The sequence below is a fragment of the Copadichromis virginalis genome, linkage group LG7 (genome assembly GCF_057382275.1).
Source record: "Copadichromis virginalis isolate Kocher_CV1m ecotype Utaka linkage group LG7, C_Virginalis_male_GT1.1, whole genome shotgun sequence".
Classification (NCBI taxonomy): domain Eukaryota; kingdom Metazoa; phylum Chordata; class Actinopteri; order Cichliformes; family Cichlidae; genus Copadichromis; species Copadichromis virginalis.
Window position 1 is genome coordinate 28,682,020 of NC_140624.1, and position 122,501 is coordinate 28,804,520.

At 42.1% G+C, this 122,501-nt stretch overlaps 7 protein-coding genes and 1 long non-coding RNA gene across 24 annotated transcripts; 6 read left to right on the top strand and 2 right to left on the bottom strand.

The window, feature by feature from the left end:
* Positions 1-8,663: 8,663 nt before the first annotated feature.
* On the top strand, positions 8,664-9,770 carry ufc1 (ubiquitin-fold modifier conjugating enzyme 1). Its single transcript, XM_085462874.1, has one exon. The coding sequence runs from the start codon at positions 8,780-8,782 to the stop codon at positions 9,293-9,295; it is 516 nt and encodes a 171-aa protein (XP_085319000.1). The 5' UTR covers positions 8,664-8,779; the 3' UTR covers positions 9,296-9,770.
* Positions 9,771-10,280: 510 nt separating this feature from the next.
* On the bottom strand, positions 10,281-19,779 carry fktn (fukutin). Of its 3 annotated transcripts, none has more exons than XM_085462872.1 (10): positions 19,539-19,779; positions 18,614-18,685; positions 18,007-18,207; positions 17,764-17,910; positions 17,557-17,687; positions 17,336-17,468; positions 17,086-17,215; positions 14,987-15,120; positions 10,729-10,853; positions 10,281-10,589 (listed from the first exon to the last, which is right to left on the bottom strand). In XM_085462872.1, the coding sequence occupies exons 1-10, from the start codon at positions 19,638-19,640 to the stop codon at positions 10,376-10,378; spliced, it is 1,389 nt and encodes a 462-aa protein (XP_085318998.1). In that variant the 5' UTR covers positions 19,641-19,779; the 3' UTR covers positions 10,281-10,375. The 3 variants fall into 3 exon arrangements, with proteins under 3 accessions (XP_085318998.1, XP_085318999.1, XP_085318997.1); XM_085462873.1 differs by having other exon boundaries at positions 18,007-18,204; positions 18,614-18,688; XM_085462871.1 differs by having other exon boundaries at positions 18,614-18,688.
* A 3,076-nt stretch (positions 19,780-22,855) lies between these two features.
* apc (APC regulator of WNT signaling pathway) lies at positions 22,856-55,016 on the top strand. Of its 6 annotated transcripts, none has more exons than XM_085462877.1 (18): positions 22,856-23,078; positions 41,121-41,273; positions 43,522-43,609; positions 43,685-43,895; positions 44,236-44,344; positions 44,427-44,540; positions 44,612-44,686; positions 44,769-44,819; positions 44,910-44,996; positions 45,085-45,262; positions 45,339-45,539; positions 45,617-45,712; positions 45,830-45,969; positions 46,058-46,135; positions 48,764-48,880; positions 48,962-49,176; positions 49,259-52,214; positions 52,433-55,016. In XM_085462877.1, the coding sequence occupies exons 2-18, from the start codon at positions 41,139-41,141 to the stop codon at positions 54,362-54,364; spliced, it is 6,783 nt and encodes a 2,260-aa protein (XP_085319003.1). In that variant the 5' UTR covers positions 22,856-23,078; positions 41,121-41,138; the 3' UTR covers positions 54,365-55,016. The 6 variants fall into 6 exon arrangements, with proteins under 6 accessions (XP_085319003.1, XP_085319005.1, XP_085319004.1 ...); XM_085462879.1 differs by having other exon boundaries at positions 44,612-44,674; XM_085462878.1 differs by having other exon boundaries at positions 44,439-44,540.
* A 1,377-nt stretch (positions 55,017-56,393) lies between these two features.
* On the top strand, positions 56,394-61,666 carry fsd1l (fibronectin type III and SPRY domain containing 1-like). 3 transcript variants are annotated; one of them, XM_085462882.1, is made up of 13 exons: positions 56,394-56,486; positions 57,443-57,538; positions 57,640-57,771; positions 58,034-58,135; positions 58,218-58,240; positions 58,521-58,642; positions 58,714-58,947; positions 59,017-59,115; positions 59,206-59,335; positions 60,243-60,331; positions 60,560-60,814; positions 60,918-61,006; positions 61,164-61,666. In XM_085462882.1, exons 1-13 carry the CDS (start codon positions 56,472-56,474, stop codon positions 61,263-61,265), a joined length of 1,488 nt encoding a protein of 495 aa, XP_085319008.1. In that variant the 5' UTR covers positions 56,394-56,471; the 3' UTR covers positions 61,266-61,666. The 3 variants fall into 3 exon arrangements, with proteins under 3 accessions (XP_085319008.1, XP_085319009.1, XP_085319011.1); XM_085462883.1 differs by having other exon boundaries at positions 60,246-60,331; XM_085462885.1 differs by lacking the exon at positions 56,394-56,486 and adding an exon at positions 56,620-57,121.
* A 1,422-nt stretch (positions 61,667-63,088) lies between these two features.
* On the top strand, positions 63,089-73,376 carry epb41l4a (erythrocyte membrane protein band 4.1 like 4A). The gene is made up of 23 exons (XM_085462881.1): positions 63,089-63,608; positions 63,766-63,865; positions 64,906-65,010; positions 65,085-65,130; positions 65,229-65,307; positions 65,543-65,640; positions 66,200-66,281; positions 66,491-66,578; positions 66,660-66,748; positions 67,001-67,064; positions 67,182-67,273; positions 67,702-67,746; positions 67,852-67,949; positions 68,036-68,102; positions 68,176-68,244; positions 68,357-68,425; positions 68,662-68,712; positions 69,659-69,748; positions 69,840-69,905; positions 69,977-70,012; positions 70,105-70,173; positions 71,473-71,553; positions 73,246-73,376. Exons 1-23 carry the CDS (start codon positions 63,511-63,513, stop codon positions 73,325-73,327), a joined length of 1,764 nt encoding a protein of 587 aa, XP_085319007.1. The 5' UTR covers positions 63,089-63,510; the 3' UTR covers positions 73,328-73,376.
* Positions 65,560-73,251, bottom strand: LOC146705249 (uncharacterized). Its single transcript, XR_014921318.1, has 2 exons — positions 72,513-73,251; positions 65,560-65,633 (listed from the first exon to the last, which is right to left on the bottom strand). It is a non-coding gene; the product is annotated as an uncharacterized LOC146705249 (long non-coding RNA).
* A 1,025-nt stretch (positions 73,377-74,401) lies between the features above and the next one.
* Positions 74,402-76,618, top strand: atp6v1g1 (ATPase H+ transporting V1 subunit G1). Its single transcript, XM_085462886.1, has 3 exons — positions 74,402-74,483; positions 75,112-75,212; positions 75,899-76,618. Exons 1-3 carry the CDS (start codon positions 74,402-74,404, stop codon positions 76,070-76,072), a joined length of 357 nt encoding a protein of 118 aa, XP_085319012.1. The 3' UTR covers positions 76,073-76,618.
* Positions 76,619-81,115: 4,497 nt separating this feature from the next.
* slc31a1 (solute carrier family 31 member 1) lies at positions 81,116-89,311 on the top strand. Of its 8 annotated transcripts, none has more exons than XM_085462890.1 (7): positions 81,116-81,288; positions 84,689-84,727; positions 87,406-87,530; positions 87,619-87,691; positions 88,050-88,218; positions 88,335-88,400; positions 89,086-89,311. In XM_085462890.1, exons 3-7 carry the CDS (start codon positions 87,411-87,413, stop codon positions 89,285-89,287), a joined length of 630 nt encoding a protein of 209 aa, XP_085319016.1. In that variant the 5' UTR covers positions 81,116-81,288; positions 84,689-84,727; positions 87,406-87,410; the 3' UTR covers positions 89,288-89,311. The 8 variants fall into 8 exon arrangements, with proteins under 8 accessions (XP_085319016.1, XP_085319018.1, XP_085319021.1 ...); XM_085462892.1 differs by having other exon boundaries at positions 87,409-87,530; XM_085462887.1 differs by lacking the exon at positions 81,116-81,288 and adding an exon at positions 81,295-81,405.
* Positions 89,312-122,501: the final 33,190 nt, after the last annotated feature.

Genomic DNA, 122,501 nt, shown 5'->3' on the forward strand with positions numbered 1-122,501 from the left:
GCAACGAGGCTGTGGAGGAGCTTCGCACGTGTTTGAAGTCTACAGACTGGGACACAATGAAGGCTGCTTCTAACAGCTTGGATAAGTTTACGGACACTGTCACCTCCTATATCCACTTCTGTGAGGACAGCATTGTGCCATCACGCACCAGGGTGAGTTATAACAATGACAAACCCTGGTTTACTCCTAAACTCAAAAAGCTGTGGCTGGAAAAGAGAAAGGCGTTCAGAAGCGGAGACAGGGACTGCTACAGAGAGGCCAAGTACAGGTTCACTAAAGAAGTGGACGTTGCTAAACATCAGCACTCTGAGAAGATGCAGCAGCAGATCTCAGAGAATGACTCGGCCTCTGTGTGGAAAGGTTTTAGGAATATCACCAACTACAAGCCTAAAACCCCCCACTCCACTGATGACTTGCTCTTGGCCAACACCCTTAACGACTTTTACTGCCACTTTGACGAGCCATCAGGCAGCCTTCACACCTCCAACAGCCCCAACAATAGAGACACTTTGGACACTCATTCCCCCACCTCTCCCCCCTCTGGCCCCAGTGTTTTCTGGCATTTTCAACTCCTCACTGCAGGCATGTCATGTGCCTGCCTGCTTCAAGTCCTCTACCATAATCCCTGTCCCCAAGAAACCTAGGATCACTGGACTAAATGACTGCAGACCCGTGGCTCTGACATCTGTGGTCATGAAGTCATTTGAGCGCCTGGTTCTCTCCTATCTCAAGACCCTCACGGCCCCCCTCCTGGACCCCCTGCAGTTTGCATACAGAGCCAACAGGTCTGTAGATGACGCCATCAACATGGCTCTACACTTCATCCTGCAGCATCTGGACTCCCCAGGAACCTACGCCAGGATCCTGTTTGTGGACTTCAGCTCTGCCTTCAACACCATCCTTCCAGACCATCTCCGAGGCAAGCTTTCCCAGATGAATGTGCCTGATCCCATCTGCCGGTGGATCACTGACTTCCTGACGGACAGGAAGCAGCATGTGAGGCTGGGAAAGAATGTCTCGGACTCCCGGACCATCAGCACCGGCTCCCCTCAGGGCTGTGTTCTTTCTCCCCTGCTCTTCTCCCTGTACACCAACTGCTGCACCTCCACCCACCAGTCTGTCAAGCTAATCAAGTTTGCAGATGACACCACCGTTATTGGACTCATCTAGGATGGGATGAGTCTGCCTACAGGAGGGAGGTTGAACGTTTGGTGTCCTGGTGCAGCCACAACAACCTGGTGCTGAATGCCCAGAAGACAGTGGAGATTATTGTGGACTTCAGGAAGCACAAAGCTCCACTCCCCCCATCATCCTGACTGACACCCTCATCACCTCTGTGGACTCATTCCGCTTCCTGGGTACCACCATCACCCAGGACCTGAAGTGGGAGCCCACCATCACCTCCGTCATCAAGAAAGCCCAGCAGAGGATGTACTTCCTGAGGCAGCTGAAGAAATTCAACCTGCCAACACGGACGATGATGCAATTCTACACTGCAATCATCGAGTCCATCCTCACCTCCTCCATCACCGTGTGGTACGCTGGAGCCACTATCAGGGACAAACAGAGACTGCAGCGTGTTGTGCGCTCTGCTGAGAAGGTGATTGGCTGCAGACTCCCATCTCTGCAGGACCTGTACACCTCCAGGACACTGGGGCGTGCAGCCCGGATCTCAGCTGACCCTTCTCACCCTGGACACAGTCTGTTTGACCTGCTCCCCATAAGAACAGTTTCTTCCCCTCTGCTGTTGGACACATGAACAATAACCGTATGACTGTTCCCACCACTAACACATGACCCTACGCTGTGTTCACTGCATCATTCCATGTTTGGCACTGATCACCACCTGCACTCATGTATATATCATGTATATATCTATCTACTTAGCACTTTTAATTCTTATTCTTATTTTTATTTATTTATTTATTTATTTATTTTTCATGTCTATTTAAGCGTAATTTGTAACAGTATGTTTGCACTGAAGCACCGCAGCAATTTCCTAATGTTGTAAACCCGCTCAACATTTGGCAATAAAACCCTTTCTGATTCTGATTCTGATGTACACCCGAGAACACACCTGTGTCAGAGAGGGGAGCAGTGGCGGTCCTAGCCTGTTTGGCGCCCCGGGCGAACACTCCCTCTGCCCCCCCCTATGCATAGTATGCAAACAGCTACCAAACAGCCATTATAATTCGTCATACAATGAGAATAGGACAAATCAACAATTGACAATGACTAATTAATATTGTGCTGAACACAGTCCAAAAGATTCAGTAAGCTACATCAAACAAACGTAAACAGACGTTTTCACTATCCCTACTAATTGATGTTATCTTGTTGTATCTCTGTTGTGGCCAGTGCTATCCTCTATGCTGTTGCATGCTGGGGCAGCAGGTTGAGGCTCACAGATGCCAATGAACTAAATAAACAGATCCGCAAGGCCAATAATGTTGTGGGGATGGAGCTGGACTCCGTTAGGGTGGTGTCTGAGAGGTAGATGTTGTCCAAGATAAAGACAATGTTGGATAACACCTCCCACCCACTCCATGACATACCGACTAGTCACAGAAGCACGTTCAGTGAGAGACTGAGATTACCCATGATGCACCACTGACCGACACAGGAAATCATTCCTCCCTGTGGCCATCTCCCTGTACAACTCCTCCATCTAACACACTGTAAACACTGCAATCCGGTTGTTCAGTGATGACACGACGAATCCTACTTCCGGGCCTAAAGTAGTCTGCGTTTAATATGGCTTTTGTGTTGTTAACATGTTTAATGTTATGTATTTTCTTCTATTTGATCTCAAAAAGCTCCTAAAACAGTCAGTGATCACTGTTGACCTCCCTCGGCTTTTATTACCGCTAATCATTTATTTAAGCTCAGTTTTTAAAACCTTAGGATGTAACTACAGCCCAGCCCATGCTGCAGTATATGAATGACTAACCTCGTATTGTGGACGGATTATCTCAGTTGTTCTCCTGGCTGAAGTTTGGTCCTTTTACAGCATCCTGCCATGCGATTACATTTGTTCCTGACCACCAAGAACACTCACGTTAACTTTTATCGAGTGGAAAAAAGTTAGCTTGTTTATATTAGGCTAACATAGCTGTGTCGCTAGCGGTAGGGTTGCCAACTCCCTGAAAAATAAATAAGGGACACCTCGTGGCCAGGGCTGGGCAACCCAGTTGTCTTCACCCTTCCCAGTGTGGTAGCTCTTTTTTTGTGTGTGAAATTATTTTTTAACCATTTGACTTGAACTTGATTTAAGCAGATGCATATTCTTTGTGATATGACCATATGGGAAACAAATGATCATTTAGCCATTTATTTTTAGCTCACAATGACAACATTAACACAGTAAAACAGGTCTCTTTCTTAAACAGAAGCCTGTCATGCTTAACTTTTGAGAATATAAGTAAATCTTTCTTTAAAAGAACTCTGTCCTGCTTAACTTAAAATTATATAAATTAATAGAAAGCAATAGAACAAAAACATTCTTGTAACAGTGCACATATAGTGCATTTAGTATAATTGGCTTCAGTTGAAATATTATTTCAGCTTTTCTAATGCTAATCAGCTGCTCCTGTTTGTAAACCCACTTGTTCCCATGATTACGCATCATAACTCATCATCATTATTCATCTATGTATTACTTTTATGTATTAGTCATCAATTTGTTGTAATCATCTATCCTTGCAGTTGTTTATTACACAAAATAAATTATATTATTACACTTCTGGCCACATAGCGCTGATATTCACTGCACATGCCCATATTAACCTTAACCAGAGGGTTTAAAAACAACAAACCAGTGTTTACATACCATATCTGCTTCTGCCGTGGCCTGGTGGACAAGAAATTGGTTAAGGGTTCCCCGAGCTTTCACGCCCCTCGTGTTCTTCATGTGCCCACCATTAGAAGCATGCCTATGGAAAAAGTGCGCCAGCACACAGTGCAGTGCGCTTTATAGTGCACTTTTCCAGCCAGGTGTTTCCCTTTTCCCATTCCTCCCTGTACTTTTGCAGCCTTTTTTTTCTTTCTCTGAGCGAACAAACATTGCTGCTCTAATGCTGGGCTTACACTGTGCGATTTTTGGCCCATTTTGAGCCGATTTTTGAGTCGTGCGACCGATTTGGTGATCGGCCCGATTTTGGCCTTCATCGTGCATCGTGTAGTATACGTGGGGTAACGAGAAGCGATTAACACCTCGAGCAGCTCCCGATCATCAATCGCTCGTGAGGGTGTCACCACAGGCGCTCACATTGCTCACGCGCAAACACATAAACGTCGGTGAAAAAGATGGAGCAGCACGGCTGTGCAGCGTGTGATCTGGACACAAGCGATGGAGGCACAACTTGTAGAACTTTGGAAAGCTCATCCTAGCCTTTTCGATGTGGCATCACAAAATTATCACGACCATAACAACCATGAAAATAGTTGGATTTACACTGTTGCTCAATCACAGCTGCCTTATTAATGTTTTTCATTAGCAATTTAGCAAAGTTGATGGTGGCGGTGTGTGTGTCTGTGTGAGTGAAAGACAGACAGAGAGAGAGAGCGACAGATTTTCTGTTATAACCTTCATTTTATGGAGGCACAGTGTGCCGTCCGAGACTTGCACCGCAGTGTCGGCGTTTGTTTCCCTGTTGGCCGGTATTTTCTCCGTAAGCGACCTTTCCTCGACCAATGAGATAAGCGATAATCTGACTTGTCATACTCGAATTGTCATAAGTGTGCTGTCAGCGCATTGGTCACAAAGCAGGAGAGGGGCTGGGAATTATGTTTTCAAACAAGTGCGTCCCTTATTAGCTCAATACCGGACGTGAACTTTTGTTTCTAAATACGGACATTCCGTTTTTTAAGGGACGGTTGGCAACCCTAGCTAGCGGTCACCAGCTAGCCCAACTTCAGTAACCCTACAAACGTCACTGCTGTTTAGTTTTCTGTCTTCATTTATGCTGGAAGTGATAACAGAGCTGTACGTTTTAATTTGTTTCCAAAACCCCGCAGTCAGGACATGCTATATTGTATTTAGATAGAAGCTAGCGAGCTAACTTCCTGCTAACGTCTAACTCCGTTAAATGTTATAAATTCCATTTTCATGGATGCCTGGATGTTAAACTCAATTGTTACACCTGGTAGAGCAGAACGCTGATCATTTTATTAAAGATGAAAGACTTTAGACAGTTTTTCTACTCTCAGTAATGCCACAGTGATCGTTTGATATATGGACCTGCAGCGGAGTTTAGACCCAGACACGGCTAGTGACGTCAGACTGAACAACCGGATAGTTACATCCTTTTTCCACACGTTCTTTTCTACTCTGGAATATTCTTGTCAATTTTCTTGATATTTATTTATAATCACCTCTGTTAATCCTTGATATTTATAATTGAGTGATCTGCATATATTAGTGCTATTTCTTAATTGTGTAAAATCTGTATAATGTATTGTTAGGAGTTTAGTCTGTTAATGTTGCTATTTTTACCATTTCTTCTTGGAGCAACTGTAACCCACATAATTTCCTTAAGGATTAATAAAGTATTCTGATTCTGATTGTTTCAGGATACATGACCTGCCATTATCCAATGACACATCTGCTTACCTGCATCTTTGGCTCATTTCTCCTCCTGTTCTTTTCTATTTTTTCTAAACTGAGGACCTGATGGCTTTGAACTTTTCTCATCCATCTTCCATTGGTTTTAATTTTGCACTCCAGTATGAACACAAATCCCCCAACCCGAGGATCACCACAACATAACCTAATAGACCTACACCTTAGTTCACAGATTTGCTTTGTCTAGGGTGTATTTCTGGGATTTCGCACAACCCAGGATTTAAATCATGAATACATAATGGGCTTGGATTTACAACATTATAAATGAAATGTGCTCTATTTGGAAGCAGCAGGCCCCCCTCCCCTTTCGACAGGTTGTATGTGAGACTTTAAATTATCAAACTGAAAAAAAATTATAAATTGTTATTGATCCCTTTACCCCTGGTCCTAAAGTGTATATTTATTTTCTCACTCTTCTTATATTTATTGTTTGTTTACTTGCACTGCTGTAACTGGAGCCTTGTCGTCTCGTCTCTCTATATACTGGACTGTATGTAGCGGAGATGACAATAAAGTTTACTTTGACTTCAGCAGCGAGCAGGCGCACCGAGGGCTCTCGCGCTCACTTTTCGCATACAGAATTTCGAAAAAACATCGGTGCAAATTATAAGTCTGTATCATAATGTCTGGTGTTTTCGTGTTTGTTGGTTTGTTTTTATTTTGCGGGTAGGTTATTAGATGCTGCTCCAGCCAGCCAGAGAATCCCCCGCCGCCCCGCCCTCTCCTCCCTGTGCCGCAAGCAGTAGGCGCACCTCGCAAACGAAGGGCGCCCTTACTCCCAGCAAATGGGCGATAGAAAGCCGATCGGTGCCTATGCCATTCCCAATATGCGCTGGCTAACGTTGGGGCAGCATGAGTACGAGCAAAAAAATTTTTTTTGCCGATACCCGGGATGCCGCCCCCACCACGATGCCGCACCGGGCAACCACCTGTGTCGCCCGTATCAAAAACCGCTACTGGAGGGGAGGGCGGTGCAGCATCCTGTTCTGGTCTGCTGGAGTATGGTGGCTGCAGAAACCATTACAGAGTCTTTGACCTGAGCACTTTCCTCTTCAGTCTGAGGATGCGGCGTGATGCCATGTTGTCAGTTGATGAGATGTCAACAGTTAGGAACATGATTCAGTGTGGAGATGCAGTTTTTTTGCAGGGTTTATGAGAAATCATTGGATTTAGTTTTTATTTACATTTGCTCAGCATGCTGTCTTTGAAACAGTGTTTTTAATTCCAGATTTTTTCTGCAGGTGTGGGGCCTCAGAGCTGCACACACCTGACATCAGCTGTAACTTGTCAGGTAGATCTCCATCCTCAGCTCAGTATTACCTGTGTAAAGGTGTGTCAGTGAACTTCAGCGCACAAACCTGGACACAACCACAGTCAAAGTGTGTGTGTGTGAATCAGAGGAACACTGAAGCTGTTCATTCTGCTGCTTCATGTCTGAATCATGCCAACCCCAAATCATAGAAAAAAACAGTGATGTCAGAGTGAAATGTGCAGCACTCAGTTAGATGGTAGGGTCAGGATTCTGCTCTGCTCCGCATGTGATGGCCACACACCTTTTCCAGCTACTGCACATCAGGATTCCCAGTAGTATCATTTAAGCTGGGGTCAGCCATTTTAATATCTGATTTCAACCTTTATCAACATTAACAAACAGTAATTGTTGAACCTCTGGATGATGTGCTTCTGTTGGCTTCATCGGGTGATGGCCTCCAGCTTGCCTTGGAACGGTTCGCAGTCGAGTGTGAAGCGGGGGGGAATGAGAATCAGCACCTCCAAATCTGAGGCCATGGTCCTCAGCCGGAAAAGGGTGGAGACTCGGGTCAGGGACGAGTTCCTGCCCCAAGTGGAGGAGTTTAAGTATCCCAGGGTCTTGTTCACGAGTGATGGGAGAAGGGAGCGGGAGATCGACAGACGGATTGGTGCTGCAGCTGCAGTGATGCGGACGCTGCCCCGGTCTGTTGTGGTGAAGAGAGAGCTGAGCGTAAAAACAAAGCTCTCAGTTTACCAGTTGACCTACGTCCCTACCCTCACCTATTTTCATGAGCTGTGGGTAGTTACCGAAAGAACGAGATCCCGGACACAAGCGGCAGAAATGGGCTTCCTCCGAAGGGTGGCTGGCCTCTCCCCTAGAGATAGGGTGGGAAGTTCAGCCATCCGGGAGGGGCTCGGAGTAGAGCCGCTGCTGCTCCTCCGCATTCAAGAGATAGTTGAGATGGTTCAGGCATCTGACAAGGATGCCTCCTGGGTGAGGTGTTCCGGGGATGTCCCACCAGGAGGAGGCCCGGGGGCAGACACACTGGAGAGATTATATCTAACGGCTGGCCTGGGAACGCCTTGGTGTTCCCCCGGAGAAGTTGGAGGAGGTGGCTGAGGAGAGGGAGGTCTGGGCTTCTCTGCTTGCGCTGCTGCCCCTGTGACCCTTCCCCGGATAAGCGGAAGAAGATAGATGGATGGATGGATGGATAATCGTTGAACTTGCGGTTCTTGATGGAGAACTCTGCACATGCTTAGTGCGACTCTCTCTGCCTGAGGGAAAGGATGCCAGCCTGAGGAGGCATGGAGATTGTCTTGCTGACTGCAGAGTTAATGTTTAGGTTAAAAATGAAATCCTCCTCCTTTTCAGCTTCAGGCTGGTACCCCTGGGGGTTCGCATGGAAGGAGGAAAACATCGGCACATCCTCATCCAACCAGAGGATGGGATTACTCGAACTAATGGCACCTGTATGTATACCAGCAGGACTGTCAGTGTTCAACTTAAATAACCTGCATGACTCATCAGGTGCCTGTATTTTAAACTATATGGTAATCATTAACAGTAATCAATTTTTCTGTTCGATCATCTGGCGTCACTAGTTATCGATTGATTATAGATCAGTTTTTTGTGCAAAGCTGTACAAACTCATAATAATTTATACCTGTGACGGATCTGTTGCTGCTCAGGTGGGCAGTGTTGCTGTTTGTCACATGCCTGTTATAAACTTTGAAGGTAAAAAAAAAAAAAAAGGGAACAAACTGAGGCTTTTGTTTTGAAAACCCGGAAGCGGAAGTTGTTGGCCGGATCCGCTCCCGGTGAAGTCCACGTCAGTCCTCAGAGCACACCTGAGGGGTCCGGACCGAACCGAACTAAAGTCATACCCGTTAACTCTCCTGCGCATCATGGCGGACGAGGCCACGCGCAAGGCCGTTTCGCAGATCCCGCTGCTGAAGACGCACGCGGGGCCGCGAGACCGCGCGCTGTGGCCGCAGCGGCTGAAGGAGGAGTACCAGGCGCTGATCCGCTTCGTGGAGCAGAACAAGGCGGCCGACAACGACTGGTTCCGCCTCGAATCCAACGCTGACGGCACGCGCTGGACTGGCACGTGCTGGTACATCCACGAGCTGCTGCGCTACGAGTTCCGGCTAGAGTTCGATATCCCTGTGACGTACCCGGACACCGCACCTGAGGTGGCAGTTCCGGAGCTGGACGGGAAGACCGCCAAAATGTACCGCGGCGGGAAAATCTGCCTCACCGAACACTTTGCGCCGCTCTGGGCCCGGAACGCGCCGCGGTTCGGGCTCGCGCACCTCATGGCGCTCGGACTCGGACCGTGGCTCGCCGTGGAGATTCCGGACCTTATCAGCAAGGGCATCGTAGTCCACAAGGAGGGGCAGGCCGAACCGGCGGCGGAGTGACATCAGACGGAAAGCCGGACCGGACCGGAAGCAGGGCTGAAAGACTGAAACTAGGAGAGTAAAAACTGTGTTAAAATGAATGGAGTCTGGTTTGGAAATGACGTTGACTCTGTTAGTCATCACTGATCTGTAACTGACGCTGTTCAAGTAAAAATGGGCACAGAGAGAATTGAGTCTGATTGGGAGATCGCACTGGCATCTGGCTATTATTTTTCAGTAGTAAGACTAAATGAGTAAAGCTCATGAGAATATGAATGGAGTCTGGTGGCGAGATGACCCACAGATTGGTAATAATAAAAGGTAGAAATGTGTTGATATAATAAATTGAGATTTACCGTAAAATAACTTCAGCCCACTGAAAGATAGTGGGGAAAAATCAATGGAACCTGGTGGAGAGGTGGCCCCTCGTAACAAATTTATGATGTTGATATTTTTATTGCGCCACAAGAAATGATAAAAATGGTGCTAAAATGAATGGCTTCTGGCTTTTTTTGCTCAGTAAAGAAGTAAAAAGTGAGAAGATGAATTTAGTCGTGGAGAGTTGATCTAGATTATTTAACATAACTGTCAAAGCCTGGAGGCAAAAGTATTATTGATCTAATAAAATAATGTTAATTTTTTTTTTTTGCATCACAAGGAAGAGTATAAACGGTGGGACTTTGAATGGAGTCTGATGGGGAGAAGACACCTAATGATCAGACTGCAGACGTTCTGTTAGTTTGATCACGAGTAAAAACACGTAATATATGAATGAAGTCTGGTAGTCTGGATGTAAACAGTGACACACCAATCTGTCCCTAAACAATAAATAATATTTAGATTTCCTGCTGGTTGTATTGTTTGCAAAATATTTACAAATGTTTGCAGCTGTGTACGATGTCAAATTTAAATCACTAGGACATTTGTTTAATGGGCCATATAAATAGGGATGTTACTGATTTCATCACATCCTGTTACAGTAAGTCACGTTCTAAACAAAAGGAGACACAATTTAAACAAAACTTTTATTAGTTTGTTTCAACAACAGAATCGTGTGTGTGGTCCCGATCAGCTGACTGATGGCTGATAATAAAATATCAGTCAGTACACCTGGATAAGCTCTGCCCACTCTGCCACAGGCCACACCCCGTTCGCTTGCACATTGCTTGGTGATGATTTCCAGTCCCAGACCCTCAGTGGGATGTTCCAGGAGGCGCCATAGTTTGCTGTCACGTAGTCAAGCGTCTCACATGGAACACGCACTTTCAGCTCAAGAAGCTCCGCCCAGCACAGCGAGAAGCGTGGAAAGATGTACCTGGAGATAAGAAGAAAAAATTTTTTAACCTGCGGCAGGGTTGACAAAGTGACCTGACAGATGGTAATGACTTTACGTAGCAATAAACGACATGACGATTACGCCGTCTGTACAAATATTTAAGGTGAAAGGATTTTACTTGAACTTCCTGCCACTCTTTGCCTGCGTCCCGCCATTCCACATGATATCACCGTTGTCGTAGAAGAAAAAAATGTCCAGCTTCACATCTTCAATCAGAAATGACAGCTCCAGACTGTCCTCCACCTTTTACAATAAAACACCCGCTTTCAGAATAAAAGACAGAAAACTAAACTTCACAATAAAATGATTTCAAAATAAAGGAGGTAACTATGGGTGCATTCCAAAAGTCCATGTTTCTGTGAAAGTTTCCTCACTAAGAGACATGACTCCAAACACTAGCATCCTCTACGAAAGGAGAGGAGAAAATGTGTCCTATAATTCACTGCAAACAACCATCCAACCATTTATGAAAACACTGACATAATCGAAGTGGGTGGGATCGATTTTGATGTTCCTTCTAACTGCATTTTCCATTTTATCCATAACCTGTGGATATATTTATAGTTTTTATCAGCAGCTGTTAAATTCACAGCTAAACTCTGAACATCAAGCTGCTGGAATATAAATTTGATGTTGTTGCTGCATGAAGAAAGTAGAACAGTGAGTTCAAGATTATGATTTATAATAAATGATCAAAGAGTGTTTAAGGCTCTGTATGATCACTGTTGTATTACAGTCTTTAGGATTCATGTTTACTTCAGGTCAACTGGGATCGGTTACGATGGAGGGAATTTTACAGAAATCCTTAACAGGCTGGAGGAAACAAAATAAATATACAGAGGGTAAAATAAGTAATTTAAGTAAGTTCAAAGTAAATATATTTCTGAAGGTGCGATTGATATTAAATTCTCACCAGATGTGAGTGATAACCCATCCAATCCACACATGCAAAGGAATCAAACCATAGATGTCCATAAATATGTGTAATAATGATAAATGACACAGAGAAAATAAATGAAGACACTCACTGAAATTGGATTAATACTTTATACAAAGCCTTTGTTGGTGATCACAGCTTCATATTCAGCTTCTCCTGTATGGAGAAACTAGTCGCAGCATTGCTCGGGTGTGATTTTGGTCCATTCTTCCACACAAACAGTCTTCAAACCCTGAAGGTTCCGTGGGTCCCGTCTATGAACTTTGACCTTGAGTTCTTTTCAGTTGGTTGAGGTCAGCTGATCCAGCAGCTTTATTTCCTATCTCTGACACCAGCTGAGAGTTTTCTTTCGTCTCGTTTCATCTTCATCATCCTGGTAGATGGCAGCAGATTTTTATCAGGAATTTCTCTGTACATTTTTCCATTCATCCTTCCTTCAGTTATATGAAGTCTGTCAGTGCTGTATGCTGAAAAGGAGCCCCACACCACGATGTTCCCAACTCCAAACATCTATATTAGTGTTCTGGGGGTGATATATAGTTCCCTTTGACCTCCAAACGTACGATGATGTTAAAACGCATTATGGCATCCAAAGAGTTTAATTTTGGACTCATCTGACCAGACATAAGATAGACTTTATTAGTCCCACAGATGGAAAATTCATTGTTACAGCAGAAAAGCAGATAGGCCAGGAATAAATAAAGAGATTTAGATTATTTAGATAAAAATATCAAGTCAAATCAAGTCAAGTGGCTTTACTGTCATTTCAAGCATGTGCAGTGGTACAGTACACAGTGACGCGAGACAGCGTTCCTCCAAGATCATGGTGCCACATGATCTTGGAGTAAAATCAAACCAGGACTACATAAAGTGCAAGTGTGAAAAACTGCAAAAAACAGTGCAACACCAGACAGAACAGAATGATACAGATACAAGACAGTGCAATAGACAGTGGGTTGTGCAAAAAGACTGAGCACTGTGCAAAAAAGCAAAAGCAACAACCTATGCATGTAATTGATGTATGAAGGTGTGTGAGGTGTGTCTGCATATGCCATTGTGCAGGTAATGTAGTGACGTGTGTGAAGGTATGTGTGTGTCAGTCCAGTCACTGAGTGTAATGGAGGTAGTTATGGAGCTGGTGATGAGGGACCAGGAGAGGGTCTCCGCCAGGTGAACACTAAGGAATTTGGTGCTCTTGACAACCTCCAGAGAGGATTCATTGATGTTAAGTGGACAGTGATCTCACCATGCTCTCCTGAAGTCGACAATTATCTCTTTTGTTTTGTCCACGTTCAGAGACAGGTTGTTGACTCTGCAACAGTCCGTTAGCTTCTGCACCTCCTCTCTGTATGCTGACTCATTGCTTTTGCTGATGAGACCCACCACAGTCCTATCATCAGCGAAACTGACGATTTGGTTTGAACTGTGCATTGCTGTACAGTCGTGAGTCAGCAAAGTGAACAGCAGTGGGATGAGCACACAGCCCCGAGGGGCTCTAGTGCTCATTGTGGTGGTGATGGAGATGCAGTTACTGATCTGGACTGTCTGAGGCCTCTCCATGAGAAAGTCCAGGATCCAGTGGCAGAACGAAGTGTTCAGGTCCAGCAGGCTCAGTTTTCCAGTCAGGTGTTGAGGAATGATTGTGTTGAATGCTGAAGTGAAATCTATGAACAGCATTCATACATACATGCCCTTATTGTCCAGGTGAGTGAGAGCCAGATGTAGGGTGGTGGCGATGGCATCATCTGTTGACCGGTTGGGGCGATAAGTGAACTGGAGTGGGTCCAGCAGTGAGCTCACTTGCAGCTGAAGATGAGCAAGGACTAGCCTCTCCAGGATCTTTGTCAGATGTGATGTCAGAGCCACCGGCCTATAGCTGTTGAAGTCCTTTGGCTGTGGCCTCTTGGAAACTGACACCACACAAGATGTTTTCCACAGCTGTGGCATTCTACCAAGCTTCAGGCTCAGGCTAAAGATGTATTGAGTTATCCTGCATTGGACTTGAGAAGCAGTCTGCCGAGCTGATGCCATCTGGACCAAGCTTCAAGATGGAGTCAGCAATGGAGTCTTCCATGTTGAGCGTTTATATGCGCCACAGCGTATTAGTGCATTACTTATCGTTTTCTTTGAAACAATCATACCTGCTGATTCAGGTCTTTCTGTAGCTCTGCACAGGAGCCCCTTGGCTCTTGAACAACTCTTCTGATTCTGATTTTTTTTTTTCACTCCCCTGTCTGAAATCTTGCAGGGAGCACCTGGTCGCGGCCGGTTTATGGTGAAATTATGTTCTTTCCATTTCCGGACATTGGGCCCAACAGTACTCAATGGAACTGTTATTTTTAGAAATTCATCAGTATGTTTTTGCAACAATAAGGTTATGATGGTCTTGGGAGACCTCACTGGTTTTACCCGTCATGAGATGTTTCTGTGTGACAACTTGATAATTGGGCACCTTTTATTAGCCATCATTCAGGACTGATTGAGCTGATATTAATTTGCACTAAGTGGCAGGATTGACTTATAATCACTGATAGATTTTAGCTGCTGTCTTGAATCTCCCTGCCTTTTTACACATCCCTCTCTTCACATGTTCAATACTTTTCCCTGTGTCACTTCTCGTTTTTACACATAATTTATGGACGTCTATGTTTCCATGTGTGGCTTGGATGGGTTATTACTGACATCTGGTGAGAATTTCAGAAGACAAACATTATTTACCGTTATATTATGAGAAGTCCCAGTTGTGACAGGTGTATGTATAAGTGCATCACTTGGTAGTTTTAACAGCATAGTGCACTTTTATCTGTTACAGATTCAGCAGAGAGAAGTCACTCGCTGTGTGAACACTGCTGAGAAAGAGCAGCCAAGTTCAGGTCATTTCTGCCGTTTCATGGAAGCATTTACCAAGGAGCAATAAGTGGGCTCGCCTCTAAACACTCAGCATGAAGAAGTTAGTGAATCTGTTCCTCCTTCTTTAAAATTCCAGCCTTTCTAATGAAAAATGAATGATTTTCTCAATGTTTACATTACCCCCATAAAACAACAGAACATGTTGTGGAGAAGTAACGCATGCTTTGTAGTCCATCTTTTACACATTGTCAATATAGCGGACATGCGTCATCACAACGTTAAGAAATGAGTGTGAGCTCGTTCAAATCCTCAGCACACCACTTTTCTCTTTTTCTAAGTCCTCAGTAATTCTCCTACCCACTTTTCCTTGAGATCGATGAAAAGAGGTTAGGAACAGGAGATAGTAGGTACTTTTTGGAACACACCCTAAACTTCACAATAAGACAGGTTGTAAGAATAAAAGACAGATTTTGCAGTAGATGTTTGAAGCTGGTGACTGAAGATGAAGCATGAAAAAGTTTTTGGTGTTAGAAGTAGAATAAAGAAGAAGAAACTCAGACAGTAAAAGATAAAAATAAAGATTTTGGACCTTTCCAAACTTGTGTTTCAGCGTCAGGCCGGCGTCTGTGAATGCTGCGATGATGTCAGGCCTGTAGTCAGCGATGAAGATGCCAATGTCGACGTCACGGCTGTATGAGATGATGCTGCACTGCCTGAACCAGCCTGGAGAAGGTGACACAGACAGACAGGTGTGAGGACGGGATTACCTGCACACACTGAATCAATTAGTCTTTTTGACTGAGGTGCAACTTCCTCAGATGTGATTTACCTGGATGTTTAAACCACAGATAATAAGGCATGTGACCCTGATTACAGGTGATGTCAGCACAAACTATGGATGTCATACAGCAGTTTGACCTCTGTGTGACCCTATAGTAGCACACCTGAGTGAATCACTGGTTACATGCTCCTCCACAGGAGTTTTAACAGGAACAGGTAGACAACCTACAGTCAGAGGTTCTGACGTTGAAGCAGGAAGTCATCAGCATACCTGACACACCTGTTGTAAAAGTTATAAGTGACAGTGACCTCTGTGTTTCACTTGCTGTCTCCGAGGCGGTAACCTGCTCTATTTTAGTCCAGTCATGCGAGTCTCACTCTTGCTTAGTGCTCCGACAGGCGCTGCATACACCTGTGTAAGTTTCACAATAAAAAACGCCAAAAGAACTTGAGAGATTTCAGCGGTTTACCCAGGGTCACCATGGCGAGGTCGCTGCATGTCTAATCTGTGGTGGACACACTTCCTGATGTAGCCCTCGAGGGATTCTTGTTTCCCAGAATCAAACACAAATATGACTGATAACAGGAAATCAGGAAATCAACCAGTGCCAAAATAAAAGCCTGCTTAAAAAAACAACAAAAAAGCAGAGAGAGATTATGGCAAACCATCAACTCAGGAGGGGAAGGCGGTGCTGTACCTGCACTGACTATAGTGTGGGTGGAGCGCTGCTGACTTCGACTGAGAATATTGTCGGGCAGTGGAAAGGAATACTTCGAGGACCTCCTTAATCCCACTGAGCTGCATCAGGCATAGCAGCATGCAGTTATTCTACATTGTGACGATGTAATTTTGATCATGTCAAAGTGAAAGAGGCCATACAGTCCTTATACGACCGTTGCAGAAGCCTGGCCCGCATAGCAGGCAAGAAGTCGGACTTGTTCCTGGTGGGTGATGGGCTCCGCCAGGGCTGCCCTTTGTCACCGATTCTGTTCATAACAGGATTTCTAGGCATAGCAAAGGGGCGGAAGGCTTTCGCTTGGGTGGTCTCAGGATCTCATCTCTGCTTTTTGCAGATGATGTGGTCCTGTTGGATTCATCGGGTGATGGCCTCCAGCACGCCTTGGAACGGTTCACAGCCGAGTGTGAAGTGGTGGGAATGAGATTCAGCACCTCCAAATCTGAGGCTACGGTCCTCAACTGGAAAAGAGTGGAGTGCCCACTCCGGGTCAGGGACGAGTTCCTGCCCCAAGTGGAGGAGTTTAAGTATTTCGGGTCTTCTTCACGAGTGACGGGAGAAGGGAGCGGGAGATCGACAGACGGATTGGTGCTGCGGCCGCAGTGATGTGGACGCTGTACCGGTCTGTTGTGGTGAAGAGAGAGCTCAGTGTAAAAGTGAAGCTCTCAATTTATGAGATTGATCTGCGTCCCTACCATCACCTATGGTCACAAGCTGTGGGTAGTTACCGAAAGAACGAGATCCCGGACACAAGCGGCAGAAATGGGCTTCCTCTGAAGGGTGGCTGGCCTCTCCCCTAGAGATAGGGTGGGAAGTTCAGCCATCCGGGAGGGGCTCGGAGTAGAGCCGCTGCTGCTCCTCCGCATTCAAGAGATAGTTGAGATGGTTCAGGCATCTGACAAGGATGCCTCCTGGGTGAGGTGTTCCGGGGATGTCCCACCAGGAGGAGGCCCGGGGGCAGACACACTGGAGAGATTATATCTAACGGCTGGCCTGGGAACGCCTTGGTGTTCCCCCGGAGAAGTTGGAGGAGGTGGCTGAGGAGAGGGAGGTCTGGGCTTCTCTGTTTGCGCTGCTGCCCCTGCGACTTGGCCCCGAATAAGCAGAAGAAGATGGATGGATGGATGAAAGTTTGCTGAAACTGTACAAATGAGTCAGGAGGTAGAGTTACCCAGGCAGGTACCGCTGCTGAGCCAGAACGGAACGTCAAGGCGAGTGAGCGTTCGAGCCGTCAAATGAAGCAACGCCTTTGCTTTTCTCCGGAAATCCACCGCCGCTGCAGACGAGTCGTCAGGGTAGAGCTGCAGAGAAGTAGTCGCATGACGAGAAAAAGGAAGTTTTAAAAAAAAGATTTGTTTATAATATTTTTCATTTCCTCTTTCTCCCCTCTTTTTACAATAAAAAGAAGCTTTCATTCTGACCTGCAGGAAATTGCGAGCATCACGGTAACGGCACTCTAGGAAGCGGGCGTGTTTCTGCTGGGCCAGAAAATGGGAAATGTTTCGCGGGACTCGAACGTCCAGGCCATCAAGGACGGTCAGGATGAGCTGCGGCCTGCAGAGGACGTCACATTACAGGAAGTTCATTAGTGCGTTTTTTTTGTCTCATTTACACACATAACGTAGTCATGTGATGTCAGCACCTGTCATAGGCTCCAGCGTAGCGCCCATAGTCGAGCACTTTGAAGGCAGCAAAGCTTCGGTCTGCGTCCCCTTTGAGGCGCAGCGCTCCATGCCACAGGTAATTCCCGCTGCGCTCATACAGGAAGACCACCTGCAAGGAGCACAGGTCACATCGTCAGCTGTTTTGTCACCTGAATCAGATCGTCACGACATCTGGCAACATCCACCTGAATGACATGATTGTGGAGGCGGAACAAGAAGTGCAGGGGAATGTCCTCTCCTGATAGGGTGTCCAGGCTGGCGAGTCGAGGGTCCACTCCCCGCAGCTCCATCACCTCAAAGCCTTTCTGCTCAGCTGCCAATAGGAAGCCGGGCTGACAGACAAACAAACAATTACAGTTTTAAAAACTTTATTTAAACTCAAGTTCTGCATTTTCTCACGCTCTGAAGACAACAAACAAGTCACTCACATCATACTTCCATTGGTTGGCCTGCAGAGCGAATGACGTGACGGCTCGGCCTGTGCACAGAAAGCTGCAGTGCGGTTCGCGCACCAGCCGGTCACGCTGCCGCAAAGCATCCTGGGAGAGCAGTGCCAGCACGGCGGTGTCAGTGAGGAACAGTGGCAGCTTGAAGTGCTGCACTAACGCTAGAAACTTCTTCACCACCTGCTGCAGGGAGGAACAAAGCAACTGTTACCGTGGTAACCATGGTCAGGTCAGGAAGGAGGAGTTAAAACATTTAACAATTAAGTATAAAACAAGCTAATTTTATGAGCCACAATACAAGTTTACACATTGTACAAATTTCATGACTCACGTCTACATCTTGTGTAAGAGAAGCGAGATGTAAGATGTAAGATTTGTTTTAAATGTATTTGAAAAGTTCTTCACCTTTATTTAAGAGAGGAACGTCATGTGCAAGTGGAAAGACATAGAGAGCTGCATCAGGCATAGCAGCATGCAGTTTTTCTACCTTGTGACGATGTAATTTTGATCATTTCAAAGTGAAAGTTTAAATCTGAATTGCTAACAATTGATGTTAAGCTAACAGCAGCTAGCATCAGATCTGACTTACCCATTGGACTTGGCTAGCGGTCAGGTGGCCTGGAGTCAGGTGACCTGCTGGGCGGAAGATGTGAGAGCCAGACTGCTGCAGGAGAATAGAAGAAAACAGGGTCACCACAACGGTCATGCTCCCGCATGACTTACCTTCAGAGGCTGACGCTGCCTATCTGGACCTTGGGGGTGTCGTAGCTAAAAGATCAACCTTAAGACTGTCACATGTCCTGATGGAGGGTTAAATACTCACACGTGTGACAAGGTTACTGTAATTCGAGCACATAGATGATTCAGGATCTCTTCATGAGTAATGTTCATGCACAGGTAATGTCAGCGTACAGGTGAGATGGAACACATAGGCAGCATGATTATGATGAAGATCATCTTCGCCAGAAGATGTTTCCTGATTGGCTGAATTTAACCTAAAATATTTTAACTTCACGTTCAGGTACAGATACCTGATAGCATTTACAAGGCTGTTATAACTAAAGTTAACCTTACTGCAGTGAAGGAATCTCAGGTGTGCCTCTTTCTCTCTTTACCTGCCTCTGAACACAAACCTGTACGGCAGCTTCAGGAACGACCCATTTTATGTTCATCATCTAAACTCTACCTAAGGAAGACTGTGCGCTGCTGTAGACTCCACCCCCACTGAAAAGCTGTCCTTTCACCTGTCACTTGTGCAGGTGTGTTTACCTGTGTCTGCTCTGCACAGACACAAAAACATTAAACTCATAATTATAATTTGAGACGTGGTGTGGTTCCTATAATCCTGACTTCACAAATGCAACTGAAACAGCTAGTGCACAGATTAGGATTATATTCTGAAAGGGCAGAGGGCTTTGAGTTTTAATGGTTCATTAGTGACATCACAAACCTTCAGATTAGGTCACACTGGGAGCCTCTCGCATCACACAAGCGTTTACACGGCTATGGCTCACCTTGCTGACGTACTTCCGGTAGTAGTGCAGCTGGAATAGCAGGAACACGGAGCTGCTAACGATGAGCAGCGCTAACACGGCCGTCCGGTTCACACGAAGCATCCGGAAACGGGGCCCGTCACCGCGCTTCTCATGACGCCAGAACTGAGCTCGAGGCACGAGGGAGCGGCACGAAAATACTCAGAGCACCGCGAAAATCACCAAGCCGTCTGCGGCCGCCGCCATATTTAAAAGGGCTCACTTCCTGCGCGGCCTTTCACAGTAAAAGCCCAAAACCTTTCTGCTGTGATTTTCAGAGGGAAAAAAGCTGAAATAGTCGATTCCCTGAAGGAAACATGAAGAATTAAATATGACAGCTGTGGTGTTTTAAACTGTTTTATCCACATAGCATGAAAATATGATTTTTCTTCATCAACACACTGAATATTTATCAGCATCGATTTTTAATCGTTAAATTTCAAATTCAAATTTTATTTGTCACGTACACAGTCATACACAGTACGATATGCAGTGAAATGCTTAGACAACTGCTCGTGACCTAAAAAGAAAAAGGCTATGAATAAGATAGGAAATAAATATGAAAAATTAAAAAGGGTCAATTTAACTAGGAAGGAATAAAATATAAATTAAGGTTAAAAATGAAATAACTGTACAACACAATTTAGAATGAAGGGTAAATTTAACTGGGAAAGAATAAGATAAAATATATAAATTAAAGTTGAAAATAAAATAACTGTACAACAAAATACACAATATAGAACTATATAAGAATGTATGAAGAAAGATAAATAAATAAATATATACACAATAACAGCAGCTGTACAAGTATTAACTGGAAATGAAGAATATAGTGACCAGTGTTGTGCAATCTACATTATGTCTTGTGCAGTGCAAATATGCTTAAAGTGATTTAAGTGATTTAAGTGATGATTTAAGTCTTCCAGACACTAAACCAAGGAACAATGTACATTTCAAATTCCTTTAATTTTAAATATGTTTATATTGTCTATCCTGTAAAATAGTCAGATGTCTATTCTTATTAATGTACAGAATTCACCTGCTTGCTGCTACTACTGCACATTCACCCAATGTACATACTATATATATAATGTTCTTCCTCTACAGACACCCCCCCTATTTTTGCACATGTCGAGGAGCGTGTCAGGCTACATTTCACTGTGTGTTATACTTGTATAACTATGCATGTGACAAATAAAGAACCTTGAACCTGAAAGTGAAAACAGTGTCCAGAAAGTCCAGTGTGTGTGTAAGAACCATATGTGTGGGTCAGTACTGTGTGGTGGTGTGATTAAGAGACCGTATCGCCTGCGGGAAGAAGCTCCTCCTCAGTCTCTCTGTGTTGGTCTTCAGGGAGCGGAATCGCTTTCCTGACCTCAACAGAGAGAACAGTCTGTTGTTGGGATGGCTGAGGTCCTTCACGATCTTCCTGGCCTTGGTCCAGCACCGCCTGCTGTAGATTGAGTGCAGGTCAGGGAGCTCGGAGCGGATGGTGCGCTCAGCTGACCGCACAACCCTCTGTAGAGCTCGTCTGTCCTGCATGGTGCTGTTCCCGAACCAGGTTAAGATGTTTCCCGCCAGGATGCTCTCTATGGTGCACGAGTAAAAGTTCCTGAGCACCTTGGAGGGCAGTTGGAAGTCTCTCAAGCGTCTGAGGTGGTAGAGACGCTGTCGGGCCTTTTTCACCACGGTGTTGATGTGACAGGACCATGACAGGTCCTGCGTGATGTGAACTCCGAGGTATTTGAAGCTGTCCACTCTCTCCACTGGGCACTCGTTGATGACGGGGGTCTGGTAGTTCCTCTCCTGCTTAGTGCTGAAGTCCACTATCAGCTCCTTTGTCTTACTGACGTTTAGAAGGAGGTTGTTCCTCTGGCACCAGTTCTCCAGATTCCTAATCTCCTTCAGGTAGGCCGTCTCGTTGTTATCAGAGATCAGGCCCAGCACGACGGTGTCGTCAGCAAACTTGATGATGGTGGTGGAGCTGGTAGTGGCCACACAGTCATATGTGTACAAAGAGTACAGCAGGGGGCTCAGAACACACCCCTGGGGGGCTCCAGTGCTGAGAGTGGTGGAGGCTGAGACATGTCCGCCCATCCTTACTGCCTGTGGTCTGCCAGTTAGGAAGTTGGAGATCCACTGACACATAGATGAGCTGAGTCCCAGATGCTCCAGCTTGGTGGTGAGTGTGGAGGGAATTATGGTATTAAATTTCCAAACCAAAACTACTTTCAATCAAAACTAAAATAGCTGATTGAGCCAAAAATTATCTTAAGGTACAGGATACAGACTAAAACAAGTGAACTAAAACAGAAAAATATCAGTTCTTTTAGTTTTTTCAGTCTGGTCAGACTTGTAATCACGACTAGCCTGAGCAGATGAGCTCATAAACACTGTGAGCACCATCATGTTTACAGCAAAAATAATCATGTTTACAAGCTGATACACAAAATGCTCTGGTCTCTATAGAAAATAATTGTGAGATAATTTACTCATTCACAACAACTGTACAGTGAGAGGATGATTTTATAACTCACCTGGATTAAAGTTTGCATTATTAGGGACGCGGTTAATGTTGACCTTGGTTTCTGTAGCTGATTTTTCCCTCTTTCTTAAGGACTTTCAGATCCTGTAGTGTTTTTAGGTCTCACACTTCTTCTTCTGTTCAGTTTTCTCAGATTTTTAAGGACGCACTGCACACTATGCTGAGATACGCCAAGTTTCAGCTAACTGCTCTTTGTTAATCACTTTTCGGTTAAACTGCGTTTGCTTTCCCAATTTTAACAGGTTCATCTAAAGAAGTGGGAACAAATGTGTTTTTGTGGCAGGCAGGTAGTAACAAAGGGCTTAAAGATAAAACTTAAAACTGGTTCTTTGCTCAGTTGTTGGTTATGTGTCGACACAACAAGGAATCCTGGAGTCAGGAGCCGTTTTATGCTTGAATGATTTGGAGGTCAGAGTTCAGAGGGTCACCAAACCAAAACATTCCTGTTAAAATGATCAGGTACAAGGACTGAACTAAAAAATTACAAAGAAGAACTTTAACGAGCTTCAGAAAGGCATCGTTTATTTACAGGCTGTGCTTCTGACAACATGATTATGACCCAAACTGTCAAGAAATCACACCACAACTCTAAAAACATGTGAAAATTAGTGGACTCTGGTGAGGTCACTGCAGCGTTTCGATACAAACCTCAGCACGGAATCCTAGAACACCTGAGTGAGAAGGCGATGGAAAGTACACGTGCAGCGGAGGAGGGCCAACCCCCCCCACACACACACTCAGAGTAACACACACACACACACACACACAGAAAGAAGATGGCGGCGGCAGCGGTCGCGGCTCCTCCATAACAAAAAGGACTCAAAGTTCAAACTTGGCCCACTTTGTGTAACTCTGCTTTTCCCGCTCTGAGCGGACGATGAGCGGCCTCCGCCGCCCCTGAAGGCCCGGGTCTTTTCTCCGGGTCTCCGGGATGTTAGCGTGAGACTGCCTCCTGAAGTGGACTTTAAACCGGGACGGTAAGAGCGGCCGAGCCGTGCTAGCTCCGTGCTAACTGTTTGTTTGGACAGACTGTTTGTTTGTGGACACTCCCAGGACGTGTTGCTACCGGTCTCCGGTTTATCGGGACACCAGGGCAGAAATGCTGTTTATGTGACCGGCGGAGGGGCATCTGATCCGGACAGGTTCCGGTACTGATAGGTGAAGGAGCGGGCTCAGTTAGCCGGGTCAGCTAACGGCTAACTGCTATTGTCAGGACAAATGGCAAGTACTGTAGATATTACAGTACCGCGAGTAGTGCAGTACCGAAAAGTCCCAGAAGCACTACTGCAGTACTGCTGACAGCTCAGACTGTCACTGTACACACATAATGCAGCTCTGTGTGTACTCTAAGAACAGTAGTGCAGTTCTTTGTGTACTTTGACAACAGTACCGAATCTGTGTGTGCTCTGTGTACTGTGGCAGTAATACTGCAGTTCTGTATATATTCGTTGTGTACTCTGACTGTCATACTGCAGTTCTGGGTGTAGTTGTGTCACGTTGAGGACTGAGCAGGCAGAGGTGTTCTGATGTTTTGTGTGTATTCATAACCTGTGAAAAGCACCTGTGTCACCTGATTGATCAGTTGTCTTGATTAGAGGATTTTTACGGAGCATGGTGCTTCCACAAATATACTTTAAAATTTTCTCTGAGGAGCAGCTGTGATTCCAGAAAGTGGAGCCGATCGTCCTCACAGACCACGGCCACACTCAGGGACTGCACAGCTGGTTTTATGATATACCTCGTGAAGTCAGAGATCCAAGCTGATTTCTATGGAGAGATTATCTTACATCCACAAGCGTAAACTAAGATTTACAAATATGTGCCGTGATTTGTGTGTAACTTTTATGGTTGTTGGGTTTTTCTCTGTATCTATTATTGTAAGAGCTACTGTACAATATAAAGTGCCTTGAGGGGACTGTTGATGTGATATGGCGCTATAAAAATAAAATTGAAGTGAATTGAATAGAACTCACAAATGCGTGTTCCCATTCACACACGTACGAAATAATTTGACCACACGTGAAACAGTTTTCCAAATACATGTATCTAAACTAGATTAAATAGTGATTATTTACGCACAATTTATAAAGTAAGGTTTTACAAGTGAGGGGTGGTCGTGTAGTTTTAGTTTTTTGTATGCACAGAAATGTTTTGTAAAGAGAAAATTATACTATTCGTGAAGCTAAACTTAATAAATTGAGTGTGACAAGTTGTCACTGACAACTGTAACACACACCACAGATGCCAGGTCAGGTGTGTTTGTGGCTATTACTTCATCCTGCCCACATTTTCTACAAACCCATGGTCCCCAGAGAAGAATATACGAACAAAATACTAATACTAATAATAAAAGTGTTTCTACTCAGAGTATTCTTAGTCATGTGATTAATGTAACCTAAAAAAGACACTTGATTATCAATATTATAAAGTTATAATTAATCTTCAAGTTTGTATTTCCTTTTTTAAAATAATTCAAGTATTTATTAGATTTTGCATTTTATAACAGCAAACACAAAAATATAACAACAAATACAAAAATACAAAAACCAAAAAAAGAAGCAAACAAACAAAGAACTGAAAAAAACAAAAGAAAAGAAAAATACACTGAGGTTTTAACATCAGTGGCATCTCGTCCAAGTCAGGTAGACATTTAGGTGCAAAAACTGTCCCATTGTTCCACCGAAGCTTCAGTCACATGATGTAACCTTCCAAGTGTCTTTTCGCAAGCAACGTTCAATCATTCTTGCTTTCCACATTTTAAGCATTGGATTATTGGGGTCCTTCCGGTACTACAAAATGACACGGGCACATGTTACCAATGCAGTCCTTAACACTCTAAACTGGTGTTTCATGTTTGTATTTCTTTAATTAGACCTGCAGCTTTTACTTTAAAGCTGATTCCTCTGATTGAACATGAGTCTTTATCACCAAGCACAACAACAACAACAACAACAACACAACAAACTGTTGTATTCAGGTATATTTCTAAAGAACAGGAAAGCTGCTGAGTGCAAATGTAATAGCAAAATGTGAATTTGTGTCTATGTAGACAACAACATGTGATTTTTCACTGATCTATCACAGTTAACTGTATTATCACAAACAGACTGTATGCCAATAGCAGACTGGCTGTGTCTTATGGCAACATTTATGTCAGGTCTCAGTAGGGCTGCTCGATTATGGCAAAAATGATAATCACGATTATTTTCACTGAAATTGAGATCACGATTATTTGACGATATTTATTTAACCCTTTAAGACCTACTATAGAACCAAGTCCACCAGAGCTTATATTATTTTTTTTACATGCTGTAGTGCCATTTGTGGGAGCATTTCAAGTTGCTATACATCAATACAACTGTTATAGCCCATATTTTAATAATATGTATGCATTAAGTGCATAGTAATTACATAAAATTCAAAAAAGTGCAATAAACTACAAAAAAAATTGAAAATCGCTTTTGTTTTGTTTACATATATTTCTACTTGGAGAAGTTTAAGAGGCTTATCCCTCAAAACTTTAAATACAATAAAGTTGCAAAAAATAGTTTCCCACCACAGGAAATTTATTTTGAGTGTCTTCATAGTTTTATTTTGGAGATACAGCAATTTTTATATACTGCAGGAAAAACAAAAAACAATCCTATGATGCAAATTTGCAAAGAAAACAGCATGTGCATCATTTCACTGTGGGAAGTGTTACGAACAGCTGATAGGAACGGCGAAGCGTGTTTCTGGAATATTATGTTTTTGTTCATGCAAGCGCTTTTTATGCAATTTTTGCAAAGCTATATGTGGAACGAAACCGTGACCGAGGACAAGCTGATGGCATCAGATGTAAGTACAACTCCTCCGGTTTCATATGCAAAACAAATTATTGCGCTAGCTTACACGGTTCAGGTTCTACAGGGATTTAAAAATAGTTACGCAAAACGGAGCGTGCTGCTCTGACCGGCTTTAAAGGGTTAACAATGACTTTTAAAAAATAATATAAAATAGTGTGCAACACCACTGAAGTTTTTTTTTTTTTAAACTCTTTTCAACCAACGGCAGTCACTCTCCAAATAACTTCTGCTTAGCTTTCCGAGCTTCCCTCGGGTCCTCTTAATCAGCGGTCTCCACCCTTTTTTGCGCCACGGACTGGTTTATGCCCGACAATATTTTCACAGACCGGCCTTTAAGGTGTCGCGGATAAATGAGGGAGGGGCTAATAATCGGCTCAGTCATTTTTAATGATCGTTGAAAGCCCAGATCGTAATCGTGATTAAAATTCGATTAATTGAGCAGCCCTAGGTCTCAGTGGGTGTTGCTGTGCTGGACTAACTTTGAGGACATAATTTGCAATTGAAAAAGGTGAGAAATTATAATATAGGTTATTGCAATACTCAGCATGTCACAAAGAGTTAAAAATCGCAATATCATTGGACACTCAATCATATATTATTGGGTGTCCGATGATTCCCACTAGGGCTGGGCCATATCATACCATTCACGGTAATACTGGTATAATGTTGGGCAACGATAAGAAAATGAAATATCGCAAAAGAATATGGGTAAAACGCGCATGCGCAATACCTTTGATTTCATACGCACATGACGGAAAAAGCATGCCGGCGGCAAAGAACGAGAAGGGCGAAAGCGGATCGTTGAATGAAACGGATGAACCAGAATTGGTTTGTAAAAATGCTGCAACGTCAGTGGTGTGGAACTGGTTTAGCTTTCGTCCGTCGAATACACAACAAAGCACTATTTTTGGTAGAGGATGCTTGCAGGCCGTCGTTATTATAGTGTTTTTTGGAAAATACGGCACACTTAAAATCAATCCTGTGATTTTTCTGAAAATCGACAGTGCCCCTTATAATCCCGTGCGCCTTATGTATGAATTCTGGTTGTGTTTACTGACCTCGAAACTATTTTATGTGGTACACGGCGCTCGAAAATCTGTCAAATGTTTTAGTACGACTTTGCTAAGCTACAAACACGCACCGCTTGATGGATTGTCGGAGCATTACGGTTATCGTAGGCAGGAGCCTCGTGGAGTGATACGTACTGTGCTTCAACATAATATTACCGTATTGTGTGTGTATAACCTCTTTTTAAGTTTTGTAGATATTATACATGGTTATGCTGAGGATATGTTGGCCAATTTCCACTGGAAATGCCTTTTGGTTAAACTGTCAGCAAGGAATTTGCTTTTGCACTGTTAAATTTTTATATAACTTTAATGCACATAAAAAAACAACTGCTTGTTTAAGTGAAAATACATTGATGTTTTTTTGGTTTTTTTTGCACTAATAAAGTTGTGGAGTTGTAAAGTATTTTGTCTAGTGTCAATTAGGGCTGGGCCATATTATACCGTTCACGGTAATACCGGTACAAAGCTAGGCAACAATAAGAAAATGACATATCGCGACAGAGTATGGGTAAAACGCGCATGCGCAGCGCCGAAAAAGCACGGAGAATGCACGGTAACGGAAAATGTGAATGGGGAAAGTAGATTGTTGAGTGAAACGGATGAGCCAGAATTGTTTTGTAAAAATGGTGCAGCTAAACTGGTTTGGTGTTTGTCCAACAGATACACAACAAAGCACTTTTTTTTTTTGTAGAACATGCAAGCGGGCCGTCGTTATTGCCGTATTTGTCAGACTAAGGTGCTTGTAAATCTGGGAGTAATCTGGGTCCTAAACTCTGTCCTTTAATAAAGTCCCGAAGTCAAACGAACATCCCTGAGAGTTTAAAACTGTCTAAATACTTTTATCTTTAATGAAATGATCAGCATTGCTGCTTTACCAGGTGTAACTATGAAGTTTAACATCCAGGCATCCATGAAAATAGAATTCATTACATTTAACGGAGTTAGAAGTTGGCGGAAGCTAGCTCGCTAGTTTCGCTAGTTTCGCTAGTTACCTAAACATGGTATAGCATGTTCTGACTGAGAGATTTCTGAAAAAATTCAAATGTACAGCTCTGCTATCATTTCTAACATAAATGAAGACAGGAAACTAAACAGCAGTGACGTTTGTAGGGTTACTGAAGTTGGGCTAGCTGGTATATAACGAGGCTAGCGACACAGCTGTGTTAGCATAACATAAACTGTGAAGCTCAAGGATGAATGCTAACACTTTTCCACTCGATAAAAGTTAACGTGAAGGTTCCAAATGCAATCGCATGGCAGGATGCTGTAAATGGACCAAACTTCAGTCAGGAGAACAACTGAGATAATCCATCCACAATACGAGGTTAGTCATTAATATACTGCAACAACATGGGAATAGAGCAGCTGTGATAGAATACAGCATTAATGAATCAATGGTACAGAAGTGGAGGAAGCAAGAAGAATGAGTTGAATAAAGTTTGATTTATCTGACTGCTTTGTTTTGCTTAATGTGCCTTATAACCCCATGCACCTTATCGGGGCTCTAGAGTGCGACCAATTTGGTCGCAAATATGACCAAATTTTTCAGTGGTGCGACTAAAAAAAATTTTTGGTTGCACCTGTGCGACCAACTGTTCGGGTAGCAAAAAAAAAAAAATCTGCAACCTTCCCTGTGGTCAATGTCACTACCCGATCCGTACCGGAAACCCGATCGGTACCCCGCATGCGCGAAAGGTTTCTACTTCCGGTCGTAGCGTTTTACGATAGTTATGGGTCAGAGTATCTGTTAAGATGTTAAGAATAACAAGTATATCTTAAAATGTTTGCAATAATGAAGCATTTCAGTACAATGTAGACAAAAACGAAAAATAAAAAGAAAGTTACGGATCAGGACTCTCCGATCCTTACTGCGCATGTGTAAAGTCTGACCGTACAAATCGGGTCTACCCGATCCGTACCGCGCATGTGCAGATGTTTTCTTCTTCTTCTGCTCGTTTAATGGCAGTTTACTCCCCAGTGTACGAGGATACCGCCACCTGCTGACCGAGCGAATAAACCCTATTATAAACTGAATTATCGTCATTACAAACGTGTGTTAAATCTGATTTAGCGATAGTCGAGTGTGTTTATGCTTGTCTGTGAGGAGAGGATTGTTGGAATAGTGATGATGATGTGCGCTATCACTGTCAATTGTCAGTAAACAATTCATCTGGCTGATGAATCTACACGTGAGATATTACAAAGTCTGCATTATTAACTCTGTAATTAGGCGCCGTTCTTCTTATTTTATGGCGCTGTTGCTCAATCGGGGGACACTCTCTGTTGAGGAGAAAAGCATGAATTTCTTTGTATACGGATTATCCATTGTTTAAATGTCCCGGGCAGTCGAAAAGGAGGCAGAGCTGTTGAGAAATGCTAGGAGCTAACTGGGCGATAACCGTATCATTCAAATATATTGAATGTCGCAATGTTGGCAAAGAGAGGAAGTGACGTAAGATTTGCGCATGCGGGGTACTGATCGGGTTTCTGGTATGGATCGGGTAGTGACAGTCAACAACAGACACACATTATGCCCCTATCGTGGACTAAACCAATCACAGATAGTAAGGGGCGGGACCTCTCTGATTGGCTGTGGTCCAGTTGAAAGTGCAGGTGGAAGTGGGAGGTGAGTAGCTTGAATAAAGCGATATCAATTCATTAAATCCTGAATCGACTTTTAAATATAACTGTGTTTTGCCAGAAACGCCAGATTAAAGCTCACAAAACCATTTCAACAACAACCAAACAGCAGATGAGAGCAGGTACACGGTCTCCACACAAAGACGTAAACACAGAACGGACCCGACGCATCAGAATCAACTTTGTCTTTCTTGGCTTTCTCACCCGACGGCCCGTAGACGGACACGCTGTCGGAGCTTAGCGGTTCTGATGTGTCCGGTCCGCGCTGTGTTTACGTCTTTTTGTGCTGATTCTGAGCTGCAGGTTTTGTCTCTCCAACCAAAATTCACAGAGCCAGCAGCAAAAGAAGCAGCAAACTGCGCTTCACATTTGATCAATGTCGTCATGAATTTTGCTGTTTTGCTTCCACGACTATTAAAATCACACTTCATGCACAGCTAGCTCTCTCTCTCTCTCTCTATACTTCAAGAACAGTTTCCCGTCTCCAATCTCCGTTTTCTGTATTATTCATTCACTTATTACCCACCAGTCTACCGTTGTTTACAGCGCTGTGGCTGCTGTCTTTTTCTATTCTTTTTTTCACTTAAATGACCTCGGACAAGAAAGCCTATTTTTTTTCTGTTGTTCAATACTGAAAAAATTTAAACTTTATATGCAGAACATTGTAGAATATTTTTAAGGTTATCTGCTATAAAAAGCCAGACCAGGCCTTCATGTTTTTCTGTGTTACTTTCACACAAAGGCACCTGCTGTGATGTTCACAATTCTGATGAAGTCAGTACTGATAAATGATCAGAATTATAATATTTCTGACTGTCTGAGGCTAAGTTGAATCGAATCGGGACTTTGAAAACCGGAATCGAATGGATTATAGAAATCAGTGATGATACCCAGCCCTAGTGAGCAGCCTAGGCACGACAGAAGTGGATGTAGCTGCAATAGGAAAAGAACTATTGCTAACTTTTCTGTTATGTTAAGGCCTGATCCTTCTGAAATTCATAGCCAGTGCTCTGACACGGTGTCATCAATCTTTGAATGGTGAAAAAGCACAGTGTATCCAGAAAAACACATTAAATTATATAAATTATTATAAAATTTGTGTGTGCCTAACTTTTGTGCCAGTACGCCTAACTTTTTAAAGTTAGGTGTACCGGTACGCCCATGGCAAAAAGTTAGTCTAGAGCCCTGCTTATGGTCCAAAAAATACGTATTTGACTTTTTTATTTGGCACACTGCAGTTGAATGTTGCAAAGCACCTCTTTTTAACATCAGTGGATATTATACATGGTTATGGCTCAGGATATGTCAGCCCATTTCTACTGGAAATGCATTTTGGTTAAACTTTCAGCAAGGAATTTGCATTTGCACTGTTACATTTTTATATAGCTTTAATGCATATAAAAACAGCTACTTGTTTAAGTAAAATGAGTGGATGCGTGTTTTTTGTGCTAGTAAAGTTGTGGAGTTGTATTTTGTCTCACAGAAATTATATAGTCAGTTATATCGTTATCGCAAATTTTCAAATGTATATCGTGATAAATATTTTTGGTCATATCGCCCTGCTCTACTTCCCACCTCGAAAAGTACTCTGCAAAATAGTCAAGAAACCTGCTGAAGGTGGAAGAAGCAAATTTGTTTGACTTGAGGCAAAAACACAAAAATATGTTGTCGAGATTGACCAGGTGACAAAGGAAAGAGATACGAGGAGCTGATGTGACCCAATGACATCACTCATTGTGTGTTGATGACATGAAGAGCAAACGGCGGAGGAGAATCAGTGATGTTTATTCTCTGACATGTCCTCACAGTGCAGAAACTGTGTTATCCTTTAACCCACAGATGTTGAGCTCACCGTCTCATTTGATCTCTGAACCCACGTCTGTGTGTGCGTTGGTTAAAAACACTAAAAATGGTTCTTTGAGCTTTTATCAGTAAAATAAAGGTTCACCTTTTACTTGTGTGTGTGTGTGTGTGTGTGTGTCTCAACCCGGTCAGTCTGCCTGCAGAGCCTGCTGCAAAGCATGCTGGGAGCAGTGGGGGCTGCCCCTCCCTTCTTTGCCTATGTGTGTTTCTGGGCTGTGATTGGCTGCCTGAGAGCCCAGCTGACTGCACTCTGTCTCTCAGACGGAGAGAGAGGCAGGCTGATGGAGGCGAACGCGATGGGGTGAGCTGCCATTTTCTGTCTTTATCCTCTATCCCTCCATCCTTTTTCCTCCTTTGTATCTGCCAAGGAAGAGGAGGTGGACGGGAGGAAGTAGGAGGGGGGAGAGCGGAGGGAGGGTGGAGGTTTGGGGGGGAGTTCCTTTCATTGTGCTGTTGTCGTTCTCCAGAGGATTTAATTCATCCTCTGTTTGTGCTGCAGACGAGGAGGAGGAGGAGGAGGAGGAGGAAGGGGGGGGGGGGGGTCGTTGAGAGACTGAGAGGATTGAGGGGGTGGGTGGGGGGTGATGATGGAGGGATGAAGAGGAGGAGGTTCAGAGATGATGGAAAGAGGAGGGAGAGAAAATGGCGTCTGGCTGGTGCAGGAAAGAAGAGATGTTGTCTGTCCTAGTTATTGATTGCTGTGTCAACGGCAATAATCAGCACCTGGATCAATAACTTTACCAGTATCATATGGTGTACTGTTATTTTAGTACTGTATGTAGTACTGCTGGATTCTTTGTTGGTGCAGCAAGTTCAATTTGATCTTCTGATTGTTCAAACCTGATCAGTGTGATCAGATATTTATGGATTGGTGCTGCAGAGGTCAGTGTGTCGCCTCACAGCAGGAAGGTTCCTGGTTCAGCTGGCACCAATCCTTTTGTGTGCAAAGGTTTCATTATGTATATCCCATCTAGTTAAGGGCACCCTGTTAGGTTATCTGTTGATTCTGTGGTTGTGGCGTAGATAAAGCACTGTGATTGGTCAGTAAGAGGTCAAACTATTTGTGCAGGTGGAGCTGAGAGGCTCCGCCCTCCCTCATTGTAACTGCGTTAGGACCTCCTGTGCTGATTGGCCGTCCTGTCACCAGGCAGGCAAATAGCTTGTTTTAATTACAATTTAGATGTTTCTATATTTAGCTCTGAAGATCATCAATAATCTAAGCTCTCTGTAATTTCAATTATTGACATGAAAGATCAGCTGACCCTCCAGATGTGATGTCATCATTGTGCCGAATTCATTTTAAGGTTAAACAGGAAGTGATGTCATATGTTTACAGTGGGGCAAAAAAGTATTTAGTCAGCCACCGATTGTGCAAGTTCCCCCACCAAAATGATGACAGAGGTCAGTAATTTGCACCAGAGGTACACTTCAACTGTGAGAGACAGAATGTGAAAAAAAAATCCATGAATCCACATGGTAGGATTTGTAAAGAATTTATTCGTAAATCAGGGTGGAAAATAAGTATTTGGTCAATAACAAAAATACAACTCAATACTTTGTAACATAACCTTTGTTGGCAATAACAGAGGTCAAACGTTTACTATAGGTCTTTACCAGGTTTGCACACACAGTAGCTGGTATTTTGGCCCATTCCTCCATGCAGATCTTCTCGAGAGCAGTGATGTTTTGGGGCTGTCGCCGAGCAACACGGACTTTCAACTCCCGCCACAGATTTTCTATGGGGTTGAGGTCTGGAGACTGGCTAGGCCACTCCAGGACTTTCAAATGCTTCTTACGGAGCCACTCCTTTGTTGCCCGGGCGGTGTGTTTTGGATCATTGTCATGTTGGAAGACCCAGCCTCGTTTCATCTTCAAAGTTCTCACTGATGGAAGGAGGTTTTGGCTCAAAATCTCACGATACATGGCCCCATTCATTCTGTCCTTAACACGGATCAGTCGTCCTGTCCCCTTGGCAGAAAAACAGCCCCATAGCATGATGTTTCCACCCCCATGCTTCACAGTAGGTATGGTGTTCTTGGGATGCAACTCAGTATTCTTCTTCCTCCAAACACGACGAGTTGAGTTTATACCACAAAGTTCTACTTTGGTTTCATCTGACCACATGACATTCTCCCAATCCTCTGCTGTATCATCCATGTGCTCTCTGGCAAACTTCAGACGGGCCTGGACATGCACTGGCTTCAGCAGCGGAACACGTCTGGCACTGCGGGATTTGATTCCCTGCCGTTGTAGTGTGTTACTGATGGTGACCTTTGTTACTTTGGTCCCAGCTCTCTGCAGGTCATTCACCAGGTCCCCCCGTGTGGTTCTGGGATCTTTGCTCGCCGTTCTCATGATCATTTTGACCCCACGGGATGAGATCTTGCGTGGAGCCCCAGATCGAGGGAGATTATCAGTGGTCTTGTATGTCTTCCATTTTCTGATGATTGCTCCCACAGTTGATTTTTTCACACCAAGCTGCTTGCCTATTGTAGATTCACTCTTCCCAGTCTGGTGCAGGTCTACAATACTTTTCCTGGTGTCCTTCGAAAGCTCTTTGGTCTTGGCCATGGCGGAGTTTGGAGTCTGACTGTTTGAGGCTGTGGACAGGTGTCTTTTATACAGATGATGAGTTCAAACAGGTGCCATTCATACAGGTAACGAGTGGGGGACAGAAAAGCTTCTTACAGAAGACGTTACAGGTCTGTGAGAGCCAGAGATTTTCCTTGTTTGAGGTGACCAAATACTTATTTTCCACCCTAATTTACGAATAAATTCTTTACAAATCCTACCATGTGGATTCATGGATTTTTTTTTCACATTCTGTCTCTCACAGTTGAAGTGTACCTCTGGTGCAAATTACTGACCTCTGTCATCATTTTAGGTGGGGGAACTTGCACAATCGGTGGCTGACTAAATACTTTTTTGCCCCACTGTAGCTGATCTGGGGGTTACACTTAGAATCACATGACCAAATTATCAGGTGCTCTTACAGATCAAAAATGTCATTGGTGAGCTGTGTGCTGCAGTAAAATACAACATTGCTCAGCTCAGGTCTTGTTCTGACATATGGCATAGAAACTAAACATTTAACAGTGTTTCCTGAAAACCCTCTCTTGTCTCATCATTTCCTAATTACATTTAATTTTACAATAATGGATTCCACAGCAGTGGGAGTAGATGTCATCAAAGTAGATTTCTTTCTGAAAGTGCTGTAACTAAGCTTAAGAATGTAATTCACTCGCTGTTATCATCTTCAATGCTTTGTATCAACACAAAGCAGAGCAGCTACCTGAACGCTACTCCAACAGAGGTTGGTTATCTTGTTAATAATTTTACCTCCTCACTATGTATGGATACTGTAGCTCCAGTGAAAAAGAGAGCCTTAAATCAGAAGTACTTGTCGCCCTGGTTTAACCTTCAAACGCGCACCTTGAAGCAGATAACTCGTAAGCTGGAGAGGAAATTCTAAATCATTAATTTAGAATTTAGCCTGGAAAGTAATTAAAATTACCCTGGGTGGGTAGGGGGTGGCAGCAGTCTTCCACTCCAACCTCTGGAGCCAGACAGCATTTTAATTCATTTTAAAGCAGGATGCTTAACCTTGTCCACCCTAGTTGAAAAACTGAAAAAACACTGTTAATTCTTATTATCTATCGTCCACGTGGGCCTTACACAGAGCTTATGTCTTATTTAATGTTTAGGTCAAACAAAATGCAATGTTCTGAAGACAGTTTAATATGTCAATTAGTGATGTCCAGCAGGTGAAAATGCAAGCTCCATGAACACGCACAGCTGTGGATTCCAGCTGCTTCGATGTTATATGTATGATTTCTATACATTTTACGTCAGATAAAAACTTTGGTTGTAAGCTTCAGATAATTATTTAATAAAAGCTAGATATTTTAAATGAGAATGAGAAAGTATTTCTTTGTGCCCCCCTTTCCCTGTTAATGCCCTACCTGGCCCCCTGGCAAAACTTTGCTAGACCCGCCCCTGCACAGTTACCAGCTGTCAGCTACTTAGAAATAAAGGATCCTGGTGTTATTTGTCTCTCAGAAACAGTTCATAACTTCCCTACAACTCATTCATGTCACCTGTTCAGCTCTGATGATTCAGTAAGGACATCTCCTGGTTTCATCTTCATGTTTCCCTCTCACCAGATAACCAAACCAATATCATGACCAGCAGCTTTACAGCTGTGGCTCCAGCAAACATCAGCTACTAGAAAGTAATATTAAATACATTCTAACAAAAGCTGATCAAGCTTAAACGTGCTGCTGTTGTTTAGCGCGACATCTGCTGGTTTCCTCTTTCTGGCGCAAAGTGGGCGATAAACAAACAAGAGAGACGATCAGCTGATCATTGATCCGTTTGTAACTCCGAAATGACAACACAGGCACGGCTTCTTCAAGACGGGCGCTTCGCTGCATTTATTGAACGCCGTGAAAACTACAAACATAAAACACAAAGGCTTTAAGCGCTTCAGTCTATCAAAAGTAACACTTGTGCTTTAACAACAAAAATTACCTCGTGGCCGCCTGCCACTTCGGAGGTCCTAGAAGAATAGCTTTACAGTCTTGTGCATTCTAAATTAAAACATAAAATAATTAGAACACCATACATTACAAATTTTCACAATATCACAATACAGTTATGGCAAATGACAAATACCTTGTACCACTGGTAGACTAACCAGGCCTTTGCAGATAGCTCGCTGGACTCCTTAGCGTGATTATTAAACGTGGGCTCACAGCCTATACTATCACGCCCAAACCTCGCGATAATAGCGGTGTAACAAAACTGGTTCTTTGTGACAAGATAAACACACCCTTACAATATTGACCACAGAAACGTACGAGCAAGAACATTTTAACTGCTAGAACCATCTATTAAACTTCTTTATACATAAGCCATTTCTGTGACACTTACACCGTTTCATGATTGAAGTAGCAACAGGAGAGGGAGGGGAGAGAATGAGAGGCAGCTGTGCAACGTAACGACAGAATAAATCCAGCTTTGTGTCTTTTTCCAATCAAATCAAATCAAATCACTTTTATTGCCACATCACATGTGCAGGTACATTGGTACAGCACATGTGAGTGAAATTCTTGTGTGCGAGCTTCACAAGCAACAGAGTTGTGCAAAATACAATAATGTAAACAAGCAAAATACAAGAATGGCTACATCTGAAACTAATAAATATATGTACAATATATAATAGTATATGCATTTCTGGATGTGTATACTAAATATTTTTCTGTGTGTGTGTGTGTGTGTGTGTGTGTGTGTGTGTGTGTGTGTGTACACATATTTTACAAATTAAATAGAGTAAACAATGAATAGAATATATAAAATAAATAAAATAAAATATACAGAGTGAGACATGTGCAAAACAGTGGCATTTATATACAGTGTGGAGTGCATAATGTTGAAGTTCCAGTAGTGAAGCTGAGGTGTCTATGACGTGTTCAGCAGTCTGATGGCCTGGTGGAAGAAGCTGTCTCTCAGTCTGCTGGTACGGGACCGGATGCTGCAGAACCTCCTTCCTGATGGAAGTAGTCTGAACAGTTTATGGCTGGGGTGACTGGAGTCCTTGATGATCCTCCCCGCTTTCCTCAGGCACCGCTTCCTGTAGATGTCTTGGAGGGAGGGAAGCTCACCTCCAATTATCCGTTCAGAGCACCGCACTACTCGCTGGAGAGCTTTGCAGTTGTAGGCGGTGCTGTTGCCATACCAGGTGGTGATGCATCCAGTGAGGATGCTCTCAATGGCACAGTGATAGAAGGTCCTGAGGATGCGGGGGCTCATGCCGAATCTTTTCAGTCTCCTGAGAAAGAAGAGGCGCTGCTGCGCCTTCTTCACTGTTTTGTTTGTGTGTACTGACCACGTAAGATCCTCAGCCAGATGTACACCAAGGAACCGGAAGCTGCTCACTCTCTCCACAGCAGCGCCGCTGATGGTGATGGGGGTGTGTACTTCTCTGCACCTCCGGAAGTCCACTATCAACTCCTTTGTCTTTGCGACGTTGAGGGTGAGATGGTTGTCTTGACACCAGTGGGTCAGGGCGCTGACCTCCTCCCTGTAAGCCGTCTCATCACCATTGGTGATAAGACCCACCACTGTAGTGTCGTCCGCAAACTTCACAATGATGTTGGAGCTGTTAGTGGCTGTGCAGTCGTAGGTGTAGAGTGAGTATAGGAGAGGGCTCAGTACACACCCCTGTGGAGCACCAGTGTTCAGTGTGACGGGGGATGAGGTGATGCTGCCCAGTCTGACCACTTGGCGTCTGTCAGACAGGAAGCTAAGGATCCAGCTGCAGAGGAAGCTGCTCAGTCCTAGATCCTGCAGTTTCCTGTCCAGCTTCGAGGGAACGATGGTATTGAATGCTGAGCTGTAATCTACAAACAGCATCCTCACATACGTGTCTCTCTTCTCCAGGTGTGACAGGGCAGTGTGTAGTGTCAGGGCTATGGCATCATCAGTGGACCTGTTGTGGCGGTATGCGAACTGTAGAGGGTCCAGTGAGTCGGGTAGTGCAGAGCAGATGAAGTCCCTGACCAGCTTCTCGAAGCATTTGCTTACGATGGGGGTCAGGGCTACAGGTCGCCAGTCGTTCAATGAGGAGATGGTGGAGGATTTGGGTACAGGGACGACGGTGGCCATTTTGAAGCAGGCTGGGACTACAGACAGAGAGAGGGAAAGGTTGAAGATGTGTGTGAACACTCCAGCCAGCTGAGCCGCGCATGACTTGAGGACGCGGCCGGGAATCCCGTCCGGACCAGTAGCTTTGCGTGCGTTCACCTTCCTGAAGCACCTCCGCACATCCTCCTCAGACACAGTGTACGCACTGACGTCATCCGCGGTGCGCACACTGTCCGGTCTCACCCCCATTCTAGCTGAATTACGGGACAAACTGTTCCTTTTCAGCTCAACACGAAACGCGTAACATTTTCTCTGAATGCGGGACGATTCCGTCTTTTTACGGGACGGTTCAACATCAGTAACATCAAAGCAGCCACCTAGCTGTATAGAAACTCCGTCATGCTAGCTAGTAGTGATATGCAATACCACTGATTTCCTTTCCAATCCGATACCAAGTAAAATTCAGGGTGGTATCGACGATACTAATCCGATACGATACTTTGTACAAAAACGTATTTTATTTATTGCATCTTTTATTGTATCTCAAATTATAGCGTCATAATGATTACAGGACATCAGATTACTTGTTCTTACCTAATAATGCAGAATTAATCATATAGAAATAAAAAACCTGAAGTTGTGCGCTATTTGAACACCTTGCTCGCCTGCAGCACTAAAGGACTCCGTGAGAGACGTTTGTCTTGCCCTAGCAGCACTTGTCCCTGTCCACTCCTCCTCTTCAGTTCACCTCAACATACGATCGTCTTTTTCTGTGATATGATTTGCTCTGAGATGTTTGACAAGGTTAGTGGTGTTGCCACAACACCTCACTTTCTTGCCACATGTATCGCAAACCACGTCTCGGCTGTTTGTGGATGTAAAATACGTCCGCACATGACTCCATTTATGTTCAGCCATTGTTGTGAGTGCGCACGCCAAGGGGCTGCGAGGCATTTATACAGCCGTATTTCGCACATGACTATGAAAGGTGGAAGAGGAAGTAGTTCCTTCCAATGTAGACAATCCGAATGATATAGTTTCTTTCCACTGTGTTCTTGTTAATGATAAACTACAAATTTACCCTAAATTACTAAAATATCGATATTTTAATGTGAGAATCGATTCAAGAACATAAATGACTGGTATCGGAGGAATCGATATTTCAGTATCGATCCGTACATCCCTACTAGCTAGCATGCAGTACGAGTTATTGCAACTGACTAAATAGTCAGCACAACGAAAATAAACTCTACCTAAACGAAATCTGAGGAAGCACCGCCATAGCCATCACCAAACAACTGAGTTATTTTTACACACCGACCAGCATCTGGCCAATCCACCACCTTTCATTGTTTATACCGTTACAAAGAAGAAGAAAAAAAAGAAGTCACCGGGCCACCGAGCAAATGCCCAGTATGCCCGATGGCCAGGTTAACGTGCCATCAGTTAACCCGCATGCGTGCCAACTGTGGCACGCGTGCCTAGGGTTGCCGACCCCTGATTTAGTCTTTTTCTCCAATGAATCTTTCTGAGTTAACTTCAGCAATTACTTTCTCCTTCAACCTCCATCATCAAACCATCAACATGTCTTTTAGACCTTATTCCTACAAGACTGCAGTCCTGTACTACAAGCCTTCAAGCCAGCAGTAGTTAAACTGTTATTTAAAGAGCCATCTGTTGACCCAGCTGTCTTAGCTAATTACAGGCCAATCTCCAACCTTCCTTTCATAACAAGAATCCTTGAAAGAGTAGTTGTCAAACAGCTAACAGATCATCTGCAGAGGAATGGTTTATTTGAATAGTTTCAGTCAGGTTTCATAGCTCATGACAGCACAGAAACAGCTTTAGTGAAGGTTACAAATGATCTTCTTATGGCCTCTGAGAGTGGACTCGTCTCTGTGCTTGTCCTGCTAGACCTTAGTGCAGCGTTCGATACTGTTGACCATAATATTCTATTAGAACAAATAGAGCATGCTGTAGGTATTACAGGTACTGTGCTGCAGTGGTTTGAATCATATCTATCTAATAGACTCCAATTTGTTCATGTGGTGGTCCTCTTCACACTAAGGTTAATTATGGAGTTCCACAGGGTTAATGTTAATAATGTTGATAATAAAATAATAATACCATATGAACAGCTGCACAGCATCATGGGAAACAACAATAAAGCAGGCTGATGTGTTTATGATGTCACTGCAGATATTTGTGTTCTAAAACGCAGTATGGGAGGAAGTGAGCACTGAGCGTGCTCTGAAGGATGACGCTGCTTCAGAGGTCGTCGTCTTCACCCTCATTTGCTGGGACACCATGGTCTGTAACGCTGTCGCTCGAGTGTTTCATTTCATTTTTGATCGCCCACTCTGTTCCAGCCACATGATTGGCGGAAACAGTGTTGTTCTCTCATTGGCCTTCCACGCTGTCCTTCGAAACGTGGAGGAATAAGGTCTGTCAACTTTGTCATGTCTCACTTTTCTTTCGAGGAAAAGTTCCTCAATGATTTATCGTCATTTTAATTTTACACGTTGGTTCTGATCTTTTGTGACATTATCTCCTGTGACGCTTATACTGCGGTCACACTGTCTCTGTACCATTGCCATGGTAACATGTTGCAGGGTCCATTAATAGTAGTCTTTGTACAGAGGTTTGCTCTGGGACACAAGAAGTGTCAGTAACTGCTGCACTTCATCATTATTATCTTCAACAGACCAGCTGTTCCCATATGGGTGGGGCTTCAGGTGTGGGTGGGGCTTTTGAGTGGTGGTTCTCATGTTTATGCAGATGTTTTGTGCTGCAGATCAGTAAGCTTATTGATTACTGGCTGCTGGCATCTCTTTAATAAAACTTTATTAGTATCTAAGTTCAGGTATTGTTGTTGAGTTCAACTCCGCCTTTGAAAACACGTAAACACTCCTGTCCTTGCCCACATGCACTCTGATTGGCTGCTGTCTGTCTGCAGGTCACACTCGGGTCCAACATGGCGGCGGCGTCGTATGACCAGCTGCTGAGGCAGGTCGAGGTGTTAAAGATGGAGAACTCAAACCTGAGACAGGAGCTGCAGGACAACTCCAACCACCTGACCAAGCTGGAGACAGAGGCCTCCAACATGAAGGTGAGTGCTTATCTGAGCAGGTGCTGCTCTGTGTGTGTGCCTGTGTGTGTGTGCGTGTGTGTGTCTAATGGTTTAAATATATTGATCAGTCAGGCTCTGTAGGTGGCAGCGCTCACATCAGAAACATCAGATGTTCAAATGTTCCCTCAAACTTCCAGTTAAAACTGCAAACAGATAAGATTTAAATAAAGTTTTTTCAGTCTGTGACTCACAGCTGTTTTAAACTTTATCAATCTGTTCCAGTTCTCTTCTTGAAGTTGATTATCTGCTAAAGCTGAATTTCTGTTTGCCATAAGAGGGCGCAGTGACCACAACTCAGTGTAAAGACTGTATTAAAATGATGGCCATTAAAATTAATAAAGGCTTTTTTTTTTCTTTTTTTTAAAAACTTATCACTAGGGATGGGTACCGGTATCCGGTGCCATGATGGCACCGGTTCTGACATAAACGGTAGTAACCAGACCGAAAAGCAGCGCACATTTCGGTGCTTTTTTTTTTCGGTGCTTTTTTTTTTTCCTGAGATGTCATACACTTTGGATTCTAGCCAATCATTTTACCTTTGCAAGTGTAGTAGGCGGGCCCAGGTACGTACGTTCTTTTAGAGCAGAGCTACAGATTAAAAACGCCCAAGGTGAAGCGGTCAGAGGTCTGGCTGTACTTCACAGCAAAAGCTGCAAACTCAGCAGCCTGCAACAAGTGCTTTAAGGTGATACTGTGCAAAGGAGGTAACTCCTCGAATCTGATGAAACACCTGGTGACGCATAGCGTTTTTTTTATAAGCTGAGAAATGCGCCGTATTTGATAGCTTGCTGCGAGACCTCACGCCGTGCACATCTACTGCGGGTGTGGTGCCTGTTATCGGACCGGAGTTAGCAACATCCCCCAAAAACACGAAGAGGAGAGTCCTGGCCCCTAGCCCTGCCAGTGTAGCAGAAATGATGACGGATGATGATGCAGCAGCAGCTGTTCTTCTCTGCGTGAGTAGCTTAATGTTGTTCATGTGTAATTTAGGTTGAGTAGGCTAACCACGTTATTACATTAAATCAAATCAAATCAAATCAAATCACTTTTTATTGTCACATCACATGTGCAGGCACACTGGCACAGCACATGCGAGTGAAATTCTTGTGTGCGAGCCCCACAAGCAACAGAGATGTGCAAACACAACAACACAAACGAGCATTAATGCATGTAAGGTGAACTAGCAAACAGCGTCGTAGTTCCATGCGGCTGTCTTCTTGTTTGATGGCAGATACTCCCTTCACCCTGGCCAAAAAGGCTAAAATGACCAAAGAAAAAGTGGAAAACAGTTAAACATGAGAGGTTTTTGGACAAAGTTTGTGTTCTCCATTCTTTAAGCACCGGTTTGAGCACCGGCACCGTTTCAAAAGTACCGGTTTGGTATTGGTATCGGATAAAACCTAAATGATACCCATCCCTACTTATCACAGGGTGTCACATGTGTGTTCATACGTGTGGCCACGCCCCTGCTGTTGCAGTGATTAGTCAGCTGACTGCAAGAGCAAAACTTTATGCGTGTGTGTGTGTTTGTTTTGCGCTCTCTCTCTTGCTCTTTCTCTCTGCGTATGCAACCGGTGTCTCTCGCCCTAAGGCCTAGAATAGCTGCACTGCTGTTTTTGTCCAATCATGTGCTGCGGACCGGGAGAATGAGCTCGTTGTTGTTGGTCAGAATGAGGCGTCAGAGGATCTTTGGCGTGATATGGAGGAAACGGGCAGAGTGAGCACTCTGTCCTTTTAACTCTTTTTCCATCAGTTTTCTTCTTCCTGTTTGCAGCATTTTGTCCTCTTCCTCTCTTCCCTGTGATTTTACTGAACTTCGATTCTTCATATTTTTCCTGCTCCGTGGAGCTCATCCTGCACGTTTTCAGCGTGTTGGAGTTTCTCTCGTGGTCGGTCATCTTGAAGTTGGATCTTTATTGTTCATGTTTTTTGTTCTCGTTATTGTCCCGTCCTTCGTCTCCAAACACACCCTCACTTCCTACTTCCTGTTTCCCATTTCCTGGTTTGTGTCGATGAGTGAAGACGGTCAGAGTGAGTTTGGTTTCCATCATGTCTCTGTTTGAACGCTGCCGACTCATCGTGGTGAGTGATCTCTGCTTTATTCTGAAAGCGACGCGTTTTGTTCTGTGTGCTGCAGAAACAGCGTGTGAGTGTGTGAGAGAGAGTATTAGAGGGTCAGAGTAGGAACTGATTTTATCCTCTTTGTTTTCTTTCTCATTGTGAGCAGGAAGTGCTGAAGCAGCTTCAGGGCACCATAGAAGAAGAGTCTGGGGAGGCTTGTGGCTCTCAGCTGGAGCTCATTGGACGGTTAAAAGGTGAGTCTGACACATCCAGACGCAGGTCGAAGAAGAAGCAGCTCAGCATGTGCTCACTGAGTTTCCCACCCTCAGAGCTGAGTCTTGATTCGGCCGGCTTTAAGTCCCGATCCCGCCCTCTCCTAGCCCCCGGCTCCACCTCCTCATCCTCTGGAGCTCCTGTAGGAGCAGTGGGAGGCTCCGGAGCTCCAGGCCCCTCAACAAGTGCTGCCTTTCCCAGGAGAGGGCTGCCATCTGCGGGCAGAGACGGCCACGACCGCTGCCTGGAGGAGCTGGAGAAAGAGAGGTAATACTGCGTAGCAGTTAGAGCACTACAGAGTACTTAGAGTACTGTAGATACTGAGAACACAGAGAGAATACAATGGAGTAGTGAAAGTATTGAGAGTACTATGAGCATGTTTACGCTAAGCTACAAATGCACACAGTAATGCTTTAGAGGTATTACTGAGGATACTGCTGATGTAGTAGAACCTACATATATCACAGAATATCAAATGGTCAAATTGTTTTTAGCTGATGCAGAAGGTCAGACTATTCAGTTTTCTAATTGTTTCTATGTTTTATTTGCTTCATTTGTTTTTCCCGCCTATTTCTCCTGCCCTGTGATTGGCTGCTGCCCTTGGCAGGTCTCTCCTATTGGCGGAGCTGGATAAGGAGGAGAAGGAGAAGGACTGGTACTACGCTCAGCTGCAGGATCTCACCAAGAGGATCGACAGTCTGCCGCTCACTGGGAATGTAAGAACTCCTGCAACGGTGTGGGAGTGGGCTAGAGTCAAACTGGTTAATGTTAATGTGTTAATGAGGGCATCCGTGTCAGTTCTCTCTACAGACAGACTTAAATCGCCGTCAGCTTGAGTATGATGCCCATCAGCTGCGAACAGCGATGGAGAAGCAGCTGGGCTCCTGTAAGGAGATGGAGAGGAGAGCTCAGGTAGGAGGAGCTCACCTGCGTCTGTACCCGTATCTGTAAATGTGTTTTGACACCTGTACTCTGTGTTTCAGACTCGCGTGGCTCGGATACAGCAGATAGAGAAAGACATCCTGCGGCTCGGGGCCCGGCTGCAGGTAACCTCACCTGTAAGGATCATATGCAAACACCTCACCTTACACGCTCATCTGTTACCCAGCCTGCGCCTCACTTTCTCTCCTTTCTCTCCAGGTTGAAGGTGCTCAGGGGGCGAGCGAAAGCAGCGGATTGGCTGGGGCGCAGGTGAGCAACTCGTCATGTAACATCACTTGGAATCTTTACTTTGGAATCTCTTCTTTGAACCTGATTTTTAAACCGTCACTCCTGCTGCAGAGCGCAGGCACTCGTTTGGATCACGAGCCAGCCAATGAGACGAGCTATTCTGTGCCTCGACGAATCACCAGCCATCTGGGAACCAAAGTAAGTCTCCTTGACAACAAAACTGCTTCACCTGCGTACCGTTTAACAGTGTCTCACATGCGGGGTACACCTGTGTCACCCCTGGCAGGTGGAGATGGTGTACAGCCTGCTGTCCATGCTGGGGACACACGATAAGGACGACATGTCACGGACGCTGCTCGCCATGTCAAGCTCACAGGACTCGTGCATTGCTATGCGTCAGTCTGGCTGTCTGCCGCTGCTCATTCAGCTGCTGCATGGCAACGACAAGGACTCCTTGTTGCTAGGTAACGGTCAAGTCGTTCAGTAGTGATACATATGCCTGTTGTCATGTGACCTCACTCGTTTTCTTGTGTTGCCTAGGTAACTCCCGTGGCAGTAAGGAGGCGCGCGCACGGGCGTCAGCGGCGCTCCACAACATTGTGCACAGTCAGCCGGACGATAAGAGAGGGCGGCGAGAGATCAGAGTGCTCCACCTGTTGGAGCAGGTGCGCCATTACTGCGAGGCATGCTGGACCTGGCAGGAGAATCATGAGAGGGGTGTCGACCAGGAGGACAACCCCAGTGAGTGAAGTCACACACGTGCCCACCAGTGAGCAGTCAGCAGATGTTATGTGTGTAATGTGTGTGTGTCTTCTCAGTGCCGTCCCCTGTGGAGCATCAGATTTGTCCAGCCGTCTGTGTCCTCATGAAGCTGTCCTTTGACGAAGAGCATCGGCACGCCATGAACGAGCTCGGTGGGTTTCTCTGGGTTTGCCTCCCTGTTTCCCGCTCCGTCTCATTTCCTGAACCGTCTTTCCTGCTCCTTGCTTCCTGTTTCCTGTTGCTCACACTGGGGTGTTCTGTCCCTGCAGGCGGTCTGCAGGCGGTGGCAGAGCTGCTACAGGTGGACTGCGAGATGTTCGGTCTGAGCAGCGATCACTACAGCATCACTCTGCGGCGATACGCTGGCATGGCACTCACCAATCTCACCTTTGGAGATGTAGCCAATAAGGTAAGAGGAACTTAATTTACTTTTTCGACTGATTAACCAATCAGATGAAAGGAAGATGATGACCCTCGTGTTGTATTTTTTTTTTCAGGCCACTTTGTGCTCTATGAAGGGCTGCATGCGAGCAATGGTCGCTCAGCTCAAGTCTGAGAGTGAAGACCTGCAGCAGGTAAGCACACATGGCTCCACCGCCAACCCATTATGTCACAGCGTTAGGGCTGCTCAATTAATCGAATTTTAATCACGATTACGATCTGGGCTTTCAACGATCATTAAAAATGACTGAGCCGATTATTAGCCCCTCCCTCATTTATCCGCGACACCTTAAAGGCCGGTCCGTGAAAATATTGTCGGGCATAAACCGGTCCGTGGCGCAAAAAAGGTTGGAGACCGCTGATTAAGAGGACCCGAGGGAAGCTCGGAAAGCTAAGCAGAAGTTATTTGGAGAGTGACTGCCGTTGGTTGAAAAGAGAGTTAAAAAAAAAAAAACTTCAGTGGTGTTGCACACTATTTTATATTATTTTTTAAAGTCATTGTTAACCCTTTAAAGCCGGTCAGAGCAGTAAGCTCCGTTTTGCGTAACTATTGTTAAATCCCTGTAGAACCTGAACCGTGTAAGCTAGCGCAATAATTTGTTTTGCATTAGAGATGGCACGATACCACTTTTTTATCTCCGATACCGATACCGATATCATAAATTTGGATATCTGCCGATACCGATATGAATCCGATATAGTGTTTTTTAATCAACAAAACTGTTTTTTAAAATATCTTGCTGCATTTTGCAAGTCTGCAAGTTCATACTCAAGTTTAAAACAACAACTACACTAAAGCTATTCTGTTATACCTGTATGCAAAAAAAATATTTCATAGTTCAGCAATACTGATCAATCTAAAAAACTTAGACCTACACCATCCTCCCTATTCTGGTATTTTAAAGAGTACTTAGCGTAAATATTAAGCAACCTAACTAATAGGGTTCCAACTCCCAGCAACAACAAAAATAAATAAATAAAAAATAGGGAACCACCCCTCACGCTCCACCTCATGATGCTTAATCGACGTAATCAACCTTAATTTGATGCAGTGTGAAAAAAAATGCACAGAAATCAATTATTTTTCAAGAAATATTAAATAGATTCAACATCTTTCTTCAACAAAATTGCAGACTGCACAGATGGTACCTTCCCAAAGGAAAAAGTACTATAGCTTACTAGGGTATATATATTAGACTTAATAGTCACTATATACAGTAATTGACTTCTATTCATTTTACATCAAATTAAAACTTTGTGTGTCAGATAATTATTTATTAAAAGCTCGACATTTTAAATGAGAATAAGAAAGAAAAGTATGTCTTTGTGCCCCCTTTTCCCTGTTAATGCCCTATCGGCCCCCCTGGTTAAACTTTGCTAGATCCGCCCCTGCACAGTTACCAGCGTCAGCTACGTAGAAAAAGATCCTCGAGTAGAAAGTAAGATTAAATAAATTCTAACAACAGCTTATCAAGCTTAAACGTGCTGCTGTTGTTCAGCCGCTGGTTTCCTCTTTCTGGTGCAAAGTGGGCCAAAAACAAAGAAGAGACACGGACTCGCGACAGAAAAGCTGATCAGCTGATCGTTAAGCAGTTTCACGATTGAAGTAGCAGCCGGAGAGCGAGAGGCAGTCGCTCGTTAAGCTTAACGCAGGAATGCTTTACAAACATTCAGAGATGGACTTACACACTTGCTTTACTTCTCTCGGGGATAACTTTGTCGGAGATGAAATGCCGGGTTGCTAGCGAAGCTCCACATGCTATCCAGACCACCTACAGGTCCCGCATGCCACAGCCGCTCTATCACGTGATGCATACTGCTCTGACATGCTAACGTTCTGAGGTGAGTTACGGCGTGTTGCAAGTTTTGTGAGGTGCTTTCGTGATATTTAATGGATCGGATTACATTTTTTATTTTTCTCCGATATCCGATCCAGTCATTTAGGTCAGTATCGGACCGATACCGATACGTAATATCGGATCGGTCCATCTCTATTTTGCATATGAAACCGGAGGAGTTGTACTTACATCTTATGCCATCAGCTTGTCCTCGGTCACGGTTTCGTTCCACATATAGCTTTGCAAAAATTGCATAAAAAGCGCTTGCAGGAACAAAAACATAATATTCCAGAAACACGCTTTGCTGATCCGATCAGCTGTTCGTAACACTTCCCACAGTGAAATGATGCACATGCTGTTTTCTTTGCAAATTTGCATCATAGGATTGTTTTTTTTTCCTGCAGTATATAAAAATTGCTGTATCTCCAAAATAAAACTATGAAGACACTCAAAGTAAATTTCCTGTGGTGGGAAACTATTTTTTGCAACTTTATTGTATTTAAAGTTTTGAGGGATAAACCTCTTAAATTTCTCCAAGTAGAAATATATGTAAACAAAACAAAAGCAATTTTCAATTTTTTTTGTAGTTTATTGCACTTTTTTGCAATTTATGTAATTACTATGGACTTAATGCATACATATTATTAAAATATGGGCTATAACAGTTGTATTGATGTATAGCAACTTGAAATGCTCCCACAAATGGCACTACAGCATGTAAAAAAATAATATAAGCTCTGGTGGACTTGGTTCTATAGTAGGTCTTAAAGGGTTAAATAAATATCGTCAAATAATCGTGATCTCAATTTCAGTGAAAATAATCGTGATTATCATTTTTGCCATAATCCAGCAGCCCTACACAGCGTCCACCTGTCCTTTAGAAAGATTTGTTAAGTGACCCCTTGCTGTGATTCGCTGTTTCAGGTGATAGCTAGCGTGCTGAGGAACCTGTCCTGGCGTGCTGATGTTAACAGTAAGAAGACGCTACGTGAGGTCGGCAGTGTCCGAGCGCTGATGGGCTGCGCTCTCGAGGTGCAGAAGGTAAACGTTCTGTTCTTCTCCTGTTAATGTTTCTACACTAAGCATGCTCTGAAACCATTTCTTCTTCCTGTCCTTCTACAGGAGTCGACGCTGAAGTCTGTACTGAGTGCGCTCTGGAACCTGTCGGCTCACTGCACAGAGAATAAGGCTGATATCTGCGCTGTGGACGGTGCTCTGGCGTTTTTGGTGGGGACACTGACGCATCGCAGCCACACCAACACACTCGCCATAATTGAAAGTGGTGGTGGCATCCTGCGAAACGTCTCAAGCCTTATCGCCACCAACGAGGCGCACAGGTAAAGTAAACTTGGGTAAACAAAGCGTTGGATATGAACTTGCACTGTCTCTCTGACTATTCTCCCTGTTCTTGTCCTGCAGGCAGATCCTACGGGAACATGGCTGCCTGCCAACGCTGCTGCAGCACCTGAAGTCTCACAGCCTGACCATTGTGTCCAACGCCTGTGGCACGCTCTGGAACCTCTCTGCCCGCGACACCAAAGACCAGGAGGCCCTCTGGGAGCTGGGCGCCGTGGGCATGCTGCGCAACCTCATCCATTCACGCCATAAAATGATCGCCATGGGCAGTGCCGCTGCGCTGCGTAACCTGATGGCCAACCGCCCAGCACGCTACAAGGATGCCAGCGTGGTGTCTCCTGGTGCAGGCGCCCCATCACTACAGGCCCGTAAACAGAAAGCTTTATTCGAGGAGCTGGATGCACAACAGCTGTCGGAGACCTTCGACAACATCGACAACCTGAGCCCCAAGGCGGCGCACAGGAAGGGGCGGGGCTGTAATGGTGCCACAGGAGGAGCAGGCAGCGTCACGCGCTCATATACCAACACGCCGGTGCTATCGAGCCCAAAGAATGGAGACGGATCAAAGAGGGCAAGCGAGGAAGCAGCATACACTCGCTCAGTGTTCCCGCCCAGCGTGCGGGCGTCCAGCGACAGCCTTAACAGTGTGACGAGCGCTGATGGTTACGGCAACCGTGGGAAGACCAAACCGTCCTCTGAACCCTTCTACTCGTCAGACGAGAGCAGCGCTAACAAGTGTTGTGTCTACAGGAAGTACCCAGCTGATCTGGCCCATAAGATACGCAGCGCCAACCACATGGCGGACGATGACGGCGGAGAGCTGGACACGCCCATAAACTATAGCCTCAAGTACTCTGACGAACAGCTGAACTCTGGGCGCCAGAGCCCTAATCATCGCGGCGCCATTGAGAGCGATGATGACAGTGAGCAGGACGCCAGACTGAGGAGGAACGACGGCAGTGATTCAGCAGCCGGTAGCGGGCACATGGCAGCAGTTTCGCCTCCACGCTATGTCGTTGTCACAGCAACATCGAATTATGGTACAGAGTCTACGACCGAGCAGCCAATCGACTACAGCTTAAAGTACGGCACTGATGCCACACGTAAAAAGCTCTTCAAACCAGAGGAGACCGCCTCCTCCTCTATTCCACCACCCCCATCAAACTCTGCCAGCAAGCTCCGCCCACCACCTCCTCCCAGCACCCGGGGGGCGCCAAAAAGCAACCAGGAGTCGACACAGACATACTGCGTAGAGGACACACCCATCTGCTTCTCCAGAGGCAGTTCGCTATCCTCGCTGTCCTCTGAAGAGGAGGAAGACGGTGATGTCATAACAAGAAAGAGGAAAGGGGGGAGCGGCGGCGGTATCGACTACCCGACACTCCCTGTCAGTGAGAAGGACGCACATGAGCAGCAGCAGCGAAAAGAGGCTGAGAGCCAGACCACTGCTGCACCATCCACACGGGGGCGCCGTAGCCACCACCACCACCATAGCCATCATCATCACCACCATCACCATGTGAGTTCATCAGGCGCAAGGACTCCTAAGAGCCCGCCGGAGCAGCCGTACGCTCAGGAGACACCGCTGATGTTCAGCCGCTGCACGTCCGTCAGCTCGCTCGAGAGCTTTTCCACCTCCTCCATTGCCAGCTCCGTGCGTTCCAGCGAGCCCTCCAGCGGCATGCCGAGCGGCGTGGTGAGCCCCAGTGACCTGCCCGACAGCCCAGGTCAGACCATGCCACCAAGCCGTGCCAAGACACCACCACCGCCGCAGAAGACGAAGGAGGAGGAAAAGGCCAAGAAGAAGGATGAGGAGGAAAGCAGTGCCGACGTACTGCTGCACTTTGCCACCGAGAGCACGCCGCATGGCTTCTCCCGTGCCTCCAGTCTGAGCGCACTCAGTCTGGATGAGCCCTACATTCCCGCGGAGATGAAAAAGAAGAAAGAGGAGGATGAGGGTGGGGTTGAGGAGAGGAAGGAAGAGCCTCCTAAACCCATCCTTGATGAATCAGATGATGACGATGACATTGAGATCCTGGAGGCATGTATCAACATGGCCATGCCCAAATCATCACGGAAACCAAAGAAGCAGCAGCAAGCAGCACCACGGAAACCAAGCCAGCTTCCTGTCTACAAAATCCTCTCACCTCAAAGCCGTGCCCAACCGCAGCCCAGGAAGGACATGCCGCCGCCGGAGGAGGTGCCCAGAGTTTACTGTGTGGAGGGAACGCCGCTCAACTTCTCCACTGCCACGTCTCTTAGTGATCTGACCATTGACTCCCCACCCAATGAGCAGATGGGAGCGGGCCTCGTACCTGTAGCCCAACCCACCTCTGCCCCTAGGAGAAGGGCAGGGTTTCCTGAGGGCGAGAACGGAGATGACATTCTTGCCGAGTGCATTAGTGCTGCCATGCCCAAAGCCAAACCCAGGAAGCCTGTCAGAGCAGCGGCAAACAGCGAGCACTTGCAAACCCCGCCTTTACCGCCTCCTCTCCCTCCAACGGCCCCGTCTCCCCTTGGCCCGCAGCAGCAGAAGAAGAAGCCAACATCGCCTGTGAAGCCGATGCCTCAGCGGGCGCTGTATGGCGTCACCACAACAGCAGCTGCAAAAGCAAAGCCGGGATTCGCATTTGACTCGCCGCGCCACTACACGCCGATTGAAGGAACGCCATGCTGCTTCTCACGCAATGACTCACTGAGCTCGCTGGACTTTGATGAAGAGGATGGCGGCGAGAAGGACGAAGAAGAAAAGAAGGCAAAAGAAGAAGAAGGCAGGAAGAAGAAGCAGCAGACAGCTGCCGTTTTTCCACGCACAAAACCACCGACCAATCAGACGGCCACGGACGAGAAGCAGAAGTTCGCTATTGAGGACACGCCCGTATGCTTCTCCAGGAACTCCTCGCTGAGCTCACTGAGCGACATCGACCAGGAGAACAACAACAAGGAGTTTGCCCCACCCCCGCCGGAGCAGCAAGACAAAGGCAAAGAGGGGGCAAAGTCTCCACCCCCTCCAGCAGAGGTGTGTCTAGATACTTGAGTAAAGTACTTAGAGCAGAGAGTACACAGAGTAGTACTCAGTGTAGAGAGTACACAGAGTAAGGCGTAATTAGTGTAGTGTGTACTGTTTACCTTGTTTACTTGTTACTTTGTTACTTCCTGGTGGAGTTACAGTTTTGCTTCACAGAAATGTATCAGTCTTGTGACAGATGTCCCTCTGTGCTCCTCTATCCCTGATAGGTGGAGTCAAAGCCTCGCCCCCCTGCGGCCACTGGCTATGCACCTAAAGCCTTTCATGTTGAGGACACGCCCGTGTGCTTCTCCAGGAACTCCTCGCTGAGCTCACTGAGCATAGACTCGGAGGACGACTTGCTGCAGGAGTGCATCAGTTCCGCCATGCCCAAGAAGAAAAAGAAAACCACCACCCTCCCTGTACCCGCCCCGCCTCTATCTGTCTCCAAAGCTGAAGATGGCATTCTGGCTGAGGAGGAGCCTTCAGATGCACCAAGGAGCCCTGCCTCTCCAGATTCAGAGTCCTTTGATTGGAAGGCCATCCAAGAAGGTGCCAACTCCATCGTCAGCAGCTTGAATGCCGCTGCCGCTGCTTCCTCACTCTCCCGCCAGCCATCATCAGACTCTGACTCGGTCCTGTCGTTGAAATCTGTCGGCTCGCCCTTCCACCTTACAACAGCTAATAACAACGAAGAGGAGGAGGAACCAGAGGAGAAGACAAAGCGAGGCGCGACGATCCTGAAGCCTGGTGAGCGCAGCACGCTGGAGGCCAAGAAGAAGAGAGAGGAGGAGGAGGAGGAGGAAGCGAAGGCTTTGAGGGGCGGGAAGAAGGTGTACAGGAGTCTGATCACTGGAAAGCCAAGAGCGGAGCCGGCAGCCAGGGGGCGGAGCAAGCCCCGAGCAGCTGCTGTGGCCAAAGCTCCTGGAGGCAGCGATGTAGATCGAGTGGGCGGGTCCTCTCGGGACTCCACCCCATCTCGCTCCACCCCAGCACCCAGTCAGAAAGGAGGGAAGCTCTCGCAGCTGCCACGCACGGCTTCTCCAGGAAGTGCATCATCATCCTCTGCATCCAGGACCACTAAACCCACCACAACCCCGAAGAGTGGTGGTGGCATCCCGAGAAGCGAGTCCACATCGAGAGTCAGTGGCTCCACTGCCGCCAAGAAGCAAAAGGCGGAGCCTGAGAAGCCGGCACTCGTAAGGCAGTCAACCTTTATCAAAGAAGCTCCGAGCCCGACACTGAAGAGGAAGCTGGAGGAGACTGCAGTGGCAGCCGCTCTCGAGTCGCCATCCAGCCCAGACTCGCCACTACCTTCAACTGCCAGGAGAAACGACGTCAACCGTTCACACTCTGAAAGCCCGTCACGCCCACAGGAAGTGACATCATCTCGCTTCAGCCGCACCGGCACCTGGAAACGGGAAAACAGCAGTGGGGGAGGCGGAGCCAGCAGCGGGAAACACTCAACCTCTCTGCCGCGCGTCGGCACCTGGAAAAGAACGGGAAGCTCATCGTCCGTGCTGTCAGCATCCTCCGAGTCCAGCGAGAAGGGACGGAGTGAGGAGGAGAGTGCCATGAGATTGAAGGGAACGTGGAGAAAGGCAAAGAGCAGCGGCGACCCATTCAGCAACCGAGGCTTCGCCGACAAGTCCGAAGACGTGTGGGTCCGGCTGGAGGACTGCCCTGTCAACAACCCCCGCTCCTCCTCCTCCTGCTCTGCCCGCTCGCCTACTGCCATCAATGCCCCACCCATCATCGACAGCCCCGCTCCCTCCAAGATCCCGTCTTCCTCCTCCTCTTCCTCCTCTAACCTTAACCTGCGCCGCAGCTGCGAGAGCCTTGACGAAAAGCCAGCGCCGATCGAGAGCCGGCCGCAACAGCCGCCGCACCAGCAGCAGCGCGCTCAGCAGCGCAGCGGTGCCGTTGCGGCCCGAGTCAGCCCCTTCAACTACACGCCAAGCCCAAGGAAGAGCAGTGCTGAAGGCACAGCACCCACTACCACCACATCATCTTCCACTACCCCTACGCGGCCCTCCCTTATCCCCACCCCAATCACGAAGAAACGCGAGCCAAAGGGAGGCGAGGGTGGTGGCAGCAGTGGGGGTGGTGGCAGCAGTGGGGGCGGTGGCGAACGCGGCTCATACATCGTGACATCTGTGTAAATATGCAAGACCAACAGGAAATGTTTATGAGATGAACTGTACAGAAAGTGAGTGTATTTAAGTGCTGTGCCCACCCCCTCACCTGCTCCTCTCTCCTGATTGGCTGCTGCCAGCTGTCCATCAACTCAAAGAAACTCTAACATGAACTTTTTATGTTTTTATACCACTAAAGATGTGTAGCGCTTAGCTCTGCCCCCTGCCTTACCCTGCATGGCCCCAACCCCCTAACATGACAGTAACCATGGACACTGATGATGATGATGTTGATAATTCAGCGCCTTTGATAGTTTTTCATGTTTTTTGAGTTTGGTTCTGAACAGAACAGTTGGATCCAACCAATTAGTGAGCCCCCTCTCAGCTTCTGACCAATCACATTCAGTGTCTTTGAGTCAGTCAGAGACCCGCCCTTCAGTTGGTCATCTGTTCTGTCAGAACCTCTCTTCTTCTTTGGAAGTCTGCTGCTGACTCGAATACCTGACCCACCTGAGACGGTTGACGAGGCTTGGCAGAAGACTTTCTGTGTGTCGCCATGGAAACAGATAACACTGTAAACCGTAAGTTATTGCTGTAAACTGAACTGAAGCACATAATTTAAATGAGCAGATTTTTGGTTCTTGATTTTAAATCTGAACATTAAACGAATGCAACACGATACCAGCTTTCTGTTTTTACTGATCCACTTCCTGTCTGCTTTCATGTGACAACATAAATCTGCTGCTCTCTGTGGCTCTGTCAATAAAGTTTGAAACACTGGTGTGACCTGTTTTATTGCAGCTTTAAACAGGAGGTAATGAAGACGATTATAGCCAATCACATTTGACATCTTAGGTGCAGAAAGTTGGTCTCGTGATCATTACAAACTTTATTTATAAAACCTGTAAAAAAACATCAAAAAAGTTGATGTGAACCGAGAGTGAGGAAATCATCTGAATGCTATCCAGAATATCCAGACTACAGGGAGACCCCCCCTGTATTCTGGATAGTATAAGTCAAGCTGAGTCGGCTGGTGGGATTGGGCACTGTATAAATATAATTGAATCGATGATGATGAAACGTGTTGGTGATTTTAATGTGTGTCGCGGTTTGGAGCTGATCTGTGGATGAACAGGAAGGTTTAACTTTCACTGGATGTGAGAAGTGAAGGAAAATCTGAGTGAGGCTTAGACTGAGTAGTCTTTAAACAGCCATTCAGCTGCTGTGCTGCGTAAACACCCTGCTGAATAAAGAAACTCAGTCACACAAATGTGTAAAGCAGCAGGTGATGGCGTCTGCAATCTTGGAGAAAGCTTTAGGTAGGTCCTTAAAATCAAAGCAAAAACATTGAGGATTCTTCAGGTCAGATCCAACAAATACTGTTTCATCCAATGAGAATCGTCTGCTCTGAAGGTTTGACTGGAACACTGCTGCCTCTTTTTACCGTTTAATGTGTTTCATTAATGTTCATGTTTCCTCCATTTGTCTCCTCCTGGACTCAAACAACAGGAGCAGCTCTGGGTTCAGAGGAGCTTCTCTGAAATCATTCAAATCTCTGAGGTAAAACTCAGTGAAGCCACTGCTTCAGCCCCTGATCATCTCCTCCAGCTGCAGGCCCTCCAGATTTTCACCAGAAAGTCAATACTTGCTGTGAGTGCTCCTCATCCTTCAGCTGAGCTCTCTGAGCAGCTCTCCATCATCTCTGTGAGGGTCTCCCACTGTAGTTTCTTGAAGGGCATTCAAAGCTGTTGTTTGGATGTTTCTGCCTTATGTTGTGTGCTCTGTCAGGATGATCCCACACTGAACTTTTACTCACAGGTCAAAGTTCAGAGGTCAGGTACAAGGACTGGTTTGAACACATGTCAAAAAAAGCCAAGGAAGAATTTTAAACTTTCAGAAAGCAGGAGAACTTTTGCTCAAGGGCACTTTTAAAATAACCAGAAGGTCTGACTCAAGATTTTTGCACACTACTGCGCAAACATCAGAATCAATAATTAATATACATCCCCATCAGTTTTCTCTTCTCCGCGCTCTTATTTTGACACACTTCACAGGAAATGAGTATGTACATACGTATGCCGTCACTTCAGGCCCGTACCTTCGTCCCCACTTACCGCTGTTTCTGTCTCAGGTGATGGACGCTCAGAAGGTAAGAGTGTGATCAATCGGTGATCAATCGAGCAGTGAGTGAAAGTTAGGGGAGTGAGGGGGGCGGACGTGGTGGAGGGAGAGGTGCAAGGAAATGGAAGCAGAGGAGGGGGGATTAGCTGCTAGCGGTTAGCGGTTAGCTTCTCTTTCTCTGGTGGACCGAGCTTCAGTGAGAACAAGAGCTGTGCATTATAACATACTGATCAGTCGGCGAGTACAGGTGGGGGTCACATGACCTTTAGCGTGTTCAGACTTTGGGGTCACAATGAACCCTCCAAGTTTCAAAATAAAACCCGTACATCCGAAGTAATTTTCATAGTAAAATACCTCATTCCTGTTCAAATGTGCTTTACTGAGTTTCTAAAAACATACGCGTTACAAAAGCGTGAAATTACAGTTCAGTATCAGTGCACAGCCAACAAAATGTACATGTCAATCATTCAATCAATAGTCAGTCAGTTCATTCTTAGAGCATCATCATCTCAGGGCTACCAGGTGAAGCTTCGATCTGTGCTTTCACCTTTTATTTTGGTTCAGTGTGTCCAGACTTCCTGCCAGACTTCCGTTGAGTCTTTAACCAATGAGAGCGCCATCTGAAGGTCGGACAGCTGCAGTTCTAACAGGTGGAGCAGGCAGGTGTGTGCGGGCCAGAGACTGGCAGGATGGTGATGGTTGTATTCACCTCAGCTAGGATGCCAAGCCTTCTTTGGTCCATTATGGTCTACGGAGGCTGATCCTGGTCGAGGTGTTTAACCCGCCTTCTGAGCCGATGCTCTCGTCTGATTGGTCTCTGTCAGGTGTGGAATCAGGGAGGAAGATGAGGAAGAGGAGCTCTGTGTGTCTCGCTGTCTCTGCTCTAACAGTTTTGTGATTACTTAGTGCTGCTTAAGGCTTCACCAACATGGAGGAAGGTGCTGTAAAAAATAGTTTATTTTTTAAATGTTTGTTTGTAAACAGGAAGCTCTGCGCAGGATTATCAGCACATTGGCCAGTAAGAACGAGGAGCTCCAAAACTTCCTGGAAGCAGTTGATCACACGCTGACGGGCCTGCAGGTCAGCTCATTAATCAGCTGAATTAACAAAGGGAAGGGCTTAGGTGGATGGGACAAGAGAAACTAAAGGAAAAATAACTAAAGTTAACTTTGCTAAATCAGGAGGAGTCATGCAAGGTGATGTCAGACTTGGAGGCAGAGTTGGAGAAGCTAAACTCTGCCCTGGAGGAGAAGGGGGCGGAGCTCCGTTACATAATCAAAGAAGAGAAGCAAAGAAAGGAGGCGGAGCTTCAGGTAGAAACTTTATTTTTTAATGAATTATTTTTATCTGGAACACTTTATTTTTTAGTATATTATTTAGTTTTACATATTTATTTACTCATTGTTTTTAAAGTGATTTTTTCTACTTTGCAAATAAATAATATTTTACATTTAATGTATATACATTCATAAATATTTTTTATATCTATTCATTGGCAGCACTTTATTTGTTTCCATTTTTTATTTTTGAAGCTATTGATTGCTTGACTGGGTTGTTTTCTGCATGGTGTTTCAGAAGCAGCTGTCAGAGGGCAAGTTTGCTCTGGTCTCTTGCGAGGAGCTTCTTGACTTTGCAAATCAAACACTTACGATCAACACTGAAGAAGAATTTCTCGCGGTGAGGCGTGATGAAGACAAGGAAGATGATGTCATCAGTTCATTTAAAAAAAACTAAAAATGTTTTTTTGTTTTGTTTTCAGGCAGCAAAACAAATCAAAGAACGGTATGTCTGATTTGTTTAATGTGTAAAGCTGTGTAATGTGTGTTTTCATTGTCATTTCATTTCATTTGATGATATCAGATGTTTGTTTTTGTTTGTTTGTTTACAATGTTTCTTTTTGATATCATTGATTCTTCTGAATCTTTTCAAACTAACAAACCACTTACTGAAGCTCTCCAATGATTTGCATACAAACTCCGCCCCAACCTTTCTAACCCCATCCCTAAATACTAACACCTAACCCACCCCACTCCATTGGGATCCGCCCCAACACTGTTACTAGGGTAACAATGGCGCCGGCGTTCCGCCTAACCACTCGCCCTGCGGTGTCAGACAACATGTCACAATTTACTGTGGACTTCAGTGCAGAGAGGGCGGGGCTTCAACGACTTCACTTTCTGCCAGGTCAGTTGACGCAAACAGTTCAGGTGGTTGTTCTGTGAGGTCAGAGGTCACATGTTTTTCTTGTTTCTCAGTGCCGAGAGCTCCACAGATCGATGCCTCCAGTTGTGTAGTCCGTGACAACACCATCACGGTCACCTGGCGACCGCCCGGTGAGGCAGACAGTGGTGGCGATAGCAGCAGCAGACCAATCGAACGTTACGACCTAGAGTACCGAAAAACGGACCGTGACAGCACACTGAGAGTGGCAGGAGAGGCATGCTGGGAGAAAGTCTGTGACATTATCGAACCTCAGGTCACCATCTCAGGTAAAAGGTCAGAGGTCATTATTGCATGGCTACAGCATCATTGAGTTTAAACCAATTTCTGCATTTCAGGTTTGAAGTTCGATTCGCGTTTCATTGCCATTCGAGTCCGAGCTAGAAACAAAGCGGCAGCTGGCGAGTTCTCAGAGCCTATCGCCATAGAAACAACAGGTGAGCACACGACGTGGAATATTTAACTGTGTTTGAGGGGCGGAGCCTCAGATAATGATGACGCCTTGTTTTCCATGTTTTTGTCTGCAGCGTATAACTTCAGCTTCGACGCTTCAACAGCGCACGCTGAGCTCAAGGTTCAGGGTGACACGGTGACCTGGGAGCCTCAGGGGGTCAAAGGTCATGATCCTCGCCTGCGAGGCAAAGAGAACAAAAGCAGGTGAGGACAGCTGTTAGTGATGAGGCCGTTGTGTTTTTTAATACACCTGAATGTATCTTAGAAGCACGGTAAAGTTCATCGCTCACAGTATTGTGAAATGCACAGGCTTTTATTGTGAAAGAGAAAGAACAGGAAGATGCACTTTTCTCACCTGTAGAGTGACACACCTGTGCTGGTCAGGTAACGACAGCAGGAGGTGCTCTTAATTCCCTGAAAAAGCTGGTTGGGCCACATCACTTTTTTTGCTGATTTTTCGTATCTCCCTCTGTGACTGGACGCCGCCAAGCTGTACATCATCACTAACTGTTTGTCATTTTATCTCTGACCTCCTAAATAAACATGCTGGCCCTGCCGGAATGGGTCAGCTGATTCAAGAGAATTGTAGAGTCAGGAGGCCACACCTCCTCATTACACATTTACTGATCAGCTGACTCATTCAGAGGTGAGATCGTGATGAGATCACAGCGGCTACCTGTCTCACCAGTTCACACGTGCCTCAGTAAATAACCTTTAACCTTTTTATCCCTCCTCAGTCTCCGTGCTGCTTCCTCTCCAACTTGCTCAGGTAGAAACAATCATGGCTGAGTGGTTTCCTAGCAACCAATCACTCTCTCCATTTGCCATTTTCACATCACTGCTGACATCACATCAGCGTTTAATTTCCTGTTTTAATTAAAAAGTTCATGTTTGGTTTTATTTCAAAATAAAGGCTTAACATGTTTAAAGGAAATGATGTCGTAACATAAACTTTTCTTCCATCATGTAACAAATGAAATGTTTTTGTCACGCTCATCTTCCTCTCTGCTGCATCATGCTTTGGCACAACCTCATTGGCTGTTTCACCTTGCCGTTTCATTCCCGCTATGCTGTTGACATTTATTAACATTTTTTTTTGTGTTTACCTCAGCAGCCGGAGCGCCACGCCATCACCCAATAAAACGGCTGCAAGTCGAGGAGGACGCGATCGATTTGCTGGGGAGTCATACACAGTGCTGGGTAGTAATACTGCACTCTTATTGCAGTACTAATACTGTAGTAACACTAAAGTGAATGTCTTTAAGATGTCAGAATTTTAAAAAAAAAAGTTGATTTAATAACAACTTGGATTTAATGATTTGACATTGAAATTTTATTCATTTTTTAAAATAATTTTTAATAATACAAGTTAAAATAAAAGATTTCTAATTTTAAAAATTAAAAAGAAATTCCTTCCTGGTCTCCTAGGTGACGAGGAGATGACTAATGGTTGTCACTACTGGGAGCTCCGCCCCCTGGCTGACTGGAAATCATTCAGTGTAGGGGTGGCCTATCGGGGCAGCCTGGGACGCTTTGACCAATTAGGGAAGGGCACCGGTTCGTGGTGTCTCCACGCCAGCCAATGGCTGCAGAGCTCTCTTGCCGCAAAGCACAACAACCGAGCAAAGACACTGGATTGGCCATTACCTCACCGAATCGGAATCTACTGTGACTATGACAACGGTCCGAAAAACAAAGAGTATTTTCAACTTCCTGGTTGCTCATTGACAGTGTGTTTGTTTTTTTGTTTGTTTTTGTTTCTGAATTGACTTCCTGTTTGTTTCAGGTGATTTGTTGTTTATTGATGTAGATCATCTTCGTCTTGTTCACGCCTTCAAAACAAAGTTCAGCCAGCCGCTTGTCCCCGCCTTCACCGTGAGTACTATAACAGTAACACTACAGTAATAGTACAGTAATACTGTACAGTCACGGTTAAGTAACGGTACACTGACAGTATCACAGTACTCTCAATATATTACAGGACATACTCTGCATGTATTAAAGTGCTAACTGCTGTAAAACTGTGCCTTAGGTTTGGTGTGGTGGTATCACCATAGCGACAGGTCTTCAGGTGCCGAGCTTTATGGGAAATTTCCTGACAACCAATCGGAGCCTCAGCAGCCTTTCCCCGTGATCGACTGATGAGTGGTTTTATTTTAAGTCATATCATTGCTGTTTGTAATTCTTAAAATCAATAAGTTTCTATCAGATTTATTGCTATTGAGCATCAATTTTACAACAGTTTTTACTCTACTGTGAGGCTTTTATTGTGAAAGTCTGGAACTGAAGCCATAGTATGTAGCTGTGGATTTTCCTTTGAAAACTGCACCTAGATGTAATTTATTTTCAAGTTCTCTGTTTGTCGTGTAAGATACCATTATTCTGAAAGAGTGGACTAGAGACAGTGCTGCACATTGCTACTAAACTTTATTTTGAAACTTCTTATTCTGACCACATGACTGACTTTTATTGTGAAGGAACCAGGGTATAAGATTTTATGAAATCATTGATTAAAAAGTGAATTTATTGATCTGACCAGAATCAATGTTTTCTGTCAATGAACACAGTTTTAAAAATAAAAGCACACAGAAAATGCTCGGTGATCCCATCAAAATAAAACATGAATAATTTACAGAATCTTTTTACAGTGTAACACCACCCAGCAGCCAATCAGGAGAGAGAAAGTGTGACATCAGCCGTTTGGGACAAATTAAAATAATTAAGGATTATTGATCTGAAGCTCCTCTTCATCACTTCTCCTCAGACAATCCTCTGTGCTCGTCTTTGTCTTGCCTCTTCTTCGCCTCCTCTGCCTTCCTCCTGCAGACCTCATAGAGGCGAAAGGCAGCAAAGGCGGTGGCGAGCAGACAGGCAGCTCCCAGGATTGACCACCAGCTGAAGGAGGAGGAGGAGGCTCCCTGCAGAGAGGAAGGGGAGGACTGCGTGAGCAGGAGGTCACGTTGGACCCAAAATCAAAAGTCTGACGGTTACCTTGATGAAGCTATAGACTCCAAAACACAGGAGGATGATCACAGCAAGGATCTGAATGCAGACGGGAGGACTGGAGTCAGCTGCCATGATTGGTCCTTTTGTTAAATGTCACAAGCCAATCAGAACACCCGATTTCAGATTTAAAATCAATTTTTAACTTTACCTCTGTTTGTTTATAAAGTCTTTTATTGTAAAACAAAAAATCCTGACGTATGCCTTTATCCTGTGAAGTCACAGGATAAAAAAAAAAAAGTTAAAGGTAAAAATATGAAAACATTTATATCAATAGAAATAACAGAATTAAAAATCAAACTGAAGAAAAAAGTCACGTAAATAAATAAACAGATTAAAAAAATCTCATTAAAAATAAGAGTGCGGTGATCTCAGTGTGAACACTGGTCTGAGCGACACAGCGCAACCGAGACGTTTTTAACAGCTACTTTAATCCCACACTGTAAAAAAATTTCACCATCAGCTGATTACACTGTAAAAACAAAAAACTGGTTAAAACTGTAAAATAAATCTCAAACATACATGTTTCTATGAATATATAGCTTTTTGTATTTAAATTAACTTTTATTTACTTTCGTACATGATGAGACAGAACACTAAGTATTAGTTTTAAACATAAAAAAGTAAAATATGGTGGTTAGCACTGTTGCCTCACAGCAAAAAGGTCCTGAGTTCAATTCTACCATCATGCTGGGGTCTTTCTGTGTGGACACAGTCCAAAGACATGTAGTTAGTGGGGAAAAGTTAATTGGAAACAATAGTTGCAAATGGTTGTCTGTGTTAGCCTGTGTTAGCCCTGTCCAGGGTGTAACCTGACTCTCGCCCTAAGACAGCGAGATAGGCTCCAGCACCCTGCGACCCTGAAAAGGGTAAGTGGTGAAAATAAGTAAAGATATTTAAAATGATCTTTCCTCAGTAATATTGAACTAAAACTGATTTAATAAAACATCACAATGCAGAAGTTCTTTAAATTAATCTTATTTTTTTATTGATCGACTTTAAACACTGAAAGTTGTTTTTGTGTTGACGGGGCGTTCAAGGGATCCGCCTCAGCCTCTGCTAATCCTGCACTCAGATTAATGAGGCAGTGAATGCAGCACACACACACACACACACACACACACACACACACACACACACACACACACACACACAGGAAATTAGCTGACTGAGCCTCAGTAAGAAGTTATATTTGTGATAAATTGAGCATAAAAACTGATCATCAGTGAAACTTAAAATTTGTGTCAATTGTATATAAAATTCTGTTTCAAATTATTCTGTACACACACCTGCTTTTTGGAATTATTTGTTGAAGTTTTTTTTAAAGGGAAACAAAGCAAAATGGAAATCAGAGGAGAGGGGGAGGAGTTATCTCTATGGTAACACAGCAACAAACCCAGAGAAACCAGAGAAGAAGGAGAGCAGACTTTGACAAAGGACCAGAGGAGGAGAGGAAGAGGAGGATCAGCAGCAGGTGAGCAGAGAAGCTGGTGACTCTATTTCCCATCATTCAGGGCTCAGTTTGATTCTGTGGTTTGTATCTGAGGTGCTTCAGATGTCATGCTCATCATCACCATCACTCTGTAGCTGCCACCTTTATCTTCATCAGGCTGTAACTCTGCTCATGACAGGACAATGGCCTGTTTCCGGGGCAACCGGGAGGAGTTTTACGGAGAAGTGCTTCTATTGGACAACAGAAAGCTGACACTGACGGTCGAACAGGGCATCAAGGTCAGTGCCGACTTCCCGTTGGCCGTTTCCTCTCCCCTCTGAGTAAGACTGTCACCACTCTGTGGCCTCCATCAAACCTCTATGCAGTTAGAGGGGACTGACTTTGAAAGATCATTATTAAGAACTTCCTGTTATGAACTTTGATTTTAGTGGCAGTAAAAAATAGAAAACCTGACAGGTTTGATAGCTGTGTATTATTGTGGGGTCTTTACCTTACAATATATATTGTTGTGGTGGTATATATATTTATATATTGTTGCATTGAACTGATTGGGCGGAACGGTAATACAATGGTTAGAACTGTTGCTTGACAGCAAGAAGCTCTTGAGTTCAGCCTTGCCGGCTTTTCTGTGTGGAGTCTGCATGTTCTCTCCAGGTTCTACAGCTACCTCCTACAGTGCAAAGAAAAGCAGTTAGTGGGGTAAGGTTAACTGGTGAATCTAAATTGCCCATAGGTGTGAATGGTTGTCTGTTTCTCTGTGTTAAATTAGCACTGCGTCAGGCTGTCAATACAGGGTCTACAGGGTCTGGCAATAATACTGTCCATCCCACGGACTTATCTCAAATCTCATGGCGATAGAGCCTTCTCCGTGGCAGGTCCCAGACTTTGGAGCAATTTAAATCACTACTAAAGACACATTTTATGCCCTGGCTTTTAACACACTATGACCCAAGTATTCTGGTCTTATTTTAATAATTGTAGTTATTGTTTTAATTCTTTTATTGTCCTATTATTGTTTTATATTATTATTATTGTATTACATTGTTGCTTTTTAATGCCATTTTTATATTGTTAAGCACTTTGTGCAGCATCGGCTGTTTGAAAGGTGCTATATAAATAAACTTGACCTTCACCCTACCTCTTGCTTATAGTGGCTTGCATAGGCTCCATCCCCCCATGACCCGATAAGGCTAAGTGGAAGAGAATGAATGGATGAATTGAACTGAATTGATAGGTTTGATAGATCTGATAAGTTCTTCAGCATCCTGTCTCTGTGAGTGATGAAAGCTCTGAATGTGACGCAGTGTATTGTCCTCAGAGATCATCGAAGGCGGTCTCCATCTTGCAGCTGGTGTTCGTTGAGCTAGGCGTGGTCGAGGTTGAGTTCTTCGGTTTAAAGTTCTGTGACAACTGGCAGCAGACGGTGAGAACACAAACAAGAAGTCCAAACTGAGCGCGCTCAGGAGCAGCAGCAGTTACTGTTTGTGTTTCTTTCAGCTCTGGTTGGATCCTTCAAAGACTCTGTCACAGCACAAGGAACTCGGTGAGCTGCAACATGAAATTCATCAGTAACATAACTGATCTGTCTTATTGATTTATCCTCAGATTCTCAAACAGCACATTTCTCATTTTTTGTTCCAGCTGGGCCGCCGTACATTTTCTACTTTGGAGTCAAATTTTACATTGAAGATCCATCGAAGCTGAACGAGGAAACAACCCGGTATGTTTCAGTGCAACCTAACAAATCCATGAAACACTAAACGCATCATATCTGTCTCAACAAGCCTGCCACCTCATCAAAGGTGGCCTTATATGGCCATCTGCCACGGGTGCCCTTAACGGTCCCCCCTCCCCAACATGGGTGGCCTTATGTGGCCCTCTGGCATGACTAAGCCACCATAATTTCATCTGCTTTTTAAATACCCTTGGTGAAACTCATGTGTTTCCTGTGTCAGGCGTCAATTTTACCTCCAACTTTGTCAGGATGTACGTCGAGGTCGCCTGCCATGCTCCGGCCACCTCAGAGCTCAGCTGTGCGCTCTGATGCTGCAGGGTGAGAAGAAAATGTATGGAATTATTTTTCTATCATAAGTCACAAACGACAAAAGATAATACAGGCATTACATTACATTCTTTGTGCATAAGTTTGAGCTGCATATACATATAGAAAATGTGTTCCTGACAGAGAAGATTTCTGACATTTTGTGTCAATTTAAGAATGTAACAATTTGATTATTTCTAATAAAAAGAGTGTGAAACTCAAGATCGACTTGTATGTTTAATTATGTGGGCTAAAGCCAATAAGAAAGTTACAGACTTTTTATGAAACGTGTATACTTACTGCATTTGATGTATTTTAACCATATATAATACATATTAGAGAATGTAACACCTGCATATGTGTAAAGAAAAGGCTTTGAATTTGATTCTGCACGTCTCCGAAAACGTCAGAGCACTTTTGCAAATGAAATGAGTAAAATGAAATATTTGCTCAGAATATGTTTTTTCTCGTGTATGACTTGTGACATCAAAATAATTCTGTACACCCGTTCATATGTGTGACTTCTTCATCAGTCAGTAAGTTCATTATTGATCTCCCATGTTTGTTTCAGCGGATCGAGGCAACCAGAGTGAGGACAACACATCAGATGCTGAGGAGACGCAGGAAGTTCAACTCATCCGCAAAACGCTCAGGTACACAGGAAATGATGCCATGCTGTTAAAGGTCTTGTTTCTGTAATCACATGACCTGATCCCATATTTTATTTTGTTCTGCCACCATCAAAAATATTTTTAAAAAATGATCAATAATCAATACACGACAAAAGATGGAGCTGCACACTAACAAAAGAAATCACTTTGATTGATTGAATGATTGATTGATTCTTTCTCTTGCTGTGCAGTGGCGTCCCTCGCTCTGAGGCTCAGCGCCACTTCCTGTCTGTCTGCAGCTCTCTGCAGATGTACGGCGTCTCTCTGTTCGCCGCCTATGTAAGCCTTTTGATCACTGATCAATACAAGAACTTCAGCCGATCAATCACTGATCCGTGCTGACACCATGACTTTGTGCAGGGGGAGAACCACACCGAGTACTTCCTGGGTCCAACACCAGTAGGAGTGGTCATCTTCAAGAACAAAGAGCTGGTGGGAAAATATCTGTGGTAGGTTAAAAACGCCTGGATGACATCACAGTGATATGACCCAAACAGAAGGTTCATATCAGTGTTAATATTTAATGATATGTATTGATCAGTTTAAATGTGTGTTAACATTTCCCTGAGATGAAGACAATGAGTCATGGTCAGGAGGATTAACAGCTAGGGGGGGCAGCAAGGAGGGGGCGGGGCCAAAACAAGAGGAAACAGAAATATATGACCTCAGTCATGTGACCCTCAGCTTGCTGTCTTTTGCAGGCAGCGAATCATCAAACTTCACTACAAAGACGAGAAGTTCGAGCTCAGAGTGTCAGGCAGAAACGTGAGTTCCTATTGGCTGACTAATGCTAAGCTAATGCTAACAGTGATCATTAGATAAAAAACATATTTTTTAAAAATGCAAAAACGTTATTTATAAAAGAAACTGCATGGCTTTCAGGGTTCAGCGACATCGTTCTTCTTCCAAACATCCGACTGCCGCAGCTGCAAACATTTGTGGAAGTGTTGCGTTGAACATCACACCTTCTTCAGGTAATGCACACCGGCCTCTGTGATGATATTTAATCTGCTCACCTTCTCCAGGTATTCAGCTCTGCACACTTTGTATCTGATTCTGAAACAAAATGTTTCAGCTTCTCCTGGTTTCTTCTGATTGGCTCATCTGGCTTCCATAAACTAAACCTGGTTCTCGTAGGCTCCACCTTTCCCTCTTCTCAAATCACCCCATGAGCCTGCCTTTACCCATTTCACATGTGTCAGAAAACCTGAAAATAGTGAAAAAAATAAGGATACCTGCACTCTGTGACATCACACAGATCCATGAGGAGAAAAAAAGAGACAAACACACCCATACACATACAGACTCACACAGACACACACACAGACACACACACAGATACACGTGCACAGAAAGACACAGACACGCACTCACGCAGAACTCAAATTTTTTTTGTTTTCAGGATGTCAGAGATAAACCTTTTAACACACAAACTGAACCACAATAGGTAAGCACACACACACACACACACACACACACACACACACACACACACACACACACACACACACACACACACAAACGTTTCTGATGATGCATCCTTTTCTTCCAGTTTCACTTGCTCTAAAACTCCGTCTCTCCGTCTGTTGAAAAATGGCATTGACAACAAAACGGCATCAGCTGATGTGTGTGTGAGGGCAACGCGTCAAGGTGTGTTTAGGAAGACATGCTGTGGTTTTACTATCTGCTCCTGTAATAAAATAAACTACAGCTCTGTCCCCAATTCTCTATTCCAGCCAATCATAAGCCAAGTTGCAGTAGTGAACTAATAACAAAACACAGCGCACTACCTGCTGTTCAGAGGTGAGAGAATGTGCTGATGTCATGTGATGCTGACATGCGATGATGTATTTTGATCACGTATCTGAACTTGCAGAGGGTCAGAGGGCAGGGCGAAGCCTGATCATGCTAAGCCCAGTGCACCATGGGAAAACAACACAAACATGTACGTTTAAAACAACCTTCTGCAAGGTGTAATCTGATTACTGATACATGTAATTAAATTAATGCAGAATGTAATCTGATTGCCACTGTAATCTCCGATTTCCTTGAAACAGTGGTCTGTTCAACCCAAAGTTTTGTCCAAACACCAACAAAGACGAACAAGTCCCAGGAAGACCACAAAGGTAAGGCAGGAAGGGAGAAAGGAAATGAAGGAAGGATGAAATGGAGGCTTAAATGAAAAAAGGAAGAAAGTAAGGAAGGGATAGGGAAAGAAAGGTATAAAAAAATGGGAGGTTGGAAAGAAGGGAGGGAGGACAATGGGGAGGAAGTAAGAAAAACGGGAAAGAAGGAGTCAGGAAGGGAGGAAGGAATAGTAAAGAGGGAACTAAAATGACACATTTTCCTGTTGGTGTTTGAGGCGGAGCAGAAGTCTTGATGGAGATCGACCAATCAGAGAGCAGAGGAGGAGGTAAGGAAACTGTCATTTCTTTAATGCCTTCATTTGTTTCTAATGAAAGCTGTGTCCAAATTCAGAGGCTGCAACCGAGACCTTCAGATTTGCGTCACCGCTCTCTCGGTGGAGGTTAATAAAGTCAGCCGTCTGCTCCTTGCTATGTAAAATATAACAGGGCATTGGAGTAAATTTTCTACCATCTCACACTTCTGTTTAATCAGTTTTCTGTTTGATGTTTATTCAGCTATGTGAAAACTATAACTTTAATCTCAGCCAAACTGATTTATTCATAAACAGATAAAACACTGGAAAAAGCCAAACATTTTTAAGTTATCTGAGTGACTTATATATCATGTTTAACCTGAGTAGCAAAGACCACAGGGGGTTGAAAATGATTTGCCGGGAGTTCGCTGTTCTCGCCAGCTCTAGTGAGCGTTGACCACCTGGTTAGCTATCGAGCTGGTGGGTAACAGATGGCTCCAAAAATGTCGGAGCACTTTTGCAAATATGTGATATATGTGTGTTGATAAATTAAGCAGATATTTGAAGTTTACACAGCTACATTCTTGCCTGAAATGTATCATAAAAGTTTATTTTGTGACCCAGAAAGAGTAATCAAAATAATATTACAACTAAGTAGCTGCCGCCATTGTTGGAAACTGGAATTGGCTGTGCCACGCTATGAATTCTGGGATGTGGCAGGCCACAAAGGACACCTGACTCCTTCAAATCTGAGGAAAAGGAGGACACATTTGTCAGCCGCATTTGGAGGAGTCTTTGAATTGGGATAGCCTACGTCACGATGTATGTGACGTAATCGGCCTTCAAATGCGGCCTCAGGAGGATGCACCCTCTGAATTTTATTCAAAAGTTTTTTCATGTTTGTCCTCTGTGTGTCATGATGGTCTGCCCACCCTCAGGTTGACCGTTCAAGATATTTAATTGGCTCTCTGCCCAGCAGGTCTCATTCCCGTGGCAACACGAGCAGCGGCAGCGAATCAGAAAAGATGTCAAGTAATAGTGAGCGGTGCCGAAGAAGACCCCCAAAATGGTAAAAAAAAAAAGTTAGCTTAGCGTCTTTGTGTGGCTAACACTGATGCTAACTGAGCTAACTGTATCCATAATTTCCCATTTGTACTTAGCAGTCGCCACAGTGACCACGGTCCTGACACAACTTCCTGCCACCATCGCCGCCGCCACACCCAATCGTAAGTAAAACACAATGGTAACAATGCTAACATGTGCTAAAGGCTATTGCTAACACTTGTTGTGTTTGTAGCCACAGTCCTGACAACCAAATATGGAAACACATCCAGTAAGTTACACATTACAGAGTACTCTGATTAATTGCAGTAGTCCAATTACTTCCAGTACTCAGAATACTGTGTGTCCTTACCATGTCTCCAGGAAGGAGTTGGTGGAGCCTCCCAGTTTGATTGACAGACAAATGGAGGACATACCTTATAAGGAAGTAAGGTAAGTGAGGGAATAGGGCTTTGGCGTTGACGTCACGCGGCCGTGCATTGTGGGATCGTGGCGCCATGTCAGAAGGCCAAAAAAATCAAGACAAACACACTGTGTTGGAAGCGGGACTGCCAGAACCATGCTTAAAATTAGCGCAAAAGACAAAGGGCTGTATCGTGACCGATTGCACCCAGAAGCCAAGAGACGGTACTTGGAAAAAATAGCGTGCATCGGTAATGTGGACCCGTATGAAATAAGGCAGTGGAGTGGAAACCCAGACAGCCTACCGCTGTTGTCCTATCCCGATATCTTCGCGTACCTTGTCTGTGGAGTCAGCGCATAGGGGAAATCATTTTCATAATTATAAATCCCTGGAGGCGCACATCTGATTCACAAACGGTTGGGTACAAGATTTGGCCGTTTTTAAGCCTCCACGTTGGCAGTACGTTGACCATATGACCAAGATACAGCCAGAGGTTGCACATAACATTGACTTCTCCTCAGCACCTGCCCCAAAAATTGCTCTAGATGAACGATTCATGATTGATGCCAGCTGTGCGTTGCCATGTAAATAGTTTGCATTTCATGTGTATGTACTTGCTAAGTACATTTGAACAGATCTTGAAAAAAAACAAAACATACTTTTTTCTGTTTTATTGAAACCACTTTACAGAAAGTACAATTATTTACAATGAACTGTACATGCAACACAGCAGTTTTATGAATATTCAACAAGAGCAAGTTTCATTTGGCCCTGGTTTGACCAAGGGGCACATATTCACCAAAACACAGCACACCTTAACAATCTTATCAATCAGTGCTGTCTTCACCCTCACATGATGTGAGTAATCGGATTGGCATTGTAGTGTGTAGCATTTTGAACTTGTTACGCAAACTACCTATTACTCGCTCAACATGAATTCTCAGGTGGGCAATTGCTCTCGTTTGGGGATGGCAGAGAACTCGATATCCGCTCGTCTGACCGCTGCAATCCAAGCCTGACATCTTCGTTTAGTATTATCGGATACATGAGATCCCTCCCGTTGCCTCCAGGAGGGGAAACGATGAAAAGAGAGCCCATTTTCCAGCTTCTTGCCTTCCCTATCATGTGATCTACCGTTGCAACCGACAACACAGTACCTACGAACCACAGCTGACGCTTCCGTGTGCTTTGTCTGGCCTACTGTCATGGCGGGAGGGGGCGTGGCCGTGACATCACGCTCCAAAGCCCAAGGAACTCCAAAGGCAAGGAACTGAGGGAGGGAGGAAGGAAGGAAGGAGGGAACTAAGGAATATATTGGTGTCTTTCAGGGTGTTGGGAGAGCCAGTCAGAATGCGTCGTTCTCGTTGGACTCGACGGCATCAGCGGTGGGTGTCAGCCTCAGACCTCCGGTGGGTGTGGCTCACTGTGTTCACGCCTCATACTGGAAACATTAAATAATCCTAATTTGAATGTAAAGGTCTAAATTGAAAACATTGGTCAACCTTCAATTTCAGGAACAGGCCAAATCACAGTAGGTGAAATTCAGATCCAACCTCAGGTTAGTTCCACAGATGGTCTCAGGTGCTGTCGCCAAAACAAATCAGAGAAACAAGAAACCCGAAATCGCTTTATGATCACTACAGAACAAAGAATCACTCAGAGGAATACAGAAAAATACAGACCGGCCCTCCACTGACAGTCACGACTCTTCTGACCGGCCAAAAGACAGTCAGAAAATCTGGTTTACTGTGGAGTGTAATCTGATTACTGTGGGGTGTAATCTGAAGTAAATTTAGATGACATGGTTTTGGACAGTATGAGAACTGTGACTGATAACTTATCATGTATAATAACTGTATTTTTTACAAGGAATGAAAGAGAAATGTAATAATCAGCTCACTATTAATGACATCATTGGGGCTGCCACTGTTTGCAGTTTATGACACTAATTATTACAAGAGAAAGCAACCGGAGGAAGAACTAAGACATGTAAGGCCAGAGGAAACCACGAGTTCTTTTAAAAATGACCTGTTCATCCACAACTGAGAAAATGTTCATATTGATGGTGCATATGACATTTTTAAGAATATTCATGACATTATAAGATGAAAACTGTCCAACAGTACAATACAGCAGAAACCAAGAACTGATCATTTCCAAATGCATGTAAAAAAGAAAAACACGCTGTATGAGGAATTCATAAATTCAATTCAATTTTATTTACACAGCGCCAAATCACAACAACAGTCACCTCAAGGCGCTTTGTATTGTAAGGTAGACCCACAATAATACATACAGAGAAAAATCCAACAATCATATGACCCCCTATGAGCAAGCACTTTGACAACGGTGGGAAGGAATAACTCACTTTTAACAAGAAGAAACCTCCGACAGAACCAGGCTCAGGGAGGGGCAGCCAGCTGCCACGACCAGTTGGGTTGAGGGGAGGATGATGGGATAAGACATGCTGTGGAAGAGAGCCAGAGATTAATAATTCATTACACAACGAACATGAGAAGCAGAACATAAATGTAAAATTACAAAAATAAGTTTATGTTAAACGGCTATGGTGAAAGAAGTGTTCTTTAAACTATAAGAAACACAGTATGGTGCACTGCCTGCTTCTGAATAAACTAACCCACAAACAAAGTTTATGAAGTCACTTAAATATTGATGTAAGACCTTTTGGGATGGATCTGACTGAAAGCTGCTCCGGTACTTTCTCCGTGACAAACTTACAGCTGATCCTGATGTGTGGCTGTCTGGTGATGCCAACTGAGAAGTCGCCCTTTGCGTTAGAGAAGCTGAAAAATACAGGAGCCTGAAATGTTGCCATGACAACTGTATTAATTTTATTTATACTGGAAATCAGGAAGGATCTCCTCACAGAACTGATCACATCAGAAACAATAAAGCTTTAATCAAACTGAAGCCGTGTACACAGACACGCCAATGTCATTACTGCTGTTGATGACATCGGCACTCTCTTTATTAATAATGGTGATATCAGTATCACTATAACAATGCTACAATAACATGCGTGTAAATTAATATGTAGTGAGGTTTTACATTTGAACTTTTTTGCTTCATTTGTGTTTTAGTTGCACAGAATTGCTTCCTCCTCTTCCTGTTACCACGGCAGCTGACACTTCCTGTCGGTTTCCCACGAGCAAGCACAGTTAAGACATGGGCCGGGCTGTTGTGAAGTCTCGTTTTGAAGCCTTGAAATGAGCATTTCTGCCAAAAAGACAGATGTGATCCAGTGTTTATAGAGGTCAGACAGCTGCTTCCACAGACCTCTACAGGAGCTGTCATCCCTTGTGGGCTTCGGACAGAACTTCATGCTTAGCTTCACCCAGGAGCTGCCTCTATGTTTGTCATCATCACCTCTGTTACCAGTACTAGGGACGGAGCTTTATCAGATGGTACTGGTGTGTCGATTCATAGCCACTGTCCAGAGGTTCTGACTTCCTGTGAAGTTCAGGTCACTTGCTGGTTAAATGTCAAGGATTAGGGTAGATAATATTTACTAAGGCAGGTATCTGGAGGCAATTACAGGTGAGGAGCAGTTTGGGGAGTGAAGGAAATCTAACTCTGGCGTTTCACAAACGCCTTTAATAAGCTTTCTGATTGAAGGCTGGGAGAACTGACCCTGCTTTTGTCCGCCTTCATGGAACAAGTCTAATGGAAGCACAGAAGAGTCTTCACACCTGTGAACACACCTGTCTTACCTGCTTGTATGTGATCAGTTTTTGAGTCTCTCTTTTATTTATGGTCATTTAATTTTTAGTGACTCTTGATGTGAATAAATGGCTGCTTCATCTTGCTCTCTCTGGCAGTGATGAAAAAGGACTTCTCTCTTTTATGATCTTTGAGCTCAAGGCTGTTACATGTAGCTGCTGTCAGCTGTTCTATGTTTGTCGGTCATATTTTGGTCTCATTTTGTTCTCTTTTCTTTTTTTTTGTGGTTTAAAAATCTGAACAATCAATAAAAATCTAACTTACATTAGTATTTAAAAATGTAAATATTGTTTATTAATGATGGAGCTACTGTGGAGAGAAACTGTGAGAACCTCCCTCCAGCCCAGCAGGGGGCGCTGATACACAGCATGCTGAGCACAGAAGAAGACGCAGACTCTCCTCACGTGACCGTCTGCAGCGTGACGTGAGATCAGCTGACTGCGGCCACAGAGGAGGTAGAAGCAGCACAAATCCTCCGTCGACCTTGCTCCGTGTGTCCGCGCAGAGTGACCCAGCATGGCGAGCCAGTCTCAGGGCATCCAGCAGCTGCTGCAGGCCGAGAAGAGGGCGGCCGAGAAGGTGGCCGAGGCCCGCAAGCGTGAGTACCAGTCCGGCCTTCTGGGCGCCGAGCCCGCAGCGGGGCCACTGTTACCTTTGACAGGGAGCAGAAACCGTGTAAGGCAGAACTCGGTCTGTAATTCGGTGAATTTACAGTTTCACTGGCTGCTCGCGTTCTTCTGACGTCAGACACGGACCGGACTCGGTACAGCATCATCGGATCGGTCCTCCGTCAGACTGCTGGCACCTCCCTGAGCACGTCAGGGAGGGGATTATAGCTTTGCCCGATCCGACTCAGATCGGGGTAGAAGCAGGTCTGTTTCCGCTGTGAGGAGAAAACTCGCGGCAATGTAACGGCTCCGTGACCGGGTCAGAACCGTAACACGGTCGGTAACTGCAGGGTGTTCACTTCCGGTCAGCCCATGATTCATGCGCGGGTGTCTGTTTCTGTGCAGTTTTTTTTATCACATGATCAGTGTGGTTCCGGTCTCCTGATGGTGAAACACTGAGGTCATGTGACCTAGAGTCACAGTAGTGTTAATAACCCGCGCATCAATTCATCTGCAGACATTAAACTTCCACCGTCCTCCACCCGTTACCTGTAAACCTGCGGACTGATCTCAGTCCAGTCTTTAAATGGTTTCTCTCTCGTGTTGTGACGTGTGCAGGTAAGAATCGGCGACTGAAGCAGGCGAAGGAAGAAGCTCAGGCTGAGATCGAACAGTACCGCCTGCAGAGAGAGAAGGAGTTCAAGACCAAGGAGGCAGCTGTATGTACCCTAGTCCTTCTCCTCCCCTTCTTCCTCCTCCCTCCTCTTCCTCTCTGTTTACATGCTGAAGAATGATTTATTATTTTCCTTCTTTAATTTAGCGTGAATCACAGAAACAACTTTTTCTTTCTTTCTTTATTTTCTTCTTTGTTTCACTTTCAATTTTTGATTGATTTATATATATATATAAATAAAATTAATTCGTTTCCATTGATTGAATTTGAAAATAAAATCTGAACGTTTACTATATGTGATTGAATATCATTCCTGTACTGCCAGCACAGTTAAGACATGGGCCGGGCTGTTGTGAAGTCTCGTTTTGAAGCCTTGAAATGAGCATTTCTGCCAAAAAGACAGATGTGATCCAGTGTTTATAGAGGTCAGACAGCTGCTTCCACAGACCTGTACAGGAGCTGTTTTCGAAAATGCCTTTAATAAGCTTTCTGACTGAAGGCTGGGAGAGCTGATTCTGCTCTTTTTTTCTACTCTTTTTTTTTTTCCTTTTTAAATAAGTTTTTTGTATTGTTTGTTATGAAATCATTAGTAGTAGTCATTATTAAATCTTTATCTATATAAATGTAAACCTGGTTTTTATACTTAAGTACTCTGTGTATATAATAGTTATTTCAAAATAAAAGTTATATATAATGTTTGTCTGTTTCCGCCCAAACTCCCCCTCCCTCCAGGCTCTTGGTTCCCATGGTAATAGCGCAGTGGAGGTGGATCGTGACACGGCGGAGAAGATGAATCGTATCCAGGCCAGTTACCGTAGTAACCGAGAGGCCGTGCTAACCGAGCTGCTGCGGCGCATCTGCGACATCCAGCCAGAGTTTCATGCCAACTACCGTGTGGCTGGCTGAGGGGGCGAGTATGTTATCTAAGATGAGGGGGGCGGGGCAAACAGAGGAGGCCTGGACATTAGTTTTGTTAGCAGCATTAGCTTGGATAAAGCATGTGATTTCAGAAACTCTATAAAAGTGTTAAAACCTCAGAGAGCTTTTATTTTGAAGGTTAAAGTTCATTTCTTCCTGTTTTCCCATGCTGGGTGAAGGTGTGGTCTAAATGTCGGTGTTACTGTGGTGATGTTTACGAAATATTTATATCAAATTAAATTTGTTTTTCTTTAAGTGTTTCCTTGATCTTGCAAAATAAAAGCCTGTTCTTTCCACTTTGAACACCAGCCAATCAGGTGTAAATTTACCAGCAGTTGCCAACTGATGTGACAGCTGCTAATAGGCTGTTTCACCATAGCTCTGTTGTCTGATTGGCTGGAGAAAGTGGAAAGACTTTTATTATGAAACTACTGTCCAATTCCACATTGTTGTTTCCTGTTTGTGACCATGTAACTTGTTGTTGTTGTCTGTGACATGGTGATGATGAACATATTAAAAATGTTGATTGGCTGAGTCTGTGTGCTGCTGCTCTGTGATTGGCTGAAGGTGTTCCAGGCGCGTTCATAGGGTAACAGGTGCTTACAGATAGCTGTGGGTTTATTCAATTTAATCGTAGTGATATCTATTCATTAAATCCTGAATCGATTTTTTTTTTAAAAATATAAATGTATTTTGCCAGAAATGCCAGAATCTCAGATTAAAACTCACAAAACTATTTCAATATCCGCCAAATGGTTAATTCTGCACAATAAATACAAAGCGTGGATCTTTTACCTGACGGCATGTACGCAGATACGTAAAGACACATAAAAATCACACTTTCTGCACAGCTCTTTCTCTCAGTGAGCTTCAAGAACAGTTTACCATCAAAAATCTTTATTTTCTGCATTATTGCTTGCTTATTATACACCAGTCTGTAGTTGTGTTTAGTGCTGTTGCCCGTTTGTGCTGTTCAATACCGAGTTTTAAATTTTTTTTTAAAAATGATGCCAAATTACAAAATGCTTAGCTGTAACTTTGCTTCACTTCAGCAGCATCAGGTAATGTTCTGCTGATTCATGTTCTTTAATTTTTGATCTACTGCAGAATATTTTTAAGGTTATCTGCTATAAAAAGCCAGGCCGGGTAAATCTCCTTCATGCTTTTCTGTGTTTTATCCTCAGTTACTTTGACACAAAGGCATCACAAGTTTCACCTTTGTTTTTAAACAAGAATATAAAAATATGGATATGTACTGATAAATGATCAGAATGATAATATTTCTGAGTCAAAATTGAATAGAATCAAATCGAATCGGGACCTTGTGAATCAGAATTGAATCAGTTATAGAAATCGGTGACAATACTCATCCCTACTTAGAGAGTCACCTGGGGTGTGTTCCCTTGTTCCTAATGTCTTCCGATTGAGCTCAAGGAAAATTGTGTAGAATACCCAAGGACGTAAGAAAAGATTAAAAACAAAACAAAACAGTGTGCTGAGGATTTGAACAACCTCACACTCCTTTCTGCTTAACGCCATGACACCGCATGTCCGCCATATTGAAACTACTACTATCACGGGTGATATGGTCAGATCACAGATAAGATCAGAGGTGAGCAGTGACGCTGGGTTTTTACATCACCCAACTTCTGAAACCTGCACTGTGATTGGTCGTTTCAGCAGTGACGTGAATGCACCCTCATGTAGTCCAGCTTTATGATCCGGGATGAGGAGAACGATGGAAACTGTGGAAAACATGGAGATCGTGCCCCAATGAGAACAAGATTGTAAGCGAGAGTAAAGATCTCAGGATAAGAGTTCATCCAGTTTAACCTGCAGAAATTCAAACAGCTTTGTTCCTAACAGCAGCTCGGAGGTTCCTCCACTCTTGGTCACTAACATACGAGACGCCATCTTGGTTTTAGCTCTGCAACTCAGGGAAAATTGTTTTTGAGCGTTGATTGTTTCAAAAATCTCAGTATGTCTGTTTGATATATAAAGCTCTGTGTGGAGCACCCAGCATCTTGGAAATCAGAAGGCTGTCATCGGTGCTACGACCAAAACCACATGACACAAACCAATTTTAAAATTATTGAACTTTGGTCAGAGACATGAAAATGATTTTTAAGTACTTCTTTAATATAATCTTTTTCATGTATTGTTTTCACAACTTTGAATCTTTTATTATTAAAATTTAATATATATTTATATACATAAAAATTCCCCTTTTGCCAGCTGATCTTGCCAGCTACGAATGCCGACTACGGAATGGAGCAGCTGTCAGCCTCCTCTACATGGATGACATGAAGTTGTATGCCAACCCTGAACGAGACATCGATTCACTGATCCACACCACCAGAATGTACAGCAACGACATCGTTGTTCAGACTGGAGAAGTCTAGTTGGATGATAATGACTGAGACAGGACTCTCTTCCAGACACTAAACCAAGGCACAATGTACATTTCAATTCCTTTAATTTTAAATATGTTTATATTGTCTATCCTGTAAAATAGTCAGATGTCTATTCATATTAATGTACAGAATTCACCTGCTTGCTGCTACTACTGCACATTCACCCAGTGTATATACTATATGTATGTATATATATATATATAATGTTCTTCCTCTACACCCCCCCCCCCCCCCAATTTTTGCACATGTCGAGGAGCGTGTCAGGCTACATTTCACTGTGTGTTATACTTGTATAACTAAGCATGTGACAAATAAAGAACCTTGAACCTTGAACCTTGAATGAAGAGAGGGAAGGTAGTCAGAACTGAGGGGATCAAACAACCAGAAGGCAACATTGAAGTCATAGAAGACAGCTACAAGTGCCTGGGCATCCCACACGCAAATGGGAACCATGAAGAGGCTGCTAGGAAAGCTGCAATCACCAAGTACCAGCAAAGGTTCAGGCAAGTCCTGAGGAGTCAGCTGAACGGTAAAAACAAAATCCAGGCTGTCAATACTTATGTCTGATACCTGAGATGATAGGCTGGCCAAAGGAGGAGATAGAAGCCACTGACATCAAGACAAGGAAGCTCCTGACCATCCATGGAGGGTTTCACTCCAAGTCCAGCACCCTGAGCCTGTATGCTAAGCGGAAGGAAGAAGGCCAGGGATTGGTGAGTGTCAACACCACAGTCCAGGATGAGACAACAAAGCTGGACTGAAAGACAGCACAGAGGCACTAATAATGGCAGCACAGGAACAAGCTCTGAGTACAAGATCCATAGAGGCTGGGGTCTATTACACTAGGCACGACCCCAGGTGCAGGCTGTGTAAAGATGTCCCTGAGACAATCCAAGCTAAGATCCTGTGGGACTTCCAGATACAGACGGACAAAATGGTGCTGGCTAACCGACCAGACATAGTGGTGGTAGACAAGCAGAAGAAGACAGCTCTAGTGATAGATGTAGAGATACTGAATGGCAGCAACATCAGGAAGAAGGAACACAAGAAGCTAGGGAAGTACCAATGGCTCAGAGAAGAGCTTGAGAATTACCCCGTGGTAATCGGAGCACTAGGTGAAGTCACTCCCAAGCTAGGCAAGTGGCTCCAGCAGATCCCGGGAATAACATCGGAGATCTCTGTCCAGAAGAGTGCAGTCCTAGGAACAGCTAAGAGACTGCGCAGGACCCTCAAGCTCCCAGGCCTCTGGTAGAGGACCCGAGCTTGAAAGAAAGACTGCCGCAGGGGCGAGTGGGGAATTTATAAATAAATGTGTATATAAATGTATATATATATGAATAAATACATAATGTGTGTGTGCTCAAATTTTGTTTTGTCTTTTTTCTTTTTATTGTTTTATTGGTCCAGAAGCTCCAGTGGCACAATTGGTTAGTACACTGTACTTATATTTTAATTGTTCAAAAATTTTTAACGATTTCATTGTTGTATTTATTTTGAGTAATTTAAACAACATAAAAAAGAAGAAACAGTTACTCCTTTCAGTCAGTTAATCATAAACTCGTTCATTTGAAATGGTTTAAACTTTAGTGTACAGGGTCAAACTCTGCCCATTCATAACACGTCTCTCACACACACACACGTGTACTGTAATCAAGTTCTTCCTGGGCTCCATAAGAAATCTTTGCACTGTGATAACACACCATAAAAAAAGCACACACAGTAAATAACTGTGACACATGTGCATGTGTGTGCATGTGAACATGTTTATGTTCATATTTTTGCTGCATTCCTGAAGGAGTAGTGCATAATGGTAAGCCCCAGCAGCATTTGGTGTCTGCCTCCATCAGTCGTCATCACTCTCCTGTTTTCTCTCTCTGAAGCTTTTTGTGGTGAATGAATTGATGACATTCTTACCTGCATATGACCTTTTAACCCTGACTGTAAACAAACATGATTCAACTGAAGCATCACCAGTGAACAGGTCCTTCAGCCTGATGGAAACCATCTGTGTGAGTGAGCTCCGGCCTGTGAGGTCATCCTGCACAGGGTTGAGCCCTCATTCGTCATCCCGAGACAGTGTGACTCCAAGTGTACTCCTTTGTCAGGGACAGGAGCTCATCTCAGTGAACAGGTGCACATACCTGCAGCAGGGTCAGTTTCCTGCTCCAGCTGTGAGAGCAGAACTTCACATCTGCCTGCTGACGGCCACAAACAGTCACAGCACCTGTTTGTCCTCTGATGCGCTTCAGTCGTTTTTATTGTTTTTGATGGTTTTATATATTTTTTTGTTTTAAAAGATTTTCTGTTGTTTTTGTTGTTTATGGCGTTTTTTTTCATAATTTTATTGTTTCTGTTCTTGTTTATTATTTTATTTTTGTTGTTGTTCTTTTTATTGTTGTTCTTGATGGTTTTATTGTTGGACTCTGACAAGTGACGTGACTTGATGGCATCACTTTTTGCCCTGCTGTTTGTCACCTGACTCGTCATTACAAAAAGTCTACGACGTGGCTTCCGAGGCTCTGCCCCCTCATCAGGAGTTGCCCTCTGATTGGTGATTCGTTTTTTCCCTTCAACCTCCTCTAAGCTTCGTAAAAACGTCTTGACGTCACTGCCGGAAGTGGCGGCGTAGTGGCGCAGAGGCAGACAGTGAGAACTTAAGCTGAGCGACTTTTTTTCCTCCTCCTTCTTCTTTCTGTGGTTCTTCTTTGGGTTTTTCCCCAGAACCTCTGAGTTTGTTGCTTCGGAGCCGACGAAGGAAGAGAGCAGGAGGAACCTCCGGATCTTTTCCAGGTGAGCTGACCTGAGTTTGATTCGTCGGAACTCTGCCAGTGACCTCTGCTGCAACGCGCTAGCACATGACTGGCGGTTGTACGAGACTCCCTGCAAAAAAACTTCAGTTTAAGAAAGGTGAGCTTTAACGGTAAACGGGCAGGTCCGAGATCGGAACCAGCAACCGGGTCGGAAACGGGAGGTTTGCGTGATTACTCCGGCTCTGTGCAGCCCTCCCCTCAGAGTTCAGGTCCTTGTGAACCCCCCCGCTGTGTGACGTGAATACCCCTCAGATCCGCTGTCGTGGCCGCCCGCTTTGCTTCCAGAATTCCACAGATTTCAAAGGGAGTTTGGTGACGAACTGTGATTGGCGAAGGCAACACGCAGCGGCACAGCAGGTGCAGTCTGCCACGTGCACGCGCGTGTACATGGACACGGCGGCTGTAAGTGGCCAGGTGTCCTCAGGGATTCCACTCACCTGAGTGTCTGTGTGTGTTTTCGAACCCTGCAGTCAGCTGAGACTGGATGTCACCTGGATGGGTGACGCTACGTCCAGATGAACAGAATCAACCTTTTGGAATTCTGTGTGTCTTCTACACGCGACAAAAACACTTGGATCATAATCCGACAGAGAAGAAGAAACAAACCTGACGTCCTCAAACCACGGCGTGACCTCAGATAACATCACTGTGAAGACACCGAGACGGTGTTTTCACAGTGATGAACACGCACGCGCGCACACACAAACTCGTTTTCATATGTTCGTGAGTACATCTCATTGACATAATGCTTTCCCTAACCATCTAAACGAATGCTTAATCTTAACCCTCAGCCTAAACCTAACCATAACCCAATTGTAACCCTGACACTAAAACCACATTTTGAGCTTCACAGGCATTTTGTCCAATTTTCTGTCCTCACAAAGATGTCAAAACATGTACACACACACGACTGTAGAACCGGTTGCTCAGAGTTATGCTGGGAACATACTAGAGGTGGAAGTCACCATACATCCCACGATACGATATTATCACAATATTTAACGCATGATACGATATTATTGCGATTTTTAAAAAAATATTTTGCAATATTCAGATTCTGTACATATAGTTAAACTTTATCAATATTCATTTAATCTAATATCAAAGTCTCACACTCAGTCTTTCTCTCATTTCAGTCAGTTTTATTGGTGACAAACTGAACGGTTTGTATTACAGTCTAGTCCAACTTAACTGAATGCAGCCATCTGGTACAATTATAGCTATTCTGAACTATGCAATTTATGAAAACTATGCAGCCTATTCAGCAACTGAAGAATTTGAAAGTAAATTAAAACAAAATATAAATTTACATTAAATAAAAAAAGTTTTAAACTTAATTAAAATAAAACATGTCTTAAATTAAAATAAGTAAACTGTCATATTTATTGCTGCCAAAAAAAGTTAAACACATTTGGACAGTGAAGGAATGTCAGGATTTTTGCTCAGAAAAAGGATCAACATGCTCTGAGCATAAAAACCTTTTTTGTAACAAAATATTGATTTCTGCTGTCCCTGTATCGATACATTATTAGCAAACAAAATATCACGATACTACACAGTATCGATTTTTTCCCCCACCCCTAGAACATACACACACTCTCTCTTTGTTTCTGACTGTAGAACCAGTTTCTCAGGTTTATGTTGGAAATACACACACACACACACACACACACACACACACACACACACACACACACACACACACACACACACACACACGAGTGCACACACACTCACACACGCAGTTTCAAGAGGTCAGGGAAGTTCTGTAGCCTGTCAGACTCCATGCTGGCAGCTTTGATCTTAAACCAGAGAAGCTTTGGTGTGAAGAAGTCCAACATCACATTTGATCTCAGTGAATGTGAGAAAAGGAGTGCATGTTCAACAGGATATATCATTTTTAAATATAATAATACAATGCTGCTGATAAAGATAATGACATGAAATCTTCCAGGATAAATTAATAAATGTGTAAAATTCAGAGAAAGTTCTGGTTCTGGTAGCTTATTACACAGATCCTCCTGTAATTACATAACTGAAGAGTTTCCTTTACTATTGTTTTCTTGTGGCTCTGACAGAAGAACTTTTCTGTCATTCAGTTGTTTTTCTGTTATGTATTTGCTGTGGTGTTGCGTGAATGAGAGTGGGAGGAGCTCTTTACCAGCAGAAAAGCTGTAAAGCTTCGAAAATACAGTTAAAAGTCCAAAATCCCTGAACTCCACGCAGACATTGTTCAGATATACCAGTGCCATCCAGTGAGCTAGACTGCAGTCTTTGCCAGTCTGATTCTGGCCCCCGGGGCTAATGTTTGACAACCGGGGTTTTACAGGAATCAAAGCAGAAGACACACACAGGGATAACCTCTGATCTCTGCCCTAAGTATTGCAGCAGCTCCTGCTCGCCTGTCAGTAGATTGCAGAATTGATGCAGTCCTGATGTCTGATCACTGCTGACTGTGCGCACACGGTGAGTCAGCCATCAGGTGTGGGTCAGCGGTGTTGGTTATGATGATTGATTTCTTCTGATCAGGTGTTTTGGAGGTTGTTGTCGTTTTACCTGCCAGCTGATTCTAACCTCATGTGTCTGATTCTTGCTGTGTGACCTTTGACCTCCATAAAGTCACACCTTTTTGGCATGAACCCGCCATGCTCGGGTTCTTTTTCTGTAGGACCTCCTGAACTATGTGAACTGAAATTAAAGTGCTATGTGACTGCTGGGGTCAAAGCTGAGGAGGGTGTGAATGATTGACTGGAGGTCTGCTGCAGCAGCGAGGGCTGGCTTCACTGAGCTCAGTTCAGCTGGTGGATAAGTGCTAGAAGCGATGAGTCACTTTGCTCATCTGCAGGAACAGGATGTGATGTCAGCCGCATCAGGACCAGCAGAGACCACCTAATCAGAGCAGAGCTTTCACAGTGTGGGTAACACTGATGTCCAATCACCTTGCTCCAAACTTCTGTCAGAGCCTTAGAGGAGGTAAAGTCAGCTCAGAGCTTATCCTGCTGAGCTGCAGTCACACTTGTCATTGATTATTGATTCACATTCGATTCAAGATGCCCCTTGAATCACATTCATTAAGTTTGGTTGAATTCTTTAATGTATAATAATACAATCAGAGATGTTCAATCCTGTAAGGCCCCACACTGAACCCTCAGACAGGTGATCCACCTCTCACCTGGATCCAGGTTCATCAAGGTTCCTGCTGTGTGTGTGTGTGTGTGTGTGAGAGAGAAAGAGAGGGACAGAATGAAGCAGTCAGAGTTCAGCCTGCTCAAAGCTGATTGGCTGTCTGATGGTGGAGCCAGCCTATGACTGGCTGGAGGTTGTCGTGTAATCAGCTTTTATCTGCTGTTAAAGTCTCTGTGTCTCTCTCGCTGTTTCAGTTTCTTCAGAGCTCGATCACCCGTCACTTTGTCCTGCAGGTAAGAATTTCTAAATAAATTGAGATCAGCCAATCAGAGCACAGGATTCACAGTGAAAACAGCAGGTAAAGATGAAGAATTGAGTTAGTTTTATTTTGAAATGTGTGAAAGGCGTAACATCCTGTGTGGTTGCACCTGCACTGATGGTCACACAGGGGAACGCAGAGCAGTCGACCTGCTGGTGTTTGAAGTGAGACACCTGACCTTTCCTGTTGCCACGCTGAAGCATGAAGTCTTTCTCCCCTTGCGGCAGATGGCCACTCCTCGCTGAGCCTGGTGCTGCCCAAGATTTCTTCCTGTAAAAAAAGGAGTTTTTCTTTCCCGCTGTTGCCAAGTGCTTGCTGATTGGTGGGTGTTATTGTAGGTCTCTACCTTACAGTATGAAGCACCTTGCTGTGATTTGGCGCTAAATGAATTAACTTAATACTGAATTGATGTCACAGGAAGTGCCCATTTTGTTCAGAGTGAAAACTGACGTTCAGACCGCTGCTGTGCATTATTGATCAGTTTGAGTCATGAAAAGTTCTGATTGATGCGGTGCTGCAGGCCTTTCAGTCAGAGGTAACAGAGAATGGCATGATTGGCCGATGGATGGTCTGCTGTCGGAAAAGCTGAGAAGCTCCACCTCCTCTGCAAACGTCTCAGATGAAAAGGGCGTCTCCTCGTCCCATCCTGTTTCTTTTTTGTGTGAACTTGAAACGCTGCGCGGTGGCCTCCGTGCCCTCACCGTGCTTCTGTGGACGTTTATTCTGGACAGATATCACAGGTGATGACATCATCAGGAAGCAGGAGTGTCGCTGTGTCCAAACACACGTTTCATGTCTGATCTGACTTCCTCAGCTTTGGAGTATGTCAGTGGGACTTTGCATCTGTGAACCAAGAAAATGTGCCCCACTTCCTGTTTGTGCAGAGAACGCCACGGGAATCATGCGAGGCATCCAGACGAGTTCAAGCGGGAAGAACAACAACAGAAGAGGAAGTGAGAATTCTGGGTTCCCATAGAAACGTGACAGAGATTGGGTTTGATTTGTTCATACGTGCTCTACGTTCAGCTGTTACATGTGCACAGGTGCACGCCTCTGCACTCATCAGATAAACTTTATTGACACCAAACTGCAGCTGATCAGTGATAAAGGTCACATAAGATAAACTTTATTGATCCCAGAGCTGAAATTCCTCCACCACAGCTGAAAATAAAAGATCATTTAAAAATAAATAAAATATAAAACAACAACAAAACAAACGGAGTGGAAAAAACTAAAATGAACCAAAACTAATGTCAGAGAGAGGGCGAGAGACAGAGGCACTGAATAGAGAGAGAGAGAGAGGAGGCGGCCTGCCCAAACATGACTTGGGGTTTAATGGTTGCTGACGGCAATTACCAACCTTCCCCTTAATGTTAACGATGCTGTAATCTAATTGGCTGATGGCAGACGCCAGCTCAGAGTGTTCCGACTGGCTGGTTTTGCTTTCCTTAGCCTCGGGGCCTCACGGCCAATCGGATTACAGTGAGGGCGCCTGTTCTGTGACATCAGGCTGTTGCTGAAGTTACAGCTGTTGGCGAACTGATGTGCTGTGGTGATGTCACCAGTGGTCAGTTGGTGTCTGTGCATGGACGAGCGAGGATCGCTGAGGAAGAACAGGTAGGAGAGCAGCTGCTTTAGCTTTATTTTAACCGCACAGGTGAGCTCAGGTGTTGCCGTGCATGGATGCTAACGATGACGCTCAGCTGGAGAGGAGGAGTTGGCATTGAGGAAGATCATCAGCTCGCTCTGAGGCTGGTGAGGGTGGCTTAAACCTGATGCCCCACTGGCGGCAGCTGCAGTGCTAACATGCCACAAAGCAGTCTCGGCGCAGCGGGTCGTTTCCATAGATACACATCGCTCATTTCTTATGCAGAGGTTTGCAAAGGCGACGGTAAAACAGGCTGCAACAGATCTACAGAAGGCAGGTCGGTCTACAGATGCAGCGGCCTCGTCATGAGAGCGTGCGTAACTGCCACACCAGAGAGGATTTCAAAGACGACATACGCACCTTGACTGCATCACAGCAATAAACCATAATTTGTTTAATTCCAAACAAAGACTTTCAAATATTCTCTCAAATACGCACCAATAAGGCAGCAGGGCAGGATTCTGGGGGTGGGGCTACTGGTGAATGACAGATGGCTGTAGGAGGAGCAAGCAGCACCCTCACTTAGTGCCTAAAAGCTAAAACGGGGACGGGTGATATCACATTGACATCTATCTTTTATATACAGTTTGTGGTAACCACGAGCATGTGACTCAGTCACATGACCAGTGTTTATTCAGCTTTACAGTTACCACTTCTTTCCGATAATTTCATAATCAGAAGCCAATAAGGTCAGTGATCAATATCCTGATCAGACACGATTCAGACCAGAAGAGCTGTTTCTATACCGTTGACCATAATATTTTATCATACCATGCTGTAGAAGTTACAGGTACCGCTCTGCAGTGGTTTCAATCATACCTACGAAACAAAGGCGACTGATGTCGTGATTTGGTCTGCTCACACAGAGTTCAGATACTTTAATTTTGAAATGTTCACTAAATGTTCCTGCTTCCAAAGCATTGTGGGAGCTATAGTCCAAAGAGCGTAGTGGTGGTGTTCGTGATGATGATGATGATGATGATGGTTCTTGTCTCGTCTCACAGCAGCCATGAATCACCACATGAATCACCACATGAATCACAGCACCATGGCCCCGCCCACCAGCTCAGAGCACGACCACGGCTCTGGAGGAGGAGGAGGGGAAGGGAACCATGGAGGTCACATGATGGTAAGAAGTGGGGCTTATCACTGCTAATAACAGGTCATAGATGATGTAGTGAAAGGTCTCTGTGTGATGTCATGCTGTTGTTAACTAGATGATGACATTTTACTTCGGCTACAATAACGTGGAGCTGCTGTTCACCGGTCTGCTCATCAACTCACCTGGAGGTGAGTGATGTCACCGGCACAATTGTGGCTAAGATCCTTTATTTCCTCTGATAATAAACTTGAAGACTTTTTAAATTCTTTTTGTGTGCTTATTTTGTTCTTATTTATAATTTATAATGATTTTAATATTATATTTACATTTGTAGTTATATCTGTATAGCTTTAGGGTTATGTATAAAAATGCGTTTTGTACTAAATTGAATACGTTTAGTTTTTCAGATTTTTCATTTTATGTAGATTATGATTAAATTTAGACTTTTAGAAATTTTGCTTGCAGTATGAATTTTGAATGTGTTTTTTATAACTGGATCTGTTAACTGTTTGTTAACTCCACCTCCTCTTCCTTTGACGTAATCAGAGATGGTGGGGGCATGTATTGGTGTCTTCCTATTGGCCGCCCTGTACGAGGGGTTGAAGATTGGTCGTGAGGTTCTTCTGCGTCGTAGTCAGGTCAACGTCCGTTACAACTCCATGCCACTCCCCGGGGCTGATGGGACAGTGCTGATGGAGACGCACAAGACGGTTGGGTACGTTGCTAACGGTAACCGTTAAACAGGAGAAGAAGGAGGAGTAGGAGGTGTCGGTCTCTCAGAATTCCTAGTCATTTACCTCATGGTAAACACTAATTTTTACTGATTGGCAGCCAACATTTGGAGGGGGCGGTGCCTCCTGTCATGAGTAACTCCCGCTTCGTGGAATTATTTCCCAGGTAAATGGGTTTGGGTTCTGGTTTTGGTTCAGGTTCTTGTCCTAGGTGGGTCTGTCTGTCTGCTTTGATCAGGCTGTTCAGACTTCTATGCAGCTTCTAATTGCAGGTTCTCATACAGGATGTCCTACACCTGCTAATGGTTTAGTTGACTCAAATGCTAATGTTAATCTAATCATATGCGGGTGGATGTTAAAGGGTTAACAGTGGTGGAGGACTTCCTGCCTGCATGTGGTGTCTTGCTCTGTGACACTGGGAAGCTGATGATGCTAACTGTAATAATTCTAGTTCTGATTCTGGACAGGCTAAAGCTAGTGGTGGGCTAAGTCTTACAAATAAATACATGTTTTGTCTTTGTGAAACTGAACATTAAACACCGTAAGTCACCATAAGACTTTGGTCGCTGTCATTTGTGCATGATGTTAACTTTAAAACATGTTAACTTTATTACTGCTGATGCTAACTGCTAACACTAATCCATGGTAATGTACACAATTTTAGCTTAGGATACTTTTAGCAATCCAAAGATGTTTCAGTCATCAGGTTCCATGCTAACTCTAAGCTTATTATAATGTGTTAAGTGCTATAAGCAAAAGCAATACTAATGCTAACAGGGCTACAAGTATTGAAGGGTAATATTATTTAGCATGCTGATGCTAATGCTAAGTCTTATCTCTTGACCTCTCAGGCAGCGCATGCTGAGCCCCGCCCACTTCCTACAGACCCTGCTGCACATCATCCAGGTGGTCGTCAGCTACTTCCTGATGCTCGTCTTCATGACCTACAACGGTTACCTCTGTATTGCTGTGGCAGCTGGTGCTGGAATGGGCTACTTCCTGTTTAGTTGGAGAAAGGCGGTGGTTGTTGACATCACAGAACACTGCCATTAGCATTCATGCTATTTAGCACTATGAATGCTACACTCAGTATTAGCATGCTGGCCTGTGTGCTAATAGAACTAAACACCAAGTTAGCTAATTAGCACGACACACTAAATTACAGCATTACCTGGTAAAAATGGTAATGTCACATCATACTGTAGTTGGCAACAAACGACAAGCTAGTTGTCTTCTGATTGGCCAATTCACTTTTTTTCCCCGTTTTGTTAGCTTAGCATCGTTAGCAGCTCATTAGCTGGGCCACCAATCAGAAGGCAGGATGTAATCAGTTCTTTGACTACTAGGAATTGATTGATTAGGAGCTGTTTTGATTTGTTGTATGTACAGAGCAAATCAAAAGCTTTTTTTTTTTTTTGGTTAAATTTTACTTCATGTTTACGTTTTAAGATATTTAGAAAATTATTATTATTATTGTTATTATTGTTATTATTATTATCTGAATCAGCCAGTCGGAGCTCGATGTTGATCAAATGAAATTTTAACTTTTGTTTTTGTCAGAAGCAGTCACTTGATTTTGTTTTAAATTGAAGCATCATGATCTGTTTGGCCAGTTGAGTCACCGTTGGCCTTAACGCCGCTGCCACCTGCTGCCTTACTGCTGACTGAAGGTGGGGGCGGAGCCTCGACTCGTTTCACTTCACTTTAAGTCGACATCTTAGCACTTGCCACATGTGCTGATGATGACATAAGAACGTCTCTACTGTTGTGATTACTTTATTTTTGATGGTTCACACTGAGGAGGGTGGAGTTTACATTCTGGACCAATGGGATCGCAGGGATTGCTGGATTTAAAGTCCAACTCCAGCAAAAAGTATGTGGACATAATTTTGGTCACAGGCTTTTTAGCATGTGCACTTACTTCTGGTGCACTGCCTGAGGCTGTGTGGGACCAGCTGGTGTGATCTCGTCTTGTGTTTTATGACGTGAACCCTGTGAAGGAAACTGTTTTATGTGATCGTGTTTTAAATGCTGGAATCAGTAAAAAACTGAATAAAGTTTAAGTAGAAACTTGTCTTTGTTGTCTTTGTGGAGCAGCATGTTGCTCTCCATTAGGTTCACACAAGAGTTTCTGGGTTTTTGTTTTTGTTTTTTCCTCTTTTGTGGCTGTGTGCGTGTGCGTGTGTGTGCGTGTGTGCGCGTGTGTGTGCGTGTGCGTGCGTGCGTGTTTTGGGTGATATGTAAAAATAAATAAAAAATTTCCAACCGGCAATCATCAGACCAATAACCTGCAATAGGTGATATATTTTTCTTGCACAAAAGTTTTGATGAGAGGAGCAGTGAAATCATGCACAGACTGATTTGCGTGTTTAGAACACAGAAGTCCAAACATGGACAAACAAATTGCACACTGGAGGAGAAGGCACGGACAGAAATGGACTGTTATCTCAGCGAGGAGGTCGTAGATGGAGAAGATGATCTGCTGATTTCCACTGGTGGAAAGGGCATGAAAAACGTTTCCCATTGATGTCACACATGCCATGGAAATATAGCCGAGTGAAGCTGACCCCCCACCCACTTGAAACGTAAAGGCAAATAGGCGGAGCGGTTGGTGTTACATTTGTGCAGGTAAAATTAGCATTTGTGCTGCTACGGTTTCTGAGATATAATGATTTTAATTCTTACGGCCTACGCTGTATAACACCAGTGTCTGTGGCAGTGAGTTTCAGCAGCTGTGGAGTTTTGCTCTTTTATAGAAGACTGTCCACTTTTCTTAGGCTTGCTACATATTAAGTTTTATTAGTTCAAACTCTAGTAACACAATTTAGTCGGAAGGGTCGATATTTCTTTTGTTACCAGTGCAGAAACGTTTATTTTTTTTCTGTGGAAAACTGAGTTTCATGTGAAGTGATTCACGTATACCTAAATTTTTTTTTTTTTTTTTACATACCCAGTTTGTCTCTATATTTTGTTTTGAATTATATATGTTCATTATTATTAATGTAGCTGTCTCAGAAGAAAATAAAGTGTTTGCTTTCATAGGTTGCCACCTACATGTAGAAAATTGAATATTCCACAGCACCTAGGCCAGGAGTCTTCGACCTGCGGCTCTAAAGCCACATGTGGCTCTCTGGCCCCTCCACTGTGGCTCTTATAAGACCAAGTAAGTAATGTTTTATTATAAAGACAACAAGAAAGGGTTCTGTTAACAGTTAGTTTTTTATGAAATATCTGCATTGACTATTCACAGAATGTACAAGGCTTTTAAAAGCGATTTAATGTTTCTTAGCTTCAAAACTGTTTGCTATAATTTTCAAGTTGGTTGCCCATCTTTCCTAATTTTCAATTTTTATGGAAAGGACTCACTTAAGCTTCATTTTAACAAATACCTTTTTCCGTTGTTAGATGATTCATTTTCTTATAAAATCTAAAGATAAACATTTTTATTTACATTTCTGTAGCTTACACGATACAACAACTCGTTTTTTTTTAGATATTTATAAGCGCTTTCTTTTTTTAAGGCTCTAGACACGTTTTGTAGCAGCAGGGGCAAAAGGGGCCCTTTGAACTGAAAAGGATGCTGACCCCTGACTTAAGCCACGAGGTCAACACAAAACAAATACAGAAAGATTATTGACAGAAGAATGGAACGATTACTTTCAAGGCTACAGGTGAAGGTGAATGGGTGTGTAAAGCAAATATACATCAGACTGACAAAAGAGTGTTAAAAGATTTTTAATTTAGAACTTTAACTTTATATGCAAAACTGAACTTACTGATAACACACACTAGCCATTTGAACACATGTAACTGTAATGAACCAAATAAAACAGAAAAATGCAGGCAGCACTCATTATACTGTGTATAACATAGAGGTGGGAATCACCATACATCCCACGATACGATATTATCACAATACTTGAATGGTAAATGGCCTGTATTTATATAGCGCTTTACTAGTCCCTAAGGACCCCAAAGCGCTTTACATATCTAGTCATCCACCCATTCACACACACATTCACACACAATACTTAACGCACGATACGATATTATTGCAATTTTTAAATAATTTTTGCGATATTTAGATTCTGTACATAAAGGTAAACTTTATCAATATTCATTTAATCTAATATCAAAGTCTCACACTCAGTTTTTCTCTCATTTCAGTCAGTTTTATTGTTGACAAACTGAACGGTTTGTATTACAGTCTAGCCCAACTTAACTGAATGCAACCATCTGGTACACTTATAGCTATTCTGAACTATGCAATTTATGAAAACTATGCAGCCCCTTCAGCAACTGAAGAATTTGAAAGTAAATTAAAACAAAATATGATTTTACATTAAATAAAAAAAGTTTTAAACTTAATTAAAATAAAACATGTCTTAAATTAAAATAAGTAAACTGTCATATTTATTGCTGCCAAAAAAAGTTAAACACATTTGGACAGTGAAGGAATGTCAGGATTTTTGCTCAGAAAAAGGATCAACATGCTCTGAAGTTAGAGCACAAAAACTTTTTTGTAACAAAATATCGATTTCTGCTGTTCCTGTATCGATACATTGTTAGCAAACAAAATATCACGATACTACACAGAATCGATTTTTTCCTCCACCCTTAGTATAACACAGCATGGGGTTGTATTTTGTTCTTTTCAGATGCTCCTGTCACTCCATTTCCCAGGTCATCATAGCACTCCCACACACATGGAGCTCTCCTGCAGTATGCAGTGTAATGCCCCAAACCATCACTGGTCATCTTTCCATGGAAAGCAATTAATTCCCCTTAAAGTGAACAACTTTCCTTGGAGAACCAGGTTGGAGGGAAATTCATTCAATGGAAATTCTGTTTGGTTTGCAAGATCAGTATCAATCCACACGATATCTCCAATGTTGTAGCTGTGAGTAACTGTCCCTGCACAGAGCTCATTTCCTGTGGTGCTGTCTTCTGTTTTGAATTGTGATGGACACAGAGATGGATTGGAGAGTGGCCCGAGGCAGGTAGACTCAGGTAGGCCAAGTCCTGCTTCCACAGCAGTGCCAAGATGTGCCATACCAGACTCTTTGAGAACAGAGATGGCAGGAGAAACAAATGGCACTTCCCTTGTCATCCCTTTGCTGAGGTAGCAGTGCTGTGAAGAGCAGTGTTTGGTAAAACAAACACTTGATATGTTCCTCATTGTCTTAGCAATTACAGCGGAGATATTGCACTGAGCATCGATTTGAATCGCACCAGACCTCAACGAGACAGCTTCAAACATTACACTAAGCAGCTCTGCTCTCCTCCTGTAGATTTGTTGGGTCACACCATCTGTGGCAATAGCTTCCACCAGCTGCAGGACTGGGTTTTCACTGTCCTTCAGAACAGCACTTTGAAATGTGGAGCTGTCACAGAAGGCACAACATAAGCACTGAAAAAATGCATCAAATGCACAGGTATTGAGCACAGAGATTGTTGATTCCCCTAATCTAATAGGCTGATGAAGGTTTCCATTTTTTTTAATAATCCCACCTTCACTCTTTTGGCCCCAAATGATTCATCTGCATGGAGCCATTCGGTACATGGAGAGAGGTAGGAAGTCCTCTTCCTTTTTTTGGGCGGAACAGTCAGGCCCCGCCAGTTCTCAACTGCATCTTCATCAGCCGGAGGAATGTTTGTGGCAGCATCAGACCCCACAAACGGGTGAGCATCCATTTTTATTTTGTCTTCTGCACTGTGAGTCGTCATGGATCCAGAATTGGCATCTGTGACTTTCAGTGATCCCACTGTTGCCTCATCTTTGATCTTTTCTTTTGCAGAACAAATCCGCATATTTCCCTCGATGAAGGAAAGATGACGAGCAATGAAGCGATCGACTCGAACAGGCAAGTTTTCATGTTTGAAAAGGCCATGTTTTATGTTTTTGAACTCAGCTTCAACAGTGGCTGAACTTGCTGTGATTTTCATTTCATTTTCATTTTCATTTATTTATTCATTTTCAGGCACAACAAATACCTATATTGAACATAAAATACACAAAACAAAAAACAAAACTTGCCTGAAAAAGGAGTGGGACGAAGAAAACATATTAAATCCCACCCCTATACTCACTCATCAACAAAAAAAAAAACAATAAACTTCCCGCAGCTACGCCCATCATTGCATACAGACCCATCAACAGCCCCGGGCAGATACAAGCATCTAAGCGGCAGCTCGCAACCAACAATTAGAGCCTTCATAACTGAATACAGAATATATAAATTATAAATTGCATTACCACAGGTAACAGGCAGTAATAACTACAAGTAACAGACACACATACATATACATACATATATATCTACACACACAAGTACATATATGTACATACATACGCACACTTTATTTTTTTATTTTTATTTTGGAATCCATACCAGCAATGGTAAGAGGACAGACATTACAGAGCACACTAAAACCCATCATTGAGTATACTGTGACCAGACCAACTGTTTGTAGAGAAATTTAAATCTATGAATATTTTTGCATTGTTTCAATTGTAAACTCAGACTGTTCCAGATTTTCACACCACAAAAGCCTTTACGGGTTGTTCGAGTTCTGGGTAATTTGAATTCTCCAAAGCCTCTCACATTATAAACCTTTTCTCGAATTTCAAATCTAGTTTGTAAATTTGCCGGTAAAAGTTTAGTAAAAGCTTTATACAAAATTATGGATGTATTGTAATTAACCAGATCCTGGAATTTAAGTAACTTTGCCTGAAGAAAGAATTTGTGAGTATGATCTAGATAACCAGCCTTGTGAATAATACGCAGTGCTCGTTTCTGTACTGTGACTAATGGATTAGTTGTATTTTTATATGTATTTCCCCACACTTCCACACAATATGTAAGATATGGAAGAACCAGGGTACAGTACAGAGTACGAAGTGCATCTTTATCAAGGAATTGTTTCACTTTGTTCAAAACTGCGAGGCTTCTAGAAATTTTGGTTTTTATGTGTCTGACGTGGGGTTTCCATGAAATTTTGTTATCAATTATAACTCCCAAAAATTTGTTTTCACTCACATTATCAATTGGTACACCTTCAATGATAATTGGTAATTCTATATTATATTTTAAATTACCAAAAAACATTGCTTTAGTTTTATTTATATTTAATGATAATTTATTTATGTCCATCCATTTTTTTAATTAATTTTAGCTCCCTGTTTACAGTCATTACAAGATCAGTATAATCATCGCTACTGAAAAATATGTTGGTGTCATCTGCGAACAGTATGAGTTTAAGTACTTGAGAAACATCAAAAATATCATTTATGTATACATTGAAAAGTTTTGGTCCCAACACTGACCCTTGGGGAACACCACATGTAATACCAAGTTTCTCTGAATGGTAATTCCCTATGCTAACATATTGTTCCCGACCTGTTAGGTAACTTTTTAACCAGTTACCAGCTTTCCCTCGAATACCATATCTTTCCAATTTATCCAGTAAAATTGAGTGATTGATTGTGTCGAAGGCCTTTTTGAGGTCAACAAAAATACCAACTGCATATTTATTTTTATCCAGTGTATCAGTAATTTCTTCTACTGCCTCAATTATCGCCATTGAAGTGGTTCTTTGCGTTCTGAAACCATACTGACCAACATTTATTATTTGATGTTTTTCAAGGAATTTTTCTAATCTTGAATTAAAAAGTTTTTCTAGAATTTTTGAGAATTGAGGCAGTAGAGAAATAGGCCTATAATTGGTAAAACTGTGTTTGTCATTACTTTTATATAGTGGTATTACTTTCGCAATTTTCATTTTTTTTGGAAAACAACCGGACTGAAATGATAAATTACAGATATATGTTAAGGGACTAGCAATATTCAGAATAACCTGTTTAACTACAGACATATTTATGTCATGATAATCCATTGAAGACTTACTTTTACATTTTAATGTGATATTTATTACTTCTTGCTCATTTGTAGCTGAGAGGAACAGTGAAAAGGGATTTGATTTTATATTACTGATATTTTCATTTTTATGACACGGGATGTCCGCTGCTAGTTCAGGGCCAACATTTATGAAGAATTTATTGAACCCATCGACAATATTACTCATGTTGTGATTTTCACCATTTGCATCAGTAAAATATTCAGGATATGATGTTCCAGAAGATCCTTGTTTAATTAAGTTGTTTAACACATCCCAAGTTCCTTTTATATTGTTTTTATTTTCATATAATCTTCTTCTATAATAAAGTTGTTTGCTCGTTCTTATAATATCAGTCAATTTATTTCTATATGCTTTATATCTTTGTTCCACTTCTTTTGTTTTTACTTTGATAAACTGTTTATACAGATTGTTTTTCTTTTTGCAAGCATTAATAATTCCTTTTGTGAGCCAAGGACTTTTTATCTTTTTTTTCTTTGTCATGTGTTCGTTTACAGGACAATGTTTATTGTACCACATAGTAAAAATATCTAGAAAATTATCATAAGCCTTGTCCACATCTGACTCTTCATACACCGAACTCCAATCTTGTTGTGCTAAATCGAAATTGAAGGCATGAATTGCTTCTTCATTTATTGTTCGCTTTGCTATCATGATCTTGGTATCTATTTTTTTTAAATCACAGTCACACAAAGTAAAAACTGGTAAGTGGTCAGTTATATCACAGACAAGCAGGCCACTATTAATTTGGAAATCCATGACATTAGTAAAAATGTTGTCAATAATAGTGGCGCTATGTGAAGTTATTCTGCTTGGCTTTGTTATTGTTGGATATAGTGATAAGCTGTACATTGTGTCAGTAAAGTCATCAATGGCTTTTAACCTTGTTGGGTTTAGCAAATCAATATTAAAGTCACCACAGATAAATAGTAATTTTTGGTTCACCGAAGCAAACGTTTTTTCTATCCATTCATTAAAAGTGACAATACTTGAACTGGGTGTCCGATATATACAACTTATTATAACATTTCTCTTTTTTTCATTCATAATCTCAATAGTCAAACATTCCAAAGTTCCATCAATAGCCATAGACATAGTTGTTACAACATTATATTTTATAGAGTTATGAACATATATAGCAACCCCGCCGCCCGCCTTATTTAATCTATTCATGTATTTTAAATCATATCCATTCAAACAAAAATCTATTCCTTTATCGACATTGAACCACGTTTCAGTGATGGCTATAACACTAAAGGGGCGAGAAAATTGTTGCAAATAGTCCTTAATGAAATCAAAATTAGAGTACATACTTCTGCTGTTAAAGTGAATTAATGAGAGCTTCCCGTCTAGGTTAATTAGTGTGAATGCTTGAAAAGCATTCACAGTATTGTTCTTCTAATCTTTATTAGTGTGAATGCTTGAAAAGCATTCACAGTATTGTTCTTCTAATCTTTATTAGTGTGAATGCTTGAAAAGCATTCACAGTATTGTTCTTCTAATCTTTATTATTATTAGTGTGAATGCTTGAAAAGCATTCACAGTATTGTTCTTCTAATCTTTATTATTAGTGTGAATGCTTGAAAAGCATTCACAGTATTGTTGTTGTAATCTTTATTATTATATTTTATTAGTGTGAATGCTTGAAAAGCATTCACAGTATTGTTATTCTAATCTTTATTATTATTATTATATTTTATTTTTCCGTACGTTTTTTGAAAGCCTACTCCTTCAAAACCGTTCAACTTAGAAAAACCATTCAAACACCGTTAGATTCCTATTCTTTTGGACAACATTGCTTCTATTTTTCTCATTTTTAACATTTATATTTTTAATTTTATTCAACTTTTTTCAACAAAAATTTATAATGTATTTCAATGGGGAGACCCTTCAAATTCTCATTCAACTTCCTCCTCTTTAAACTGTATCTACTTCCACATACATTGACATAGAGCCACCATTCAAACTTTAAAACGAAGACAAGACATTCAACTATTGAACTTGTATTTATCTTTTCAATATCTATTATACTTTTTCTTCAGTTCCAGTTTAAGTTTCATGATGTTTTTTCACCCGTTTCAAAGTTTATAATGGGTGTGTATGGGACGGAATGTTGGGGCTAGAGTGAGACAGCTCAACTGCTAGAGTGAGAGGAGCAAAAAAATTTATCTTAAAATCTTTTTTAAAACTGCTGCTGTGTCCGCAGCGTTTGCTCTACAGGTATGATTTTACCCTCAAAACGTAGCCATGGCTGTCCTCTTTCATCCAATGTGTTTACTATTGTCCTAGGTGTTACGGTTCTTTAATAAATGTCACCAATGCACAGCCTCCTCCCTCCAACTCTTCCATAGACTCTAATGTTAAAATGGCTCAGAAGGTTCGTTTGAAAATCAGAAGAGCATGGTGTCTTTACACTGTCACCACGTCCATATAATAAACTCCACAGGCATAAAAACTGAGAATTAGGTAGACTAGACATGGCTGTCGCTCACGGTGAAAGAATTTTGTCAGTACGACTTTTACTTTTCATTTGGGAACGATTTGTTTCGGCCTGACTTTTCTGTTCATTTTAAGCAGCAAAAGTGAGGCGCATGTCTGTGTACGTGTGTATGGAGCCATTGGGTGCGGTCACTATAGCAACCAGGCTCACACCTGCCTGCTTAACGAGCTCTGCCTGCCACTGTGCCAAGATTCATATTAAACACTTCTCTTTCAACTGCTGCTGTGTCCACAGTGTCACAGCCATCATTTTACCCTCAAAACGTCGCCATCGTTGTTCTTTTTCCAACATCTTGTCTTTCAAAGCTCAGAGATGTAAACTTTTTAAACTGTGTGGATCAAAGTGGAGGGATCACATTTGAGTCATTCAGTGATTCAAAGAATATGACCTTTTAATATTCTTTCAGATGTTTTCTGACTCTAAATGTTCTTTTCTCATTTCTTAGGTTTTTCTAATTTACAATTAAAACATTTTCAGTTTTTTTCCAACTCCTTCTTCTGTGTAACCTTCAGCTTTTAGCAGTTCAGCACCTTTGTTTTCAGGTTAAATTCGTTTTTTTTTTTGTTTTTTTTTTAATCTCATTCAATATTTTTAACTCAAAATTCAGCAATTAATTCATTTCAGTGCATACATTCAGATTCAAGCATTCACACTGCAGTTTCTTCAGAAAATGCACTTTCTAGTTAGTGTGAATGCTTGAAAAGCATTCACAGTATTGTTCTTCTAATCTTTATTATTATTATTATTAGTGTGAATGCTTGAAAAGCATTCACAGTATTGTTCTTCTAATCTTTATTATTCCATTTTATTATTATTATCTATTCCGTACGTTTTTTGAAAGCCTACTCCTTCAAAACCATTCAACTTAGAAAAACCATTCAAACATCGTTAGATTCCTATTATTTTGGACATGATTGCTTGTATTTTTCTCATTTTTAACATTTATATTTTTAATTTTATTCAACTTTATTCAACAAAAATTTCCCATGTATTTCAATGGGGAGACCCTTCAAATTCTCATTCAACTTACTAATTTTTAAACTCTTACTACTTCAACATACGTTCACATAGAGCCACCATTCAAACTTTAAAACGAAGACAAGACATTCAACTATTCAACTTGTATTTATCTTTTCAATATCTATTATACTTTTTCTTCAGTTCCAGTTTAAGTTTCATGATGTTTTTTCACCCGTTTCAGAGTTTATAATGGGTGTGTATGGGACGGAATGTTGGGGCTAGAGTGAGGCAGCTCAACTGCTAGAGTGAGAGGAGCAAAAAAATTAATCTTAAAATCTTTTTTAAAACTGCTGCTGTGTCCACAGCGTTTGCTCTACAGGTATGATTTTACCCTCAAAACGTAGCCATGGCTGTCCTCTTTCATCCAATGTGTTTACTATTGTCCTAGGTGTTATGGTTCTTTCATAAATGTCACCAATGCACAGCCTCCTCCCTCCAACTGTTCCATAGACTCTAATGTTAAAATGGCTCAGAAGGTTCGTTTGAAAATCAGAAGAGCATGGTGTCTTTCCACTGTCACCATGTCCATATAATAAACTCCACAGACATGAAAACTGAGAATTTGGTAGACTAGACATTGCTGTCGCTCACGGTGAAAGAATTTTGTCAATACGACTTTTACTTTTCATTTGGGAACGATTTGTTTCGGCCTGACTTTTCTGTTCATTTTAAGCAGCAAAAGTGAGGTGCATGTCTGTGTGCGTGTGTATGGAGCCATTGGGTGCGGTCACTATAGCAACCAGGCTCACACCTGCCTGCTTAACGAGCTCTCTCTGCCACTCTGCCAAAATTCATCTTAAACACTTCTCTTTCAACTGCTGCTGTGTCCACAGTGTTAAAGCCATCATTTTACCCTCAAAACGTCGCCATCGTTGTTCTTTTTCCAACATCTTGTCTTTCAAAGCTCAGAGATGTAAACTTTTTAAACTGTGTGGGTCCAAGTGGAGGGATCACATTTTAGTCATTCAGTGATTCAAAGAATATGACCTTTTAATATTCATTCAGATGTTTTCTGACTCTAAATGTTCTTTTCTCATTTCTTAGGGTTTTCTAATTTACATTTAAAACATTTTCAGTTTTTTTCCAACTTCTTCTTCTGTGTAACCTTCAGCTTTTAGCAGTTCAGCACTGTTGTTTTCAGGTTAAATTCAGTTTTTTTTTTTTTTATCTCATTCAAAATTTTTAACTCAAAATTCAGCAATTAATTCATTTCAGTCCATACATTCAGATTCAAGCATTCACACTGCAGTTTCTTCAGAAAATGCACTTTCTAGTTATTATTATTATCTATTCCGTACGTTTTTTGAAAGCCTACTCCTTCAAAACCGTTCAACTTAGAAAAACCATTCAAACACCGTTAGATTCCTATTCTTTTGGACAACATTGCTTCTATTTTTTCTCATTTTTAACATTTATATTTTTAATTTTATTCAACTTTTTTCAACAAAAATTTATAATGTATTTCAATGGGGAGACCCTTCAAATTCTCATTCAACTTCCTCCTCTTTAAACTGTATCTACTTCCACATACATTGACATAGAGCCACCATTCAAACTTTAAAACGAAGACAAGACATTCAACTATTCAACTTGTATTTATCTTTTCAATATCTATTATACTTTTTCTTCAGTTCCAGTTTAAGTTTCATGATGTTTTTTCACCCGTTTCAGAGTTTATAATGGGTGTGTATGGGACGGAATGTTGGGGCTAGAGTGAGACAGCTCAACTGCTAGAGTGAGAGGAGCAAAAAAATTAATCTTAAAATCTTTTTTAAAACTGCTGCTGTGTCCGCAGCGTTTGCTCTACAGGTATGATTTTACCCTCAAAACGTAGCCATCGCTGTCCTCTTTCATCCAATGTGTTTACTATTGTACTAGGTGTTATGGTTCTTTCGTAAATGTCACCAATGCACAGCCTCCTCCCTCCAACTCTTCCATAGACTCTAATGTTAAAATGGCTCAGAAGGTTCGTTTGAAAATCAGAAGAGCATGGTGTCTTTCCACTGTCACCACATCCATATAATAAACTCCACAGACATGAAAACTGAGAATTTGGTAGACTAGACATTGCTGTCGCTCACAGTGAAAGAATTTTGTCAATACGACTTTTACTTTTCATTTGGGAACGATTTGTTTCGGCCTGACTTTTCTGTTCATTTTAAGCAGCAAAAGTGAGGTGCATGTCTGTGTCCGTGTGTATGGAGCCATTGGGTGCGGTCACTATAGCAACCAGGCTCACACCTGCCTGCTTAACGAGCTCTGCCTGCCACTGTGCCAAGATTCATCTTAAGCACTTCTCTTTCAACTGCTGCTGTGTCCACAGTGTTAAAGCCATCATTTTACCCTCAAAACGTCGCCATCGTTGTTCTTTTTCCAACATCTTGTCTTTCAAAGCTCAGAGATGTAAACTTTTTAAACTGTGTGGGTCCAAGTGGAGGGATCACATTTTAGTCATTCAGTGATTCAAAGAATATGACCTTTTAATAGTCTTTCATATGTTTTCTGACTCTAAAAGTTCTTTTCTCATTTCTTAGGTTTTTCTAATTTACAATTAAAACATTTTCAGCTTTTTTCCAACTTCTTCTTCTGTGTAACCTTCAGCTTTTAGCAGTTCAGCACTTTTGTTTTCAGGTTAAATTCGGGTTTTTTTTTTTTTATCTCATTCAAGATTTTTAACTTAAATTCAGTAATTAATTCATTTCAGTGCATACATTCAGATTCAAGCATTCACACTGCAGTTTCTTCAGAAAATGCACTTTCTAGTTAGTGTGAATGCTTGAAAAGCATTCACAGTATTGTTCTTCTAATCTTTATTATTAGTGTGAATGCTTGAAAAGCATTCACAGTATTGTTCTTCTAATCTTTATTATTATATTTTATTTTTCCGTACGTTTTTTGAAAGCCTACTCCTTCAAAACCGTTCAACTTAGAAAAACCATTCAAACATCGTTAGATTCCTATTATTTTGGACATGACTGCTTCTATTTTTCTCATTTTTAACATTTATATTTTTAATTTTATTCAACTTTATTCAACAAAAATTTCCCATGTATTTCAATGGGGAGACCCTTCAAATTCTCATTCAACTTACTCATTTTTAAACTCTTACTACTTCCACATACATTGACATAGAGCCACCATTCAAACTTTAAAACGAAGACAAGACATTCAACTATTCAACTTGTATTTATCTTTTCAATATCTATTATACTTTTTCTTCAGTTCCAGTTTAAGTTTCATGATGTTTTTTCACCCGTTTCAGAGTTTATAATGGGTGTGTATGGGACGGAATGTTGGGGCTAGAGTGAGGCAGCTCAACTGCTAGAGTGAGAGGAGCAAAAAAATTAATCTTAAAATCTTTTTTAAAACTGCTGCTGTGTCCGCAGCGTTTGCTCTACAGGTATGATTTTACCCTCAAAATGTAGCCATCGCTGTCCTCTTTCATCCAATGTGTTTACTATTGTACTAGGTGTTATGGTTCTTTCATAAATGTCACCAATGCACAGCCTCCTCCCTCCAACTCTTCCATAGACTCTAATGTTAAAATGGCTCAGAAGGTTGGTTTGAAAATCAGAAGAGCATGGTGTCTTTCCACTGTCACCACGTCCATATAATAAACTCCACAGGCATGAAAACTGAGAATTCAGTAGACTAGAAGCTGCTGTCGCTCACGGTGAAAGAATTTTGTCAATACGACTTTTACTTTTCATTTGGGAATGATTTGTTTCGGCCTGACTTTTCTGTTCATTTTAAGCAGCAAAAGTGAGGCGCATGTCTGTGTACGTGTGTATGGAGCCATTGGGTGCGGTCACTATAGCAACCAGGCTCACACCTGCCTGCTTAACGAGCTCTGCCTGCCACTGTACCAAGATTCATCTTAAACACTTCTCCTTCAACTGCTGCTGTGTCCACAGTGTTACAGCCATCATTTTACCCTCAAATTGTCCCCATTATTGTTCTCTTTCCAACACCGTGTCTTTCAAAGCTCAGGCATTTAAACTTTTTAAACTGTGTGGATCAAAGTGGAGGGATCACATTTGAGTCATTCAGTGATTCAAAGAATATGACCTTTTAATATTCATTCAGATGTTTTCTGACTCTAAATGTTCTTTTCTCATTTCTTAGGTTTTTCTAATTTACATTTAAAGCATTTTCAGCTTTTTTCCAACTTCTTCTTCTGTGTAACCTTCAGCTTTTAGCAGTTCAGCACCTTTGTTTTCAGGTTAAATTTGATTTTTTGATTTTTTTTTATTTCATTCAATATTTTTAACTCAAAATTCAGCAATTAATTCATTTCAGTGCATACATTCAGATTCAAGCATTCACACTGCAGTTTCTTCAGAAAATGCACTTTCTAGTTATATTTTATTATTTTTCCGTACGTTTTTTGAAAGCCTACTCCTTCAAAACCGTTCAACTTAGAAAAACCATTCAAACACCGTTAGATTCCTATTCTTTTGGACAACACTGCTTCTATTTTTCATATTTTTAACATTTATATTTTTAATTTTATTCAACTTTATTCAACAAAAATTTATAATGTATTTCAATGGGGAGACCCTTCAAATCCTCATTCAACTTACTCATTTTTAAACTCTTACTACTTCCACATACATTGACATAGAGCCACCATTCAAACTTTAAAACGAAGACAAGACATTCAACTATTCAACTTGTATTTATCTTTTCAATATCTATTATACTTTTTCTTCAGTTCCAGTTTAAGTTTCATGATGTTTTTTCACCCGTTTCAGAGTTTATAATGGGTGTGTATGGGACGGAATGTTGGGGCTAGAGTGAGACAGCTCAACTGCTAGAGTGAGAGGAGCAAAAAAATTAATCTTAAAATATTTTTTAAAACTGCTGCTGTGTCCACAGCGTTTGCTCTACAGCCACCATTTTACCCTCAAAACGTAGCCATGGCTGTCCTCTTTCATCCAATGTGTTTACTATTGTCCTAGGTGTTATGGTTCTTTCATAAATGTCACCAATGCACAGCCTCCTCCCTCCAACTCTTCCATAGACTCTAATGTTAAAATGGCTCAGAAGGTTCGTTTGAAAATCAGAAGAGCATGGTGTCTTTCCACTGTCACCACGTCCATATAATAAACTCCACAGGCATGAAAACTGAGAATTCAGTAGACTAGAAGCTGCTGTCGCTCACGGTGAAAGAATTTCGTCAATACGACTTGTACTTTTCATATGGGAATGATTTGTTTCGGCCTGACTTTTCTGTTCATTTTAAGCAGCAAAAGTGAGGTGCATGTCTGTGTACGTGTGTATGGAGCCATTGGGTGCGGTCACTATAGCAACCAGGCTCACACCTGCCTGCTTAATGAGCTCTCTCTCACTCTGTGCCAAGATTCATCTTAAGCACTTCTCTTTCAACTGCTGCTGTGTCCACAGTGTCACAGCCATCATTTTACCCTCAAATTGTCGCCATTATTGTTCTCTTTCCAACACCGTATCTTTCAAAGCTCAGGCATTTAAACTTTTTAAACTGTGTGGATCAAAGTGGAGGGATCACATTTGAGTCATTCAGTGATTCAAAGAATATGACCTTTTAATATTCATTCAGATGTTTTCTGACTCTAAATGTTCTTTTCTCATTTCTTAGGGTTTTCTAATTTACATTTAAAACATTTTCAGTTTTTTTCCAACTCCTTCTTCTGTGTAACCTTCAGCTTTTAGCAGTTCAGCACCTTTGTTTTCAGGTTAAATTCGTTTTTTTTTTTTTAATCTCATTCAATATTTTTAACTCAAAATTCAGCAATTAATTCATTTCAGTGCATACATTCAGATTCAAGCATTCACACTGCAGTTTCTTCAGAAAATGCACTTTCTAGTTATATTTTATTTTTCCGTACGTTTTTTGAAAGCCTACTCCTTCAAAACCGTTCAACTTAGAAAAACCATTCAAACATCGTTAGATTCCTATTATTTTGGACAACATTGCTTGTATTTTTCTCATTTTTAACATTTATATTTTTAATTTTATTCAACTTTATTCAACAAAAATTTCCCATGTATTTCAATGGGGAGACCCTTCAAATTCTCATTCAACTTACTCATTTTTAAACTCTTACTACTTCAACATACGTTCACATAGAGCCACCATTCAAACTTTAAAACGAAGACAAGACATTCAACTATTGAACTTGTATTTATCTTTTCAATATCTATTATACTTTTTCTTCAGTTCCAGTTTAAGTTTCATGATGTTTTTTCACCCGTTTCAGAGTTTATAATGGGTGTGTATGGGACGGAATGTTGGGGCTAGAGTGAGGCAGCTCAACTGCTAGAGTGAGAGGAGCAAAAAAATTAATCTTAAAATATTTTTTAAAACTGCTGCTGTGTCCGCAGCGTTTGCTCTACAGGTATGATTTTACCCTCAAAACGTAGCCATGGCTGTCCTCTTTCATCCAATGTGTTTACTATTGTACTAGGTGTTATGGTTCTTTCATAAATGTCACCAATGCACAGCCTCCTCCCTCCAACTCTTCCATAGACTCTAATGTTAAAATGGCTCAGAAGGTTCGTTTGAAAATCAGAAGAGCATGGTGTCTTTACACTGTCACCACGTCCATATAATAAACTCCACAGGCATGAAAACTGAGAATTCAGTAGACTAGAAGCTGCTGTCGCTCACGGTGAAAGAATTTTGTCAATACGACTTTTACTTTTCATTTGGGAACGATTTGTTTCGGCCTGGCTTTTCTGTTCATTTTAAGCAGCAAAAGTGAGGCGCATGTCTGTGTACGTGTGTATGGAGCCATTGGGTGCGGTCACTATAGCAACCAGGCTCACACCTGCCTGCTTAACGAGCTCTGCCTGCCACTCTGCCAAGATTCATCTTAAGCACTTCTCTTTCAACTGCTGCTGTGTCCACAGTGTTAAAGCCATCATTTTACCCTCAAAACGTCGCCATCGTTGTTCTCTTTCCAACATCTTGTCTTTCAAAGCTCAGACATTTAAACTTTTTAAACTGTGTGGATCCAAGTGGAGGGATCACATTTAGTCATTCAGTGATTCAAAGAATATGACCTTTTAATATTCTTTCAGATGTTTTCTGACTCTAAATGTTCTTTTCTCATTTCTTAGGTTTTTCTAATTTGCAATTAAAACATTTTCAGCTTTTTTCCAACTTCTTCTTCTGTGTAACGTCCAGCTTTTAGCAGTTCAGCACCTTTGTTTTCAGGTTAAATTCATTTTTTTTTGTTTTGTTTTTTTATCTCATTCAATATTTTTAACTCAAAATTCAGCAATTAATTCAATTCAGTGCATACATTCAGATTCAAGCATTCACACTGCAGTTTCTTCAGAAAATGCACTTTCTAGTTATATTTTATTATTTTTCCGTACGTTTTTTGAAAGCCTACTCCTTCAAAACCGTTCAACTTAGAAAAACCATTCAAACACCGTTAGATTCCTATTCTTTTGGACAACACTGCTTCTATTTTTCATATTTTTAACATTTATATTTTTAATTTTATTCAACTTTATTCAACAAAAATTTATAATGTATTTCAATGGGGAGACCCTTCAAATCCTCATTCAACTTACTCATTTTTAAACTCTTACTACTTCCACATACATTGACATAGAGCCACCATTCAAACTTTAAAACGAAGACAAGACATTCAACTATTCAACTTGTATTTATCTTTTCAATATCTATTATACTTTTTCTTCAGTTCCAGTTTAAGTTTCATGATGTTTTTTCACCCGTTTCAGAGTTTATAATGGGTGTGTATGGGACGGAATGTTGGGGCTAGAGTGAGAGAGCTCAACTGCTAGAGTGAGAGGAGCAAAAAAATTAATCTTAAAATATTTTTTAAAACTGCTGCTGTGTCCGCAGCGTTTGCTCTACAGGTATGATTTTACCCTCAAAACGTAGCCATCGCTGTCCTCTTTCATCCAATGTGTTTACTATTGTACTAGGTGTTATGGTTCTTTCGTAAATGTCACCAATGCACAGCCTCCTCCCTCCAACTCTTCCATAGACTCTAATGTTAAAACGGCTCAGAAGGTTCGTTTGAAAATCAGAAGAGCATGGTGTCTTTCCACTGTCACCACGTCCATATAATAAACTCCACAGGCATGAAAACTGAGAATTCAGTAGACTAGACATTGCTGTCACTCACGGTGAAAGAATTTCGTCAATACGACTTGTACTTTTCATATGGGAACGATTTGTTTCGGCCTGACTTTTCTGTTCATTTTAAGCAGCAAAAGTGAGGCGCATGTCTGTGTACGTGTGTATGGAGCCATTGGGTGCGGTCACTATAGCAACCAGGCTCACACCTGCCTGCTTAACGAGCTCTGCCTGCCACTGTGCCAAGATTCATCTTAAGCACTTCTCTTTCAACTGCTGCTGTGTCCACAGTGTTACAGCCATCATTTTACCCTCAAATTGTTGCCATTATTGTTCTCTTTCCAACACCGTATCTTTCAAAGCTCAGAGATGTAAACTTTTTAAACTGTGTGGGTCCAAGTGGAGGGATCACATTTTAGTCATTCAGTGATTCAAAGAATATGACCTTTTAATATTCTTTCAGATGTTTTCTGACTCTAAATGTTCTTTTCTCATTTCTTAGGGTTTTCTAATTTACATTTAAAACATTTTCAGTTTTTTTCCAACTCCTTCTTCTGTGTAACCTTCAGCTTTTAGCAGTTCAGCACCTTTGTTTTCAGGTTAAATTCGTTTTTTGTTTTTTTTTTTGTTTTTTTTTTTTATCTCATTCAATATTTTTAACTCAAAATTCAGCAATTAATTCATTTCAGTGCATACATTCAGATTCAAGCATTCACACTGCAGTTTCTTCAGAAAATGCACTTTCTAGTTATTAGTGTGAATGCTTGAAAAGCATTCACAGTATTGTTCTTCTAATCTTTATTAGTGTGAATGCTTGAAAAGCATTCACAGTATTGTTCTTCTAATCTTTATTATTATTATTATTATTATATTTTATTTTTCCGTACGTTTTTTGTAAGCCTATAACTTCAAAACCGTTCAACTTAGAAAAACCATTCAAAGACCGTTAGATTCCTATTCTTTTGGACAACACTGCTTCTATTTTTCATATTTTTAACATTTATATTTTTAATTTTATTCAACTTTATTCAACAAAAATTTATAATGTATTTCAATGGGGAGACCCTTCAAATCCTCATTCAACTTACTCATTTTTAAACTCTTACTACTTCCACATACATTGACATAGAGCCACCATTCAAACTTTAAAACGAAGACAAGACATTCAACTATTCAACTTGTATTTATCTTTTCAATATCTATTATACTTTTTCTTCAGTTCCAGTTTAAGTTTCATGATGTTTTTTCACCCGTTTCAGAGTTTATAATGGGTGTGTATGGGACGGAATGTTGGGGCTAGAGTGAGGCAGCTCAACTGCTAGAGTGAGAGGAGCAAAAAAATTAATCTTAAAATCTTTTTTAAAACTGCTGCTGTGTCCGCAGTGTTTGCTCTACAGGTATGATTTTACCCTCAAAACATAGCCATGGCTGTCCTCTTTCATCCAATGTGTTTACTATTGTCCTAGGTGTTATGGTTCTTTCGTAAATGTCACCAATGCACAGCCTCCTCCCTCCAACTCTTCCATAGACTCTAATGTTAAAATGGCTCAGAAGGTTCGTTTGAAAATCAGAAGAGCATGGTGTCTTTCCACTGTCACCACGTCCATATAATAAGCTCCACAGGCATGAAAACTGAGAATTAGGTAGACTAGACATTGCTGTCGCTCACGGTGAAAGAATTTTGTCAATACGACTTTTACTTTTCATTTGGGAGCGATTTGTTTCGGCCTGACTTTTCTGTTCATTTTAAGCAGCAAAAGTGAGGTGCATGTCTGTGTGCGTGTGTATGGAGCCATTGGGTGCGGTCACTATAGCAACCAGGCTCACACCTGCCTGCTTAACGAGCTCTCTCTGCCACTCTGCCAAAATTCATCTTAAACACTTCTCTTTCAACTGCTGCTGTGTCCACAGTGTTACAGCCATCATTTTACCCTCAAAACGTCGCCATCGTTGTTCTTTTTCCAACATCTTGTCTTTCAAAGCTCAGACATTTAAACTTTTTAAACTGTGTGGGTCCAAGTGGAGGGATCACATTTTAGTCATTCAGTGATTCAAAGAATATGACCTTTTAATATTCTTTCAGATGTTTTCTGACTCTAAATGTTCTTTTCTCATTTCTTAGGTTTTTCTAATTTACAATTAAAACATTTTCAGCTTTTTTCCAACTTCTTCTTCTGTGTAACCTTCAGCTTTTAGCAGTTCAGCACTTTTGTTTTCAGGTTAAATTCGGTTTTTTTTTTTTATCTCATTCAAGATTTTTAACTTAAATTCAGTAATTAATTCATTTCAGTGCATACATTCAGATTCAAGCATTCACACTGCAGTTTCTTCAGAAAATGCACTTTCTAGTTATTATATTTTATTCTGTATTCCGTACGTTTTTTGAAAGCCTACTCCTTCAAAACCGTTCAACTTAGAAAAACCATTCAAACATCGTTAGATTCCTATTATTTTGGACAACATTGCTTCTATTTTTCTCATTTTTAACATTTATATTTTTAATTTTATTCAACTTTATTCAACAAAAATTTATAATGTATTTCAATGGGGAGACCCTTCAAATCCTCATTCAACTTACTCATTTTTAAACTCTTACTACTTCCACATACATTGACATAGAGCCACCATTCAAACTTTAAAACGAAGACAAGACATTCAACTATTCAACTTGTATTTATCTTTTCAATATCTATTATACTTTTTCTTCAGTTCCAGTTTAAGTTTCATGATGTTTTTTCACCCGTTTCAGAGTTTATAATGGGTGTGTATGGGACGGAATGTTGGGGCTAGAGTGAGAGAGCTCAACTGCTAGAGTGAGAGGAGCAAAAAAATTAATCTTAAAATCTTTTTTAAAACTGCTGCTGTGTCCACAGCGTTTGCTCTACAGGTATGATTTTACCCTCAAAACGTAGCCATGGCTGTCCTCTTTCATCCAATGTGTTTACTATTGTCCTAGGTGTTATGGTTCTTTCATAAATGTCACCAATGCACAGCCTCCTCCCTCCAACTCTTCCATAGACTCTAATGTTAAAATGGCTCAGAAGGTTCTTTTGAAAATCAGAAGAGCATGGTGTCTTTCCACTGTCACCGCGTCCATATAATAAGCTCCACAGGCATGAAAACTGAGAATTAGGTAGACTAGACATTGCTGTTGCTCACGGTGAAAGAATTTCGTCAATACGACTTGTACTTTTCATATGGGAACGATTTGTTTCGGCCTGACTTTTCTGTTCATTTTAAGCAGCAAAAGTGAGGTGCATGTCTGTGTCCGTGTGTATGGAGCCATTGGGTGCGGTCACTATAGCAACCAGGCTCACACCTGCCTGCTTAACGAGCTCTCTCTCTCACTCTGCCAAGATTCATCTGAAACACTTCTCTTTCAACTGCTGCTGTCTCCACAGTGTTACAGCCATCATTTTACCCTCAAAACGTCGCCATCGTTGTTCTCTTTCCAACATCTTGTCTTTCAAAGCTCAGAGATGTAAACTTTTTAAACTGTGTGGATCCAAGTGGAGGGATCACATTTTAGTCATTCAGTGATTCAAAGAATATGACCTTTTAATATTCTTTCAGATGTTTTCTGACTCTAAATGTTCTTTTCTCATTTCTTAGGTTTTTCTAATTTACAATTAAAACATTTTCAGCTTTTTTCCAACTTCTTCTTCTGTGTAACCTTCAGCTTTTAGCAGTTCAGCACCTTTGTTTTCAGGTTAAATTCGTTTTTTTTGTTGTTGTTTTTTTTAAATCTCATTCAATATTTTTAACTCAAAATTCAGCAATTAATTCATTTCAGTGCATACATTCAGATTCAAGCATTCACACTGCAGTTTCTTCAGAAAATGCACTTTCTAGTTATATTTTATTATTTTTCCGTACGTTTTTTGAAAGCCTACTCCTTCAAAACCGTTCAACTTAGAAAAACCATTCAAACACCGTTAGATTCCTATTATTTTGGACAACATTGCTTCTATTTTTCTCATTTTTAACATTTATATTTTTAATTTTATTCAACTTTATTCAACAAAAATTTCCCATGTATTTCAATGGGGAGACCCTTCAAATTCTCATTCAACTTACTCATTTTTAAACTCTTACTACTTCAACATACGTTCACATAGAGCCACCATTCAAACTTTAAAACGAAGACAAGACATTCAACTATTCAACTTGTATTTATCTTTTCAATATCTATTATACTTTTTCTTCAGTTCCAGTTTAAGTTTCATGATGTTTTTTCACCCGTTTCAGAGTTTATAATGGGTGTGTATGGGACGGAATGTTGGGGCTAGAGTGAGACAGCTCAACTGCTAGAGTGAGAGGAGCAAAAAAATTAATCTTAAAATATTTTTTAAAACTGCTGCTGTGTCCACAGCGTTTACTCTACAGGTATGATTTTACCCTCAAAACGTAGCCATGGCTGTCCTCTTTCATCCAATGTGTTTACTATTGTACTAGGTGTTATGGTTCTTTCATAAATGTCACCAATGCACAGCCTCCTCCCTCCAACTCTTCCATAGACTCTAATGTTAAAATGGCTCAGAAGGTTCGTTTGAAAATCAGAAGAGCATGGTGTCTTTCCACTGTCACCACGTCTATATAATAAACTCCACAGGCATGAAAACTGAGAATTCGGTAGACTAGAAGCTGCTGTCGCTCACGGTGAAAGAATTTTGTCAATACGACTTTTACTTTTCATTTGGGAACGATTTGTTTCGGCCTGACTTTTCTGTTCATTTTAAGCAGCAAAAGTGAGGCGCATGTCTGTGTACGTGTGTATGGAGCCATTGGGTGCGGTCACTATAGCAACCAGGCTCACACCTGCCTGCTTAACGAGCTCTGCCTGCCACTGTACCAAGATTCATCTTAAGCACTTCTCTTTCAACTGCTGCTGTGTCCACAGTGTTACAGCCATCATTTTACCCTCAAATTGTCGCCATTATTGTTCTCTTTCCAACACCGTATCTTTCAAAGCTCAGGCATTTAAACTTTTTAAACTGTGTGGATCAAAGTGGAGGGATCACATTTGAGTCATTCAGTGATTCAAAGAATATGACCTTTTAATATTCTTTCAGATGTTTTCTGACTCTAAATGTTCTTTTCTCATTTCTTAGGGTTTTCTAATTTACATTTAAAACATTTTCAGTTTTTTTCCAACTCCTCCTTCTGTGTAACCTTCAGCTTTTAGCAGTTCAGCACCTTTGTTTTCAGGTTAAATTCGTTTTTTTTTTTTTGGTTTTTTTTAATCTCATTCAATATTTTTAACTCAAAATTCAGCAATTAATTCATTTCAGTGCATACATTCAGATTCAAGCATTCACACTGCAGTTTCTTCAGAAAATGCACTTTCTAGTTAGTGTGAATGCTTGAAAAGCATTCACAGTATTGTTATTCGAATCTTTATTATTATTATTAGTGTGAATGCTTGAAAAGCATTCACAGTATTGTTGTTGTAATCTTTATTATTATAATATTTTATTATCTATTCCGTACGTTTTTTGAAAGCCTACTCCTTCAAAACCGTTCAACTTAGAAAAACCATTCAAACACCATTAGATTCCTATTCTTTTGGACATGATTGCTTGTATTTTTCTCATTTTTAACATTTATATTTTTAATTTTATTCAACTTTATTCAACAAAAATTTCCCATGTATTTCAATGGGGAGACCCTTCAAATTCTCATTCAACTTACTCATTTTTAAACTCTTACTACTTCAACATACGTTGACATAGAGCCACCATTCAAACTTTAAAACGAAGACAAGACATTCAACTATTCAACTTGTATTTATCTTTTCAATATCTATTATACTTTTTCTTCAGTTCCAGTTTAAGTTTCATGATGTTTTTTCACCCGTTTCAGAGTTTATAATGGGTGTGTATGGGACGGAATGTTGGGGCTAGAGTGAGGCAGCTCAACTGCTAGAGTGAGAGGAGCAAAAAAAAAAATCTTAAAATCTTTTTTAAAACTGCTGCTGTGTCCGCAGCGTTTGCTCTACAGGTATGATTTTACCCTCAAAACGTAGCCATGGCTGTCCTCTTTCATCCAATGTGTTTACTATTGTACTAGGTGTTATGGTTCTTTCATAAATGTCACCAATGCACAGCCTCCTCCCTCCAACTCTTCCATAGACACTAATGTTAAAATGGCTCAGAAGGTTCGTTTGAAAATCAGAAGAGCATGGTGTCTTTCCACTGTCACCACGTCCATATAATAAACTCCACAGACATGAAAACTGAGAATTTGGTAGACTAGACATTGCTGTCGCTCACAGTGAAAGAATTTTGTCAATACGACTTTTACTTTTCATTTGGGAACGATTTGTTTCGGCCTGACTTTTCTGTTCATTTTAAGCAGCAAAAGTGAGGTGCATGTCTGTGTCCGTGTGTATGGAGCCATTGGGTGCGGTCACTATAGCAACCAGGCTCACACCTGCCTGCTTAACGAGCTCTGCCTGCCACTGTACCAAGATTCATCTTAAGCACTTCTCTTTCAACTGCTGCTGTGTCCACAGTGTTAAAGCCATCATTTTACCCTCAAAACGTCGCCATCGTTGTTCTTTTTCCAACATCTTGTCTTTCAAAGCTCAGAGATGTAAACTTTTTAAACTGTGTGGGTCCAAGTGGAGGGATCACATTTTAGTCATTCAGTGATTCAAAGAATATGACCTTTTAATATTCTTTCAGATGTTTTCTGACTCTAAATGTTCTTTTCTCATTTCTTAGGTTTTTCTAATTTACAATTAAAACATTTTCAGCTTTTTTCCAACTTCTTCTTCTGTGTAACCTTCAGCTTTTAGCAGTTCAGCACTTTTGTTTTCAGGTTAAATTCGGGTTTTTTTTTTTTATCTCATTCAAAATTTTTAACTTAAATTCAGTAATTATTTCATTTCAATGCATACATTCAGATTCAAGCATTCACACTGCAGTTTCTTCAGAAAATGCACTTTCTAGTTAGTGTGAATGCTTGAAAAGCATTCACAGTATTGTTCTTCTAATCTTTATTATTATATCATCTTCCGTACGTTTTTTGGCATCTAACTCCTTCAAAACCGTTCAACTTAGAAAAACCATTCAAACACCGTTAGATTCCTATTCTTTTGGACATGACTGCTTCTATTTTTCTCATTTCTAACATTTATATTTTTAATTTTATTCAACTTTATTCAACAAAAAATTCCCATGTATTTCAATGGGGAGACCCTTCAAATTCTCATTCAACTTACTCATTTTTAAACTCTTACTACTTCAACATACGTTCACATAGAGCCACCATTCAAACTTTGAAACGAAGACAAGACATTCAACTATTCAACTTGTATTTATCTTTTCAATATCTATTATACTTTTTCTTCAGTTCCAGTTTAAGTTTCATGATGTTTTTTCACCCATTTCAGAGTTTATAATGGGTGTGTATGGGACGGAATGTTGGGGCTAGAGTGAGGCAGCTCAACTGCTAGAGTGAGAGGAGCAAAAAAATTAATCTTAAAATCTTTTTTAAAACTGCTGCTGTGTCCGCAGCGTTTGCTCTACAGGTATGATTTTACCCTCAAAACGTAGCCATCGCTGTCCTCTTTCATCCAATGTGTTTACTATTGTACCAGGTGTTATGGTTCTTTCATAAATGCCACCAATGCACAGCCTCCTCCCTCCAACTCTTCCATAGACTCTAATGTTAAAATGGCTCAGAAGGTTCGTTTGAAAATCAGAAGAGCATGGTGTCTTTCCACTGTCACCACGTCCATATAATAAGCTCCACAGGCATGAAAACTGAGAATTAGGTAGACTAGACATTGCTGTCGCTCACGGTGAAAGAATTTTGTCAATACGACTTTTACTTTTCATTTGGGAGCGATTTGTTTCGGCCTGACTTTTCTGTTCATTTTAAGCAGCAAAAGTGAGGTGCATGTCTGTGTCCGTGTGTATGGAGCCCTTGGGTGCGGTCACTATAGCAACCAGGCTCACACCTGCCTGCTTAACGAGCTCTCTCTCTCATTCTGCCAAGATTCATCTTAAACACTTCTCTTTCAACTGCTGCTGTGTCCACAGTGTTACAGCCATCATTTTACCCTCAAAACGTCGCCATCGTTGTTCTTTTTCCAACATCTTGTCTTTCAAAGCTCAGAGATGTAAACTTTTTAAACTGTGTGGGTCCAAGTGGAGGGATCACATTTTAGTCATTCAGTGATTCAAAGAATATGACCTTTTAATATTCTTTCAGATGTTTTCTGACTCTAAATGTTCTTTTCTCATTTCTTAGGTTTTTCTAATTTACAATTAAAACATTTTCAACTTTTTTTCCAACTTCTTCTTCTGTGTAACCTTCAGCTTTTAGCAGTTCAGCACTGTTGTTTTCAGGTTAAATTCAGGTTGTTTTTTTTGTTTTTTTAACTCAAAATTCAGCAATTAATTCATTTCAGTCCATACATTCAGATTCAAGCATTCACACTGCAGTTTCTTCAGAAAATGCACTTTCTAGTTATTATTATATTTTATCTATTCCGTACGTTTTTTGTAATCCTACTCCTTCAAAACCGTTCAACTTAGAAAAACCATTCAAACACCGTTAGATTCCTATTCTTTTGGACAACACTGCTTCTATTTTTCTCATTTTTAACATTTATATTTTTAATTTTATTCAACTTTATTCAACAAAAATTTCCCAAAATTTCCCATGTATTTCAATGGGGAGACCCTTCAAATTCTCATTCAACTTATTCATTTTTAAACTCTTACTACTTCCACATACATTGACATAGAGCCACCATTCAAACTTTAAAACGAAGACAAGACATTCAACTATTCAACTTGTATTTATCTTTTCAATATCTATTATACTTTTTCTTCAGTTCCAGTTTAAGTTTCATGATGTTTTTTCACCCGTTTCAGAGTTTATAATGGGTGTGTATGGGACGGAATGTTGGGGCTAGAGTGAGAGAGCTCAACTGCTAGAGTGAGAGGAGCAAAAAAATTAATCTTAAAATCTTTTTTAAAACTGCTGCTGTGTCCACAGCGTTTGCTCTACAGCCGCCATTTTACCCTCAAAACGTAGCCATCGCTGTCCTCTTTCATCCAATGTGTTTACTATTGTCCTAGGTGTTATGGTTCTTTCATAAATGTCACCAATGCACAGCCTCCTCCCTCCAACTCTTCCATAGACTCTAATGTTAAAATGGCTCAGAAGGTTCGTTTGAAAATCAGAAGAGCATGGTGTCTTTCCACTGTCACCACGTCCATATAATAAGCTCCACAGGCATGAAAACTGAGAATTAGGTAGACTAGACATTGCTGTCGCTCACGGTGAAAGAATTTTGTCAATACGACTTTTACTTTTCATTTGGGAGCGATTTGTTTCGGCCTGACTTTTTTGTTCATTTTAAGCAGCAAAAGTGAGGCGCATGTCTGTGTACGTGTGTATGGAGCCATTGGGTGCGGTCACTATAGCAACCAGGCTCACACCTGCCTGCTTAACGAGCTCTGCCTGCCACTGTACCAAGATTCATCTTAAACACTTCTCTTTCAACTGCTGCTGTCTCCACAGTGTTACAGCCATCATTTTACCCTCAAAACGTCGCCATCGTTGTTCTCTTTCCAACATCTTGTCTTTCAAAGCTCAGAGATGTAAACTTTTTAAACTGTGTGGATCCAAGTGGAGGGATCACATTTTAGTCATTCAGTGATTCAAAGAATATGACCTTTTAATATTCATTCAGATGTTTTCTGACTCTAAAGATTCTTTTCTCATTTCTTAGGGTTTTCTAATTTACAATTAAAACATTTTCAGCTTTTTTCCAACTTCTTCTTCTGTGTAACCTTCAGCTTTTAGCAGTTCAGCACTTTTGTTTTCAGGTTAAATTTGTTTTTTTTTTTTTATCTCATTAAAAAAGTTTTAACTCAAAATTCAGCAATTAATTCATTTCAGTGCATACATTCAGATTCAAGCATTCACACTGCAGTTTCTTCAGAAAATGCACTTTCTAGTTATTAGTGTGAATGCTTGAAAAGCATTCACAGTATTGTTATTCTAATCTTTATTAGTGTGAATGCTTGAAAAGCATTCACAGTATTGTTGTTGTAATCTTTATTAGTGTGAATGCTTGAAAAGCATTCACAGTATTGTTGTTGTAATCTTTATTATTATTATTATATTTTATTCTGTATTCCGTACGTTTTTTGTAATCCTACTCCTTCAAAACCGTTCAACTTAGAAAAACCATTCCAACACCGTTAGATTCCTATTCTTTTGGACAACACTGCTTCCATTTTTCATATTTTTAACATTTATATTTTTAATTTTATTCAACTTTATTCAACAAAAATTTATAATGTATTTCAATGGGGAGACCCTTCAAATCCTCATTCAACTTACTCATTTTTAAACTCTTACTACTTCCACATACATTGACATAGAGCCACCATTCAAACTTTAAAACGAAGACAAGACATTCAACTATTCAACTTGCATTTATATTTTCAATATCTATTATACTTTTTCTTCAGTTCCAGTTTAAGTTTCATGATGTTTTTTCACCCGTTTCAGAGTTTATAATGGGTGTGTATGGGACGGAATGTTGGGGCTAGAGTGAGGCAGCTCAACTGCTAGAGTGAGAGGAGCAAAAAAAAAAATCTTAAAATCTTTTTTAAAACTGCTGCTGTGTCCGCAGCGTTTGCTCTACAGGTATGATTTTACCCTCAAAACGTAGCCATGGCTGTCCTCTTTCATCCAATGTGTTTACTATTGTACTAGGTGTTATGGTTCTTTCATAAATGTCACCAATGCACAGCCTCCTCCCTCCAACTCTTCCATAGACTCTAATGTTAAAATGGCTCAGAAGGTTCGTTTGAAAATCAGAAGAGCATGGTGTCTTTCCACTGTCACCACGTCCATATAATAAGCTCCACAGGCATGAAAACTGAGAATTAGGTAGACTAGACATTGCTGTCGCTCACGGTGAAAGAATTTTGTCAATACGACTTTTACTTTTCATTTGGGAGCGATTTGTTTCGGCCTGACTTTTCTGTTCATTTTAAGCAGCAAAAGTGAGGTGCATGTCTGTGTGCGTGTGTATGGAGCCATTGGGTGCGGTCACTATAGCAACCAGGCTCACACCTGCCTGCTTAACGAGCTCTCTCTCTCTCTCTGCCAAGATTCATCTTAAACACTTCTCTTTCAACTGCTGCTGTCTCCACAGTGTTACAGCCATCATTTTACCCTCAAAACGTCGCCATCGTTGTTCTCTTTCCAACACCGTGTCTTTCAAAGCTCAGGCATTTAAACTTTTTTAAACTGTGTGGATCAAAGTGGAGGGATCAGATTTTAGTCATTCAGTGATTCAAAGAATATGACCTTTTAATATTCATTCAGATGTTTTCTGACTCTAAATGTTCTTTTCTCAGTTCTTAGGGTTTTCTAATTTACATTTAAAACATTTTCAGTTTTTTTCCAACTTCTTCTTCTGTGTAACCTTCAGCTTTTAGCAGTTCAGCACCTTTGTTTTCAGGTTAAATTCGGACTTTTTTTTTAAATTTCATTCAATATTTTTAACTCAAAATTCAGCAATTAATTCATTTCAGTGCATACATTCAGATTCAAGCATTCACACTGCAGTTTCTTCAGAAAATGCACTTTCTAGTTATTATTAGTGTGAATGCTTGAAAAGCATTCACAGTATTGTTATTCGAATCTTTATTATTAGTGTGAATGCTTGAAAAGCATTCACAGTATTGTTCTTCTAATCTTTATTATTATATTTTATTATTATTATCTATTCCGTACGTTTTTTGAAAGCCAACTCCTTCAAAACTGTTCAACTTAGAAAAACCATTCAAACACCGTTAGATTCCTATTCTTTTGGACAACATTGCTTCTATTTTTCTCATTTTTAACATTTATATTTTTAATTTTATTCAACTTTTTTCAACAAAAATTTATAATGTATTTCAATGGGGAGACCCTTCAAATTCTCATTCAACTTCATCCTCTTTAAACTGTATCTACTTCCACATACATTGACATAGAGCCACCATTCAAACTTTAAAACGAAGACAAGACATTCAACTATTCAACTTGTATTTATCTTTTCAATATCTATTATACTTTTTCTTCAGTTCCAGTTTAAGTTTCACGATGTTTTTTCACCCGTTTCAGAGTTTATAATGGGTGTGTATGGGACGGAATGTTGGGGCTAGAGTGAGACAGCTCAACTGCTAGAGTGAGAGGAGCAAAAAAATTAATCTTAAAATATTTTTTAAAACTGCTGCTGTGTCCGCAGCGTTTGCTCTACAGGTATGATTTTACCCTCAAAACGTAGCCATCGCTGTCCTCTTTCATCCAATGTGTTTACTATTGTACTAGGTGTTATGGTTCTTTCATAAATGTCACCAATGCACAGCCTCCTCCCTCCAACTCTTCCATAGACTCTAATGTTAAAATTGCTCAGAAGGTTCGTTTGAAAATCAGAAGAGCATGGTGTCTTTACACTGTCACCACGTCCATATAATAAACTCCACAGGCATGAAAACTGAGAATTTGGTAGACTGGACATTGCTGCCGCTCACGGTGAAAGAATTTTGTCAATACGACCTATACTTTTCATTTGGGAGCGATTTGTTTAGGGCTGACGTTTCTGTTCATTTTAAGCAGCAAAAGTGAGGCGCATGTCTGTGTACGTGTGTATGGAGCCATTGGGTGCGGTCACTATAGCAACCAGGCTCACACCTGCCTGCTTAACGAGCTCTCTCTCTCACTCTGCCAAGATTCAGCTTAAGCACTTCTCTTTCAACTGCTGCTGTGTCCACAGTGTTACAGCCATCATTTTACCCTCAAATTGTCGCCATCGTTGTTCTTTTTCCAACATCTTGTCTTTCAAAGCTCAGAGATGTAAACTTTTTAAACTGTGTGGGTCCAAGTGGAGGGATCACATTTTAGTCATTCAGTGATTCAAAGAATATGACCTTTTAATATTCTTTCAGATGTTTTCTGACTCTAAATGTTCTTTTCTCATTTCTTAGGGTTTTCTAATTTACAATTAAAACATTTTCAGCTTTTTTTTCCAACTTCTTCTTCTGTGTAACCTTCAGCTTTTAGCAGTTCAGCACTTTTGGTTTCACGTTAAATTCGGGATTTTTTTTTTTCTCGTTCAAAATTTTTAACTCAAAATTCAGCAATTAATTCATTTCAGTGCATACATTCAGATTCAAGCATTCACACTGCAGTTTCTTCAGAAAATGCACTTTCTAGTTATTATTATATATTCCGTACGTTTTTTGGCATCTAACTCCTTCAAAACCGTTTACCTTAGAAAAACCATTCAAACACCGTTAGATTCCTATTCTTTTGGACAACACTGCTTCTATTTTTCATATTTTTAACATTTATATTTTTAATTTTATTCAACTTTATTCAACAAAAATTTATAATGTATTTCAATGGAGAGACCCTTCAAATTCTCATTCAACTTACTCATTTTTAAACTCTTACTACTTCCACATACATTGACATAGAGCCACCATTCAAACTTTAAAACGAAGACAAGACATTCAACTATTCAACTTGTATTTATCTTTTCAATATCTATTATACTTTTTCTTCAGTTCCAGTTTAAGTTTCATGATGTTTTTTCACCCGTTTAAGAGTTTATAATGGGTGTGTATGGGACGGAATGTTGGGGCTAGAGTGAGAGAGCTCAACTGCTAGAGTGAGAGGAGCAAAAAAATTAATCTTAAAATCTTTTTTAAAACTGCTGCTGTGTCCGCAGCGTTTGCTCTACAGCCACCATTTTACCCTCAAAACGTAGCCATCGCTGTCCTCTTTCATCCAATGTGTTTACTATTGTCCTAGGTGTTATGGTTCTTTCATAAATGTCACCAATGCACAGCCTCCTCCCTCCAACTCTTCCATAGACTCTAATGTTAAAATGGCTCAGAAGGTTCTTTTGAAAATCAGAAGAGCATGGTGTCTTTCCACTGTCACCACGTCCATATAATAAACTCCACAGGCATGAAAACTGAGAATTCAGTAGACTAGACATTGCTGTCGCTCACGGTGAAAGAATTTCGTCAATACGACTTGTACTTTTCATATGGGAACGATTTGTTTCGGCCTGACTTTTCTGTTCATTTTAAGCAGCAAAAGTGAGGTGCATGTCTGTGTCGTGTGTATGGAGCCATTGGGTGCAGTCACTATAGCAACCAGGCTCACACCTGCCTGCTTAACGAGCTCTCTCTCTCACTCTGCCAAGATTCATCTTAAACACTTCTCTTTCAACTGCTGCTGTGTCCACAGTGTTAAAGCCATCATTTTACCCTCAAAACGTCGCCATCGTTGTTCTCTTTCCAACATCTTGTCTTTCAAAGCTCAGACATTTAAACTTTTTAAACTGTGTGGATCCAAGTGGAGGGATCACATTTTAGTCATTCAGTGATTCAAAGAATATGACCTTTTAATATTCTTTCAGATGTTTTCTGACTCTAAATGTTCTTTTCTCATTTCTTAGGTTTTTCTAATTTACAATTAAAACATTTTCAGCTTTTTTCCAACTTCTTCTTCTGTGTAACCTTCAGCTTTTAGCAGTTCAGCACTTTTGTTTTCAGGTTAAATTCAGGTTGTTTTTTTGTTTTTTTATCTCATTCAAAATTTTTAACTCAAAATTCAGCAATTAATTCATTTCAGTCCATACATTCAGATTCAAGCATTCACACTGCAGTTTCTTCAGAAAATGCACTTTCTAGTTATTA

Excerpts from the sequence above, each read along its gene's own strand:
- ufc1 (XM_085462874.1), top strand. The coding sequence starts at position 8,780 with ATGGCGGACGAGGCCACGCGCAAGGCCGTTTCGCAGATCCCGCTGCTG.
- epb41l4a (XM_085462881.1), top strand. The coding sequence starts at position 63,511 with ATGGTAACACAGCAACAAACCCAGAGAAACCAGAGAAGAAGGAGAGCA. Across the intron at positions 66,749-67,000 it reads CTGGTGGGAAAATATCTGTG|GCAGCGAATCATCAAACTTC; the intron begins GTAGGTTAAAAA and ends TGTCTTTTGCAG. Across the intron at positions 70,013-70,104 it reads CAAATATGGAAACACATCCA|GAAGGAGTTGGTGGAGCCTC; the intron begins GTAAGTTACACA and ends CCATGTCTCCAG.
- fktn (XM_085462871.1), bottom strand. The coding sequence starts at position 19,640 with ATGCTTCGTGTGAACCGGACGGCCGTGTTAGCGCTGCTCATCGTTAGC. Across the intron at positions 17,911-18,006 it reads CCAACCAATGGAAGTATGAT|CCCGGCTTCCTATTGGCAGC; the intron begins GTGAGTGACTTG and ends TTTGTCTGTCAG. Across the intron at positions 17,216-17,335 it reads ATGCTCGCAATTTCCTGCAG|CTCTACCCTGACGACTCGTC; the intron begins GTCAGAATGAAA and ends ACTTCTCTGCAG.
- apc (XM_085462875.1), top strand. The coding sequence starts at position 41,139 with ATGGCGGCGGCGTCGTATGACCAGCTGCTGAGGCAGGTCGAGGTGTTA. Across the intron at positions 44,820-44,909 it reads GCGGATTGGCTGGGGCGCAG|AGCGCAGGCACTCGTTTGGA; the intron begins GTGAGCAACTCG and ends CTCCTGCTGCAG. Across the intron at positions 48,881-48,961 it reads GCGCTCTCGAGGTGCAGAAG|GAGTCGACGCTGAAGTCTGT; the intron begins GTAAACGTTCTG and ends GTCCTTCTACAG.
- slc31a1 (XM_085462887.1), top strand. The coding sequence starts at position 81,354 with ATGACTGGCGGTTGTACGAGACTCCCTGCAAAAAAACTTCAGTTTAAG. Across the intron at positions 87,531-87,618 it reads ACCATGGAGGTCACATGATG|ATGATGACATTTTACTTCGG; the intron begins GTAAGAAGTGGG and ends GTTGTTAACTAG. Across the intron at positions 87,692-88,049 it reads GCTCATCAACTCACCTGGAG|AGATGGTGGGGGCATGTATT; the intron begins GTGAGTGATGTC and ends TGACGTAATCAG.
- atp6v1g1 (XM_085462886.1), top strand. The coding sequence starts at position 74,402 with ATGGCGAGCCAGTCTCAGGGCATCCAGCAGCTGCTGCAGGCCGAGAAG. Across the intron at positions 74,484-75,111 it reads GGTGGCCGAGGCCCGCAAGC|GTAAGAATCGGCGACTGAAG; the intron begins GTGAGTACCAGT and ends TGACGTGTGCAG. Across the intron at positions 75,213-75,898 it reads TCAAGACCAAGGAGGCAGCT|GCTCTTGGTTCCCATGGTAA; the intron begins GTATGTACCCTA and ends CCCTCCCTCCAG.
- fsd1l (XM_085462882.1), top strand. Across the intron at positions 57,772-58,033 it reads GAAAGGAGGCGGAGCTTCAG|AAGCAGCTGTCAGAGGGCAA; the intron begins GTAGAAACTTTA and ends ATGGTGTTTCAG. Across the intron at positions 61,007-61,163 it reads CGCTTGTCCCCGCCTTCACC|GTTTGGTGTGGTGGTATCAC; the intron begins GTGAGTACTATA and ends ACTGTGCCTTAG.